We start from the raw sequence: 144179 nt of genomic DNA on the forward strand, positions 1-144179 counted from the left end.
GCCAGTGATACTGCACAAGCGCAGCCTACGCTAGCCGAGACCTAAAAAGGAAGTGAAGCAAGTCTTTGCCTATGACCGATCGTAATCTCTTAACCAATTCTGCAACATTGAGGAATTAAATATACCTTTTCTCATTCTAAAAGAGAGACACAGCCCCCTGTAATGTCACGCCATTGGCGGGGACTGGAAGGAAAACAAAGGTCAACTTAAAGGCCACAGCAAGTCACCAAATGAAACACGGATGAGAAATCACAATTTACATTCCCTCCTGTTAAAATTCCTCAATAAATGGCCGTAGGCTGGCTTTGTAGTATTCACATTGTCATGCAGAATGTATCTTTGCTATTTAAAATTCCCTATAAAACACAGACTGGGTGTACAGTATGTTTTCTATATAGCAAAGAAATCTTAAGTTCTCCAGTTAAGGGTAAATTTGGAACTGAGGGGCTGATCTATATCTTGGCGGATATGGAACTACATCTCAACGAAGATGGAGTTCTCTACCTCCCAAGACTATGGTCCGGCTGCCCGATTTAAATTCGGTTGGGACATAGTTGCATGGTATCACCCCCCAGGAAAATCTCGAAAAATGCTCAATACACCCCTCGCCATGGGAGGAAACTTCAATGGCGAGGAAGGCCTTGTTTTAAAAAAAAAAATCCTGCTTTGCTACTATGCATTGGCAGAAACTGCTGTGACAGCAGTTCCTGTCAATGCTTGAAATGTCCACTGGGCCAGAGAACTTGTCATAATTTGGCAGGCGGCACCTCCATCAGAGCAACATAATAATGTACTCTGTCACCTTGGCAGAGGATAAGCCGTCCCCAAATTATGATAAAGGCCCTTATTTCTAGTACTAGAACCAAAGATAACTTGGGTTATGTTCAGGGAAGTGTCTGCAGGTAAACACCAAAGAGTAACTGTAAGCAATACATTTTTAAACATACACTAATTTGCTTGATCTATTGACATTCAATGGGATTATGTTCATGGTAGCTAACATCCAAAATCAAATCTGAGCTAAGAACCCAATCAAATTGTATGCTTTTATATTTAGAACTTGAAAAACATCCTCATAATGGCGTAGGGGTATGTGCACAGTTACTTTTTAAAGGGTTAAACTTGTACCTTTAAATTCTCCAGGCCATATGTGATCCTAACTGGTAGGTTTACTGAAGTGGTATTTGAAATGTCTCAGTCTGTCCAAATCGCCCGGGGGTTATGTCCCATATGTATCATTTTTGGAAACGCCTTCTAACTACAAGGCATGTTTAGAAATGTTGACAGAGTTTGCCTAGTTGCTTTTTAGAGCTTAGGAAATAACACAAAAAACCTACTGGGAGGATTCTGTAGCAACCCATCTGCCTTTTGAGTTTCCTTAAGGTTATCAATTGGGATATGATTGATTGATGCTTCTGAAGTAACTCAATATTTGATAAGTGGACCACTCATGAGCCTCAACAGTTAAAAATCAAACAGAGACTCGTAACAAAAAAGAGAATAAGTCAGATAAAGAAGAAAAGAAATCCGACGCACCTACCTCCGTAATAAAACCTCAATTTTTAATCCTGAAGACTTATCCCTTTTTAATATAAGCAAACCACTGGTAAGAAAATCCTGAAGAAGGCATTTGCCGAAATGCGTTGATGGTATTCTACAAATCATTACCAGTGATAGCATACATGGCTTTAAATTCTTTATGGTGAATTGTGTAACAACTATACAGATTATTATGAACGCAATGTATTGTTTGAATATTCAATTGTATATGAGCTAGTACAGTTGTACCAAATATGAACATCTATTCCCTTTAGGTCAGTCTTGAATCAATACACAGATGTGGTTTTGACCATTGTATTTAAATTGTTGAAATGGATATTCATTTATGCTTTGAAATTAATTGTGTATAAATAAGAGAGAAAAAAATGTTTTAACACATATATATATTTTTCTACTTACAAAAACAAAAAAAAAGAATAATAAAATCAAAAATATTTTTATAATTTGCGTTCTAAGGTTTTTTATGTTGTTGTGTATCTAGAGTTTCCACGACCTTTACAGTAAATCAACACTGAGCCGGGCCCGGTGCACAAACTTTTCTAATGAGAGGGCTGACAACAGTGCCATCAACTCTATCATTGTCTTAAAAGGTCTGACCACATGTTCTCTGCCACGAAGGCTCTGCGTCGTTCCGAAAGCCCTGCACCACATGCCACTTTTAATCTTAACAGCCTATCAGATGCCTGAGGACGGTTGCCCTCCTACAATCTACTGACCATTTGCCTGGACAAGTACAAGAGGTTAGGTAGGTATTGCATCATCTACAAGGCGTTTCCCTCTGGGATTTCCCTGCTCGCCACCTCAGACTGGAAGATGACTCTGCTATCCTGACACTGGCCGACATGGCCGTTCCACAAACCTAGGGCCACTTCTGCCCAAGGGTTCCATCCGGCAATTGGCTTTGTGTTGGCCCATCCCATCGACCTGCAGCACTTTCAAGCAGCTCTGAAATTGCCCAAGCATTACACCAAAAATAAATTAACATGTCCAGGAGTGCCATGGGTATGTTTTCTAGCTACTCAGAAGGAAAAGGCAGAAAGAAAGAGCTTCTGTGTCATGATAGACTTACTGCTGATCCTGCCTTACTAGCCAGACGCCTGCAGGGCCACACTCCTAATGAGGCAAAGCCAAATTACACTAGAGTTCCGGGTGATACCAGTTTGATAATAATGCATTAGATCTACATTTTCATTTAACCATATGGATTCCAGGAGTTGTGATCCTATTACATTTAAATTGATGCCATTTGGCCAATAGGCTACATGGCAAAGTTTGTCACTGGAGAGCTTAGACTTGACTTTTTTGGGGCCTCTGGTGCCATGGTGTAATTTTGTAAGTTTACACCACAAGTTCCAGATCCGACTGATGTTAGCCAGAAAAAAACGTTATTATAACTTAAAAGTGGGCACATAAAATGTGACTTCTTGGCTGCAAGAAAGAACACGGCAATGAATGATCTATTCCTAGTTTAGATGCTGCAGCGGCAGTAAACAAAGGCCGCCAGTGCTATAACAACGCATCAGCCCTTCTTCCTGGTCGGTGAGAATCGCAGGCCGAGTACGCTTCTGAAGGCCTTAGCCCGCCACTTCATGACCCTCAGGGACCAATTCACACTGGCAGCAACGATGGCGCTTACACCTCAGCAATTTGGAAGCCCACAGTAATTGGCTCAGCGTGCAGGTTTGTAGCGCGTTTTATATTCAGTGCTATTTTTTTTTGTTCCTACCTTGGATAAAAATAACACAGGCCCCAGGCCTGAAAGTTTTGAAAAAATAAACCGAAAGCTAGTGTGTTCTTCGAATGCAGCCTTTCGAGGATTTGTGTCTTAAAGCAGCAGGCCCACCGGAATTCGTAACATGCTTTTAAAATCTAATTGTCAATTTGTAATTTGCTGTATTTGTATCGGTTTTTTAACTCGGTGGTTTTTCGAATAGTATGTGTTACCTTTGCTTTGGTTTTGGATTTTGGAAAGTAAAGAATTTAATTCAATCATATAACATTGTAAGCAATACAAGTGTAGTGGGGTTCCTATATTTATTATTTTATTTTTTTAAATCATCTTCTACAATGTTTTTTTTACAAAACCAACATGGCATTAAGGTATTGTCGGATAACATTTGCGCGTTTATCGTGGCAAATGTGGTGCATGTACCCCAAACGTACACAATTTTGAATCCACCAGATGACCCCAACAATCAAGTGCTTAGGTCTTGGAAGGTTGGTAAGGTAGGTGTCGGTTTTTTATGTGGTATTTGGTAGTTTCTTTTTCCGGTAATTCACTTTTGCTTATGCCATCCTCCCTTGAATCCACTTCTTTTATACATAGAGATGGCATTACATTAGCCACATAATAGATGTTTTTAAACTTGACAAACAACTTTTCATCAGTGTCCTATCTAGTCAGTTAACTGAAGTCCTTCATTTAAAGTACCCTGAAATATCAATGTTTATCGTGAAGCTCAGCGATGTTACAGAAGATAATTTCCTAGATTTATAAACTCCATTTTCAGTGTAAAATTAGATTTGGATTAATTCCAATATATAATTTGGAATTGGACAGAATTAGAAAAGTATTGGCTCAACGTATGTATACAAATTGAAAGAGTATGTGACCAAGATGATTTTTTAAGGAGAACCACTCAAATTGCTTCACTTGGATACCTGCCTGAAGGAACCAAAGCTCAAACGAGAGACAAGTTACATGAATCTGTGAGTTCAGTGACAGCCCTTGATTTTTAGAGAACGTCCTTCGGGCTTTGATTAATGGAAATTCTCTTATTTAGTAGACCATAGTTTAAAAAGTATTTCATGTTGGAATTGAGATGTTGAAAAATCTAATGAGGCCCAGGGAAACCTAGATGAACAATTATCTGCAACCAATTTTCATATATTTGTGTATTATCACATGTATGTCTAAATTAATGTATGCCCTCGATTGGTGCCAACACGCAGAAGAAACGGTGTAATAAAGTAGGGGGGGCTTTAAGAAATGGGGGAAAATCTGGGCGCCTTGGCGGATATATAGATAGTGGTCTTGAGATCCTGACTCATGTTGAGGGTGTTGTCTGACGCCTTTTCTTCAGTGCATTGTATCACTACTGCACAATGGTGTCTGCCTGTCGTGTAACTCTGACTATGTATAATATGTCTGCAATTTTCCTGAGATTTGTTAATAAAAAGAGAGAAAAAAAATTATGTATGCATACACATTTATTTATATGGGGGTGAGTGTCTGTCCACTGATACATATTTATATCTGATATTCAGAGCGAATTGTGTGTGTTTGCTAGATTAAATGAAATAAAAAAGCAGTAGATGTGGAAAGCAAAGTGTTCTGTTTAAAAAAACGTACATTTTTGTATTAACAGTTTTATTGGCATTTCCTTTCTTTTAATGCATTCAACGTTGATCATGATGCTAAGCATATTCACATTAAATGTATCAAGAAACATTGCAGGATATGACACCCAGTGGCTTTCAGCATGACCCCCAATCACCACATGACCCGCAAGAAACCTAGGGGCATATTATCAAGCACTGCGTTAAAATTATCACAGTTTTAGCGGCAGAAAACTGCTGCTAAATCGGCGATAATGGGCTTGACAATATTCCTTAGAGAATTCCAATAGAAGCCCATGTTCCCACCAGAACATGGGCTTCTATGGGAATTCTCAAGGGCATATTATCAAGCTCATTATCACCACTTAAAACTGCTGCTAAAACGGCGATAATTTTAACGCGGTTTCTTGATAATATGCCCCCTAGAAACTCCCCACCCACTCTAGTCATGACAAAACCAGAATCAACACAGGAAATTGATGTTAAAGAAGGATATTCAGGGCCCTCGTTACTTTTCATGCTCATGACTCATGAGTACAATCCCTGCTGTAAATATGGGCCTCCGTAATAATGCACACTTCCATACCATGAATCCATCTTTCCATTAAGGGCCCTACCCAACTTGCCACATCTGGGCGAACGTTTTAACATATGTTGTTGCTTTAAAGTCCTCTGCAATGCCAACCAAGGTTCATTTTGGTGTTAGAGTGATCATTGCAGGATTTAGGGCTGGGCGACCTGTGCCACCGCACTATGCTCCAAGCTTGTGGGGGGCGCCATGTGTCCTCTGACAGATCACGTGGGAAGGACAAAACAGACCGGTCAGGAAAATACAAGAGCAGCCTGTAGAAATCTTTGTGTGCCCAACATTTTTGAGGAGAGATATTACCACATAGTATAAAATGATATACTGATCATTGCAGCTATGTTGGTAGCAAAAGTCATTTCTGTTTGAAAACTAACAACTGCTCCACTGAACGTAACCATCTTGAGCCCCTCCACCCCCCTCCTCAGGAGCGTCCTATATTTCTAGTTGTTAGAGAAAGGGATCCTGGGTGTGTGGAGGCACACATGAGCACACTAGGAGAATGCGAGAGTGTCTGGGGCCACGGGCCCCCTGCCCGAGAGCGCCGCCTTGTGTCTCACCTGTATTCAGGGGCTCAAACCATTGCAAGGGGCCCTCTGTGTGGATGCACTGGGTTCTAAGAGACCAGGGCCTGAAGGGCTTCTTATGACCAGAAGTAAAAGAGGGCATCAGCGCCAAGGCAGTCCGACTAGGTGCAAGCCCAAGAGCAAGTGAGAGGGGGAGGCAAGGATGAAGGCGGATGCTCATCATCATTCTCGTACACTATGAATAGGGCTCCTGGTTTTATGGTATTTATTTTTTGCCATTTCTGTCTGTATTTATCTATATTTATTTTTTGCTAATTTTATCTGTATTTATCCATATTTATTTTAGGTTTTATGGGAAAATTAAACTGAAATTAGTATATTTCCACATTTATTTAACTGATAAATTTGCACTCATGCTTGAATGTCTGCCAGGTTTCATGGCTGTGAACACCTGCAGAAGATATATCGGAGCACTTATATGAAAATATACAAATTCCAGTACCAAACATGGGCATATCTACTTCTGTTAAAGCCTCTTCAATAAAATTCCTTTCATTTTTAACCCCCTTTTCTCTCAATTCACACATCTATTGGCCTGGCAGCCATGGCAGCCAGTAATTAGAATTACTCAAAAAGCAACCCAATTTCTGTTTTTTTCCACATTTGAAAATAAATACAGACAAGAAAATGGATGTTTTCTCTTTGTATTTATCTGTAAAAATCAGTAAAGACGGAAAAACGGGAGCCTTAACTATGAATCGCTGGATCCCACCACGTCACCACTGGTCACCTTCGCAAGTCCCCTTTTCTCTGCATGTCTACGGGCATTACTCCCGGCCTCCACCCAGTGTTCAAGCCTGTTTCCAAGCGGCGATCGCGGGCTGTCTTGAAGATTTCCCGCTCATAATGATGGCTCATTTCGCCAGTATATGTGTGTGAGGTCAGGAGTGCATTTCGTTACAACCCTGCATTTCTTGGGGCTGGGATAGATTTCTAAAAGGGAGACTTCAATAAGTTCCAATTTCGATTTAACCATCAGTGCCTCCTCATAAAATGGGTGAAGATCTGTGCAAGTCCAAAGCATGCATAAAAATCGGCAGGTGCGTTCTGGCATCTGAGAGAGTTGGCTGTAGGTCCTGCATACAGGCTGATTCCGATCCTGGAAAAACGCTGTACAAACCGTGGTATGGAGCGTTTTCTCCATACAACTCGTACTTGTAAGGAGGCCTTACCTAGGAGAACCTAGGAAGTACGATCCGTACAAATAGACGCACTCCATACAAATTGTAAAAAAGACCATACAACTTGTATATACAAGCGATTCCGATTCGGATTGCTCTGTACGCGACGTTCCCATGTATTCCCGCCAGCAGTTTACAACCCGGCAAGTACGATTCGTACAAACGGCATGCGGCACGGCTCTTTTTTTACAAGAGCCAAAAAGTGCGGGAAAAGCCTTGTATGCCCCTAAAACAGTACGAGACAGACCCCCCCATGTACGCGTCGTACACCCCATGAATACAGGGGTACGGTGCGTATGCACAGTGCGTACGGATGACGCGGAAAGTGGGGTACAGTGCGTACATACGCGATGAAGGGGTACTGGTCGTGTACGCACCGTACAAGCACCGTACCCCAAAATCACCTGTGTACGAACCGTACCCCAAAATCGCGTATGTACACACCGTACCCCAAAATCGGCCGTGTACGAACCGTACCCCAAAATCGCGTATGTACGCACCGTACCCCAAAATCGTCCGTGTACGCACCGTACCCCAAAATCACGTATGTACGGTGGGTAAATGCGCAATGTTGGGGTACAGTGCGTACACAGGCGATTTTGGGGTACGGTGTGTACATACGCGATTTTTGGGCTATGGTGCGTACACGGGCGATTTTGGGGTACGGTGCATACATACGCGATTTTGGGGTACGGTGCGTACATACCCGATTTTGGGGTACAGTGTGTACATGGGCGATTTTGGGGTACAGTGCGTACATACGTGATTTTGGGGTACAGTGCATACACGGGCGATTTTGGGGTACGGTGCGTACATATGCGATTTTGGTGTACGCACCATACACATGCCTCTCATGTGGGGGGACCCCTGTACGCCTCATACCTCTATACGACCCATACCCCGGTATGAGTCGTACCCCCAGAACGAGTCATAACAGGGTATGAGGTGTATAGGGGTTCGCTTTGTTGCCCGGTACGAGTCATTCCCCGTATATAGGCCATTTTCCATACAAATCTTATGCTGACAAACTGGTACGAATCGTACTTGACGGGTTGGACAGCCTTTTTACAATTTGTATGGTCTTTTTTACAAGTCCGTGTCGTACAGCTTTTCCCGATCCGATTTGTAAGGATTGGGCCGATCTGTATGTATTTTTCCCGTACGAATCGTACTACACGGTTTGGAAGGGACTTGTACAATTTGTATGGAAAAAAACTACAAATCCTATTTGTATGGAAAAAAAAATCCAGGATCGGAATCAGGCCCAATGGCTCCACGTATGCGGGATGAGGTTGGCTTAATACATTATGCTAGCTTGATCACATTTGAATGGTGCATTACTGGACACCTTCTGAGGGTATTCCAGAGCCTCCTGCTTTTCCTTATTATTGTAAGTATGCCGGGGCATGCCTCCCATTGTCCCTGAGCAGAAGAAGGGACTTTGCTGTGTGCTCTAATAGGGCTTTATAAAACCACGCAATCAGACTGCGCAATTGGCCCACAGTATATAGTGTTTGTAGAACACTGTGTGTATTAGGTTGTACATTGTGCATGCGTCTCAGCAATTGAAGGGCATGTGTAACTCTCCCATTGATAGGAACTGCCCATCCTGTAAGCCATGGATGGCGACTAAGGTTTCAAAGTCTTGGAGTGTTCCTTCCTCATATAGGTCTTTCGCTGTGTGAGTATCAACCTCTTCGCTTTATATGAGCTTGTGGGGCCGGAGTGTGACCCTCCCAGTCGGAAGGCCCTGCAGTGATATATGTTGGATGCAGGTCACAAGTCCTTAAAGTGGGAGGACAGGAATAGACATCTCAGAAAGTGGCATTGCTAGCCATTACTTTACAGGAAGTGACATCACAAGAAGTGATATCAGATCTTAAAACCTCACATATATGTTTTGCAGGTCTATCATGAGTACATTTGAGCGCATTACGGGTATACATGCAAACCCTCCTGATTTAAGCGGAATTTAAGCGGAAGACTCACACTTTTATAAGCTACATGTAAAACAATGTTGTCTTTTGTCAGCGTAAAACTTCCTTTAACCAAGGATTAAACAAACTAACTCCACTGGAGGCCTACTCAACCAGAAATAACATTGCATATGCAGCCCATTTCCATGTAGATTTCATTGCTTAAACTGCCTGTGCTCTCCAGAGGTGAGACTGCTCCCCTATGCAAAGTTTTCTTACTCTGCCTTACTCACCTCTACTATTTTTAGGTGATTGAGGCTAATTTTTCACCAACAGACCATAACCCAAAGCAAGATAGAAAGACTGAAAGAGAAGAAAGGAGAAAGAGAGATACGAAAAGAATGATGAAGGCAGAAAAGTGGATTAAAAAATAACCTGCAACAATAAGCAATTGTAGGGTAGGGAAAGAAAACTTCTATGGCAACCTTGGTATTCAGCAATAGGACCCTAAGAAAACGTCTAAGGCTCTGCATTTATGTTTTTACAAATTAAACATTGCCCCCAAAATGTCACCTCCACATTTAGCAGCAGACATCTCTCATGTTCTTATTTTTGGCAGTACTAGAGCTAAACTACCCTCACATTCACCAGCGCAACCTGACAGCTCACCCTGGAATCAGTACCAGCAGAATGCCCACACCAAGAATGGATCATACATTTCAAAGTAAGAGGTATCAGCTCCACATCCAAATAAGTGTAAGTCGCACAGTCTCCAAGAATGAGAAGAAAATGGTGACAAAGGTAACTCACAAGAAAAAGGCACATGCAATGACAGTCCCAACTAGCTCTTTCAAGAAAATATTGGCCTTCAGAAGGAACTATTACTAGTTTGCATAGAAAACTACCCAAGTGAGGAGATGCAGAAACAGCGAGAGACACCACAAACTGACCAGTAATCAGAATTTACACTAAACTATGCTCTCTAATAAGATCTTTGCATTTCCTAGACATGTTACACTACCAACATGGTGCACCGGAGACGGCCTACTTGACCTACTGGTTTACAGTAACAGTGACCTGAGGGCTCCTCTATTCCCTGTTAACTCATCCTGAAGGAGCTAGCCCTAAGTAAGGACATGTGATCTTAATTTTCATACATAGCATAACACTGAATTACATCAGTCTCCCAGACCTAAGAAAATTATAAAAAGAAAGCTACCCTGTGTTATTGTGTTATAATATTACATAGTTGGATTGGGATTAAAAATCGGCCCGGGTACACAAAAATAAAGTGGCCCGCATTTGTATATAAAAAAGGGGGTGGGGTGGTTTTAAAAAATGCATGGATTAGTTTACACTGGTTAAACACACCTGAAAACAAGTGAGGTCACTTTGGCTCAGGCCTCCTGCCCCCGCTCAAACTGCATATAATAATGGGCCGGCCCAGCGAGAGAAAGGGAGTGACACCTCAGCCTGTTGATAAAAGAGAGGTAATGGACACCCATCTACCTCCAGAAAGGCCACTTAGGCACCCACTGGACCCTTGGCGGCATCGAATAACGAGTAAACCGCCCAAATTAGCCCCCAGGCTGCCAAAAAAAGCTGCCCACAGCTGGACTCTGATACCGGCCCCTTGGGCATCGCCCGAGTGCCCGCGTTACCAATCTGACACTGATATAGTACATTGCTTACTTTGTAACATCACTGCAGTAGGTAGATGTGAGAAGGGCAAAAAACAAAACCACCACACCTTAGCAGGGTAACAACTTGGCAACATTTAAGACAGCCATATCAAGCGCTCTTGAATTTCCAGAGCTACAAAAATGTCAGCTTGTCTTCCTTTCAAGGAAAACAGCTCTTCAGCATTTAATGATTGAAACTGGTAAATAAAGCACATCATTTGAATGTTTGGAATTCATTTTTAGTTGTGGTGTTACAGATTTAGATACTTCTGCACAAAACAGATACATATGAGTCATGGAGGAGCAAGCAGGATTATGCAAGGCAGTTCTTATGTGAAGTGAAAAGTACACAGTGGCATCTGCCTGCCACCCACGCTTAAACCTCGTGTGCTAAGAATTAAAGGCAAAGCATTAACCTTTGATGCAAAACAGGAGAAACAAAGAGATGTCCATCTAATGGCTGAAATGAACAATGTGAAAGCAGAAGACCTGGGATCAATACCGGCTTCTCAGCTTGACCAAATTCTGTGATCCTATGCAAAGCTCTCTCTTGTGTTTGAATAAATAGGCTGTAATGTTGCACCATGTATAATAATAATATAGGAGGCAGGGGAAAGAAACAAATAGGTTCACAACCGTGAAGAGACCTTTGATGAAAGTTTGACTACAAGTTCCACCTGTTTACTTACCCTCATGGAGCTCTAAATAGGACCATACTAAAGAAATGCAAACATAGGGAACAAATGGGTCGGTATGTATGGCATGTATGGGTATGGTGAATGGAAGTTTCACAACTGAATGCACACAAATAGGATACTAACAGGAACCTTCTGAGGTCCTGATGAAAGCCAACTAGCCCAGTGAGGCATTTGTGTGATGGCTGAAACATGTTGACCCAAGGATACAGAGGATACCCAACTCCTTTGTGCATCCCCACCTGTTTTTAACTCCTTCAGGATGCCCTTTGAAAATAAAATTAACCCTCTAGATACCCTAGACTATTTTAAATCTAGGATCCCATCCAACAACCAAAGAGCTTCCTTGGCTACTAAGGTTGAGCCCACCCAGATACACTAGGTATCTGGATGAAGACTCTGCGATGAAGCATGCCACTTGGAATTCCAGTGGGTGAGAGTCTTTTTAACACCATAGGGTGCTCCCCTTGGGCTGGTATGGAGAGATAGACTAAGCACAGTAGGCGTTCCCGTCTGTTGTTTTTGCATGGATAGGTGTTTGGAAGGTGAGGAAACCCTTGTATCACCTCTCACTCCATCCTTCTTTGAATATAGCAATATGAACCTAGGCAACAAATAGGATGCATTTGACACTTGACTTTCATGTGGCTTCTGCCTGCCAGCCACACTCTAACCTACTGCACCAAGAATGAAATACAAAACTTTGAGCTTTGATGTGAAATAGGAGAAATAAAGAGATTTCATTTTAGTGACTAAAGTGCACAAAGTGAATTAAAAAAACAGGTGTGCTGCCCATGACCGATGTATGCCAAGTGGGGTCTTGGTAATGATTAAAGGGCAGTAACCCTGGTGCATTGCTTCATCGAGAAGTGGGCAATCACCATGTGCAATGCTGTGACCTGATGGGGCAGTGTTCCTGTGTTCGCTGTCACAAACCCTGTATGCCTTGAGTGGGACTGGGGTGAAGTGAGAGGGCTGTCGCCCTTGAGCAATGTGAGGCTTTGAAGCACTTGATGGAAAGATCTACATTTTGCCAGCCCTAGTTTTACCTCAAAGCAGAATAGAATAGAGGGTTAATGTGTATTCTGCAAAGCACATCATGTAACATGCAGGTGACAGATTTTATTTTATGTAGATAAGTGGGTTACTGCTTTGAATACAGAGGTTATGCAACTTGCAGTTACACTGTAATTCTTCTAATATAGCACAATGAGTTATGAAGGATGATGTGTGACTTCTGTACCTTCTAACCTTCACTGCTTTATGTAACATATACTGTACATTGATTTACAAACTTACATGATTTACTGTATATGTAATGTGTACATGTGACGTAAAGCGCTCTGCCGCCCAGCATTGGGATGAGTAGTGCTATAAGTGCTAAGAAAGAAAGAAATAGTGCTATTCAAATTATTTCAACACCTCATCAGGGGTAGTAAGTGCTATATAAATGCAATTCATTTTGTATAAATACTGGTAAAGACCAACATATGTGATATGCTTACAGTGCATTCATATCTCGTATACAGGGTCTGAACAAAGTCAAAAGCATGCCTTTCTTAACTATATATGGAGTACTAACAAGGTATGTACCTTTGTTTCCTCTCACTGCATTTGCATCTAGATGTGACGCTCCAGACTGCTCCCAGCCAGGAGTCTCGTACAAAAGGAGACCAGATGACCCCTCAAATACCATTTTTTATGGGCCCAGCTGGAGTCTGAAATAAGAAAGCCTCCATCTTCGCATGCATGTTGTTGTGGTTCGAAAGCAGACAATGTGCAGGCACTGATGAATGTGTCCTGGCGTTTGAAAATTACACCTGGACGAGTACAGCATATTTTTCAGTGGGGCCCAACTTCTTGGCAGGGTGGACAGTGTTCACCATGTGTAAATAGTGGTTGGACGCCATCCACCCGCATGTACCCCGACTTGTGCTCTTGTTGGGTGCATATGGAAGTGAGAAACATGTTTAGTGGATGCAGTGTCTTAGGGTGGCCAATACTGTTCATACCAAAAGTGGGAGGTCTTTATTCGGTTTAGCGCCGATAAATAATTTTTTTTATAGTTCGCCCTTCCAGAGTTGAACTTCGTCAAGCCACATTTACCCCAGTTGATGGCCCTCCAACCAGTAGCCGTTGATTGGAGCCGCACTAAAAAGTAGTAACTTCAGTAGTCAGAGGCTCCTATGCCACCCTTGACAGGTGGCAGTTTCAGTTTGGCTAGGCTCACTCCAAGAGGTAGTCGAGCTTTCTATATAATAGGAGTATATACAATGGAAGGTTCACAAAATGGTATAACATAATCAATTTGGCTACCGCGATCCATCTCTGATCAGCCAAGGGATGTATGACACAACGCTGTTTTTAAAACGAAAACCTTTACAAAGCATAGCGCTTTGGGGTGCTGGATAGTGAATAGTTTAATTTACTATTCCAACTCCAGTCCCCGTGGACACTAGGGAAGGTGTTGGATAGTAAATTAAACTTATTCCCTATCCTAGAGCGCCCCCCAGCGCAATGCGTTGTAATGGTTTGCGTTGTAAAAGGTGCGTGGTAAAGGCACTGCGTGGTAAAAGTTGCGTTGTAAAGGATGTTTCCCCAGCCAAGGGTCGGCTTTCCAGATGGCTGCTTGCGGTTGTTGCACTTGCGCCGAGTGACATGTTTCTGGTACATATTAATCCCTAAGTATGAAAGGTATTTGGCGCCCACTTAAGGGTCCGATATCCCAATGAGATTGCATGCTGTCACAGGTTATGTTGGAAAGAAAGGCATAAGACTTTTCATAGTTAACCTGACGACCTGAGGCACTATATAAGTTCAATAGAGTACTACAAAGGGAGGAGAGATCTTTAGTCACATCCCGACATATAATCCCAACATATATTACAACATGCATATTATTTACCAGTCAATTGGGTACCCCAGGAACTCCCCAGTTCTTGCACTTTCATAACCAGGAGTTCTATTGCTAGGGCAGATAATATTGGGGAGAGTGAGATCCCTGTTGTGTTTCCCTAGATATTTTATAGGGGCTGGAGATTTTACCATCAGCCCTAACTCTGGCTGTCAGTTTGGAGTACAGGAGCTTAAATCACTCAAGTGAAGGGCAAGGAATGCCAAATACTCTCAGCACAATCATTCAATATTATCAGTTAGAGGTCTAAAGTCAGGCAGGCGGAGTTGAGCCATATCACAGGAGCCATATACCATTCAAGGGCACGCATACAGCCAGCACATGCATATCCTATACACACGCTGCACAGTACTGCATTATTCCTGTATTATACCACTCACAGGCACACACATCCAGCACATGTGTACCACGCATGCACAGCACAGTACTATACACAAACACGAAAACTAAAGGTACATTAAGCACACAGCAACAAGACTTTGAATGAGAGAACCTGTAGGCGTCACTCCCGTGACACAGGTAAAAAGAACCTGTTTGCTCCTACTAATCACTACACGGTGTGCTGCCACCATCTTGCTCGATCTGCTTAACCCCCGGTAAAGGGAACAGCTTTTTACTACTCTGAGGGTAGTACTTTGGGCACTACTCCCAGTTCAAAAAGACCACAGTCTGTGAGACGGGTCTATGGTATGGTGCACACTCATGATCTGTGTTTGCCTATGACACCAAAATTCAGCATTACGGACCCAGACATCTTTACGGCTGAGGTACTCTGGGCAGGGGTGCACCTCCATCACCATGTGAGGAACTTTTCCAACCCAACACTACCCAACACTATAGGACGTCCATCCAGAGTGTCGTTAAGCAAGAAACTCTGTGGGTCTACCGTTCCTCCTCTACTCTAAAATTCACGTTTCACTTTAACCAGATTGCTGCATTCTTTGCATATGTGGAGTAGTTAATGTGAAAAAAGTACCCTCAACATTTTTCAGTTTGGCACCCCCTTGATCTTGTAAGTGTCTCCTTTAAAAATACAATTTGTGCCCATCGGTGTCTTAGTATTACCTTGTAGCGTCTATGGACTGAGCCTAGCCCCCACATGTTCCAAGTGGTGAACATGTATTTGTCCCTAGTATTCATGGGAAGGTGTTGTGGGCAAAGGACCCTGGTCATGCAACTGCATTAAGGCTCTCTGTAGTTCAATCCACTCTATCTGTGGTAACCACCACCCGGGGGATAATAAAATGGGCACTCCTATGTAAGAAGATCTCCAGTGTAGCACCCAGTCACCCACTTAACTGCGGTCCAACCAAGACCTGGAAAATAACAAACTGAAACTGTTCACAAACTAAGATGTGGAAAGTGTTAACAGAGAAAGGGTAGTAGCTAGAGTAGTAGCTTGAGGACAGGTGTGATGGCTGGGTCAAACCACTCATCAGATGCCTATCTGGGACCCTTCTGGTCAGCAATCCAATGGATTAGCTGTGAGGGGAACCCTTCTATTCAGAACCGGTATAGGTAACAAACCAGCTAATCACCGCAATGACAACCTGGTGAGCCAATCTAGGCAAATGAACAAAGAACACACAATTAATTATTAAGCAGTGGTTATTATTCAGGTCACACTCATTGCTCTAAGAAGGCGAGTCCCTGTGTCGGTATTACAATCTATCGGACAGTTATGAGAAGGGGTGGGTTGAAAGTTGCTAAAGTAATATAAATCCGAAGGAGTCCCCACAGTTCAAATGAGTCAATCCATAGTGTGTGGCTTAACCGGGGAGGGGGGGGGGGAGCACAGCATTCTTCACTACAGTATGAATCCAGGGCTCACATTGGTCGTTAAAACATCATCTTTGTCTTTGAGAGCAGTCTGGGACTTACCAGGCTCTGTCAAGATTTAATCTCATTTGTCTGGTGAGTTTAGATTGTGCCGAGTGCATAATGCCTGTCGGGGGAAGGTTGTCCATAATTGTGGTGCTGGTTAGGCCTTCGTAACTTGTAGCAAACAATTCAGAGGAATACGCTGCCTATACTGTTGGCAACACCCAATAGGTCAGCACGAGCAGCAAGGCCTCCAGGTGTTAGATGTCCAATGAATGACACAGAGGTCACCGTTATTGTTGAGACAGACAGAAGGAAGATAGGCCCACTCCATTGTAATCCTGAGGTCCCAGGACCGTGGTCGCAGTCTCCCAGGGGTGCTAGTATATTGCTGCTAGTTGACTAGTAGATAACATGCTCTGCAGTCGCAGCTGGTGTCGGGGCAAGGTGGCGGGTGGGGGTGGTGTGGGGGACAAAACAATACAAACAATAAACAAACAATAAACCAAAAAAACATACCTGAATGCCTGTCTCATCGCTGCTCTATTGGCTCCACTGTAGGCACATGTTGCCAGACTGCTCTGCAGCCAATCCAAAGGATGTTCTCTTGCATGAGAGCAGTGTCAGGAATGGCATGAGCTGTCTGGATTTGCGCTCACAGAGAGACTGGGAGCCCATGCCTGCTGTCTCTAACCCAGCAACACAGGTTGGGTTGGAGACAGCTTCAGATTTCATGTCGGTTTGGCTGTCCTGAGACGACTGGCCAAACCCACATGCGCACTGACAACAGTGCACCTCTCATTTCCGCTCATGCCTGTCATCCCCATGCCCTGCCCCCTAGACTTGACGCTATGGAGAAAAATAAAATGATAATAAACATGCTTTATTATTGTTTTATTTTTCAAGTTTTGCAGCTGCTGCTGGTAGGCATGGGGGGGAGGGGGTGCCTGACGCTCCTCCGCCATAGCAGAGGAGCTGCCGCTGATGGTCTGGATCCAGTGTCTGCGGACAGTCCTGTGTCCCCTGCGCAGCGCAGGTCCTGCAATGCAGTTGGGCTATGGGGCTTGTTGCCAGCCAGGGCGACAATGCCAACTCTCTGTGGAGAGGCAGTAGAGAATGGGGCCGCAACCCTTGTCTGTCAGCTCTGGAGTGATATCAGGTGGCACCAGCAGTAGAGTGACCCCAGATTCCACAGCATGCAGGGAGGTTCACAGCAGATCCCCCACGCGGCAGGGTTGGATTGAGATGCAAAATAGGCCCAGGCACCCTAAAACAAAGTTGCCCACCTTTGCGGATTGTGCCTTTTCGCAGAACACTGCTTTAGTATATTAAACATTAGGAAAAAAGGGGTAGGGTTGTCTAAAAGACACATGTTTTTTTAACTTCACTGAGATAAAAAAATGCAAATGCTGCCAGGATTTGTTGTGCACGGATTAGTTCACTCTGATGAACCACACCTGAATATATTGTAAGGCCACTTCTGCTCAGTCCTCTACCCCAGCTCAATCTTCATACATTAATGGGCTGGCCCAGCAAGAGACCGAGGATGACACATCTGCCCCCTTGGTAAAACGGAGGCAATAGAGGCCCATCTGCATCCAGAAAGGTCACTCAGGCCCCCACTGGACCACTGGCAGCATCTGAACAGCACAGACACAGCCCAAATTTGCCTCTATCCTGCTCAGAAAAGCAGCCCATAGCTGCAACACAGCTACCATCCCATCGTCCATTGCCCGCCTTACCAATCCGACCCGGCAGTTCGGCAACCACAGCACTGGATCTCCAGTAGCAGTAGGTAATGAAAAACCCAAAGGACCTCCAGCAGGACGAGAGGCTCTACCTTGAGCTTGCGCATTCAGTGCCCCTGAGGCAGTATAGTCTCTCTCAAGATCAATGGGCCCATGGGATGGGGAGCAAATGCTCAGGATACAGCTCTCCAGGGGCATCCAAACATGAGTCCCTCAGTCTCAGAACACCAGGTTCCGGGCCTCCTTCTCCACCAGGCGCCACTCACAGTTCCAAGTGCGCACCACCAGTACAGGATTTGCCCCGATCAGGCCTACTGGCCACTGCTGAAGTGCCTGCCACCTCCGCCACATTCTTTGGCCATGAGCAGGCCATGTCAGTAGCAGCAAATAGTGACAGGGCAGCTGAGCGCAGCCCCAACAGAGTCCCCAGAGGTCCCTAAAGTATGCAGCCAGATGTTGTGACCCCCGGCATGCTCGCCTGTGGCGGCTGATGTCAGATTCTTCAGGCCTTGACCAGGAGCTCCTGGAGCTTGTGTCCGCGATGATTGGGGCTTTTGATCACCCCCCCCCCCCCAGGGGAAAATAATAACAGCCAGATAACTCTGATGAATAAAGTGCTTGCTGTACAGATCTGTGCTTTGTCCAATCACAGTTTTGACTCATTGTAAGGTAGCACAGAGGGTTAATGTGCTTGCTGCAATGCTCAACGTGTAATATGCAGATCATAGATTTTATATAAATAGCTTGGTGGGTTACTGCTTTTGTCATCGAGATGCTTTTGTTACTTCCAGTTCATCCGTTCCAATCCTTCTAATACAGCATAGTGAGCGATGAGCTGGCATCAAAGAGCTGCAATCAAACTACAAGGAACATGATTAGAGCCTACATTTAGTTTCTTAATTTTTCATAAAGTCTCAGGTTCCTAAAGAGGATTCCTCTGGGTAGTATTACATTTTTATTAGTATATACAAGTCCAACCACTACGTTATTTTTTAAATCCAGAGTTTGTGTTTCTCCAGACCATGTACTCTTAACATATAGTGACTACCAATAAGGCAGGCATTAGACTCCTACTCATTGTAGACCCCATGGTCTTATAAAGCATTTCCTATACTTTGTTTTATACACTTGAATGAGAGACTGTCGCTGTATAATATGTGTATGTGATGTAAAGCGCTCTGACATCCTACATTTGGATGAGTGATTCTATAAGAAATTGAGGTATTAGTTGAGAGGGTGGAAAGCCTCACTCAAGCAAGAAACAAAATCCTTTTCAGGGTGAATCGCAAAAATCACTGAATAAATCAGTTCGTAACCCTCTGGTTGCACAGCAAAAAAGCAGTCAGGCTTAACTTAGAGGCAATTCGTAAAGTATTTATGCAGCACTCAAACAGTAATAAACTGAAAAAACAACACAAGAAAAATACCAATCCAATTTAGAAAAAGAGTGAATTGCAATAAACAAAATTACAGAAATCCAATAAGTAGAAAAAGTGTTATGTATTTTGATATAAAAATAATTCCAAGAAGCACAAAGCGCCAACAGAGGTTATGTGGTCGCACTGGACTGGGTCAAAGTCAAAAGTTGAGACTGGCTGTGATGGAACGCAAGTGTGATACAAGTACACCAGCTTAATCCCGGTGGAAAGTTTACCTTTTACTTAATTCATGTCCATGCGAAGAGCTTCAGTCAGTGCTATACATTTATAGGGGACCCCAGGGAGGTCGTTCCTGGGGCAAACAGCTGGTTGCTGGTTGAGGATTGACCTCAAGTAGATTGTTGTTGGTAAAAAGAGCTGGCCACTGATCAGAACTTCGCATTGGCGGGATACGCAGGGTGGTTGTTCCTGACTTGAAATGCATCATGTGGGTAAAGTCTAGCATCTATAGCTGAGGAGGTCGCATCAATTGCAAATTCTGAGTTTGCCATGGTGAAGTCCGCTTGTGGTCGCAACAAGACCGGGGATGGTTCTTTTCGATGCTAAGAGCCCAGAACCTCTGGATTTACACATGTATTCCAGTTTTTGCAATTTTGAAGTAGGAGGAGTACACATCCAAGGGTCCAAGACGTGGGGAGAGACCTCTTGGTGTCAACACTCATTCCAGGAGAGGCCAGCAACAGAGTCCAAGCTGGTCCAGCTGGTGCGGGTCATCTGAGCAGTTGCCGCCAAGGCCTCTGGGGACTTTTTTGTCCCTGTAGCTCAAAGCATGAGGTCAGCCAACTGACCCTGGCGCCACTTCTATGATCCTGTGTCCAAGGCAAGCATGTCCCGTCGTCCTTCCGGCTTCAGAGAGCAGGGCAGTCCTTTTTCTGAGGCTTCACAGGTACAGGATTAATCTGATGAGAGGTTCTGAGGGCGTCACTCATATACCCAGTACCAGCTCTCCTGTGGTGTGATGTGTTTTCCCTCCAGATGGGGGAGAAAACAGCCGTGGGTAAAAAGAATGGTGTTCCTTTCCTAAGCAGGTTGGCCTCTTTACCCAGGGCTGTTTTCTTCCCCGTCTGGAGGGAACACACATCACACCACAGGAGAGCCATTGGCAGTCACGTGACCCCAGGAGTAGCAGGAAGGTACTTGTGGTAGAGGCAAGAAAATGCTATCTTTCTAAAATAGGCATTTTCAGAATAGCAATTTAAAATCTGACTATATATCTAAAGATACTTTTAAATTACAATTACAATGAGTGGAAGAAGTATTTCTCTATCTGCTCCTAGACTGAAGTTATCACTTATTAGGTGTAATACGTTAACCCCGTGTTAGACTATGGGAGAGATAGCATTGCTGCAATGCAGAATGACTTTGAAAGTTTGAGGTTAAACCTATATACTCGTCTTAGGTTTTTGAATACTATTCACCCTGCCCTATGAGCGTTTGGGGCCTACCATAAAGGTGACTTGTAAGTGTTAAAAAGGAGGGTTTAGGACTGGCAAAATGTGTCCTTTGCCAGATCAAAATGGGAGTTTAAAACTGCATGGCAGGCTGCAGTGGCAGGCCTGAGACACGTTTTACAATGCTACTTTAATGTGTGGCAGCATGAGTGCTGCAACCCACTTGTAACATTTAATTTACAGGCCCTGGGTACATGTGGTACCATTTACTAAGGGTGTTTAGGTAAATAAAGGTGCCAATTGGTTTATATGCTAATGTTATCATGTTTGGAAGGGAGAACACAAGCATTTTACCACTAGTCAGCAGTAAAGTGTGTTAAGACCTAATAGCCAACAAAAAAGAGTTCAGCAAAGGAAAGCAAAAATCAGGGTGACCCTGCAGAAAGGTCAGTGTTCAAGGAGGGCTATGAAAGAACTTAAATGTGAGAGAGATGATGTGGAGAGATAGGCGCATAGTTGTACGGTGGTAGTTGGGGAATCCTTGAAGAAGGAGGTCATTGTGGGTCTGGAGGTGCACCAACAAAGATTGTCATACCGGGGACCATCAATGCTAAATGCCGGCTCTGAGAGTGACCAGCCTCCTAAACAACCTGGAATGCACCCCACCACTTCCAATAAGAATTTCTAGGCAAATATACATCCCCAAAACACAATGGCTTCCCAGTGAAAGCGCAATCAGGATGTATTTCTTTTAAGGATTTTATAGATTTTTGGTATGGACTTTGGGCTGCTTTGGATCACTAATTCATAACATTGAGTGTGCATGATGATTGCAAATATTGTGTCTGAAGAAGATCATTCTCAAGCACCAACTTCGACTCATGGCCAAGCAATGTGTTAAACTGACAGATGAAACACTTGGGGGCTTATTTACAGGCCTCTTGAGGGGCCAGTACGTCACTCCCCCCCCCTAATAAAAGTGACACACCTGAGGTGCAAGGGGATTGTAAATACGCCCTTTGATATTTTGTCAGCACCCAGTCCAGAGCGGTGGGGAAGCTGATATTATGCACAGGGCCGCATTGGCTAACAGGAACCCATAGCTCCAAGAGCATTTGCGATGCAGTGCTGCATGCACTGTGGCTGCAAAACCACCTGATGGCCTTCATAAATATGTAAATAAACATGCCCTCCAGAAAAGATGAGCATATCTCAGAAATCATGCCCAATAAGCTCAAGCATTCTCTGAAGAAAGTCACAAATACGTGTAATTGTAATGCTTTCGGCGCAAAAAAGAATGAACATAGGAACAATTATTTTTCATGTTTTTTTTTAGGGACTATTAGCTCTGGAACGCAAATTCTGGTGCTCAGCATTTATTTACCTGGTTTATTAAATGTGGTCAATTAAGAGCCCTTATTTACATACTACCTTTTAAGCTGCTAATGGAAAATATTTATTAAATGTCAGTAGGAATCAATGAATCATACCCGCAAAATCAATTTCATAATGGAAAACGTGTTATTTAGTGCTGGGATAAAAGGCGGCTCAGTATTCCTGAGGTAATGGATGTGAGGGCAGCTGATTTATTGAATTGGATACTCTGAAATCAAAATGTGCACGGCTTGCATCATTTAGTTTTTGAGCCTGACCTAGGAAGGCCGCCCCTCAGGAGTGCGAGCCACGCCTCCAGAGTCCCATGTAGATTCGGGTGACACCAAGGGCCTCATTTATGAGGCCTTGCATCAGTTTTGCACTTCCGATGCGTCATTTTTTGTGACGCATTGGCAGCGTAAAATATGCCTACTGTTGCACACTATTTACAAAGTGACGCATCTAAGCAGATGTGTCACTTTGTAAACCCCTGCGCTACATTATACCTGCGTCAGGTGTAATGTATGCATGGGGGGGTGGGGGGGGGCGTTCCCCAGCAAAAAGCCTCGTAGAAGTGACATCTATGAGATTGGGGTGGGCGGAGCTTGCCGGCGTCAATGGCGGACGCCTAGGAGTATAGCTCCGCGCCATTACCAATATCAATCCTGAATAATATCCTCTATTGACGGAGTCACCCGGTGCCTGAAGGAGGTTTCGCCCCATGGGACCTTAGTGACAGCCACTGAGGTCCTTCCCGGCGCCCAACGGCAACCAGAGACGAGTTTTTGCTCCGACTCAGCATCACCGGGACCAGGCCGGAATCCCCGCTCTCTCCTCCGGTTGACGTAACTGTGCGTGCGGCCTGCTGAGCAGCGGCGGGCCCGGACTTGCCGGGACACTCACAACGAGGAGGAAGATACAGCCAGGTCCCGATTGCGCTAGTCACAGGGGGTAAGAACAGTCGCTGTGCGGAGCGAGACTGGGCACATATCCTATCGTGGCCCCCACTCATCGAAGGAGACTCGGCGAGGGCCTAATTATTGGTGACTCGCTAGACTGCGATAACACCTCTTGCTTGCCTAACAACTCCCCGGGGCTGCCGCGCTATAAGCTGGACTGGCCACGGTATCGACCCGGCTCACGCTGCCCACGACGGTTACCACGCACCACGACGACGTGGGCTGCTGGAAAAAGCGCGTGGCAATCACTGTGAAGGGAGGACGCTCCCGGGAGGGTACTCTCGGCCCCCAGCCTCCACAACGTCCATGGTAAGCGGGAGCCCAGATACATAGGAGCCGAAGCGGGCACAGACACCCAAGCGGAAGGGGGGCGTGGGCCTGGGACTGAGGAAAGTAGGCACTCCTCGTGATTATCAGAGCTCGCCCCCTTCCCCCTCGCTGCCATCTTGCGAAGAGGCAACGGGCTCCCAGTCCTCACTTCGGCGCGGCTTTCTCTGCGGAGTAACGCAGAGACCTGCTTAGCCCATCAGTTAATGACGGATTCCTGATCGAGCAGTGCTTCCACTCTAAGCTGTGCTACCTAAGAGAGTGCAGTCGCATCAGGCAAAGGGGCTTGGGATCACTTGAACTGGCGAACACGGCGGACGGACCCCTTTGCTTTTGCACCGGACACCGTGATTCTCTCATTGTGCGGTGTGATTGGGAGGAGGAAGGAGACATAACTCGACCACTATCGCACTGAGGCATTTCAATATACCAGCTATCAGGATATAAGGGAACTGCAGAGCGGAGTGCACGCTGGTTCACGGGAGTGGACTGACTCGGAGTGGTTGGCTGGAGTGTCCTCCCTGAATTTGCCTTGGTCCAGGTACAGTGTGGCAGGGGTGGCCTTCTAACTTGAACGACCTGTCTGTTCATCATGGGCAAGAACAACAAGACCCAGACCAAGCTGACGTTTGATCACCGACGGGCGAAGGGCCCGGAAGCTCAGGCGCCTGAAATATCACCACGAGGTAATACTCCTGAGACCTCGCTGTGTGCGGATATCAGAGAAATGCTGGTGTCCATGGAGAAGGGCTTGCAGGACAGCATGGCGTCCATCGGCTCCAAAATTGATGCCCTAACGTACCGTATGGATCATATGTCAGAGCGGGTAGACAAACACGTGGAACGCCTTGACATGTCCGAAAGGCGTATAACCGAAGTTGTGGAAGCCCAGACGGAATGGGACAAAGACCGCAAACAGTTTGGCAGACTACTCCAGGCCATCCAGGATAAGTCGGAGGACTTGGAGGCCTGCTCGAGGCGCTCGAACATTCGCATTACGGGGGCTGCGGAGATGACGCAAACTGGAAAAATGGAACTCTTCGTGGAAAAACTCCTCATTACTCTCTTGGGAGAAGATGTCTTCTCGCCGATGTTTATTGTCCTCGTCCGCGTCCAGGGGCACCCCCAAGACCCATAATAGCAAAACTATTGAACTACAGGGACAGAGATGCGGCGTTGCGAGTGGCTAGAGACAAAGGGAAACTGCAGTTCGAAGGCATGGACATCTCCTTGTACCCTGACTTCACCGCGAAAGTCCAAGAGGAAAGACGGCACTTTGCCCCGTACAAGAAGCAACTTTGTGAACTAGGCCTGGACTACGCGATGATGTACCCGGCGAAGCTGCGGATTAATAGACAGGGGCACTCACATTATTTCACGGACCCCAGAGAACTTCAGAAATCCTTAAAGGAATGATCAAAGGAGCGGAGGAAAAACTCGAGAAGTCAGGATGGGGAACAAGGCGAAGACACCCAACTGGAGGAGCAAGACTAGTAACGCTGTGACGGTGCAGGCCTTCTCTTTGTTAGACTACTGAGACTGACTGTGAGGGAGTACACAAGGTCCCCTTCTGCATCGCACCCTGGAACAGTTAAGCATCGAGTTACGGACCCTAAGGGCGCCTGCATGGGAACTGTGCTGCCATAGCTGGGTGAGACCATTCCATTGTATATGTGTTCCCCAATACACATGTTAACCTGATTTCTGTAGGAGGGCTTGGCTACAGAGTGTACCTTATTGCTGATAATGGGTGAACTTTAATAATACTGGGTGGAATGTAGTGTTGATGAGGAGATGCCCACTGAAGACTCTTGATGGAGAGGTGTTGACTCATGTTAATAGTCCCTAAAAGGGTAATGGTGCAGGGGCGGTTTTGAAATGTAAAATGTTGTGGCATGGTTATTTGCTCTTCCTGGTAACCTCCGCCTTGTGCTTTTGGCTCACATAGTCCCAAAAGGGACAGGTTCGGGGATTGTTAAGGGGAATTGTGGGGGGCAGAAGAGGGGGGAGTGAAAAGGGACTGTCTGGCCCGGTTGGGGGTGGTCGGCTGTGGGTGGGGGGGAGCGTGTTCTGGGGAAGGGTTTGGTTCTGGAAAGGGGGAGTTTAAAGTAACGCCAAGCACTGTGTTGCCCAGTTTCACCTATTGTAGGCTGTCCATGATAGATATGGCTTTACAGAGAATAATCTGCAGGGCCGGTGGAACTCCGTCAGTCGCCTATCAATCTCTCTGCTGGGATGGCTGATACAAGTGAAGTGAATACAATATGTGACTCGGAGTCATTGAATGCGCTGTCGTGGAATGTGAGAGGGCATAACGATTATCGCAAGCTCAGGAAGGTGTTAAATTATCTACACAGGCACCACATTGACCTCGCTCTTATCCAAGAAACCCACCGTCCACTTAAAAGTAAGATGCTATCAGCTAAAGGGTTTGGGAGAAATAGTGTGGCGGCAGGGTTCACTACACACTCCAGAGGGGTGGTCACATGGGTCAATCCTAAATCAAAACTAAAATTAGCACTGCTTGTAGCTGACCCGGAAGGCCGTTATTTAATTGCCAGATGTGTCGGCAAGGGGCACGATCTTATAGTGGTGAACGTTTATGGGCCTAACTATGACAACCCCGAGTTTTACGCTGCTCTGGCAGCGAATTGCAGGTCACATGTTAGCTCTAGAATGCTGTGGGGGGGTGATTTCAATTTTGTGTTCGACCCGGACCTTGATAGGTCGGCGGGACTGGCCCGATGACCAGTGGCCTCGGTATTGCATATGCAGGCGGAATTGGTTAAGTTAGATCTTGTTGACATCTGGAGACATAAGCACCCCACAAAAGGCGGTTACACACATTACTCGGCCTATCATGATGTGCACACAAGAATAGACTACTGGCTAGCATATTCAGGCAATACTCAATAGTATAAAGAGGTGCGCGATACTGCCACGCACCCTCTCGGACCACTCCCCTCTACTCTTGGTACTTGCGGTGCCGGCGAAGAGAATCCCCCCATTCACATGGCGGTTTCCTCCTTATTCCTTATTAGATGATGTGTTCAGGGGAGAATTGGCAGAGGACATAGGCACTTTCTTTGAGACAAATGTGGGGTCTGTTGATAGCTTTCCGACAGTATGGGACACATTTAAGGTATATATCAGGGGTATGACAATGTCCAAACATTCGAGTGTACTTAAAACTATACGACAAAGACTGTAGCAGCTAGAGGCCCAACTGTCGGACATGGAGGGACGTCTATAGAACAACCCTGATGCTGAAAATCAAAATGTTACTCGCTGAATATCATGAGGAGGCGGATAGGGAAGTGCAACATATTGGCAAGTATGCCACGGCGCGTACGTACGGTGAGGGGGAGGGGCCTGGCTCTCTGTTGGCAAGAATGATGCGTAGCGACAGACGACCTCTGGTGATCGACGAACTGATAACACCAGCAGGGGAGGTAATTACTGACGAGGCGGAGATCCTCCAAGAGTTTAAAGAGTATTATGCTGGTCTCTACATGTCCAGATCCTCACAAGTCGAGGAGGAAATAGATGATTACCTTAGCTACATTAAAATGCCCTTCTTGCCCAACTCACAGAGGGAATTTTTGATGATGCCCATACAGGAAGACGAGATGTTAGAGGCTTTGGAGGGGATGCGATCTGGCAGTGCCCCTGGGGCAGACGGGCTGACTTTGGGCTTCTATAAAACATTTAGGGCCCGATGTAGGTAATCTCGGTTTACCTACTCTAAAATACCAAATCATACCGATTCGGTATTTAAGAGTAGGTAAATTGGAAGTAGGCAGATGTAGGTAATTTTTCTTTTTCAATTACCTAATCTGTAAGATTCGGTATTTACCGATTCAGTAAATACCGAATCAGTATTTGCCATTGATTCCTATGGGCCTTAAAGCCCATAGGAATCAATGGCAAATACCGATTCGGCAATTACCGAATCGGTAAATACCGAATCCTGCCAGGGGGAACGGGGTGTCACTTTGACACCCTGTAGCACCCCAATGTCAGGCTTGTGTGCCATGTGGCACACATACATGCCATAAGGGCATGTCTGTGTGTCACATGGCACAGGTGTACATGCACAGATGTGCATGTACACCTGAATTCGTTATTTACCATGCAATAGTATTACATGGTAAATAACAAATTCTTAGGGGCCTGTGGCACTGTTTAAAGCGCCACCTACATCTGCATTTACAGATTCGGTATTTTTACCGAGTCTGTATTTACCAATTCCGTAATTTTACCGATTCGGTAAATACAGATTCGGTAAAAATACAGAATCTGTAAATACATGCCCCCTACATTGGAAAAGGCATTTACCGGTCGGTAACGTCCGAATTCGGCCGTTACCGACCGGTAAATGCCTACCTACATCGGGCCCTTAAAGACAAACTTGTCCCACATCTGATAACTCTTTATGACAACATCTGTGAGGAGGGCAGAATGCCTGCTTCTATGAGGGAGGCACTGCTTGTTACCATCTTAAAACCTGGGAAACCTCCTAATGCATGTAGTTTTTATAGACCACTCTCCCTGATAAATGTGGACGCCAAATTGTTTGCTAAGGTCCTAGCTACGCGCCTGGCACTGCTTGTGCCGGAGCTGGTGGCACCGGAGCAGGCCGGATTAGTCCCCGATAGAAACCTCACGCACAATATTCGTACGGTACTAGGGACCATGCAAAATGTGCGTAAAGAAAATAAAGCGTTAGTCATTTTTCTCGACATGGAGAAGGCCTTCAACTCCGTGGAATGGCCATTCATGCTCAGAGTCCTACGGAAGCTGAGGCTGGGGGAAACCCTTTCTCCAGATGGTGGGGGCATTGTATTACAAACCCACAGTGAGACTAAGGATGGGGGACAAAGTCACAGACGACTTTGAAATAAGTAGGGGAACTAGACAAGGGTGTCCCCTCTCACCCCTCCTATACGCGCTGGTTGCGGAACCTCTGACATGTGCGATCAGGGAATACCATAGTCTGGAGGGTATCAGCTTTCCAACATACAAAATTGGCATCTCTACGTATGCTGACGACACCCTGCTGTATGTTCATGACCCGGAAACAAACCACTCGTCATGACGAAGAGAAGTAGTTCGATTTGGGGTCCTTTCAGGGCTGAAAGTGAATTGGACCAAATCAGTCGCATTCCCATTAACACCTGTAACCCTGCCATTTGGTATGGAATACCCATTGCAGTGGACTACGGACTCGGTCAGGTACTTAGGGATACAACTCCACACGGACCCAGACATACTGGTAAGAGAAAATTATGGGGTCGCATACACAAAACTAGTGGAGGATTTTGACGCATGGTGCAAGCTCCCATTGTCCTTAATGGGCAGGATAGCCATTATGAAGATGGTGGTCTTACCAAGATTCCTGTTTCTGTTTAATAACATCCCGTGGTTCTATCCAAGGCCTTTTTCAAACAGCTGACTCAGGTGCTCATTAAGCTGGCCTGGGGGGTCAAACAACCCAGAGTTCAGTGGAAGGTCTTAATGCTTCCCTATGAGATGGGGGGATTGGGTGCTCCAGACATGGAAAGATACTACAGAGTGGCACAAGCAGCTCATCTGCATACATGGATACATGGAGACCCTGATATCCCCCATGTAATCCTTGAACGATTGTTCACGGACCCCTCCCCCTTACCAGCCACTGTTTATTTTCCGGTTGACCGCAGCATTGGTAAACTGGACTCTATCAAGACTACGAATGACGCTTGGCATGCGTTGTTACAGGCGCAGAACTGTGAACCACTGTATTCCCCACTAATGCATATAGACTAGGCGGTATGGCTGGCACAGCTGAAAGAGAAAGGAGTCACGAGAGCATTGCATGAACTGGGAATCACGAAGATGGAAGACCTATTTATAGATGGGGTGGTTAAATCCTGGGAACAGGTTCTCCCCTTGCAGACAGAGGCTTTGTTTTTATTACGTTTCCAGTTTCACAGGGTTCGAAGTGCGATGCTAGACCTCTTAGGCCCGAACATGGCAAAGCCACCGGATGTCCCGGAGCTTACGTATGTGATTAAAACGGTGCCATCTCGCAAACTAGTCACCAATCTCAATAAACTAGGAGTCAAACATAAACAGTACCTATACTCCAAAGCTAGGACAGAATGGCAGCGTAATCTGCAAATGCAAATAGATGACGAGATGTGGAAATATTGCTGCACTAGCACTAGGAAACTGTCTCTTAACGGAAGGCACAGATTAGTTCATTTCAAATTTCTACAACGGGTTTACTATACACCAAAGAGACTACATAGGTACGGGCTTAGACAATCAGCGGAGTGTGAACGCTGTCATGTGCAAGGTGCAGATTTTATCCATATGGCATGGAACTGTCCTGGCATTAACAAGTTCTGGAAGTAGATTTTTTCGGAATTTAGTCTAATATTAGACATAGAGATGCTGGCCAACCCGGCACTGGCTCTGCTGGGATATTCCAAGCCACTCCCGGTCGCACAGCGACGATTGGCAGATATGGCCTTGCTGATAGCCAGGAGGGTTGTCGCTATTTGTTGGATGAGAGGTCCGTTGCCAACTAAGAAGAGATGGGCTAGTGACATGTTATATTGCTGCACTCAATCGGAAATATACAGTGAATTGCTCCCACCCAAGAGTCGGCCCAAATATTTCTGGGGGCTATATCAGACATATGTACGCTCAGGGGAAGAGGAGGAGACAGAACAGGGTGAGGCAATAGATCCGCTTGAAACTCTTGAGGAGCACGCTGAGCATGATTAGCGGGGGTCCCCGCCGAAGGAAGGGAGTGTACTGAGTACTGTGGAACTAGGAGGGATATAGTGCCAACTTGGGGGGGGAGATAGGGGCCGGGAATACTTAACTTCCTAATGAAATTGATGGGGGAATTGAACGGAGGAGAGTACTGATCAGCTCTGCATACATGACACTGAAGATTAGAGCCCGGATAAGGGGCAAGCTTTTCCCCCAGTAGGTAGGGGGAGGGGTTAATAATAGTCTACTACTAGGTACTCAAGTTGGGAGCGCAACGGCTGGCATGTTGTGGGTGGGGGGGTTGTTGGGGTAGGACTTTAGGATTAGAATCGTATAAGGAAACAACTCTCGGTATACAGCTTACCGGGCCTGGCATGATAATTGTTCACGTTTGGAAGTATGCATTTGTCTAGGGTACTCGCGACACGTATAACACCTTGGAACTGACCGTGAGACCTGAGGATCTGGCTTTACATCAAAACTGAATGCCGCCGGGCCTCCGGGATGCCGGCTGAATGGCTGTGTAAAATGTGCCCGCACTATGCAGATAAACTGTCTAACACTTGCTGCCGGCCCCAGTGTTGTAGGCTACACGCCGTGTAAAATGCTTTGTAAGTGAATGAAGGTTTTTGAAAATAAAAAAAATCAAAATAAAAATCTATAAGATTTCACTGCATCACTTCTAGGACGCAGTTGCGTCAAAATCTTGCTCCTGCCTCACAGCAGGCATAAGACTGACACAGGCCCTTTCACATGGGGCTTGCCCCATGTAAAAGGACACATTGCTGGAGTTGCGTCACTTTTGTGACATACTCCAGCAATGCGTCACTTTTGCGCTTTCAGATACGTCAGAAATACTGACGTATCTTTAACTCCGACATGATGCGTCATACATTAAATATGATGCATCAGGTATGTCGCAAGGAGTGCGCACTGAGAAGTGACGCATCGGTGGTTACACACAGCGATGCGTCATTTCTCATAAATGAGGCCCTAAATCTCCTTCAATATCCAAATCAGAAGCGCGAAATAAGAAGCAGCGATTGAACAATGACATCTCCTAGTGCATCTCTGGGTACCAGCAGGTTCAGACTGGGACAGAAATTAGGCCCGGACACCAAAATAAAAGTGGCCCCTTCAATAAATTAGAAATCTAAAAAAGTGGCTTGTGTTGGCAAATTGTGGCATTTTTAAACTTGTTTTGCAAGGTAAAATAACTGCATGGTTTTGAGCTTGCTGTGGGCAATGTTTGTTTTAACATTGCAAAAATCAACAGTACAATCCGGCCCAGTAAACCCTAACCAGGCCCACAAACAGCAAAGAATATAGCACACAATATAAACTGTTAGACCAGCCCATAAGGCACTGACTGCTTAGTTGCCCTGTAGGCCATCCCGACCCTTGGAACAAGACAAGCAGATGCGCATTGCCAATTGTCCTTTGGAAGGCAGGCTATTCATTTGCCAGTTGCAAGATCTGCCAGGCCTTACCATTTTTGAGTTGTTGATCCCATAGGAAGCGGAGGCCCATGGGAGGTTGCAGAAGGCTATTCCTAGGTATCATATTGTTAACAACTAGATCAGGGAGTTTGGATGGGACAGCAATAAAATACCAGGATCCTGCGATCCTGCCATCAGATGACACTACGTGAAGTCCTTCTGCTATTATGGAGCCTAATGTACCCCATTCTAGGCCTTGGTAGCTACACAGCCTTTTACCTACATTTGTTCTATTTTGCTCTGCATAACAGTTCTAACACTGACCTTTTGCTCAGTTATGTGTTGAATAAATGTCGATCGGTTTCCTTATTTATTATGCAGGAGGATACTTAGAAAAGTCCCTACACATGACTTACATAACAGGATTAACATACTCTGTATAAAAGTAATGATCATCTTTATCCTAGGGCGAAAGAACCACTTTGCATAATTGCAGGTATTGATTTAGGTTCATTTACATAATCGTACTCACGATATAGCGATTGTGTAAGGAACCCAGAGGCTATCTTTATAATATAAAATAACCTTACCAACACTAGATAGGCAAAGGAGAAGCTTCCACACTTACACAAGGCGCTGAGGTCCCTGCATGCTGAAGCTTTAGCACGCAGTGGTCTGACATCTCTTACGGGGTGTCCAACTCGACACCAAGATAGGGTCCTTCCTTCTCTCCCATCAGGTTATGGGATTGGCTCTTTCCTGGGGGATTCTTGTCTTTACACCCACATACATGCTAGGCACACTTAGGTAGGTTTTGTATCATAGGAGTATACTTGATTACCATCATGTATCTATATGCCTGCATATATTCACTGTTTTAGCAGCATGGTAGAATTCTACCTTTCATTTACTCTGTTGGTGCTTGTAATCTTATACATTTGTTTCTGTCTAATGATTGTTGCAGCAAACATGTTTTATACTAGAATGAAGCTGGTTCAATAAATACTTATTGAAAATGTCCCTATTGTTTATTCTGTATATCTCTCTGAGACTAAGTGAGCATGATTGACTAAGCGAAAAGTACTGCACTGTTTCCATGATCCCTGAAGGATCAAGGGCTGTCATGTTAGATAGTTGCCAGAAACTATTTGCTCCTTGGTAAGGTTAGGGGGCTTATGGTGGCACTGTGAGCTAGCCGGTCTTAAGGCTAACATATCATTTGAGGGTGTCTGGAATCAGTCTGGACACCAATCCCAAAGTTCATGTTGTTTAAAATCACAGATCCTATGTATTTTTAGGAACTACACTACATGGCACTGCCAACTTGGTTTGGTTCTTATTTAATGGTTAAATCTGGGTAGTTCAGCCGTGGTTCTCAGACACCCCTAGTCACATTTTAACCAGAGATGTCTGGAGTGGGAAGGAAAAATCTGCTGCAGCTAAGTAGGTATATCCTATGTATTGGCTGTAGATTTCTTTATGCTTGAAGGATTATAGTTCCTCACATTGTGCAAAACCTTTTCTCTTTTTCTTTCTCAGGCTGAGTGGTCGCTCCCCTGTGTCCCCTCGTGACACTCGGTATCGTTGTGCTGCTTTTAGCAAGATTTGTACCTGACTGCATTTACCTGCTGTGTGCCTGCCTGCCGAGCTGCTGTATTAGCTAATTAATTAATTAATCATGCCGCTTTCACCGCACTTGGTAGCGTTGTACCGCTTTTGCCATTGTTTACCGCCTAATTGCATTAGCCTGCTGTGTGCCTGCCTGCCGAGTTGTTCCCTTAACTATTTAAATAATTATAGTGCCGCTTTTCACTATATTTGCGCGCTCTGACTAGCGCGACGCTGTGCTCCCCCCTCCGCCTCCATTTTGTTGTTGTTTGTGATCCCTGGAGCCCGCCCCGCCTCCCAGCTGAGCAGCCCTCCCACAGACCTGATTAGCGCTGCAGAACCCTAGAGCGCCGTGACTCGCTCCTGTCCCTCAGGCTGAGTGGTCGCTCCCCTGTGTCCCCTCGTGACACTCGGTATCGTTGTGCTGCTTTTAGCAAGATTTGTACCTGACTGCATTTACCTGCTGTGTGCCTGCCTGCCGAGCTGCTGTATTAGCTAATTAATTAATTAATCGTGCCGCTTTCACCGCACTTGGTAGCGTTGTACCGCTTTTGCCATTGTTTACCGCCTAATTGCATTAGCCTGCTGTGTGCCTGCCTGCCGAGTTGTTCCCTTAACTATTTAAATAATTATAGTGCCGCTTTTCACTATATTTGCGCGCTCTGACTAGCGCGACGCTGTGCTCCCCCCTCCGCCTCCATTTTGTTGTTGTTTGTGATCCCTGGAGCCCGCCCCGCCTCCCAGCTGAGCAGCCCTCGCCCCTCCCCCTCCACCATCCATATATGACAGCTGTTCCCGCGCGCAGCGATCACGCGCAGCGTCCGCGCCCAACCCGCGCCGAAGGTGCGCCAACGGTAAGCCCGTCTACGCCCGTCCGCGCCTGGACCGCGCCCAGCGCCAGACCCCCTGCCCCTCGCGCCGCCCAGCCCTCCCGCATTACCTACGATGCCACCACCCTCCTAGCCCTCAACCCCGGTCGCGCCCCCAACTGCGTCCAAGCCGCTCCCGGACACACTCATGGACCTTTCTCCTGCCACTCCTGCAAATTCAGCGGCACCGACAACATCTCCGCCACGACTACACCACAGATTCCCGACCCCAACCACCTACAATGCATCCTTCTCAACACCCGTTCGGTCCACAGGCACGCCATTGACCTATGGAATCTACTAGACACCCTCTCTCCAGACGTCGCCTTCCTCACGGAAACATGGATGAATGCTTCCTCCGCTCCAGACATCACCATTGCCATCCCTGAAGACTACAAGAGCACTCGCAAAGACCGCACCGACCACACAGGAGGAGGAATCGCTATCGTCCACAAGAAATCAATCCGCATCTCAACCAGCTCTGACGCCAACCTCGCCAACTCCGAACACCTTCACTTCCAGATCCACACCGACCCCAAAACCACACTCAGAGGCACCCTCCTCTACAGACCACCAGGACCCCGCGCTAAATTCAGTGAAGACATCACGGACTTCATCACCCCACACGCGCTCCCCTCCAAAGACTACATCCTTCTGGGAGACCTCAACTTTCACCTTGAGAAGATCAACGACCGCAACACCGCCACCCTCGTGGACAACCTCGCCAACCTCGGACTTAAACAACTAGTCACCTCCCCCACCCACATCGCAGGTCACACACTCGACCCCATCTTCACTTCCAGCAATCATGTCTCCTTCAGCCACACTACGGATCTCCTATGGACCGACCACAGCTGCGTCCACTTCACCTACAACAAGCCGAAACCCATCAACCACTCCCAACCTACCCTGCAAAGAAACTGGAACAAAATCACCACGGACCAAATCTCCGCTTCGCTCCTTCGAAACTCCCCAGCCCTCTCCTCTAACGCCAACGAAGCCGCCGCCAACCTCACCCTATGGTTATCCAACACCGCCGACACCTTAGCACCACTGAAAAAACGTCAAAGCAAACCTGGCAGCAAGAAGGCCTCATGGTTCAACGATGATCTTAAGAAATCCAAGAAACTCTGCCGCTCCATAGAAAAAGCCTGGAAAAAAGACCCAACCACCAGCACCAAGGACGCCTTCAAAAGCGCCACCCGCACTCACCACCAACTGATCCGTAAAGCCAAGAAAACAGCATTCAAAGATCGACTCGACAACAACGCCCACAACAGCAAGGAACTTTTCAACATCGTCAAGGAATTTTCCAACCCCTCGGCCAACTCCAACGACATCACCCCCTCTCAAACCCTCTGCGACTCCCTAGCCTCTTTTTTCCACAACAAGATTGCAGACATCCACAACAGCTTTGACAACCAACCCGGAAACCAACCCACCCTACCAGCTGCTGACCATCTTCCCCCCGTAAACACCCTTAACGCCTGGAACTCAATCTCCACTGAGGACACCATCCGCCTGATGAATTCCATCCACTTTGGATCCCCCACAGACCCATGCCCTCACCACATCTTCAACAAAGCAGACTCCGTCATAGCACCTCACCTCCGAGACGTCATCAACTGCTCCTTCAACTCCGCTACCTTCCCAGAAGACTGGAAACACGCCGAACTCACCGCCCTTCTGAAAAAACCAACAGCGGACCCCACCGAACTCAAAAACTACCGCCCCATCTCGCTCCTTCCATTCCCGGCAAAAGTCATCGAGAAAGCCGTCAACAACCAACTCGCCGCCTTCCTCGAAGCCAACAAATCCCTCGACCCCTCACAATCTGGCTTCCGAGCAAAACACAGCACCGAGACCGCCCTCATCGCAGCAACAGACGACATTCGAACTCTACTGGACAATGGAGACACAGTCGCCCTCATCCTCCTCGAACTCTCCGCAGCATTCGACACAGTCTGCCACAGCACCCTTCTACAACGCCTCAATAACATCGGAATCCAAGGAAAAGCACTTGAATGGATCACCTCGTTCCTCACCGGAAGAACCCAAAGAGTCCGCCTTCCTCCATTCAAGTCCGAGGCCTCTGAAGTCATCTGCGGCGTACCTCAAGGATCCTCACTCAGTCCCACCCTCTTCAACGTATACATGAGCCCCCTCGCGGCCATCGCACGCCAACACAACCTCAACATCATCTCTTACGCGGATGACACTCAACTGATCCTTTCTCTCACCAAGGACCCCTGCACCGCCAAAACTAACCTACACGAAGGAATGAAAAAAGTCGCCGAATGGATGAAACAAAGCCGTCTGAAACTGAACTCAGACAAAACAGAAGTCCTCATCCTAGGTACATCCCCCTCTGCCTGGGACGACTCCTGGTGGCCGGAAGCCCTCGGAAAAGCACCCATCCCGACAGACCACGCACGGAACCTTGGCGTCATCCTGGATTCTTCACTCTCAATGAACAGACAAGTCAGCGCCGTATCCTCATCCTGCTTCAACGTTCTCCGCATGCTCAGAAAAACATTCCGCTGGATCCCCTCCGAAACAAGGAAAACAGTCACCCACGCTCTGGTCACGAGCCGACTGGACTACGGAAACACCCTCTACGCAGGTACCACCGCTAAACTCCAGAAGAAACTCCAACGAATCCAAAACGCCTCAGCCAGGCTCATATTAGACATCCCACGTAACGAACACATCTCTGGTCACCTTAAAGACCTCCATTGGCTACCCGTCAATAAGAGGATCACTTTCCGACTGCTTACCCACGCACACAAATCACTCTACGACATCGGACCAGATTGCCTCAACTCTCGACTGTCCTTCTACACCCCCTCCCGCCAACTACGTTCTTCCAGCCAAGCCCTCGCCACTGTTCCTCGCATCAACAAGACAACCATGGGAGGCAGATCCTTTTCATACCTGGCTGCTAAAACATGGAACTCACTCCCCGCTTACCTTCGCCTCACCCAGAACCACCTAGCGTTCAGAAAGCAGCTTAAAACGTGGATATTTGACAAATAATCCTCCTCCCCTTCCTAAGCGCCTTGAAACCCTCTGGGTATGTAGTGCGCTATACAAATTATTTGACTTGACTTGACTTGACATAATGTCTAACAATGGGGACGCTGGTACGAGTGGTGCTAGTAAGGAGGAAGCTGAGCAGGAAGGTGCTTTAAACATTTCAGAAAATTGCAGACATGTACTTACTATGAAATTAGTAGATTATAGCCTCCTATCAATAGGTGGGATGGTTACCTTCATGATTGAGGCACACGAGGCAATCAGATATTCTATTCTTGGATCAAATTCCCACCTGCAGATGCGCACACACTTTTGTTTCATACTTACATTCCAGATGAAACTCTTGAAGAATACTCTCTGTACTAGGTCATAGAAGTCCAGTTAACTTACCAAGAACATATTAATTTGTTTAAAGGCACCCTTCCCCATACCACAGGGAATGTGGTATGGGGAATTTGGCCTGCTCAGCAGAGAAGGAGCAACCTGCCCGCTCCGAGCTGCTTACATACCTCATCCAGAGATTGATTCATTGCCAGCAGCAGACCTGTGTACACTTTACAAAGAGATAGTAAAACTGTATAGAAACCGGACACAGTTCGTAATGCGAACCTACAATTCAACCTACATGGGTCACTCAATCTGGTAACCCGCAAAGGACTTTGACAAAAATAAGGCCACAAACGCTGAACCCGATTGTGGGGCAGATGCCCACTAAACTTTCCATTCTGGATAGCACAGAAAATAGCACAGCTTGAAGCCGTATTTCCCCTCACAGGAAAAACAGAGAATACTAAGAATTTGCTTGCCAATGAGGATATCTCCTCCAATAGAGGATTGTACCACTTGGGGTACAGTTTTTTCTGCAGTTTATTCCAGAAAGCATGGTATCCCCTCAATAGCAGTCATACCAAAAGTATTGAAACAAATACAGAATGAGTATCGGGCTGAACTTGCCCTGGACTTGGGGATGAACAATTATGTGAGGTAACATAAAAGGGGAGGTAGCAGCGGTGGCTATACGCCAATGCCTGAGGGAAGTCATTGTTGCACAACAAAAGCGAGAACTTTATCTAAGAAACGTATGCTTCGCTGGGTAGAGATAACTTGGGAGCTAGACCTTCGAAACCACAAGTAACAAGTAATTCCGAAGATGATAACTCAGAGCAAGCACCCTATTCCTCTAAAAATAAATGGGATAACAAACAATTAAAAAGTAATAAGCAGAATGCATCACGGGGAAGGTCTCCTCAATAGGAGCCCTCTGATAGAACATACAACCTTAAAAAAAGTGATAATATTATAAAACCTGACAGGTATCAGGATACTGATACATGTTCCTTTCATTCCTTTCAAGCTTCATCAAAAAACTCGGAGATGGAAGGACAGTCACACAAATCAGAAGATCGAGCAAAGCCAAGAGACACACATTGAACTTCCGACTACATTATCAAAAAAGGAGATACACCCAAAAGTAAACATCAAATTAAAAAGAAGAAGGTGGCTGGTCTTAAAATAAGAAATGCCCAGGTTACTGAGAACTCTACTACTGAACGGGAAATGGGCTCTGACAATGCTAGACAGCAGAGCAGAAGTAACAATAACTCACCGGAACCTGATGGAATTTCTGGTGATTGCAGCGTTGAATGAACATATCACAATGGAAACACTGGATACAAGGGTAAGAGTCCCACATCATTTAGATGAACTAATGCTCCAAATGGAGGAGGACATACCCAGGAAAGTGAAAGGTCTCTTTTGGGAGAACATGACATTTCGTTACGATATCTTTTTGGCTGAAAAAGATTGGCTGCCTGAGTTCGGCATGGAGGGCCCAAAGGGGGGGAGATATAAATTTACCGGCTTTCTCCGACCTCTTTCCAGAGTCAATAAAACATACCTTCTTGCAGGAGTGGGCATTAGTGCTAGCTCCCGCACTTTACTGCAATCATGTAGGCTGGGATACTGAGTCACCTCACCATGAGATCCCATTAACATCGACTCCTGTTCCACAGAGGCAGTACCCAATAAAACATGAAACAAGTCAGGGAGATCTTAGATCAATTTAAATACCAAAGTGTGATTGAGAATTGCAGCTCTTCCATGAATAAGCCTTTGCTTCCTGCAATGAATCCCGACAATTCTTACAGTCTAGTTTTCGACTACATTTATTCGAACACATGCACAAAAACATTTGCAGTACAGAGTACACCTAGTGCCACATTAATGAATAACATTGTGCAGAAGAAATATAAAACTACATTAGATATCTCAAATGGATTCTTCTATCAAAACATAGCCCCTGGAAGCAGACATTTGACAGCATTCTCGGCACTAAGTTCTCACAGCCAATTCTGCCGACTGCCCCAAGGGTATACGAATAGCCCTGGGTTACTTCAAAATTTTGATGAGGAGGCATTGTCCTATATAGATGATATTTATCTGACAGACGATGAGTGATTGGATCACTTGCACAGGGTGAATAGCATAATTTTGAGGTTCACCACTATGGCCTACATATTTTACTTTAAAAGATCACAAATTGCAGATTTCACTGTCCTATTTTGGGGATATGAGTTATCAAGTGCAGGAAAAAGCATGGTATCTACTTTTGTGTGAAAAATGTGCGCTGCTCCAACCTCCAAAAAATCTGGAAGGTTTACAATCCAATTTAGGATTCCTAAATTTTTACTGAACATACATTTTGGATTATGCAGAAAAAGTAAAACCTTTCTCCGACCTAATCAGACCTGATTTTTAGTTCAACCTTGGACACAAAAACACACAGAAATTCTCTTTTCCGTGCAAGCTGACACCATGGCTTCCAAACTCTTACACACACGTGTAAACACCACTAATTTGATGATCGGTGTAGTTGCGGGTCAATCAGGGTATACTTACCTCACCTCCAATGAAGGCAAAACGGTACCCATAGCATACAAATCACGGGACGTATGCGGGATGGCAAGTTCCATCCTAGCAAAACATAGACGCAGTCTCTAGGAGATTGAATGGCACAGCTGGCAGAGCCAAGTGCCCTGATAATGGCCCTAGAAAATTAGAATCTGGAATTCTCCACACTCCTTGTGTGCGATTTCTTTACTGTGCCCTGTCATACAATGAATATCTTCACTATTGGGGACAGATTGAGTTTAGAGATTTTAAACATTGCACAATAAAGCACAAGTTGCTGTGGGAACAGGTGGCAGAGCTGAAAAAATGCTTGCCACAGGCTCATGTAATTCACACATTTTGTCATCAGCATGTTGGTGTGCATGTTGAAGGGAATTTACTTGCTGTTGACCCAACCCTTTGACTGGGAGTTTTTATATTGAAAATAAATTGTTAGGTTTTAGTTATTTGATTCTTCGTATTGTTTCCCCCAGGTTCCCCTCCCCCATCTCCGTCCTGAGGAAGACCCGTAGCTGAGGTATTTGAAGCCCCCTCCACAGCGCCAGGGTCGAAACGTCGACGATTCCCCTCCATCACTTGATGCCGGCACCCCTCCCCTTCCCCATCCCGCTTTTTTTGGAAAGACTATATCCAAATCGTGTGATTGATATACGTGGGGCTGGCATAATACTAAAGGAACAGAACCTTAGTCTCTTGTTTTAAAATCATTTGATTATCCCCCTTTTTATTCTATTTCCTCTTTACTTTCACTTGAGCACAAAACTTTTGCACTATCTACTGCACATGGCAGAATTCCCCAAGCTCTTTTGGGTTTTTGTAAATATGTATATATGATTGTCAAATAAATTGCAAATTTATATTGCTATACGCAAACTCAGTGTCTTATAATCTGTTTTGGGTATCTAGGATATATACTGCAAACGCATTTGGCTTGTTGTTTTGTCTTCTTCTGTTTTTAGGATTAAGTCCTACAAAGAGTAAAAATGAATAATTCATGTACAGGAGTTTGATAAATTGTGTCTAGGACCACTTTGTTTTGTACTATACGATACCCAGGTCCTTTGACTTTGTCTGGGTCATACCCCATTTTTCTTAATGGCACTTGATTGAAAGGCAGGGGCGTAGCTTTAGGGCTGTTGTTTGGATTGTCATACCACCCAAATACATGCATTGTTGGCTCCGTAGTTGGGTGGGCTATCTTGGTGTTGGTTTTAAATTCTGTCCACATTTTACAGAAAATCAAACACCCAAAGGAAAATAGAGCGAATGCTCAGTGGTGCTAGAACAATTTTCAGCATGGATGTGCTGGCATCAACATTACATCACTGATATCATAGGGATTGTGAAAAATCAAAGAACCACACAAAGAAAAGTGCAGCAAATGAGCCATGCCGATTCGGTGGGGCACTTTAAAGCACACTCTCACAAATATATTGCTGAAGAATGATGTGGTGGTGCACTGTGATTTACTGACAGCGCATTTTCCATTGATAAGGCAACAACATTCGCCCCGACATGCAGTTTTACTGATAAAACTATATAGCACACATATGGTAATGCGTGGAAATTAGCTTTCAGCAAATATTGGTCATATGCTCAATGCAGATCGCCATCAAATACAACTCAGTGTATGATATGTGTGAGTTCATCCTTGATTGCGAGTCTCCCTTTTACCCCAGTGATATAAGTGCATATAATGGCATTTTTAATTCTTCTCTCTGCCATGGGCAGCTAATTCTGGAATTATTTTAAAGGATAATTCATTATTTGTTCTTAGTCACATACTACAGGGCGTACCCGTCTCCAATCAGACCATGAATCATTGAGCATGTGTTTTCCTTTTCACTTGCAGTGCTGTCATCACTATTGAGCGCTGCTAAAAAATAAATATACAGTAGTCAGTTTTTTAACATTGCGATCAGTTATACTGAAATATGATTTATCCTGCACGTTACGCACTTGGTATTAATGTGGAGGTTGGAGCTTTACTTATCTTTCCCCATATGTATGTTTGCTATATAGGTGTTCTTAGACATAGGGATCCCCAAAGCCCTGACCAGTTTCTTTGGCACAAGCGAGGGCAGAAACATGTTGGCCCAAATAGGATGAACCGGTCATTTTGAAGTCATCTACTAATAAAGGAATTCCCTTGGGTTTACCTTGAGGTATTTTTTTTTGTTTTTTTTGTTAGTCCTCATAAACCGTATTGGGCATTCTTGAAAGGATTCCTCCGCTCTTCTCATCTGGCTTACTCGTTCCGGACCATGTGTTAGGCCAGTAATGATAATGAGATGAGGTTCCATCAAGTCAGAACTGTTTCCTTAGTCCACTCCTGTTCACCATAGCTCCCAAGTCATATGTTACTTAGGATAAAAAACAGAACCAACAGTACCCAGGTAAAATCACGGGACCACTTTACTTATTGCGCCAGGCCGCAAGGGCCAACCATATCTTATCCCGGCTTGTAGTGTCACATGCAATGTCTGATTCACTAGTGAATATTATGTGTGACAGGTACTCTGCAAAGGTCAGGGGGTTTGGAGATTTCCATGCTCTGCAAATCTCTCTTCTAGCTAAAATGACCACATAAAAAATACATTTGAATGCTAGATCTTTCAAGCAGTAGTCTGTGGTCAGGCCAAAAAAGATTGTCCTGGGGTTAATCTCCACCTGTTGTTGAAGAATGTCTTCAACAAACCTTTTTACCTCAAGCCAATAGCTGATAATCTTTGGACAGTCTACAAACATGTGGAAATCATCGGCCGCCAAGTGCTTGCATCTAGGGCAATGATATACTGACCCTAACGCCTTGGCTAGTTTCCCTGGGGTCCAATAAACCTTGTGGACCGTATAGAGATGATTTCTCTTGAGGGCAGCTGGTTTTACTACTGTCTGCAGCAGAGTGAAAGAGTCTCTCCAGAAGTCGTCTAGGTTATGGGTATCAGGGCCAAGGCTATTTCCCCAAAGACGCTGCATTTCAGATGCCACCAGACTTTCATCTTCCACCAGGGCCCAATACCAGAAAGAAATTTCTCGCTTCCAGCCTCCCTTTCTAGAAACCAAGTTAAACCTGGCACTCGGATCTTCATGTTCCCAGGACTGGGTTGCCCACCACCCAGACAGTTGATAATATTTAAATCTGGTGAGCGTGCCACCTGTAATGTTGGAAAGAGATTCCCAGCTCATCCCCTGTGAATCCTTCTGGAGATTACCTCAAAGCCGAATGCCTGCTGTTTTGAGAGGCTGAGAGAGATGATCCCTAAGACAAGCAGGAGAGCCTGGAGAGTCCTGGATAGGAGCATGGGATGTATAATACGTTTTTTTTAGACTCTTCTTGACATAAATCCATTTTTTTAGTGCAGCCCCCAGGACCTTCAGCCTGACCTTCTTGTAAAACTTAGGGTCCCCGAATATAAAAAGAAAGAACTCCTGTCCTTGAGGGATATCATAGAGTAGGGCCTGAAACAGTAAGCCCAAAGAGGGCGGGACATGTTTATTGGCCAATATTCTGAAGTTCTTAAAATGGAACTCGTGGCAAGAATTAAGTAAATCAGGTAGGGCTAGACCCCCCTTTGTAAGTTCCTCCTGAGCTTTTTCCAGGCAATTCTGGGGGATTTGGTGTTCCAGATAAAGGAGCCAATTTTCCCCTGCAATTTTGAGATAACCGCAGCACATAAAGATAATGGAATGCAGTTAAATAAAAAAGTTAACTTGGGCAAAATAATCATTTTTATTAGACTTCATCTACCGAATATATTCAGCTGGAGACTTGACCACCGCAGAAGGAGACTGCAAACCTCTTTGGAAACCTTGCTCCAATTGATCTTAGGGATATCCTCAATTTTCTGAGCTAATTGGATGCCCAGATACCTCATACGAGATTTGGCCCCTTGTGTCCCATTAGCCTGATTCCACTCCATGATCTCGGTCTTATCCCTATTTATTCTGTACCCCGAGATTTCCCCGAATACCTCGGCCTGCTCTACCAGTCTAGGTATAGACACTGCTGGATTGGTTGTAAACATAAGCAGGTCGTCTGCGTAAAGGGAAAATTTTAGGACCAGATCCGAGATTTTAAAAGGTATAATTAACGGGTCAGTCCTAAGCCAACAAACAAAAGGTTCCATAAATAAATAAAACAGAAGGGGTGATAGAGGGCACCCCTGCCTGGTGCCTCAAGAGATATTAACCTAGTCTGAAGGAGCACCATTCACCAGAATTTTAGCTCGAGGGGCAGAATAAAGAGATCTAACGCTGGAAATAAAATTGCTAGGGAATCCAAAACCATTTAACGTTTCCCAAAGATATAACCAGCTCAACAGATCAAAAGCCTTGGCGGCATCGATGGCAACCAAAGTTAGCGGGAGTTGTTTATCTCCTGCCACGTCGATGGCAACAATGGCCTGAAAAGTGAGTTCGTTCAGCTGTCTTCCGGGAATGAAGCTCCTTTGGTCTTGATGTATTACAGTTTTTATAGTTTTAGCGGTCCTAGCTGCCAATACCCCAGCAAAGATTTTATAGTCTATATTTAAAAGAGAAATGGGTCTGTAAGACTCCGTTTTTAGTGGATCTTTATTGGCTTTGAGTATGAGGGTGACAGTTGCCTCTGACCAAGAACTTGGTATGGGCTCCCCCAGCATATATATTTTATTGAAAAGATTTTTTAGGACAGGCACAATTATATCAGTTAGAGCAAGGTATACCTCTGTGGGGAGGCCATCAGGAACGAGAGCCTTACCTCGGGCCATTTTCTTAAGCTGAGCTTCTACCTCGCCCTCTTTGATACTAGACTGTAAAAAGGCTTGATCTACTTGGGACAACTGAGGAAAATCAGCCTGGTTTAGCCAATCCTTTACTCCCTTGATACTAATATTTAGGTCTTCCTTATATAGGTCCTGCATAAATAGTCTAGCTTCCTCCCGGATCTCATCATCATCATGTAAGATGTTTCCTATGCTTTTTTGAGATAGACTATTTATATGATTCCTTGCTCTATCCGCCCTAGCCTTCCAAGCTAGGAGGGACCCACATCTTTCCCCATAAGCAAAGTTTTGGAGTTTACTGATGTCCCACCTGTCCTTTAAAATCTTGTCCAAATTTGCCTGGAATTCTGCCCGGAGGCCCTCAAGCTCAGTCTGTAGACCTAGGACTTGGTTCTGAGCATTAGCTGAGGCCCACTGCAGCTCCTGTTCTTTGCTTTTAATCTTACGAAGCCAATCCTCTTCCACCTTGCTCTTGGATTTATTTTGTCTGATCATTAGCGAGGTAAAGACGCCTCTTAAAAAAGCCTTGAAGGCCTCCCATGCTAGTACCATCTTACCAGGGTGGTAAGAGGAAGCATATGATAAAGCATTCCACAAGATGTAGGTGAGGCTTCCTCATCCAGTATAACAGATGCACTTTTCCCTATTCTGAGTCAATCAATCTCCCAAGTGCTCTAGTGCTCTCTGGGGGCAGACCCTAATCACCTTCACTTTATGTGTGGTTATCTATTATGGAGAATAAGTGATAGTTGAACCTCTCTGTGATGCCTCAAAGAAAGGAATGTAAACAACAATATACATGCTAGAATATGCAGCAATTTGGCAGAAGACAAGGCCTTACATTTGACCTCTGTCTTTTAGCACACAGCAAAAGGGACATGATTAAAATAATGTAAAGGTATTTTAATTGTTCATTCACCTTCTGAACTCCAGCATGTTTTTTTTTGGGAGGGGGTGCAGCACCACTTGCACCTCTACTTCCAGTGCCACTGTGAATGCAAGTTGTTAAGGTGCATTATATGACAATCTTGCTGGCGTATAGGGGGAGTGAAAAGAGAGGCTGTACGATGTTGTTGTTTTTTTTACAACACACAACAAAATGCAAATATATGTAAATGACCTGACTGTATCTATTCAGAAGTTGGGGAGTCAAAATAGCACATTGTTTTTGTCATTCTGAAGTGTGCTGGAAATAGATTTTAATAGGATCCAAACAAATCAAGACACTTTAGTTGGTGATGTGCAAATGACAAATAGTCACAGAAGCCTGATTTCCACATTTCATCATTTGTGTGCTATATTCTTATATCAATAAAAAAACATACTGCATGTCTGTGCAAATGTAGTGGACATTTCAATGGTAAACGCGTTGTATGTATATGACAATGCACCATCACATGTTGCTTTACTCACATTCAAAAATTGCCTCACCTCATGTCTAGCAAAGGTAGGTGGGTCACGAAAGTTTGTTCTAAAAATTGGTCCGTGGTTTTAAAGAACACCTATCTAGCCAGTGGCAATCACTAGGGGTTGCATTCCAACCCATCTTTTTGCCCACAGTGCCACTCTAGAGTGAGACCCACCTAATGCAGGTCAATACTAACCCTGCCCCTCATGTGAACAGTCCATAGGAAACTTGGTCACCCCCACCCCTACGCCCTGTGGCTCACTGCTTTCCATTTGGGAAATTTGGGATTCAAGTCCCCCGAAATCTCACTGACCTGACGAAAAACAAATGTTATTGCCTCTATGTTTACATTACAATAATGGCAGCTTTGGTGGTCACATAACTATCACATTGTGCACAACCAGGTATGTCAGATTCTGATATTTGAGAGAGAGAAGCCATTAAGGTAAATATTTGATAAACACGTTAGGAGAGCACAATGCTTAAACGGCAAAAAAGGAAAAAAGAATACGTGTTGGTGTACCCCGAATTGTAGCACCCTCTTCCCCCAATGACATCCCTACTAACTGCACTACAGTTAGCAAGTGACTGAACACTCCAACCTCAGACTTTGGGGTCAAGCAGTGTACTTTCAAGCTAATTTTCCAGTATTTTGACTTTCACTTGCCAAAAGTCCTGCTTTGAAAGTGTGCTAATGAGCTTTTATGGCATGGTAAGCAAGTCTGTTCCTTGCTGGGAGCCTTACAGGCTTGAATACTGTAGGGTAACTTTGAGAGATTTGTAGCAAAATGCTGCATGTGTTAGCACAAAAATATAAAAAGCTCCTAGACAGGCAGTTTAGTGTTTGAAATTTTACATGAGCTGCCATTTGACATAATATCAAGCAACATTTCTGTATTTCATACTTTTTAACTGAAGTAAACCACCACAGCAGCAAAGGGCAAATTAATACATGTACATATCAATGTAAATAGCACATCAAAATCAGTTAGTCTGTTTATGAATATTCGTAGGCTACATGCCCAAGAACTGAGGCCCAGTGAGGTAAAAAGGGTGTGTCCAGGATCACACAATGTGGAAAAAAGCAATACTTTCAATACAATAAATCAATTGGGAGACCGATTGGGCGAGGAGGCGGTGTTAGTGTATTTGACCCAAGCGTGAATATTTTTATTTTATATTCTTTTTCTTTTTGTTGGTCCTGCAACTGTTTTGCAGTACATCTGTTCTTGGTCTGGGGAGCGCTTTGTATATTATAATAATACAAACATAACGTGTGTGCCAGCAAGTGCATCTATTGTTATGTGTGTTTGTGAGTGCCTGGAGATGCACTGTGCTTCACTGTTTAGGGCAGACTGTATATGTGCTTTTAAAATGTGTGTACATGTTCGTCTGCAAATATCGTCCGAATGTGCTTTATGTGTGCGTGTGCCGAGCAAGTTGCTTGGTATATCCTGCCTCTGTTAGACTCCATCCCTTTGTTTTATCCAAGCACTTCTTATTAAACTTTATGGGGCAGATTTGCAAGCCCCTTGAGCCTCTTTTATGCCGCCGTTGCGTCACTTTTGTGACTCAGCGCAAAGCCAGTGCCATGCTGCGGGGTATTTACAACGTGATGCATCTGGGAGATGCGTCACGTTGTAAAGTCCTGCGCCACATGTAGGCGTTACGGCGCGGGGGGGGGGGAGCGTTCCGGCGCAGGAACGCCTCCTAAAAGTAGTTGAGTGACATCTGCAAGATTTCACTCAGTCACTTTTAAGGCTATGCTGTGTCAAAACCCTGCGCCTGCTTGAAGCAGGTGTAAGGATTCACGCAGCATGTTAGGGATAGGACACCCCCGAGCCTTGCTGGAGCTGCGTCACCCTTGCGACGCAACTCCTGCAATGCGCCCCCTTTACCGACGGGGATGCGACATGCATGTGCCCATCTGTGCACCACGGTGCGCCGCATTGTAAATGCGGCGCATCAGTGGTGGCGCACAGATGGGCAGATGCATCGCAACTCTTCTGGCGCATCCCTGCTGATTAGAAGAGAGGCGCCAGAAGTAGTAAATCTGCCCCAATGTGTGTAAATCTGGGTGTGCATTATGCTTTTGTGCATCTTAAAGTGATTTGTGTGTTATGTGGGTATACTGGCCAGTAGGGCGGTGTGAACACGTGGTCAGGGTTTGCAGGCCAGAGTAGGGCGTAGTGTGGGTACCGCCAGAATTAAAGCAATTCCTGGCAAATCACTGCAGCAAGCTCAGCAGTGCAATCACTCTTACTGACTTAAACAATAAACCAGCTCATGCACGCACGGACAGGTTTTTTATGTATGCATGAGAAAAAAACTGGTCCTGACTGTTGGACTTCATGGCACACAAAAACACCGATAGCAGAACGTGGATGTGCACACAGAGGCTAGCAAATGTTTCATAGAAAAATGTCTTCATGGAATGCCATTACCGAGAAACCATTTCACCTGAACTGCTTAATGGAAAGTTGCAAGATGAAGGGTACTTAGCTTTAACAGAATCCAATTCTTAGAATGTGTTTTTTTCTTCAAAATTGCCTTTTACATGTTTATTTTTCAAGGGGTAAATGCAATGGTTGCCGTTCTTACTTTCAGAAACATTTTTGTTGGAGAAATGTATTTCAGTGCTTTACTTCAAGGGACATTATGTCGGATTTATATATTTTATATTATCAAACATTTACTTCAGATGCTTTTCACTGACCCCTAACCATCTCTTAATACCATCCCCGCTTCACTCACAATCTCTAATCACCATCCATTCCTGCCTTCTACAAACCTTCACTATGCCTAAACTACACTTACTCCTGACCTCTGAACACCCATCCTTGAACATGAAAAGCCCTTTCTACACGTAAGCACCACCCATTCCTGAACCCTAAAAAATCTTTTCCTCGCCCGAAATCCACCAGTCCCTAAGCCTTTAAATCCCTTCTCTGTCCCTAAACTCCACCTATCAGATCCCAAAACACCTCTCACCTCCCCTAAACTCCCCCTACATCTAATCTCCACCCACTAGACCCTTAAATCCCTTTCTACATCTAAACTTCACCCATACCTGAACACTTTGGGGCAGATTTACAAGCCCCTTGCGACACTTTTACGCCGCTGTTGCGTCACTTTTGTGACACAGCGGCGACGTAAATAATGCAACAAGTTGCGACTTATTTACAACGTGATGCATCTAGGCAGATGCGTCACGTTGTAAAGCCCTGCACCACATGAAACCTGCATCAGGTTTTATGTGGGCGTTCTGTCGCAGGGTGGGCGTTCCCTCGCAGGATAGCCCCGTAAAACTGACGCAGTGAAATCTACACGATTTCACTGAGTCGGTTTTACGACGCTGCTGCGTCAAATCCTTACGCCTGCTTGAAGCAGGCGTAAGGAGTGACGTACCACGTTAAGTATGGGTGGCCCCCGTGCATTGCAGGAGTTGCGTTGCGCTTGCGACATGACTCCAGCAATGCGCAGCCCATACGCCACAAGATGCGTCACGCATCTTCCCTTCCTTGCACCATGGTGCGCCGCATTGTAAATGCGGCGCATCTGTGGTGGCGAAAGGAGGGGATTGCATGACGCATCTGTTCTGGCGCATCCCTGCTGATTTGCAGAGATGCGCCAGAACATGTAAATATGCCCCTTAAACTCTACAACAACCTAACTTCAACCCATTCTTGATTGCTCAAATTCTTGTTCCCAAAAACCTCGCCCATCCCTGACCCCTAAAACACATCACCACCCTTAAACTCCACCCATTAATTAACATGAAAAACCCATCACCACTCCTAAACTATACCTATCACTCAACCTTAAAAAACCAACATAAGTCATAAACCAGAAACGTCTTTTAGGACAAAGATGGAATCACGCTGTGCCTTCACAGCGCAGGCAACCATCAATCAAGCAATCAATCAAAGCATGTATATAGCGCACTACTCACCCGGAGGGTCTCAAGGCGCTAGGGGAGGGGGGGGGGGGTCCGCTACTGCTCGAACAGCCAGGTCTGCTTCCTGAAGGCGAGATGGTCCTGGGTCAGGCGGAGGTGGGTCGGGAGGGAGTTCCAGGTCTTTAGAACAAATGAGTCTTTAGCATGCAATCTGTTAGACTTGCCATCTTTGGGGTAGGTCCCCCTAACTTATTGCCTCTGCCTCCTGTATTTTTGATGCAGTGCTGGATTTCGTTTTTCCTGGCTTAGATGCTTTGGGCACTTTGCTGCTGCTGATCAGTGCTTCCTGTGTAAATTGTTATTACAATTGGTTCTCCCTGATTGGCATATTTGATTTACTGGTAAATCCCTAGTAAATTTTGCCAGGGCCGTTAAATCAAATGCTACTAGAGGGCCTGCAGCACTGATTGTGTCACCCACATGCGTTGCCCTGAAAAGGTATCTCAGAACTGCCACTGCTGTGTCTGTGCTCAGTTTGTTAACTGCCATGTCGACTTGGCAAGTGCACCCACTTGCCAGGCCCTAACCTTCCCTTTTTCTTGCATATAAGGCACCCCTATGGTAGGCCCAAAGTACCCCCTAGGCAGGGTGCAATGTATGTGAAAGGTAAGACATGTACTGGTGTGTGTGACATGTCAGGATAGTGAAACACTGCCAATTTAGTTTTTCACTATTGAAATGCTATCTCCCCCATAGGATAGAATGGCAAATACTTTGTAACATCTTACAAGAATAACTTCCCATTGAGACAAGATAGATGAATACAGTTTAGGCTCTCTGAACTCAGAATTTATTAACACATCATTTAGTAAAAATTGTTTTTAAATGGTGTGTTTGAAAATGTCACTTTTAGAAAGTAACAAATATCTGGAGCGTAGTCACACTCTAGTTTCATATTGCACTGCTCTATTCTCAATTTAGACAAGATACTTGAAGTCCAATATTCATCCGAGTACTCCTTTTTAATTTCAAAAGTTTTGTTGATCCATTACAAACTAAGGCTGGAGAGTTCTGAACTTCAAATGCCAGAGACATGCCCATCCAGGCCTTCATCAATAGCACAACAAAATTTCCATAATGTCCTGGGTGATCATGATGTCATAAACCCAATGCATTTCGGGCCGAGGGACCTTCTTCCGGGGTAGCTGTAACATAAGGACACCCAGGAGCGATGTGGGGAATCAGATGTATCAAAAACAATCCTACAACAACCACAATGCACTAACCCAACTGGCTCCAAAACAAACGTGCTCACTGTGAAAATACAACTGTGTACTCTGAGTGATTTAAAAAAATACCAAGGAAACTAAACAAACCCATCAGGTTCCAAATTACACCTCTGGTGCATCCTTAAATTCCCTCCTAGAAATGAATAAAACAAATACTTAAAGAAAAGGAATCAGTGCCTCGATGATTGAATATCAAAACTCTTTCAAATAAACTCACACGATCCCCATTGTGCAACCTCTCATCACGGTGAACCGCTGCTCTCAACTAGCGTTCTTCCGTGTGTGAAACTAATGAGGTTCTGTGCCACTAAAACACCCTCCTTTTTATCCTGAGACAGCCCCATCAGGTGCAGCCCATTACAAATCTTAACAATTAAACAAAAGAGATGCCTTTAAAAAAAACAGTTCCAGCATGCAACCGATCCCACCCAGTACTCGTAATTGACAAACTTTACCAACACATACAATGTGAACAAAACGGTTCAAAACAACAATAAAAAACAATTAGGAAAACAGTGAAGAAACCCTTATTCAAAATTGAAAAATCTTCACATTTTAACAATTCCCTATGCACCACCATTTGTCCATTAACTGATGTTCAAACATGTAAAACAGTTTGTCTCAAACAAAATGAGCTGAGCCCCCATGTCCCCAGGGTGCCTCTGTCAGAGTGATATTATGCTGCTTATTCAATGGAATGTCTGGGTGCAAACCAGCGGTGGGACAACCTTAAAAAAATTAAGCAAGAAAAGTTGTGGGGGGCACTCTGAGTTTTAAATCAACTGTACTTTTAGAAAGTAGGCATTTTCTAGTTTAACTATTCTGTGTGCCTCTGCTTGTTTGTGTATTGACTTTCTGGTTTTGGAGTGACAGCGGCTGGGGATGTGCATTCACTGTAGTCAGCCACTGGGATGGAGGGGCTTGTTGAGGTGTCCCTGGCCCTTCGTGGGTGACTCAGAGCTGAGCTGAATAGAACCTTGGCTGAAGTTAGAGTAGTGGGAGGAGATTTCCTTGCACCTGAATTGGGCCTGTCTCCCTTGCACAATGCTGTCTTCACCCTCAGTGGTCATACTGCACCAGAGAGCACAGAACTGGTTTGGACTAGGCTCAGAGAACCTTGCACACAGGGAACAAAGACATTTTCTGGTATAAGTATTAGACCTAAAACCCCAGAACTTTAGATTACTTCTGGACTCAAGAGTATTGTTTGCCAAGGAGAAAAACTGAAGAGCTGTAAGGAGGAGTACTGCTCCTTTCCTGTGTTCTGTGATGGGTTGGCCTGCAGTCACTGTTTCTGCTGAGGAAAGGACAAAGACTGGAACTTTGCTGTGAACCTGCTTGAAGAAGATCTCCAATGGCCTGTGTGTGCTGGGCTCCTTTTCTGAAGTCTCAGGGACACAAAGACTTCAGCCCCAGCTCTTGAACCCTCTTGCTGAGAGTTCTGACCTGCCTGAAGGTGCCATTTTCCAGCTTTTGTTCTGTGGAGGTTGTTCCTGCTGTTAGGAGCTGGAAGAAACCTGAGAAGAAGCAAGAAAACCTGTCTCCGATGCCGTCAGTGATGCTGCGATCTGCACCGAGGCACAAGGCACCGCTCGTGAAGTGAACGGCGCTGTGCCCAGCCTGCACCGCAGCTCCGATGCCCTTCTACACCCACCGACACCTGTAGTTATCGGCCGTGCCTGACGCAAGCGCTCGCTCTGACTCCATCATCGCCATCACCTGTATCGTGTTATCGCAGCTCCGATAACCGCCTCCATGACTCCACAAACTCGCTGACTTTGCATCATCACCAGAACTGACACCTCACCACCGACGCAACCGTCTTCCCTGACCTGGACTCGACACGTCACCTCCTAATGAACACGACACCTCGCCTCCTCCATGGCAGCCAGGGAGCTGGCCTTGACCTTGGCACCAACTCCTCACCTCCACGATGCTGTGCATCATCATAGACTTTGTTTTCAAGGTACTGTTTGTTTGGAGGTCCTTGTGACTCTGTGCCCAATGCCACATCCTTGCAGTCGGCGCCGTACTTTGGATTTATTGCTGTCACGATGTCGCAATAGACCCAGGTAGAGCTATTTGTTTTCTACATGCTTTAGTTTTGCAATAACTGTTATAAAGTCATATCTTATTACCTGTATGTTGGATTTTTGTCATTTTGGTCTTGTTGGGTTTAGATAAAAATACTTTATTTTTCCTAAACTGGTGTGGTGTCCTTTTGTGGTGTTATTACTGTATTACTGTGTGTTTTAAGTACAAATACTTTACACCTTGCCTTTGGCATAAGTCTCTCTGCTTGTGCCCAGCTACCCAGGGGGTGAGCAGGGGTTATCTAAAGTCTGAATCCCCCTTAGCCTTACTTGAAGCAAGGATCTCTATTTGGACAAAGATACCTACCTCTGCCAACTGGAGACCCTCATTACTAACACAATTGTTCTGCACGCAAGTCGTTACAACAACTTGCTTTAGGGTGGCTCAAGGGTAGGGTCGTGTTGCAATTAAAGTCCAACACCTTCGCTACTGTTGCGCAGACTGGAGTTGGAATAGTAAATTAAACTATTCCAATATACAGCGCCACCCTAAGGCAAGTCATTAAAATAACTTGAAAGCAGAACAAATGCGTGCTAAAGACACATTCGTTCAAATGACAGAGTTCCTAAGGCATCTGTATAATATGCATGCGGAATTCTGTCATGCATTCATCGTAAACTCTGTCGACTGATGAAGCCTAAAAACACACCACACCCCTGCACTCTACCCATCCCTGAACTAAAAAAAACCTCTTGCCACCACTAAAGTCCACTCATTCATGAACGCTAAAAATCTCTTGCCACCCCTAAACTCCACCCATTCCGGAACCCCTAAACCCCTCGTTCTATGCCTAAACTCCAGCCAGCACTAACCTCTTAAAACCCTTATCACCCCTAAACATCATCCATCCCTAAGCCCAAAAATCCCTCACTACCATGAAACTGTATCCATTGAGTTTTCCATAAAATTATCTTTCCTATGGTTTGGTTTCCTCCAGTGTGGTTCTCTGGAGCAGTGTGCTAATATTTTAGCCTGGAATAGAGTCACATAGCTGTGGATTACACCAATAAAAAAACAAGGACAACAAAGAAGTGAATGATTCTTCTCACCAAAAGGATGGTAAAGAAGCAGTGCTCCAGGGGACGGGGAAAACTCATGAACAGGAAAGTAAGTCATTGCATAACAATCAAGAAAATGAGAGTGATAAGAAAGCCAGACACTCGCTCTAAGCCCTCTTTACGTTTTTGATATGGTCCACTTGAGATTTTGCGACAACAGCTAAAAGCTGTTTCTAGGTGGGATCTAAAATTGTCCTTCATTCTGAAAGCCCACCCACAAGGTCTGGTCGCTGTCTTCTGTGGCACACCAGGAAAGACTGGCTAAATTTTACAAAGTAAATTTTAAGTTAAGTCCCACTTGCGTGTAGTGAAGAAAGATACAGCCTGATTCATCATTGTTAAATCCGGTCGCAAAGGGCCAGATTCTGAGAATCTGGCCCTTTGCGAGCGGTATTTTTGCATTTGGGATTCATCATCCCAAATGCAAAAATCGCTATTTAAGAATTCGCATATTTGCGAGGAATAGCATTTAAGGAATCTCTATTAGAGATTCCTTAAATGCTATTCTTGAAACATTTTTAAATTGCGAATTTGCAAAAATTTCCCGCTATTTACCGCGAGGTTAAACCTCGTGGTAAATAGCGGAAACTTAGAAAAATGCATTTAAATGCATTTTTCTAAGTTTCATGTTACACACACACATGTCCTTGTGACATGTGTGTGCGCAACACCAATGTAGCATACATTTCAGGGGTGCTACAGGGTGTCCTTTGGACACCCCTGCACCCTTGAAATCGCAATTTCAATATGCGAATCGCTAATTGCGATTCGCACATTGAAATGTCTTCCCATTCATTCCTATGGGCCTTTGGGCCCATAGGAATGAATGGGGAGATATTCCTTAATTGCGATTAGCAATTTGCTAATCGCAATTAAGGAATAATTAGAAATCGCAATTTATTTAGCGATTTCTTGGTGAATAGCATTTTGCTATTCCTTAATAGCGATTCCTTAATAATCGCTATTAAGGAATAGCAAATACTCACCTTGATGAATCAGGCAGTTGATGCATTGCCAAGCTCGCAAGTCTTACAATGGATGGAGATAAGATTTCAACTGGATGGCATGACAATCTTTATGCAACTAATTGGACTTGAAGCACCCTCATGACAAACGTTTAGTTTATAAAATGTTTACCTTGAAGACAGAGTGGCCGGAAGAGAAACCTTTTGCAGTTCTACAAGACCATAGGAACTGCACTGCAATCAATCTGTTGTAATACTTTAATAGGATACAGTCTCAGCAAGGTGCGCCACCAACAACCAGCCCAGGTCACTTCCAGCATCTCTCTAACCATCCCTTCAGTACTCATGTCACCAAAGTTCTTCAGTGATACCTTCAGATTCAATGTGACCTCCCAGGCCCACAACTGAATAACTGGACAAGCAGACATATCCCCCCTCTATACAATGACAGATAATACAGGAGAAATTAAGATTGTATAAAAAAAGAAAAATTCCTTAATTGTGGAAAGAGAATAAGGAAAGATAAAATGCACGAATGCAAATGACCTTGGAATAGACATCCGGTGGGTAATAATTAAGAAAGATTCACATATAGTGTCATGGGGAAAGGTAATCCATCCATCATGAAAGTTCCTTCTATTATCTCAAGCTCAGTCTTGAGCACACATCATTGGATGAAGGAGCTTCATAAATGAAGAACGAGCATTGTGTCCATGAAAAGAACAAGGGCTAGATGGTGTTTCCAAAGTGACGTCCTTTGAACTAGATGGTGTTTCTGAAGAGGTATTCTTCATATCATACATGCCATGTGCATCCTCCAAACAGCACGAAAGTCTGGACATACGGCATATTTTCCCCTGTATCTAGTTTCACCACATTCCATTTTAACTACAATGAAAAATGGACAAACAAATTTGGATTCTACTTTCCTCACCATACCTCGTCGTTATACGTGAACTAAATCACCTACTCTGGGGATATGGCTTTTAGTAGTTCATCCAGTGCTTAATTTGTGTGAGTTTTTGCCAGTGTTTGGCACCAATACTTATTTATGACAGTGCAGCACATGGTGGTGCTAGCAGTCTATTTTTAAAAGAGCACAGGAGCAGATTGTTTAACAATCCGATATACAATTAAAAAATATTTATAATACGAACGTGCCCCGGCCAATCCTATACCTTTATATCATCTGGTATAGTCACACTTATCATATTGTTAATACTGTTATTTAGCAGCTTAGTCAGGGCATGTAGGTGGTACAAGCTGCAGTGGTCTCCTCATGAATATCTTGGACTCGGGCATTTATCTTTTTACAAATTAAGCACTAAGGTTACCACCATTTTTGACTATTAGATACTGGTGTAATGACTCTATGATGCACTGAGCCCTGCTGAGCAGGCCTCAGTGCATGTGCTCTGACTCTTAAAAGTGCATACCCTATTGGCATAGGTTAACTGACGTATAAGTCCCTTGCATATTGTAACAGTGATACCCAGGGCCTGTAAGGTAAAGCGTCCTGCATGGACTGCAGCACTTATTGTGCCACCACGAGAGTGACAAAGTAGAGCCTGTTGGTAAATCAGTTTACAACTTCTACCTTGACTTTGCCACGTAAAGTAATGGCAAAGCTCAAACCTTCCTTTTTCAATATATACAAATCAGCCCTAAGGCAGGCCTATCGAGCCCTCAGGCTACATGCTGAATATTAAAAAGTAAGACATGTGATTTTACATCTACTGACAGTACAAAACACCAAACTGTTGTGTTTACCTTAGAAAGGTTAGTTGCCTCAATGGTGAGTACAGGGTTGCAGGCTGACAACTCAGCAGTGCTAACTTCTGAGTGGAATTACTGAATATTATACTTCAAGGTATGAAAATAATTTTTTATTAAACATGCTTGATGCTCAAATCATATTTAATGTTACCTGTGCCCAAATGGCAACTTTAGAAAGTTGTCACTTTGTTGCCAAAGCTTTGCAGTGACTGTGTATGGTTGCTGGTCATGAGATCCCTTCTACCCTCCTAGGGAGAGGGTGAACAACTCTCAAGATAGAACACAAAGTGCCTGCCATTGGAAGAGGTGTGACCTCTCTCTGGCAGGAAGGCCACACAGGATGTGAGCCTAAACGTTGAACTTCAAAGGGAAGTCACATTTGAATGGCAAATGGTGATCACAAAGAGGAGGAGCTGCTCTTTTGTTTGCAGTCCCCTCAGGTAGGTATGCGTTGTTGCCAAACTGTTTTTTCACGGGAGTGAGGCCCCAAATAGCCACATCTCTGGGATGGGATAAGGAGCTCCACACACCAAGAGAATGGTAGCCTGAATAGTGTACCCTCTAAAAGTTAAATGCCACACTTCGCAGGAAGTTGTCATTAGGTGGGAGAGACCTGGTAGCCCAATTGCCTAGTAAGCCCTCATCCCTCTGGACTTGTAATGGGCATAAAAGTGTCACCCATGGTACAGACCGCAGACCACATCGGCACTGAAGAGTGGATTGAAGAAGGACTGCCCTGCTGTTCCCTGGACACCAAAGAGAGGGCCACCCTTCATTTCTCGTTTACTTTCAACTTTTCTTTATGTTGCCTTTCTACCTCCTGTCCTTACTTTCATTTCACTTTTCCTTTCAACTTTTTTCATGCTACCTCCTCTCCTTACTTTCTCCCTTTTTTTCTTTCTCTCCTTCCTACTTTCCAGTCTCTAACTACCAACATATTTTCTTTTACAAACAATTTCCTTACAATGCCCCTTGTTTGCTGTCCTCTCTGTTTTTCTTTCACTCTCCTTTACTGAACTTGTTTCAGATAGTAGACCTTGACCAACACCTCTTATGCCTGCCCTTAGGGCATTTTTATAACTTGTGTCTGCATCCCTACAGAGGCCACTGTAAAATCAACTTTTAGTCATTGCCCCTCCCTTAAGCTGGTAAAGTGGGGGTTCATGATGCTACTGAAGTTACTCCAAAAGTCAGTTGGCTGACTTCCTGTTACAGCTACAGGGCAAAAAAAGATGAGGAATCCTTTCTTGGTGAGTTGGGAGCCAAGAACGCTTGACTGCCACTGAACCCCAAAGTGCAGACCTGGAGACCCGGTCTAGACCCTCAACATTTTCACCCGAGTCTACTCAATCCTGGTGCATTTTGGTTGCCAAGCAAGACAACCATCACCAGTTAGTGGGAACTGCTGGTTTTACTGTAATCAGAGATAAGTAGGCCACTGACCACTGGATTTTGGCTGGCCTTTAACTAGACTTCAAGGGACATCGACCCCTGTGGCCAAAGTTGCCTATTGTGTTTGTGGATCAGGGAGTAGCCCCAGAAAGACCCCCGCCACAAAAACAGCATCTTCATCATCCTGTTTCCCTTGTATCAGGACCACTCAATTGATATCTATGGTAGTTCTCCCATAAAACCTGTAACTGTACTGGTTTCTGCTTTGACTGCAAGATAACTGTTCAACAAAGTCATGCTGGCCTCTGTAACTATCTCCCTGCCAGAGTTAATCAACCAAAGCAGGCTGGAATATAAGTTTACAACTTTATAAAAGTTTCCCAAAGTTTGCAAAATTGACCATGATCGTGGTTCATTAAAAGGATTATTACACTGAAGGAAAATGTAGTGATTTATTGTGCTTTTAATATTTATATCTTCTGAACTTTCCTGTGGATTCTTGTAATCAAGGTGTTTATTAGAAGATAAAAAACAACCAATTTTTTAAAAATCGGTGTCGGATTTTTATTGAGCCCAGTTTTTTCTTATTCAACTGCTTTTGTACTCTTTTATGCTTACACTTGTTAATTTGGTAAATCCTGACTGCTCAGAGCCACAGCTATCCAGGTCTGAGCTCAGATTTTTCAAATGAATCTGACAGGACCCAATATAGGTAGAAGGTTTATTGCACAGTGAGTTCTCACCACCACACCATATAATAAACCACTTTCCTCACACCCACAAACCAATAACTTTCAGAAACAGCAAGCTTGGATAACTTTGCATGGTTGCTGTTCGCACATATTCAATTACACCTTTCATTATCCACACACAACTTTGATTTAGCACTTTTCAACCAAGCTGGGGTGAGTTTTCGGGTTACCCCTTAAACATGTGAATGGGCCAACGTATTTTTCTGTATTAGGAGTGGTACTGTGAGCCCACCAAGGTTTTATCAGCACATCTTTCAAGGGAATTTTCAATTCCACCACTCTGGACATACAACCTCACCACTCTGTTCATGGGCTGAGCCAAACTATTGGCATTCGGATCATAAAGTGCTTATGTATGATAGAAAGGCTTCTGAGTAACTCTTGCATTTCAAATGCACCTCATTATCAGTGATAAAGAATTTGGGGTCTTGTTCACTGGCAAATTAATCTTTTTAAAAATGTTGTCCAGGTGTTGACAGAATTCACCCATTTTGTGGAAACATTTGGAAGTGGTCTACCTATAACAAAATGATTCTTTCTGTTGCAAGTAGTAGCTCAAAAGGTCCCATAAATTTAAGGACTGACTTAATCCAGGTGACTCTGGAATTTCCACAGGCAACAGAGATGTTGTTTGTTTAACTCAGTTTTAACATTTCCAGCGTATTAAACACAATCCCTTGTAACCGCCTCTTTCTATATGTTCAACGCGGGCTGCCAATACCTTTCTCTTACAATGCCATGATTTAGGGGCATATGTAGGTAATTCACATTTTGCGATTCTCAAATAGCGATTTTTAAGGAATCACTATTTGAGAATTGCAAAATGGAATGTAGGTAAAAATTCGCAATTTCTTTGCGAATCTCAAAAATTCCTTAATTGCGATTAGCAAATTGTGAATCGCAATTAAGGAATGAGTGTCCCATTCATTCTGAATGGGAATACATTCTCAAATTGCGATTTTCTATGGGAAAATCGCAATTTGAGAATCGCAATTCCAAGGGTGCCAGAGTGTCCAAAGGACACCTGTTGCACCCCTGGAATGTGCCTGTAGGGCATGTCTGTGCGCCACATGGCACTTTGAATTAAAAAAAAAATCATTTTGAAAGGAAATCGCAAAATACCATCTACTTGGAGTAGGTGGTACTTTGCGATTCCTTGAGCCGAAATCGCTATTTTAAAGGCACCCCTACATAGCATTTAAGGAATCGCAAAATTGCGATTTCTTAAATGCTTGAGCAAAATTATTTTGCTATGTGGCACCTACATACCAAATCACCGTTTGCGATTTGCAAACGCCTACCTACATATGCCTCTAGGTTCTTATCTAGCTGCCCTTCATGAGGCAGGATAATAATTTTCCCACAAACACTGAACAGAGGTAAACATCTCTGTCCCCACATAAGCTCATCACCGCAGAAACTCAACTCATTCCTGACGTTCCAAAATTACCTGCTCCTGTATGATAATTTTCAATAGGTAAGCCAACCGTTTAGATCAAATTTCTTGACTTAAATTCATAGTAATATTTCACCTGCTTCCACTCTTCTCTCTCCAAAGCTTTCTCTCTCATCCAGGATATGGGTTTGGTTTCACCAATCCACGCTATCTCCTCCATTCGTAACCAGAGACGACAGCCAGCTGCCTTGTTTCTTAAACCTGGTTGGAATTCAACAAGCAAACTACATTTCTCTACTTCTTTTTAGCTCCTCCTGATTCTGGGTCATGCACCCTTCAAGCCCTTTACAGGTAAAAAGCTGTCACAAATGCAATGGCTCACTTGCATCATTAAAGAAATGCCCCAGAAAAAATACTTACAATGGCGAATACCTCATGCACCAGTAAAGCACCTCCTTTTCAATTACTGAGTACTTTACTTCAGTGTCTTTGAGTGCTTCAGAAACAAAAGCCCAGAATAAGGAGGGAGTTACCTCTTTTACCGGAAAAGGAATGGGTTTTAATATCAAGAAACAACAGATTTTCCTTTTCCGCAATTTGGATAAGTCGCTGTAGAGCTGTGAAAGATGGTTTGAATAGTGATTCAGAAATGCATTATTTTTTATAATATCATGTCAAAAGTTAGTTCACTTACATCTTTCTATTCTTCCCATACTGTGATATTGTTAGGGGAGATGATGTTAGGCAGGGAACTACATGGACGTGTGATAAAACGACCCTATATGCTAGCTGTAGACATATAGGGGAGAAAATGTTAGGTTGCGAACTACGAAGACGCATGATAAAGTGACCTTATACGCTAGCCGTAGACAAGACCATAATAGAGAACAAACACGAATGCAGACATACTATGAAAATTCACATTTGTTTGTAAGTTAATAGTTAGGAAGCACATAGACTACTATGAGATACATAATGTGAGGTCTGAAGGTTTGAGGATTACTGGATTTATTATTGCTCCGTTTGGATGTGAAATAATTATGTAGCTCGAATATTTGAGATATTCCATATTCATCACTGTATCGTGTTGGCTGCACTAAAGCATACTTTACATTGCTGGTGGAAATATATGGGGCTAGCGTTGATCGATGATTAATATTTTGACCGCTTGCAATAGAATAGTTATGGTCATCGTATAAGAGTACTGGATTTTCACAATTGTGCTCGCTGATAATGTACGATTTTGTGCCTCTGTATGTTCGAGAGTAAATGAGGTGTGGTTAACATTTCACTGTAGGACTCCGAAAGGGTTCGTTCAGTGCAAATTGTTTTGGCCGACCAGAGAGAGAACTCAGGACTCGCATTGCGGGGCACAGCTTGCTAGTATCATTTGAAGAATGATTGGTTGAACATATGGGAGACATTACGCAACCATTACTAGGGAGTATCTAAGGAGCGGATACATTTTCATGATTTCCGGTTAAACAAGACGATCATACTGTTGTGATTAGGCAGGGCGTGTATTTAAAGTGGTTTGAAACCCCATGATTGGTTCATAATACGAGGTTGACGGAGTTCTATCTTCTGGAGATTTCAGATAACCAGACATACTTTAAAGATTTCCGGTGTTTTCATGCCGTACCAACTAGACTTGGTTTATAGAAGGACCGGATATACTTCAGCGTTTCCAGTTAATAGGAATTGCGGACTGAGCAGGGAACACGTGCTAAACGAGGGGGGCATATTTGGCACGAAATTTTCTACATTTTGATTGGATAATGGTGAATTGAAATAGAGGCATGAATGAATAGGGATTTGCCGACTGTTTATCAAGCGGGTCACCGAAGGAGGAAGATGCGGTAGAAGTGGACAATTTCTGACGGAAGTAGGCGAAGGCAGAACCGAACTTTCGTAGTAGACATATAGGCATAGAATTGAGGGTATATGGATATTTTAAGGGGACAAATAATTTAAAATGTCTCCGGTTTTGTTCCCTTGTTTTTTCTTAAGGAATATTGGATTCAGGAATATTACACAGAGGGAATTCTGGGTATTTCACCCTGTAAAGGAGTGGCAAGCTGACCAAGTTGGCAGCTCTGACAAGATTATAGAGGTAGGAATTGGGAACTCCAATGGTTGGAAAACAGACTTAGCGAATAGAATTAAGAACTATAAGGTGATTGTGATCAGTATGTTTTCTCTTATACGTAACCAATAGTCAGTAAGGACTTCGAAGTCTCTTTCTTTTTAATAACAAATGTCAGTGCTTATTGGAGCCCTTAGAATTTACAATGGAATAGCAAAGTTATTAATGGTTCTGTTACATAGGATGTTGGGATAATAAGGTCCTACCCTTTTCTCATCCTACTTCATATTATATACATTTCCCTTCTTGTTCTAGATTTAATTGCTCATACAGTGATTACTAGCACAAATTTGGAGACTCTTCAACCGCATCGATGAAATTCTCTTGATTTGATAAATTTGCTTAACTAGGTAAGCGAGCATTAGTAATTTTACTACTTGCAGGGTAAGGGTGATAGCGATGAGTCAATTAGCCCATGTACTGAATGGATTATTTCCTTTCCAACTTAGATTTACCTCAAACGAGACGATACAAGTTAAGAGGCAGAATTATAAAGACTGGCTGAACCAAGAAGACAAAATAGCATTGATTTTTTATAAAGGTGAGGATATGCTGGGGATTCCAGTCAACCTAAGGTGATTTCTAGGGGGGACATGAAAATCAGTGGTTTTAATATGATTTTTGATAAATACCATGAAAATAATGGTTAGAACTCTAAATAGTCCCACTCATGATGAGATGTTTTGTTTTAGGTTCTCAATATGATGATACTGGTTGTTAAAATGTTATATAGGCAGGAATTGCTTTAGATTGTTATATAGGCAGTGTAAGACTTGTTACTGTTAAATGTGTTTTTTATTAACAAATGGTTAGTTACTATCCTTTTTCTCTTTACTTTCTATAGCCCTGATGATGTCCCATGGGGGACGAAACGCGTAGGCTGTATTTGATCATCATTTGTACTGTGGCTGTATTTGATCATCATTTGAACTGTATGGATAGTTATTGAAACATCGTTGAAGAAATTACTTGAAGTGTGAAAATAAAAAAAAGAAAGAAGAAGCAAGCCTGCAGTGAAGAGTTTTTGTTGTCGGACTGATGTTGTCTACATGAGACTATTTAATTATTATATTGATGAAATAAATACTCCTTGGGTTTTGTATATAATTCTTATTGTTAGTGGCTTTCGCGGTGGGCCATTCCAAGTTGAGTATCTGAACAATTGTTATTTGATAGTGTAAGGTATTTTGATTTCTCACAGTGTATAAAGTAGGTGACTCTCATTGCTTAGTGTTCTCATATTCTACTGGCAGTCGACAGTAGATAGTTATAGTTAGGACCAAGTTACTCTTTCCTGTACCTTTGGCGTAGGTTGCTGAATTTTCACGAAGGTTTCCAAAAATAATTGTGTTGGTGGGTCTTATTGTGCATGGAAATGTTCGGGTGATCCGTCAAGCTGAGCCGAGAAAAACAGGGGTTAAAAAAGTGTGTTTCCCATGTTAATTCGTATAGGGATTTTAGATACGACTATAACCCAACAGTTGAATGGAATAACACCAAGTTTTGCAGAAAGCTAGATCTTGGTCTAGAGAATTACCTTTTTTGTGATTTAGTGTAAATCTGTTCAGTAGTTTTAGAGTTATTAGAAAAACCAAATGTATATATCTAGGGATGCAACCCCTCCTCAAATCCACTGGATCTTGTGCAGAGATCTGATTGGGTGCCAACACTGAAAAACTACAGGCCCACGTCTCTCCGCCACTTCACAGCCAAAGTCTCTGAAAAATTCGTCAACACACAACTCAAAGGGAACACCATTCTCAACTCTTCCCAATCTGGATTCCGTAGCAACCACCGCACAGAGGCCGCCCTCCTCGCCGCCACTGACGACACCCACAGGATACTCGACCAGGGACACACCGCGGCCCTAATCCTGCTAGACCTCTCTGCAGCCTTTAACTATGTCTCCCACTGCACTCTTGCAACCAGACTCCACAACGCCGGCATACAGGGACTCGTCCTCGACTGGATCCGGTCTTCCCATACCAGCAGAACCCAACGGATCAGACTCCCACCCTTTTTCTCCAAGCCCACAGAGATCAGCTGCGGGGTACCCCAGGGATCCTCGCTCTGCCCCACGCTCTTCAACATCTCCATAGCCCCCCTAGCCACCATCGTCAGACAGCATGGGCTCAGCATAGCATCCTATGCAGACGACATCCAGCTCATCCTCTCCCTCATGAAGAATACTGAAGATACCAAACTCAGCTTCCAAGAAAGTATGAAGGACGTTGCTGCCTGGATAAGTGACAGCTGCCTAAAACTGAACTCAGAGAAGACTGAGATTTTCGTCCTTGGACCCTCCTCCTCCGCCTGGGAACATCTCATGGAGGCCCTCCACCCTCGGAAACCCACCCACCCTGGCGAACCACCCCCGAAACCTCTGCATCATTCTAGACTACTCCCTCACCATTACTCACCATGTCAACACCATTGCCTTCCCCTGTTTCAACTCCCTCCGCATCTTCTGCAAGTCCTTCAAGTAGATCCCACCCAAAGCCAGAAAGACGGTCACCCATGCCCTCATCACCAGCAGACTGGACAAACGGGAACACCCTCTACACAGGTTCCTTTCTGTGAATCATGCTTATTTCACAGAAATTGAACCTCTACGAGAAGCACTTAGAAATATAAACACAGCAGGTGCCACAGTTAAAACTCTACATCTGTAAAGCACAAATGATCCTTCACTTCTTGGACTTGGCAACGGCAAAGCAAGAGTGGTTCCTCTTATATTGCACTTTGAAAAACAATCTGAAATCTTTCATAGAGGTGATTAAAAATATGTTGAGAAAAAAAGGTTACAGGTACATTGTAGGTAGGCACACATTTCACTCATACTAAACCAGTGAAATTTAGCAGTTGCAATTAGCTGAGCTAACTATAACTTACACTCTCGCAATGTACTGCTTATGACCTCACATATTACATCACTCATGACATGGTCAGTGACATCTCTGATGACATCACTGATGACCTCTCTGATTACATCACAGATGACAACACTGATGACATAATCCACAGAAGCACTCAAACCCCTATACAACCACTCCACCAATTCACACACCCACTTAACCACTCACAAACCCATTCACACACCCATACAAGTACACACACAACCACTCACTCCTCCATACAGCTACTCATTCTGATACAGCCATTTACACAGCCCCACACTCACCGTTACATCTACTCACAACCACTTATTCACCCATACAGATACTCACACACTCACTCACCCATACAGCCTCTCGACACAGCCACTCACTCACCCAAACAAGCACTCACACACTCACACAACCACTTGCATACCCATTCACACATTCATATAAGCACTCACACATCCGCTCACTCACCCGTACATCCATTCATGCAGGGACTTACTCTGCCATACAGCCACTCATACACCAACTCATTTAACCAAACACCCACTCAAACAGCCAGTCACTCATCCATACAGTCACTTACCCAGTCTGCCACTCACTCATGCAGCCATGCAGACACCTACTCACTCAACCATACAGTCACTTATATACCCACTCACCCACACATACAGCCACTCACACAGCCACTGACTCACCAATAAAGCCACTGACATGCTCACCCACTCAGCAATATAGTCACTCACATAGTCACGCACTCACCCACACAGCTACTCACACATCTACTTATACACCCATACAGCCTCTCACACACCCACTTACACATTCATACAGGCACTCAGACACCTACTCACAAACGGATACACAGTCACACAGCCACTCACAAAATGTATGTTAGAAATAGTATCACTCATTAAAAGTACAGAAAGCATACAGTTCTAACATTTGTAGTACCTTGTTATATATGTTTAACACATGCATTTTTAGAAAACAATCCCACTCACTGGATGATGTTACCAGTGATGTCATGAGTGATGCCACTGACCATGTCATGAGTGATGCAATGTGTGAGGTCATAAGCAGTGCACTATGGGGGGCGTAAATTATTATATAAATATTACCTACTGGTGATAGTCAGTAAGTAGTTAGAGTTAGAGTCAATTTTTCCCATAGATGAACCATTTTTTGTTTTGCTAATACCTTTGGGACCGTTTCACTACTCTTGACCACTTTTTCGAAACTGGTATGCTAGTTAGTTCAGCTGCTGTCAAGAAAGTTTTGATATGATTCGTCAAGCAGGGGCCAAGAAAAAGGGGTGGGTCCCAAAGTGGGAAACATCCATTACAACACAGGCATTACATGATAATGCCTTTACAATGCAGCTTTCACAATGCAAGTGCCTTTACATCACATGCCATTACAACGCATTCCATTACAACGCATTTCATTACAACGCATGCCATTACAATGCGGTTTTGGGGTAGTTGGGAATAGTAATTTTTACCCCTATGCTATCCAACACTTTCCCTACTGTTGCACTCACTGGAGTGGGAATAGTAATGTTTACCCTTACTCTATCCAACACTTTCCCTACTGTTGCACTCACTGGTGGGAGAATGGTAATGTTTACCCCTACGCTATCCAACAGTTTCCCTTCTGTTGTACTCACTGGTGTGGGAATAGTAATTTTTAACCCTACGCTATCCAAAAATTACCCTACTGTTACACTAAAAGTATTATGCGTTGTAATGGTATGCGTTGTAATGGAATGTGTTGTAATGGTAGTTTTTAAAAAATGCGTTGTAATTGTATGCATTGTAAAATCATGCAATGTAAAGGTAGTTGCGTTGTAAAAACTGCAATGTAAAAGCATGCGTTGTAATTGTTTGCGTTGTAACGTCATATATTCTCCCAAAATGCTTTCTCCCTATGCAATATCTATAAGGATTTTGCATTTTTTAAAGAGAACTACAGCCGAACCCCTGGACGGATTTACACCAAATTTGGCAAAAAGTGAGATCTTGGTTCAGAAAAAGTGCTTTTTGTAATTCGGTGCAAGTCTTTTCAGTAGGTTTAGAGTTATTAGAGAAAAAAGAAATGTGGATCCTTCGTAGAAACACTCACGGGGATCCCCAAATTCAAAAGGAAGGGGCAGGTTGGCTGGCTGCAACTTGAAAAGATAGTTAGTGTCGCCATTTTGAATCTTGGCTGGGCAAATAAAAACACATATAAGGGTTCAGGATAGAGGTAGGACATCAGGAGGGGTCTCTGAGGAATTCCTCATGGACAACAAATTGGTTAAAAAAAATTGGTGAATTTGTGGATCCACTGCGGCACTTAGTGGGAGCTCCAATGTAAATCTACGATAGATTCTTTGATCCGGAATTCAATGACAAAAAATGTCACCCACTCACACACCAAACCTCGGCCATGCATGTCCTACCTCCACTGGGCAAGGCCGAAGGCTGTGCGCAGCAGTGGTTGTAATAACTTATGGTAATTATAAATTACTTTATGTTAAAAAAACAGAAATTCACTGAAAAAAACAAAGGCTACAGGGTTGTTAAAGTTAAGTTTACGTTTTACCCATACAAAACTATACAAAATCAGCAGTTTTAGTTATACTTATAGTTATACTTATCTGAAGGATCTATAACTTGTTCCATTTTCTGACTCTAGTCTATGATTTATAGTATCTTATTCTTCACATAAGTATAACTGTAAATATTACCTACTGGCAGTCTCCAGAAGGTAGTTATAGTTTGGACCTAGTTTAATTACGAAGAGCATTGTTTGTTTTGCTAATAACTTTGGCGCTGTTTAGCAAGTCTTCATGAACTTTCCAAAGCTAGTTTTTCAATCACTTCTGCTGCTGTTCAGAAAGTTTTGGGGTGATCCGTCAAGTGGAGGCAGATAAAAAAAGTGGGACCTAAAACGTGTTTGCCCATGCAATTTACCTTTGGGATTTTAGACATGACTACAGCCAGAACCACTGAATGGAATTACATCAAATTTGTCAGAAAGCTAGATCTTGGTTTTGAAAGAGTGTTTTTTGTGTTTAATGTAAATGTGTGCAGTAGTTTCTGAGCAAGTACTGCTGAAACACTTTGCATATCTAGAGACGCAGAGGCTTCACGGATCCTGACAGATCTGAAACTGATTGGCTGACATCCCCTCACCTGGAAGGGATAGCAGCCATCCTAGTCCTAAAAAGAAAAGAAAAAAATGGAGGATGGGTGGAAATACCCTGCACAACCCCCACCCCTAATGCCAAAAACCTTTAAAAGAAAATATGCCTCAAATTTGCGGAAAATCTGCAGCAAAATCTTTTTTTTAAACGAAGGCAGTCTACCCCTCTCCTTCCTCTGGGGCCAGGACCTATGTGTTGTTTTCAGCCCCAGGGACCCCATCCCCCAGAGCCTGCTGCATGTTCTAAGGGGAGGGGGTCATGTCCTAAGCTAACTATAACCCAAACCCTTGCCATACACTACTAATTTCCTTACATATTACATCTTCTATCACATCATTGATAATATCACTGCAACATTTGCAGTGAAAATATTGATGAGAAAAATGTTCACGGAGAGGGCCGGTGTTAAAGCTATCTTAGGGCACAAGATATATACTTGAGATAACTTTAACTATAGCTGATGAATTTCTGTGGTTTTTATGGTTCAAAACGTGATAATGTCACTGAACATTTCACCTAACTAAAACAGTATTTTGTTTTTTTAAGTGAATATGTACATATATGAGTTATTTGTATATATATATAAATGCATCAGGCCGAGGACAGTACAAGGGGATTGGAAGCTGTATGCTGTGGAATAAAAGGTTGTACCTAACTGTTGTTGGAGTGCTGTGTCAGTCCAGGGGAAACTTTGAAAGAGTATTAAGCGGCAGTCCCAAGACAAATGAGACAACGCACCACAGCAAGAGTAGCGGACTTGCAGGAGTGAAGCAATCACGTTCTGAAAGGCACAGCAGGCCATAATTGTCGGCATGCAGCGTCTCATCCCGGAGCCTAATGGAGGGCCAATTTTTGTGTCCTGAATTGCATACTAGAAGTCAAAGCCACTGGAGGGTAATTAAATTAAAGGCCAAAAAACTACAGATCCCAGCGTGCACTGTAAAAGGAGGGATCCATCAGGATGGCACAGCGGAAGCCAAGAAGTCTTAAATCACGCAGGGGATGGTGGTTTGGCAATCAAAGGACTGCGAATACGGACCTCTGAAAAGAAGCTAAATGCTTCGAAATGCGTCAGGCCGAGGACAGTACAAGGGGATTGGATGCTGTATGCTGTAGAAAAAAACGTTGTACCTACCGGTTGTTGGAGTGCGGTCTCGGTCCCGGGAAAGCTTTGAAAGAATATATATAAATATACATATGTGTACGTGTGTATGTGTGCAGGTATATATATATATATTCAATGAAAAAAAACATAGGTTTCACACCAGTTATAGTTAGCTGAACATTTTACTCATACAAAACCATTGAAATTCCCACGTTATAGTTAGTTGGACTCACTATAACTCGCGCGCCCGCAATCCACTGCTGATGATGTCACATATTACATCATTCATGACATGGTCAGTGACATCACTGATGACATCACTGATGACATCTCAAATGACATCACTGAGGACATTATCCATGTGACAATCAAATTCACCTCATCACACACTAGTATAATCTTTCATCACTCACTGTAAAATAGAAAGTGCCATATTTGAAACCATTGACACACCAATAGAATGTTCAGCTAACTATAAGTGGTGTGAAACCTATGTTTTTTTAGTGAATTTCAAAGGTTTTTTAAATGCTAATTCCTAACTATAACAAGTGTTAAACCTATGGTTTTTTCAGTGAATTTCAAAGGTTTTTTAAATGCTAATTCCTAACTATAACGAGTTTGAAACCTACGTTTTTTTAATTGAATTATTTTTATAGCTATTAATTTTTATAATTTTTATAAATTTTTTCTCATTATTCCAATATTCTATATTTTTATAATATTAATTTTTTTATGTTTTTTCCTTTATATATTTTTTTATATTGAAACTCCGGTGCGCTCAGAGTGTGCGCACCCATACACGCACCCGCACGCGTAGCGTGAGCGCAATTCCCACGAGCGGAAAAAAATATATTTATGTATTTAAAGTAAATAATAATGCAAGACATTCAGTGGCATACTCATAAAAGTAGTATTTTTGATTTTTAAGAACCGTATTTTAACTTTAAACGCGTTTCCGAAAATCGCGCAAAACGTCATTCATACACGCCGCGTAAGCGCCCCTATATGCGCCTCCGTAAGCGCCTTCGTACGTGCCGCGTAAGCCCTCCTGTGCGCCCCGGAGCACGCTGCGTAAGCGTGCGTCAAGCCATGTGACCTTATAATAACACTTTTGATTGGTTCATAACAGTTTTTTCACAACTATAGAAAGTCCCCACCCATTTCCCTAACTACCTCTTTGCAATTGCTGAGAGAACACCTCTTGCCTGTTTCTCAAACTACTACCACTCATTTTTCAAGGATGTCTGCTTCCCAGGACCCCTCCACAGATTCTGATGTGGAATTCCTGCCTGAGGAGCCACCCCCAAAAAAAATTAAAGAGCATTTTAATTGGAAGTTTTTTACTTTCCCAGAGGGGGAAAAGAAATGTAATGCTGCAAAAGTAACGTGCCGGATATGTGACACAACTCTGTCACATGGGGATCCCACCCGAAAATACAGCTTTGGGAATTCCACCTTGATCCGGCATGTGGAGAGGAGGCATCCTAACAACTTTGCCAGGGAGAGCACCAGGGACCTGGCACGCAATCCCCCTTGAGATGGCGCCACCACCTCCACTGGAGCATCTACAACATCTGAGTGAGGAACAACAACTTTAATCCCCAACAACCAGTGTTTGCAGATTTGAAAATCCACTGCAAACAGTCTGATCAACTGCTCTGCTACGGGGAGCAGAGCATTGAACTAATTGTCTGTAAGAAAGAGGACCACCACTGCTCTTCCCAGCCCTAAATTTTCACCTTTTATTTGCTCCTGTTGAGCAGTTTTGGATTCCCTGGTTTTGTTTTTCTCCTGAAAAAAATCCCAAAGAAATATAAAATCGTTCTTAAAAAGTAGAAAAAAAATGTAAAAACAAAAAAAGAAGACAAAAAAAGTTCTTTTCAGAACTACCTCCAATTCTCCAAAAAGAGCTATCTTCCTTATATATTGTGTCATTCTTTTTTTCAAAGAATGTGTACTGAATAAATGAATGAATAAAATGACTGAATGAAGGGGAGAAAGTGACTGAGGGAGCAAGTGACAGAAGGGGAGTGAGGGAAGGTGAGTTGTGAACGGAAGTGAGTTGAAGTGGAGTGAACGAAGGAGAGCGACAGGGAGCGAGGGAAAGGAATGAGTAAAGGTGAAAAAAAGGGATTGATATTGAGGGAAGGAGAGTGAGGGAGAATAAAGTAATGGGAGTGAGAGTAAGGCAAGGGGAGTGAGGGAGAAGGAAGGGGAAGTGAGTGAGGGTGAGTTGATGACAGTGAGGGATGGAAGATGAATGAGGGTGAGTGAAGGGAAGTGAGAGAGTGAGGGGACAGAGGGAGTGAGGGTAAGACAGAGGGAGTGAGGGAAGAGGAGTGAGGAAGTGAGAGGACAGAGGGAGTGAGAGAGGAGTGAGTGAAGTGGAGTAAGGTGAGTGAGGGAAGGGGAATTACTGAGGGAGCGAAGGAAGGAAAGAAGGGGAAGGGGAGTGAAGCAGAGGGACTGGGAAAAGGTGAGTGGGGGAGGAGAGTGAGGGGAAGGGGAGTTAAGGATGGGGAATGAGGTTAAGTGAGGGAAGTGGAGTAAGGGAACGGGGGTGAGGGAGGGTGAGAGAAGGGCAGTGAGGTTGAGGAAAGAGGGGTGATAGAGGGTGGATAAAGGCGAGTGAGCGTAAGACAAGGGGAGTGAGGGAGTGAGGAGATAGAGGGAGTGAAGGAAGGAGTAAGAGAATGGGACTGAGTGAGGGAGAAAAGAAAGGTAAGTGAAGGAGTGTTGGTGAGTTAAAGGGAGTGAGCGTGAGGGAAGGGGGAGTGTCAAAGGGATTGGCTGGGGGAGTGAGGGTAAAAGAGAGAGAGTGAGGGAAGGGGAGTGAGGATGTGAGAGGACAGAGGGAGTGACAGAAGGAGTGAGTATGTTTTTTTATAGCTATTCATTTTTATAATTTTTTCTAATTATTCCAATATTCTATATTTTTGTAATATTAATTTTTGAATGTTTTTTCCTGTATATTTTTGTTTATATTTAAACTCCGGTGTGCTCAGGGTGCACGCACCCGTACGCGCACCCGTACACGCGCCCTGAGCGTACTCCGCGAAATTTATATTAAAAAAAATAGCGTTTTTGCCCTTCTGGGTCCTTCTAGGCGCCCTGAGAAAACCTAGGAAGTTAGGGGGTCTCTACCCTGCCCCCTTTTAACGTTTTCCCCTTTTGTTTTTCACCTCTTGTGTCTCGGTTCTACTGAGACACAAGATGGCGGACTCTCCAGACCGTTTGGAATGTTCACAGACACCTGAGAGCCAATCAGCTTTCCACTTGCGCACTTCCGTTGCGCGCCGGGTGCGCTTACCGGTAAGCGTACCCAAAGGGCTCGAAGCGCGCATATAGATATATAAAAAAAATGTAAGCTAATTTTCATAAAAACCACTGGAGCGATTTTCACCGAATATGGAAAAGGCCCTACTGCGTACCAGTCCCTACCATTTTGCCAAGTTTGGTGTAATTCCGTTCAGCGGTTCGGGCTGTAGCCGTGTCTAATCGTCCTATTAAATTTACATGGGGAAAACACATTTTGGGACCCCCTTTTTTCTCAGCCCCCCCTTCACGAATCCCCCTGACACTTTCAGGAAAGGAGCGGAGAGTAACGGGCCATCTTCTTTGAAAAATTCACAAAGATTCATCAACCGGCGCCAAAGTTATTCCCAATAGAATGTTGTGGATTTCCTATGGAAACCAGGTCCTAACTATAACTACCTACTGGCGACCGCCAGTAGGTAATATATATATACAAATACGATGGATACAGAATAGCGAAGAATAAAAAGGTGGCGAATGCATGTAATACAAATAAAGCGTCAAATGTAAAGCAAGTAACCTCGCAGTCAGACCTAAGCTCAGGTGGTGGTAGCGAATCGGAAACAGAAATGCGAAGTTTAGAATCTGCCAATAACGCAAAGAGACCACTGCCGGAGAGGAGCTCGTTTTTTTATCCGAACAACAGAGACAAACGCTACGCCCAAGACCGGCAAGAGTAAACGAAGAACAACCATCAACTTCAGGCAGAGGCAGAAAGCAAGTAAACAGCGGGCAAAATTACTCTACCAGGAAAAAGGCAAGAAATTACTGGCAGAAAAAGTGAGCATCACGGATACAACGGGCAAAAACGTTATTAATTGCTCAAAAAATAAACCTATACTTAAAGAGGAAAATATTTTGAGCCTGGGGTTGTCCTACTCGCCGGGAATAGACTTTGATTACGCATCAACACAATTGGATGTTTACAAAGCTGTGAGAAAACGTAAGTTGAAAAAAGTTTCATACCCTCAACCTAAGGCAGAAAGCAAGCAACAGTTCGACACCAGAAGTGCTACCAAGCTATCCTAATTTTGACACAAACAGATGAACATCTAATGACAGAAATTGAAAGCCTTTGGAATGATACTGAACAGATGCATACACAAGGCAGAATAGAGATGACCAATAGTGATGGTGTTATACTAGGAACAAAACTAGGGAAACAAACACTGCAGCAAACACCGTTCAAACAACCCTCTATTTTCAATCCCATCATGCCTGCGACTCCATTGATGTATTCCATGAGACTGTAATAGCCAAACTGAAGAAATTAAATGAGCAGTTGGGGTGTCAAAAAGCAAATACAATAACCAACAACGTCAATATCACAATCTAGTAACGAAATTAAAAAATGACAAGAACTTGGTTATCAGGAACAGTGACAAAGGGGGCAATGTGGTCATCTGGCCTCAAGACCAGTATCTAAAAGAAGCATTTAGCCAACGTAATGATGAGGACTGCTACACAAGAAATACAAAGGCCAATCTGAAGATTGTATACACAACATACCAAAATAAGTTGTCATCATGGCGGACCAAAGGGCTTATTACGGTGGAAGAGTATAAATACTTTAAAAAAGGCAATCCAGTGACACCTACATTATATTTCATCCCGAAGGTTCACATAAAACGTCTGATAATATCAGGGAGGAACAGTCTTCTGGAATGTACGTCGGTTTATGTAGATTTCTTTTTTCAGGAATTCGTAAAGAAACTACCTTTGTACATACGTGATACAGCAGACTTTTTGAAGCAAATTTACGAGATTGAATGGCGGGATGATTATCTATTGATGACACTAGACGTTACGTCTTTATATACCAGTATACAACATGAAGATGGCATCAAGGCCAAAAAAAAATTCTAATCATGTGGACCGTCTGATCACAGTGCAATGATAATTGAAATGCTTGACCTTTGTCTTAAGAACAACAATTTCATGTTCAATAATGTACTATTCTAGCAAACGAGAGGAGTTGCCAGTTTTTCTCCCAGTTACGCCTGTTTACATATGGGCTGCTGGGAGGAACTGGTCCTCATGGATGCTCACAGTCACTATATGACAAATCATGTGACGAAGTGGCTACGCTTTATTGATAATTTATTTGTTGTCTGGCGAGGTACAAAATCAGAGGCTGCAGCATTTGTAGAAGCGCTTAACATCAATCGGCTTACCCTCCATTTTCCAGCAACAATAAGTGCCAAATCTGTAAACTTTCCAGACACAGAGATTTATATCCAAAATGGTAAACTAGAAAGTAAATTATATCGCAAGGCCACATCTGGAAATACAACACTACATGCGACCAGCGCTCCCCCAAGACACTTAATAGAAAGCATACCCTATGGGGAAATGCTGCGGTTGCGCCGCATATGTAGTAATGAAATAGATCTTAGAACAGCCCAAATTGACAGTTCCAGAACATTCCTTGAAACAGGCTACAGTCAACTCACCATATCCAAGGCCATAGCTAAATCTATGATCTCTACCAGGGACTCTTTGCTCAAACTATCAGGACCAGACCCTGACATAGACAAGGCTCAAGATTCTAATACCAGCTTTAGAATGATAACTAGATACAGTAAACAGCACAATCAGGTATACAAAACTTTACAACAAAGTTGGCCGTTACAATACTGTAATAGGACCCCTGTTGCCACAGAGGGTTTCAGTTACATATAGCAAATCACCATCCATGAGGGACATATTGGTTAATACCAGTCCAGAGGTGCTAGAGAAGACTACTTGGCTTCAAACCAACAAGGGATTTTACAAATGTCGCACATGTAAGGCATGTGCACAAGGGATAAATAAAAGTACATATGTAACCCCTTTTAGCAGTAACGCCTACGCAATACAGAAACTCTTGACATGCAAGACAGAATATGCTGTCTATGTATTGGAATGCCCATGTGGACTTCAATACATAGGCAGCACCAAATTGCAAGTGTATAAACACATTCTACAGCCCCTAAGAGCCATCAGCAACCAGGATAATACTTATCCTGTTGCTCGCCACTTTAGAGAATCACACAATTCAAACAACATTGGGCTCAAATATTTTGTTATTGACGGTGTATTTTTCAAAAGAGGGAGGAAGAGGGAAAAAGAAACCAGGCTCACCCTCCTCAAGTTAACAGTAAACATAAAACGCTTGGAACCAAGGATTAAGGAGCCCAGCTTATCAGTCAATCGTATTCACAACACTCATTGGAGTTGGAATCGCTATGATTTATAGAAGAAAGAAAAGGATTTTTCTTTCTTGTGTCCCCTCACTCACCAGGGTTTCCCCACATTGACACGCTTCTTCATTGGGGCCATCCCAGCCCTCTACGGACTGGGGTGAGCTGCGACTTGCGAACTACGTAGGAGCACTTTAAGTGATGGACTATGTGTAGTGCAAAGTGTGTTGTGAAGTGGAGTGGTAATATTTAAGTGGGTTAAAACTACCTACCTAGTGAGCTACAAATGATTTATTCTTGCTCCTGGGGGGTACATTTAAAATAATCTTTGTTTTATAAATATCCCACTTGAGCACGTTTAGGAGTGGCAAACAAAGGGCTGGTCCCTGCGTAGTCCTGAAGAAGAGCTTGGGGAAGCTCAAAACATGTTGGCAGAAACTGCTAGGCGCACCAAACTCATTGTCAGTAGGATCCCTAGCACCCCTTTTTTAATGTACTCCCCAGGAGCAAGAATAAATCATTTGTAGCTCACTAGGTAGGTAGTATTAACCCACTTAAATAATACCACTCTTCTTCACAACACACTTTGCACCACACATAGTCCATGTTTTTTAAGTTAACTGTTATTGACAATGTCCCACCGAGTAGGCGAGGTGGAAATAGGGAGTTGAAGTTGCGAAGGCTCAAAACAAGATATATATTGCAGTTAGACTCCAAAACACCAGGAGGTCGTAATGTAACTGAAGATTTGCATACATGCTTAGGCTAACTTATCTATTTGTGCAAAAGTCGTTTTTATTGTGCTATGTTACTGTATATATTTCAACTGGGTAAATGAGGGTAAGGTATTAAGTCTCAAAGAAAATGGCAATACTGAAAAAGCCACAGGGTCAGCAATAGTGGCCTCAGTAGCAAACAATACTATTTAAGACAGCTAAATATGAAATTTACAATTAGGTCTGAGAAACAATTTTATTGACATTTATTATTGTTTACATGCATATTTAATGATTCTATTTATATATCTATTTATTTGTCTACAACTTATTTATACATCAATAGGATTTTAAGACCATGTACATATCTTACAGCACAGTATTCTATTTTATACAGTGTATTAGTATGTTACGGTTTTATATATTTATTTATGGATTTTTATCAAGTTTCCTAAATGAATTTAACCCTTTAACTGTATCTATTTAACTTGTTTTTATATGGCTTGTTTGCACATTGTATAGAGTCTAGAAATATATTGAAAAACATTGATTACTATGCAAGTTGCTCCACTATAATGGATTATCCTTAAACTATTCACCTAGTGAGTAAGTATGCTGTATGATACTCAAATACAATAATTGTGAGAGTGGAGGGACAGCCAAACTAAGTAAGAATTTCTAAAGCAGCATCTACTCGAAGAGTGTTCCCAATACCTATAAATAAGGACTCTATCGAAATTTTAAAATCACTACACTATCAATTTTATATTTATATAATCACACTTGCACCTATATAATGTTTGAACATTCATGTATCAACGTACACATAGGAATTATCTACAGTATCAATCAGCCTGAATAGCAGTATAAAGAGGAGTAGGCTGGAGTCTGATAGTAATACAAATGGTAATTTTAATTGAGCACATGGAGTATTTTACTAGGATGTATCAATTGCTCACAATATATAATTATCAGCAAAATTAAGAAACAGTATTTTATACTATCTGCACCCAAACGAATGAATGAGGTAAAGAAAATATTTTTACTATGTCTATCATTTTGCACGTTCACTGAATGTCATTACGTATGCACTTGTCACTTTAAATTTTGGAAGTTTCATTCTACATCTGTCATGTGATCAAGGTTCGTCAAGGGCCGAAACGTTATGGCGGCACAAGCAATAAAATAACAAAAGACTGGAATCTGGGTCCGGGTCCGTGTTTGCAGTGCAAGCATATCCACGCAGAGTTTAGGATATATACATATATATATATACATATATATATATATATGCAACAAATCCTCGAACCTCCACCCCGGCGGCTTGGCGAAAGAAGAAGCAGAACCCCACGTTTCAGGCAAGATGTAAACTTTATTGGAACCTTTCAATGACGCGTTTCGAGTACGATGTACTCTTGTTCACACACCGATAGAATAGTCAGCCTGTTTTTTATATGCTTTTCCCTGACCCTTCCCAAGGGCCACACCTCCAGTTGTACATCACAAGACCAGATACATAAACATGGAAAAGGGTGCAATTGACATGGATTTTGAAAACAGACGACTTTTCTTGGTGCAATTATCAAAAATGCAAATTACATCCAAAAATCTGTACAATATAAATACCAATTTGAATTTGTTCATTTGAATTGTATTGCGTCCATTAACTCTAAAAATGAATGTTAAAACATTTTTAAAATTATCATTTCATACCCTGAGGCATTGCACACATTTTAAATCATGGCTCTGACACATATCGTGACTGCTTGAATGCAGATTACCCAAATGCCGGGTTATTGAAGTGACTATTGCCTGGTTCTTGCTGCTTGAATGCAGTTATCACAAAAGATGTTAAATGCCCAGTACAAGTTAGTGTCAACCGATCGCCAGATTGATATATAACGATATAGCCTTGATTTCCCCTAGTCATATAATGTAAATGTACTACTAGCAATTCACATTGTGATACCCACGAGCTAAAATCTAAAATATTTATTAAAATTCAAAATTGATGAATTTACATATTTCATAAATACCAAGACTTTTGTGCTTCTATATACAAAAAAAAAATATATATATATACTAGCAGCCCGTCCCGACCTTGTCCCGGAGCAACAGGCTTCCCCGACCCCCGCCCGCCCCGAGATTGTCCAGCAGCCCGGGCCCCGCCCATCCCCCACCTGCAGTGACCCCGCCTGCCCCAACCCCTGCCTGCCCCGACCCCCGCCTTCCCCGACATGGGTCCCCTTACCTCAGCCGCCGCTCCTCCCACCTGCCCGCTGCTCGCACCGCCGATGGCCTGTCCGCTGCTCCTCACGTCACCGCTCCTCCCCCGCGCCATGTCCGCCGCTCCTCGTCGCGCTCCTGGACGCCGCTCCTCTTCCCACGCTCCTGACGTGAGCACGCACGTCGCGGCCGGCGCTACTTCGGAGGGACTACTTTTTTTTTTACAGCAAATTTTTTAAATAACGTTTTTAAAAAAAATGTATATAGCCTATAACCATCTACACACCCTGACGATTCCAACGGTGTATCGGGTGTGTGGATTGGCGCTGTGGTTCCCGAGTTTACCCGCCTCAAAGGCTGAAAGTTCTTCCTTTATTATAGTAGTATATAAATATATATATTTATATATATATATATATATATCATATATATACTATATATATATATATATATATATATATATATATATATATATATATATATATATATATATATATATATATATATATATATATATATATATATATATATATATATATATATATATATATATATATCACAATCCACCTCCAGTGAAAACTGAAAGAAGGAGCCACAAGCGAGGACTGAAAGGAGAGGTTCTTTATTTGCTTGCAGGTGAGGCGTTATGCATTTCGGCGTGAGCCTTCCTCAGACGCCCCTGCTGTACTGAAAGTTCAATCGCCCAGCAGTTAAAGTCTCTGCAGCTCTCCCTAATTAGTAGGAGCACGCCCCCCCAACCATGTGATCGTTGGTTGTAGTATAGAATAGCAGATACTACAACTCCCAGGATTCTTCATACCTGGGCTGTAAATGCATGCGGAAACCAAAGTGGGAATCTTGTGTTTGCAGGCGTCTGCAGCCCTTGGCGAGCTTCGTTCAGTTTTTAAAAGCATAGGAACCCCTCGAGTCCCCGCTGTACCGCTTCAACCTGCAGGGTTACAGGTCCGCCAGGTCGTGGGTCGGTAACAAGGCACCAAACTCCATCCGTGAAATCACAGACTGCCATTTGTGCAACGTCCCGTGCTTTCCTGCTTGCTGTAGGTGGACTGCCAAATGTCAATAACTTGACTCGAAAAACTGCTTGCGCAGGCTCCTGGATTAGGCAGTCAACTTTCCGAAACGGGAGCTCCTTGACGTGTCTCTGGACGACACGAACAACATTACAATCCACCTCCAGTGAAAACTGAAAGAAGGAGCCACAAGCGAGGACTGAAAGGAGAGGTTCTTTATTTGCTTGCAGGTGAGGCGTTATGCATTTCGGCGTGAGCCTTCCTCAGATGCCCCTGCTGTATTGAAAGTTCAATCGCCCAGCAGTTAAAGTCTCTGCAGCTCTCCCTAATTAGTAGGAGCACGCCCCCCCCCCAACCATGTGATCGTTGGTTGTAGTATAGAATAGCAGATACTACAACTCCCAGGATTCTTCATACCTGGGCTGAAAATACGTGGGGAAACCAAAGTGGAAATCTTGTGTTTGCAGGCGTCTGCAGCGCTTGGCGAGCTTCGTTCAGTTTTTAAAAGCATAGGAACCCCTCGAGTCCCCGCTGTACCGCTTCAACCTGCAGGGTTACAGGTCCGCCAGGTCGTGGGTCGGTAACAAGGCACCAAACTCCATCTGTGAAATCACAGACTGCCATTTGCGCAACGTCCCGTGCTTTCCTGCTTGCTGTAGATGGACTGCCAAATCTCAATAACTTGACTCGAAAAACTGCTTGCGCAGGCTCCAGAATTAGGCAGTCAACTTTCCGAAACAGGAGCTCCTTGACGTGTCTCTGGACGACACGAACAACATCACAATCCACCTCCAGTGAAAACTGAAAGAAGGAGCCACAAGCGAGGACTGAAAGGAGAGGTTCTTTATTTGCTTGCAGGTGAGGCGTTATGCATTTCGGCGTGAGCCTTCCTCAGACGCCCCTGCTGTACTGAAAGTTCAATCGCCCAGCAGTTAAAGTCTCTGCAGCTCTCCCTAATTAGTAGGAGCACGCCCCCCCCCCCAACCATGTGATCGTTGGTTGTAGTATAGAATAGCAGATACTACAACTCCCAGGATTCTTCATACCTGGGCTGAAAATACGTGGGGAAACCAAAGTGGGAATCTTGTGTTTGCAGGCGTCTGCAGCGCTTGGCGAGCTTCGTTCAGTTTTTAAAAGCATAGGAACCCCTCGAGTCCCCGCTCTACCGCTTCAACCTGCAGGGTTACAGGTCCGCCAGGTCGTGGGTCGGTAACAAGGCACCAAACTCCATCCGTGAAATCACAGACTGCCATTTGCGCAACATCCCGTTCTTTCCTGCTTGCTGTAGGTGGACTGCCAAATGTCAATAACTTGACTCGAAAAACTGCTTGCGCAGGCTCCAGGATTAGGCAGTCAACTTTCCGAAACGGGAGCTCCTTGACGTGTCTCTGGACGACACGAACAACATCACAATCCACCTCCAGTGAAAACTGAAAGAAGGAGCCACAAGCGAGGACTGAAAGGAGAGGTTCTTTATTTGCTTGCAGGTGAGGCGTTATGCATTTCGGCGTGAGCCATCCTCAGACGCCCCTGCTGTACTGAAAGTTCAATCGCCCAGCAGTTAAAGTCTCTGCAGCTCTCCCTAATTAGCAGGAGCACGCCCCCCCAACCATGTGATCGTTGGTTGTAGTATAGAATAGCAGATACTACAACTCCCAGGATTCTTCATACCTGGGCTGAAAATACAAGGGAAACCAAAGTGGGAATCTTGTGTTTGCAGGCGTCTGCAGCGCTTGGCGAGCTTCGTTCAGTTTTTAAAAGCATAGGAACCCCTCGAGTCCCCGCTGTACCGCTTCAACCTGCAGGGTTACAGGTCCGCCAGGTCGTGGGTCGGTAACAAGGCACCAAACTCCATCCGTGAAATCACAGACTGCCATTTGCGCAACGTCCCGTGCTTTCCTGCTTGCTGTAGGTGGACTTCCAAATGTCAATAACTTGACTCGAAAAACTGCTTGCGCAGGCTCTAGGATTAGGCAGTCAACTTTCCGAAACGGGAGCTCCTTGACGTGTCTCTGGACGACATGAACAACATCACAATCCACCTCCAGTGAAAACTGAAAGAAGGAGCCACAAGCGAGGACTGAAAGGAGAGGTTCTTTATTTGCTTGCAGGTGAGGAGTTATGCATTTCGGCGTGAGCCTTCCTCAGACGCCCCTGCTGTACTGAAAGTTCAATCGCCCAGCAGTTAAAGTCTCTGCAGCTCTCCCTAATTAGTAGGAGCACACCCCCCCCAACCATGTGATCGTTGGTTGTAGTATAGAATAGCAGATACTACAACTCCCAGGATTCTTCATACCTGGGCTGAAAATACGTCCGGAAACCAAAGTGGGAATCTTGTGTTTGCAGGCGTCTGCAGCGCTTGGCGAGCTTCGTTCAGTTTTTAAAAGCATAGGAACCCCTCGAGTCCCCGCTGTACCGCTTCAACCTGCAGGGTTACAGGTCCCCCAAGTCTTGGGTCGGTAACAAGGCACCAAACTCCATCCGTGAAATCACAGACTGCCATTTGCGCAACGTCCCGTGCTTTCCTGCTTGCTGTAGGTGGACTGCCAAATGTCAATAACTTGACTCGAAAAACTGCTTGCGCAGGCTCCTGGATTAGGCAGTCAACTTTCCGAAACGGGAGTTCCTTGACGTGTCTCTGGACGACACAAACAACATCACAATCCACCTCCAGTGAAAACTGAAAGAAGGAGCCACAAGCGAGGACTGAAAGGAGAGGTTCTTTATTTGCTTGCAGGTGAGGCGTTATGCATTTCGGCGTGAGCCTTCCTCAGACGCCCCTGCTGTACTGAAAGTTCAATCGCCCAGCAGTTAAAGTCTCTGCAGCTCTCCCTAATTAGTAGGAGCACGCCTCCCCCAACCATGTGATCGTTGGTTGTAGTATAGAATAGCAGATACTACAACTCCCAGGATTCTTCATACCTGGGCTGAAAATACGTGGGGAAACCAAAGTGGGAATCTTGTGTTTGCAGGCGTCTGCAGCGCTTGGCGAGCTTCGTTCAGTTTTTAAAAGCATAGGAACCCCTCGAGTCCCCGCTGTACCGCTTCAACCTGCAGGGTTACAGGTCCGCCAAGTCTTGGGTCGGTAACAAGGCACCAAACTCCATCCGTGAAATCACAGACTGCCATTTGCGCAACGTCCCGTGCTTTCCTGCTTGCTGTAGGTGGACTGCCAAATGTCAATAACTTGACTCCAAAAACTGCTTGCGCAGGCTCCTGGATTAGGCAGTCAACTTTCCGAAACGGGAGCTCCTTGACGTGTCTCTGGACGACACGAACAACATCACAATCCACCTCCAGTGAAAACTGAAAGAAGGAGCCACAAGCGAGGACTGAAAGGAGAAGTTCTTTATTTGCTTGCAGGTGAGGCGTTATGCATTTCGGCGTGAGCCTTCCTCAGACGCCCCTGCTGTACTGAAAGTTCAATCGCCCAGCAGTTAAAGTCTCTGCAGCTCTCCCTAATTAGTAGGAGCACGCCCCCCCAACCATGTGATCGTTTGTTGTAGTATAGAATAGCAGATACTACAACTCCCAGGATTCTTCATACCTGGGCTGAAAATACGTGGGGAAACCAAAGTAGGAATCTTGTGTTTGCAGGCGTCTGCAGTGCTTGGCGAGCTTCATTCAGTTTTTAAAAGCATAGGAACCCCTCGAGTCCCCGCTGTACCGCTTCAACCTGCAGGGTTACAGGTCCGCCAGGTCGTGGGTCGGTAACAAGGCACCAAACTCCATCCGTGAAATCACAGACTGCCATTTGCGCAACATCCCGTTCTTTCCTGCTTGCTGTAGGTGGACTGCCAAATGTCAATAACTTGACTCGAAAAACCGCTTGCGCAGGCTCCAGGATTAGGCAGTCAACTTTCCGAAACGGGAGCTCCTTGACGTGTCTCTGGACGACACGAACAACATCACAATCCACCTCCAGTGAAAACTGAAAGAAGGAGCCACAAGCGAGGACTGAAAGGAGAGGTTCTTTATTTGCTTGCAGGTGAGGCGTCATGCATTTCGGCGTGAGCCATCCTCAGACGCCCCTGCTGTACTGAAAGTTCAATCGCCCAGCAGTTAAAGTCTCTGCATCTCTCCCTAATTAGCAGGAGCACGCCCCCCCAACCATGTGATCGTTGGTTGTAGTATAGAATAGAAGATACTACAACTCCCAGGATTCTTCATACCTGGGCTGAAAATACAAGGGAAACCAAAGTGGGAATCTTGTGTTTGCAGGCGTCTGCAGCGTTTGGCGAGCTTCGTTCAGTTTTTAAAAGCATAGGAACCCCTCGAGTCCCCGCTGTACCGCTTCAACCTGCAGGGTTACAGGTCCGCCAGGTCGTGGGTCGGTAACAAGGCACCAAACTCCATCCGTGAAATCACAGACTGCCATTTGCGCAACGTCCCGTGCTTTCCTGCTTGCTGTAGGTGGACTTCCAAATGTCAATAACTTGACTCGAAAAACTGCTTGCGCAGGCTCCAGGATTAGGCAGTCAACTTTCCGAAACGGGAGCTCCTTGACGTGTCTCTGGACGACACGAACAACATCACAATCCACCTCCAGTGAAAACTGAAAGAAGGAGCCACAAGCGAGGACTGAAAGGAGAGGTTCTTTATTTGCTTGCAGGTGAGGCGTTATGCATTTCGGCGTGAGCCTTCCTCAGACGCCCCTGCTGTACTGAAAGTTCAATCGCCCAGCAGTTAAAGTCTCTGCAGCTCTCCCTAATTAGTAGGAGCACGCCCCCCCCAACCATGTGATCGTTGGTTGTAGTATAGAATAGCAGATACTACAACTCCCAGGATTCTTCATACCTGGGCTGAAAATACGTCCGGAAACCAAAGTGGGAATCTTGTGTTTACAGGCGTCTGCAGCGCTTGGCGAGCTTCGTTCAGTTTTTAAAAGCATAGGAACCCCTCGAGTCCCCGCTGTACCGCTTCAACCTGCAGGGTTACAGGTCCGCCAAGTCTTGGGTCGGTAACAAGGCACCAAACTCCATCCGTGAAATCACAGACTGCCATTTGCGCAACGTCCCGTGCTTTCCTGCTTGCTGTAGGTGGACTGCCAAATGTCAATAACTTGACTCCAAAAACTGCTTGCGCAGGCTCCTGGATTAGGCAGTCAACTTTCCGAAACGGGAGCTCCTTGACGTGTCTCTGGACGACACGAACAACATCACAATCCACCTCCAGTGAAAACTGAAAGAAGGAGCCACAAGCGAGGACTGAAAGGAGAAGTTCTTTATTTGCTTGCAGGTGAGGCGTTATGCATTTCGGCGTGAGCCTTCCTCAGACGCCCCTGCTGTACTGAAAGTTCAATCGCCCAGCAGTTAAAGTCTCTGCAGCTCTCCCTAATTAGTAGGAGCACGCCCCCCCAACCATGTGATCGTTTGTTGTAGTATAGAATAGCAGATACTACAACTCCCAGGATTCTTCATACCTGGGCTAAAAATACGTGGGGAAACCAAAGTAGGAATCTTGTGTTTGCAGGCGTCTGCAGTGCTTGGCGAGCTTCATTCAGTTTTTAAAAGCATAGGAACCCCTCGAGTCCCCGCTGTACCGCTTCAACCTGCAGGGTTACAGGTCCGCCAGGTCGTGGGTCGGTAACAAGGCACCAAACTCCATCCGTGAAATCACAGACTGCCATTTGCGCAACATCCCGTTCTTTCCTGCTTGCTGTAGGTGGACTGCCAAATGTCAATAACTTGACTCGAAAAACCGCTTGCGCAGGCTCCAGGATTAGGCAGTCAACTTTCCGAAACGGGAGCTCCTTGACGTGTCTCTGGACGACACGAACAACATCACAATCCACCTCCAGTGAAAACTGAAAGAAGGAGCCACAAGCGAGGACTGAAAGGAGAGGTTCTTTATTTGCTTGCAGGTGAGGCGTCATGCATTTCGGCGTGAGCCATCCTCAGACGCCCCTGCTGTACTGAAAGTTCAATCGCCCAGCAGTTAAAGTCTCTGCAGCTCTCCCTAATTAGCAGGAGCACGCCCCCCCAACCATGTGATCGTTGGTTGTAGTATAGAATAGCAGATACTACAACTCCCAGGATTCTTCATACCTGGGCTGAAAATACAAGGGAAACCAAAGTGGGAATCTTGTGTTTGCAGGCGTCTGCAGCGTTTGGCGAGCTTCGTTCAGTTTTTAAAAGCATAGGAACCCCTCGAGTCCCCGCTGTACCGCTTCAACCTGCAGGGTTACAGGTCCGCCAGGTCGTGGGTCGGTAACAAGGCACCAAACTCCATCCGTGAAATCACAGACTGCCATTTGCGCAACGTCCCGTGCTTTCCTGCTTGCTGTAGGTGGACTTCCAAATGTCAATAACTTGACTCGAAAAACTGCTTGCGCAGGCTCCAGGATTAGGCAGTCAACTTTCCGAAACGGGAGCTCCTTGACGTGTCTCTGGACGACACGAACAACATCACAATCCACCTCCAGTGAAAACTAAAAGAAGGAGCCACAAGCGAGGACTGAAAGGAGAGGTTCTTTATTTGCTTGCAGGTGAGGCGTTATGCATTTCGGCGTGAGCCTTCCTCAGACGCCCCTGCTGTACTGAAAGTTCAATCGCCCAGCAGTTAAAGTCTCTGCAGCTCTCCCTAATTAGTAGGAGCACGCCCCCCCCAACCATGTGATCGTTGGTTGTAGTATAGAATAGCAGATACTACAACTCCCAGGATTCTTCATACCTGGGCTGAAAATACGTCCGGAAACCAAAGTGGGAATCTTGTGTTTACAGGCGTCTGCAGCGCTTGGCGAGCTTCGTTCAGTTTTTAAAAGCATAGGAACCCCTCGAGTCCCCGCTGTACCGCTTCAACCTGCAGGGTTACAGGTCCGCCAAGTCTTGGGTCGGTAACAAGGCACCAAACTCCATCCGTGAAATCACAGACTGCCATTTGCGCACCGTCCCATGCTTTCCTGCTTGCTGTAGGTGGACTGCCAAATGTCAATAACTTGACTCGAAAAACTGCTTGCGCAGGCTCCTGGATTAGGCAGTCAACTTTCCGAAACGGGAGCTCCTTGACGTGTCTCTGGACGACACAAACAACATCACAATCCACCTCCAGTGAAAACTGAAAGAAGGAGCCACAAGCGAGGACTGAAAGGAGAGGTTCTTTATTTGCTTGCAGGTGAGGCGTTATGCATTTCGGCGTTAGCCTTCCTCAGACGCCCCTGCTGTACTGAAAGTTCAATCGCCCAGCAGTTAAAGTCTCTGCAGCTCTCCCTAATTAGTAGGAGCACGCCTCCCCCAACCATGTGATCGTTGGTTGTAGTATAGAATAGCAGATACTACAACTCCCAGGATTCTTCATATCTGGGCTGAAAATACGTGGGGAAACCAAAGTGGGAATCTTGTGTTTGCAGGCGTCTGCAGCGCTTGGCGAGCTTCGTTCAGTTTTTAAAAGCATAGGAACCCCTCGAGTCCCCGCTGTACCGCTTCAACCTGCAGGGTTACAGGTCCGCCAAGTCTTGGGTCGGTAACAAGGCACCAAACTCCATCGGTGAAATCACAGACTGCCATTTGCGCAACGTCCCGTGCTTTCCTGCTTGCTGTAGGTGGACTGCCAAATGTCAATAACTTGACTCCAAAAACTGCTTGCGCAGGCTCCTGGATTAGGCAGTCAATTTTCCGAAACGGGAGCTCCTTGACGTGTCTCTGGACGACACGAACAACATCACAATCCACCTCCAGTGAAAACTGAAAGAAGGAGCCACAAGCGAGGACTGAAAGGAGAAGTTCTTTATTTGCTTGCAGGTGAGGCCTTATGCATTTCGGCGTGAGCCTTCCTCAGACGCCCCTGCTGTACTGAAAGTTCAATCGCCCAGCAGTTAAAGTCTCTGCAGCTCTCCCTAATTAGTAGGAGCACGCCCCCCCAACCATGTGATCGTTTGTTGTAGTATAGAATAGCAGATACTACAACTCCCAGGATTCTTCATACCTGGGCTGAAAATACGTGGGGAAACCAAAGTAGGAATCTTGTGTTTGCAGGCGTCTGCAGCGCTTGGCGAGCTTCATTCAGTTTTTAAAAGCATAGGAACCCCTCGAGTCCCCGCTGTACCGCTTCAACCTGCAGGGTTACAGGTCCGCCAGGTCGTGGGTCGGTAACAAGGCACCAAACTCCATCCCTGAAATCACAGACTGCCATTTGCGCAACATCCCGTTCTTTCCTGCTTGCTGTAGGTGGACTGCCAAATGTCAATAACTTGACTCGAAAAACTGCTTGCACAGGCTCCAGGGTTAGGCAGTCAACTTTCCGAAACGGGAGCTCCTTGACGTGTCTATGGACGACACGAACAACATCACAATCCACCTCCAGTGAAAATTGAAAGAAGGAGCCACAAGCGAGGACTGAAAGGAGAGGTTCTTTATTTGCTTGCAGGTGAGGCGTTATGCATTTCGGTGTAAGCCTTCCTCAGACGCCCCTGCTGTACTGAAAGTTCAATCGCCCAGCAGTTAAAGTCTCTGCAGCTCTCCCTAATTAGTAGGAGCACGCCCCCCCAACCATGTGATCGTTGGTTGTAGTATAGAATAGCAGATACTACAACTCCCAGGATTCTTCATACCTGGGATGAAAATACGTGGGGAAACCAAAGTGGGAATCTTGTGTTTGCAGGCGTCTGCAGCGCTTGGCGAGCTTCGTTCAGTTTTTACAGCATAGGAACCCCTCGAGTCCCCGCTGTACCGCTTCAACCTGCAGGGTTACAGGTCCGCCAGGTCGTGGGTCGGTAACAAGGCACCAAACTCCATCCGTGAAATCACAGACTGCCATTTGCGCAACGTCCCGTGCTTTCCTGCTTGCTGTAGGTGGACTTCCAAATGTCAATAACTTGACTCGAGAAACTGCTTGCGCAGGCTCCAGGATTAGGCAGTCAACTTTCCGAAACGGGAGCTCCTTGACGTGTCTCTGGACGACACGAACAACATCACAATCCACCTCCAGTGAAAACTGAAAGAAGGAGCCACAAGCGAGGACTGAAAGGAGAGTTTCTTTATTTGCTTGCAGGTGAGGCGTTATGCATTTCGGCGTGAGCCTTCCTCAGACGCCCCTGCTGTACTGAAAGTTCAATCGCCCAGCAGTTAAAGTCTCTGCAGCTCTCCCTAATTAGTAGGAGCACGCCCCCCCCAACCATGTGATCGTTGGTTGTAGTATAGAATAGCAGATACTACAACTCCCAGGATTCTTCATACCTGGGCTGAAAATACGTGGGGAAACCAAAGTGGGAATCTTGTGTTTGCAGGCGTCTGCAGCGCTTGGCGAGCTTCGTTCAGTTTTTAAAAGCATAGGAACCCCTCGAGTCTCCGCTGTACCGCTTCAACCTGCAGGGTTACAGGTCCCCCAAGTCTTGGGTCGGTAACAAGGCACCAAACTCCATCCGTGAAATCACAGACTGCCATTTGCGCAACGTCCCGTTCTTTCCTGCTTGCTGTAGGTGGACTGCCAAATGTCAATAACTTGACTCGAAAAACTGCTTGCGCAGGCTCCTGGATTAGGCAGTCAACTTTCCGAAACGGGAGCTCCTTGACGTGTCTCTGGACGACACGAACAACATCACAATCCACCTCCAGTGAAAACTGAAAGAAGGAGCCACAAGCGAGGACTGAAAGGAGAGGTTCTTTATTTGCTTGCAGGTGAGGCGTTATGCATTTCGGCGTGAGCCTTCCTCAGACGCCCCTGCTGTACTGAAAGTTCAATCGCCCAGCAGTTAAAGTCTCTGCAGCTCTCCCTAATTAGTAGGAGCACGCCCCCCCAACCATGTGATCGTTGGTTGTAGTATAGAATAGCAGATTCTACAACTCCCAGGATTCTTCATACCTGGGCTGAAAATACGTGGGGAAACCAAAGTAGGAATCTTGTGTTTGCAGGCGTCTGCAGCGCTTGGCGAGCTTCGTTCAGTTTTTAAAAGCATAGGAACCCCTCGAGTCCCCGCTGTACCGCTTCAACCTGCAGGGTTACAGGTCCGCCAGGTCGTGGGTCGGTAACAAGGCACCAAACTCCATCCGTGAAATCACAGACTGCCATTTGCGCAACGTCCCGTGCTTTCCTGCTTGCTGTAGGTGGACTGCCAAATGTCAATAACTTGACTCGAAAAACTGCTTGCACAGGCTCCAGGATTAGGCAGTCAACTTTCCGAAACGGGAGCTCCTTGACGTGTCTCTGGACGACACGAACAACATCACAATCCACCTCCAGTGAAAACTGAAAGAAGGAGCCACAAGCGAGGACTGAAAGGAGAGGTTCTTTATTTGCTTGCAGGTGAGGCGTTATGCATTTCGGCGTGAGCCTTCCTCAGACGCCCCTGCTGTACTGAAAGTTTAATCGCCCAGCAGTTAAAGTCTCTGCAGCTCTCCCTAATTAGTAGGAGCACGCCCCCCCCCAACCATGTGATCGTTGGTTGTAGTATAGAATAGCAGATACTACAACTCCCAGGATTCTCCCAAAACCCAAACCCAACCCTGAAACCCAAACCCAACCCTGAAACCTAAAAATACCCCTGTACCGCAAAACCCAAACCCAGCCCTGAAACCTAAAAATACCCCTGTACCCCAAAACCCAACCCCAACCCTGAAACCTAAAAATACCCCTGTACCCCAAAACCCAAACCCAGCCCTGAAACCTAAAAAAACCCTGTACCCCAAAACCCAAACCCAGACCTGAAACCTAAAAATACCCCTGTACCCCAAAACCCAAACCCAACCCTGAAACCTAAAAATACCCCTGTACCCCAAAACCCAAACCCAGCCCTGAACCCTAAAAATACCCCTGTACCCCAAAACCCAAACCCAGCCCTGAAACCTAAAAATACCCCTGTACCCCAAAACCCAAACCCAACCCTGAAACTTAAAAGTACCCCTGTACCCCAAAACCCAAATCCAGCCCTGAACCCTAAAAATACCCCTGTACCCCAAAACCCAAACCCAGCCCTGAAACCTAAAAATACCCCTGTACCCCAAAACCCAAACCCAACCCTGAAACCTAAAAATACCCCTGTACCCCAAAACCTAAACCCAGCCCTGAAACCTAAAAAAACCCTGTACCCCAAAACCCAAACTATATATATAAATAACTTTTATTAATTTATTTTTAATATTTTTGAAATTAAAAAAAAAGGTTAAATAAAATGATATACTTACCTATACTTACTTTGCAAAGGCATGCGTTGTAATAGCATCTGCTATGTAATATCATGCATTTTAAAGGCATGCGTTGTAAAGGATCCTGCATTGTAATGGTGTGCGTTGTAACGGTGTGCGTTGTAATAGTTGCGTTGTAACGGCTGTTTCCCCCGAAACGCGTCATGCCGAGAGTGAATAAAGAAGGGATAATAAACATACCCTAAATACTCTATGCTGCTTGGTGGTCCGTGATTCTGTGGTGCCGCATTGGAGAGACAGAAGTAGTTTGGAGATATATATATATATATATATATATATATATATATATATATATATATATATATATATATATATATATATATCCCGCAAAAAAAGAAGAGCCAGCACAGGTAGGTAATATTGTATCATTTAATGGCGGCTTCAGCGTAGTTGGTGGGAACCTTACATCCTTTATTTGAAGCTGACGTGTTTTGGGTTTCTCTTCATCATAGGAATTTTGAAAGTAAGGCGTGGTGACTTACAAATCCTTCTGGTATCAGTAGTCAAGCAATAGTATTCCTCAAGTGAGTCGTCATGGGTTACTGCCAGTAAAACAAACGTAAAATCGACAGTGGGTTGATGCCAGGTCCTGCTCCTACTTAGCTGCTGTCTTGGTCCAACCATTACCAGACTACTGTCTCCAATGGTGAAAGCTAGATGGCGTCACCTCAGGTCCACAAACACACAGGGGGCTCTCCCACGGCTGGGCCAGACGTACAAATCCATCAAACAGAGTTGCCCCCAAAAAAGAAGGGCCCGCACAGATAGGTAATATTGTATCATTTAACGGCGGCTTCAGCATAGTTGAAGGGAACCTTACATCCTTTATTTGAAGCAGAAGTGTTTCGGGTTTCTCTCCCTTCATCATAGACATTTTGGAAGTAACACAAGATGTCAAACCAGGATTTAAGTTGTATATACTTAAACTTAGAGGGGCATAAGAGGAGACTGGGATATAGAGAATATTTTCCAATCAGTCCAGCCAATTAATAAAGAAATCTCCATTTGGTACAAGAAGCTCCTGGATGCTGAAGATTTAGAAATCCCACCACAATCATCGGTCTGGAACGAATCCCCCTTTGAATCTACCATAGGCGATCTTTTAGAACCATCTCTAAAACTACTCTATAAATTCATTAAACCAGCTAGCTTAAAGAAAAAAACACTTCTTTGTAACCAACCGCCTTTATTGTACGCCTGTTACCAATTACCCAAAAAGTCGCTGGGACCTGGGTGCTAAGTAATACATATATAAGGGTCCCAGAGAGACAGCGTATCATAAAAGTACGTAATTAATTAATCAAAACATTTCTGAATACAGAATTCATCAAGTTTAATAAAGCCAACACTGTCATTAAATCACAATGTGCTATTCAATCAAATCAAATTTTCGACATAAAAATTAGAGCCCCAAGCACAGAAAGGGGAGGTAGTGTAGGGTGTGAAATGAAAAGAGGTAAAGTGATTCAAAAGAGAGAACTAAGTTTCATTTTCAATACAAAACATTCATTATTAATTAAGAAAAGGCTATAACTTATTCAAGCCAATGTTGCAATTGAAATGGTACACAAATCATTATACGGTCACAATCTACTGACATCAAGCAGGAGGATTTACCATTACATTCTTTCAAAAGAGCTAAAAACATCCGAGACATAGTGGTCCATTCTTTCCTAGATACGCCTGAACAACCCACCATTACTTCACTATGGAATCTTCCTCCGATTATTGGGCATTATAAGTGTGGAGCATGTATTGCTTGTGCCACCACACTACAAACCAAAAAGTTTGTATACCAAAACCGAACCTTTTTTCTAAAATCCTATACTAATTGCAATACGGCCAACGTTATATATATCATTCAGTGCCCTTGTGATAAAATATATGTTGGTCAGACTCAACAGAAGGTCAAACAAATGATCTTACAGCATGGTAGTAGGATACGGTGTGCTGTACCAGGAGCCCCCCTAGTAGAGCATTGTCAAAGAATGGGACACACTGCACAGGATTTGACATGGTTAGTCATAGAGAAGATCACCTTGGGTAGAACGGGTGGTAATCTGGCGACAGTGCTCAATACCCGGGAATTGAAATGGATGCCCACATTTAACTCAATTACAAACGGTCTCAATGAAACGGACAGTAGCTACGCCCAGATGGCAGCATTGGGACAGTAATCATAGTGTATATTGAAAATGTACATGTGTAACAGTTCTTACAAAAAACTTTTACTTGATTCCGTTTTTGTGTTTGTTCAAAAGTGAAATAATTGATAACGTCTACACCCTCATACTTGAGAGGTGAACGATTTTGAATTGGTTATAGTATTGAACAATTTAGAATGTACCCTCTACTATGTGAGACTGTATCCCACCACAATTCCTTACATATTAATTGAACTGTTCCGTGATTTGTCTTAACAAAAATTCTGGAAGTGTAAAAGTGAGTAACGTTTACACCCTCGTGTGTGAGAGGTGCACGTTTTACATATTGGTCACATTAATTTAATAAATTTTTAATTTCTGATTTGTAACAAAGATTATGCAATTCCAAACACCCGTCCTGCTCTCCCACAGTTCGAGTAGTATCTCTTCACTTTTTAGTCACCCAAGTGACCACGCCACTAAGCTTTCAACTGAAACACGGAAGTGCACTCGCTACGCATATACGAAGAAGCGAGCACTTTTGTAATGAGAAACGGCGGCTGCGGCTACGCGTTTCAGTAAGTACTATACCACGGCAGATTTTTGCTGTTTTCTATGACTCCTGAGCTCGATATGAAATTACTAATATCTGTTCAATTAACTTAAATCTTTCAGAGATTTTGAGAACGGTGACAAGCTTTTATTGCCAAGGGCTACTATTTTTGGACTATTGAAATCCACGGCGACCGCCTGATTAATGTGAGTTTTTAATCAGGGATCATAATGTCACATACGTTTAGACCTCAAAGAGTTATTAGGCTGTAACCTCATTCCTCTTTGTCCTTTAGTGGCAGTCTAGGAGAAGAAATCCCGTTCCACCCCAGCAGTCCTTCTACTTGGATGGACTGACTCCAGCCCAAAAGTGAAAGATACATGTAAGTGAGACCCCTTTGGAATACAGTCCATCCTGGTTGAATTGCTTTGGAGTTTGACACCTGTAATTTACTGATTTAAGTCCATTCTTGCTCCTCTTTAGTCGGCTCAGTTCTTAAGCCCACTAACACCCGACCACACGGAAGGTGGTCCTTCAGATTCCTGACACTCGGAGCCGGCTGGCCTGAATAACCATGGTAAATCTTCCTTCTCTCTTTATTATATAGCTAAATTTTAAATTCACTTCTTGTTCGGAATTTACTTAGTCCTCTTTATCTTTTAGAATTGCCTTGCCCCACTACAACACTTCCTGTCCTGATGAAGACCCCGTTTAAGGGCTCAAGTAAACCTCCCATGTAGGGGTAAAAACGTCGACGGCTCTACCTGTCTCGTTATCCGGCACTATCCATGCCTAAAATATTTATGACCGTAGAATGATTTGTGTACCATTTCAATTGCAACATTCGCTTGAATAAGTTATAGCCTTTTCTTAATTAATAATGAATGTTTTGTATTGAAAATGAAACTTAGTTCTCTCTTTTGAATCACTTTACCTCTTTTCATTTCACACCCTACACCTCCTCCCCTTTATTGTACGCCTGCCAGAATTGCTAAGTTCGCCCCACTTCTTACGCCAAAATGCCCTACATGCATGGCACTCAATTCCAACGATATCCACATTTTTTATGAGTGTCCTGATGTAGGTATGTTCTGGAAGGGGGTGGGAGATGCTATGTGTAAAAAATTTTAAGTAAATATTGAGGTCAATACATCATTAGTGTTCTTCGAAAACAATGGCCTATCCACTTTAGACCTACCACAGACACATAGAGGGTTGTTGCTATGTTTGGTCCTGCTTGCCCGTAGAGAAATATGTAAAAAATGGAAAGATTCCCACCCCCCAAAACAGAAGAATGGTTAAAATCCTCACTTGCCATGACCCATGGCTCGAGCTTGAAGGGACTAGAGATAGACCCAATACATCTGGCAGTCCGTTATGATCTGGGGCCAAGAATTGAGACTATTATAACATCTGTGGCACTAACTCTATTGTCCTATGATTACACCAAGCCTCCATAGAAAGAGGCTGGTCGGGTCGAACTAAGCAAGTGCAGGAAGCCTAAGAGCGCCCAGTTAGAAAACGATGGCTTTTTAAGATCTGCAGTAGCTTATTGATGAGATGAGGACAAAAAAAAGGAAGTAAGGCAAGACGTCTTGCGTGCAAAGTTAGAATCCTTATACCTGCCCCAGTGGGCAAGGCGACTTACAAAGTCTTTTAGACCAGTGTTAAGTGCAGCTTCATAAAGCTGGACTAGCTTCAGAGCCAAAGAACCACCAAAGTGTTATAGTATTCCCCAGTAGTCTTCCAAATAGCCAACCCGGAGATCAACTCCTTGAAATCTCGGGCCATTTTCCCACATTCCAGTGGTGTCAATCTAGGGTGGGGGGTGGCATTCAGAAAATACCAGATCTCAGCCTGTGGGTCCTCTGGTTGAGGAAGGTAAAGGGACTTATATAAGGACACAAAGGCTTTGTGAATGTACCCTTGGGACCAGAACATGAGGTAATCCGGCTGGCAAAGGGAGCGAACTGGAAGTTGGGAAGACTCTTTTATAATCAACCAGGCTATTAGGCGGCCTGATGTATCACTCTCCGAATATGTTCAGGCTACATAAGCTGAGTAGTAGAGGCAGTGGAGTAGTTTCAGCAGCTACAGCTGGGACATGTTATGTTGAATGTGTGTGGTCTTCAACAACTTTTCCTTCAGTTTCTATATAGGCCTGTTTCAAACTATCCAGCTCACGGGCTAGGGCCCTTCGCTCCCTAAAGTTAGAGTGGATACATGATCCTCAGGTGACCACCTTGAAGGCCTCCCACTTCACGGCCAAGGAGGAGGCTGACCCCTCTTAGTGCCTGAAGCAAGTAGAAATCTGGGTAGCTAGTGTGTCCCTGAAGACGGGGTTTTCCTAGTAAGAGGGCTGTAGCCTCCAATTGGGAGCACAGCAGGGGGTCTCACCAAAAGAAACATCAAGACAATTTTATCTAACTCAAGTTCTCTAAGATCCAAATATCTTCACATACAATATAATGTCAAAACATTAAACAATTTGTAATAATGTACTGTCATCAACAGACCATATACCACATAACACGCATCGCACAATAATATTTTCATTACAGAAAGTTTATTGATAAATCAAGTGAATTAGCAAGCAGACTGGCATAAGGTATGTTTCCGAAGAAAAGCCCACAGAGCTCTTGTTAGACCTGGCACCATTGGCATGGGTCTCCTCTCCATTGTTTTCCTTTGCCTCCTGTGTTTTTGCTGTTTGTTGGACTCCGTTGTGCTGGTCTTGAAGCTTTGGGCACTTTGCCACTGCTGTCCAGTGCCAACGTGCAAGTGCTCCCTTTGTAAATTGTTGTTATGAATTGGTGTTTCCATAATTGGCTGATTTGATTAACTAGTCAGTCATGAGTACTGTGCACTGTGCATGCCCATGGCCTGTAAATCAAATGCTACTAGTAAGCTGCAGCACTGATTGTGCCACCCACATAAGCAGCCTGTAAATGTAACTCTGGCCTGCCATTGAAGAGCCTGTGTGAAGTCTGATACTGTTTCAGAGGTGTTGTCCCATATTCAGCTTTTTGATACCGAACGTGTGTGAACTACTGTACGTGACTTCTGATCTTGTACTTCCTAACATAAAACTTAGTGGGGTATTTGATAGATCTCGCCCGTTACCAACAATGGCCTTAATCCCAGGCCTTTCCTTTGGGCAGGATATAGTATCAGACATACTGGCAGGACCTTCTCTATTGGGAGATACAGCAGTAACAGAGGTACTGGCACAGTGGGAAGGATAGGATACCCTTCTAGAATTGAAAAAGACACAGGTGAAGACCATCTTACACGGAGCAATACTTACTGAATACCTAAGGGTAAATGCTGCCCCCGGGGCCTTTTGGTTGCCAACGAATCTTTGATTTTCTTGGAAGATGAAGCTTTCAGACGCGACTGGGCCCTGGTGGCCTGGAAATGCACTCGCGACTGGCTAGTTTTAATCATAAGGACGGCAAAACGACTGGTGGATGCCCTCTTGATTCAAATTCAATCCACTGAATCAGGGTTGAGGGCTGAGATAGTGATGACAACCTTTGATCACAAGCTGGACCAGGTTAATTCAGAACTAAATGAATATAGAGACTACCTAATGAACTCGAAAATATCTAAACTAACAAAAGACCTTAAGAAACTTTCTAGGGAAAAGGTCTACCCATACACATTAGATGCATATGCCCAACAAAAAATACAGGAGAACATCAAGGGAACTCAACAGGGCAAACTCAGACCCTATACTACTAGCAGCTCAAGCGAGGGGAGTGATAATGAATACCCACAAAGGAGGAGAGGGAGGGGACGGGGCTACTGGCAGGGGCCTAGACCACCGATGTTTCACCAACCCTTCCCACAATATCAGAACCAAGGGTATAATTGGCCATCCATGGGGTATCCCCCACAACCAACCTTCCACAATCCTGTCTTTGAGGACCCCAGATTCCAGGGCCCTAGTTTCCAACCTGCACAGTTTCAAAACTTTCAGGGGCCTTTTTTAGGGAGGGACCGAGGCAAGGGGAAGGGCAAACAGAAAGGACAACAGGTCACCTGGAACAACCAGGACCAGGAGATTACGCAACGTGTAACCAGGAGCATGGCCACAAACAACATCCCCGGTACCAGCAGCAACCATCTTTAGTGGTTAATTTATCATCAATCACACTTTCCCCGGTCCAGGAACAACTATTGAATAAGGGACGTGGTTTTGTTCCTACGAATCATCTGAACCCCTTCCAGCTACGCCAAGATCTTGCAGTATTTTTCCGCAATTAGCGGTTAAAAGTTTTCTTTGAAGATCATGAGTTTGTGGATCCCCCCTGGGGAGATACCCCTTCCGTCCTAAGTCCACATTTACCCCTCAACTTTCGTTACTCTCTCCTGAAGTGGCTACCTTTGAGCAGGCGGTGATTAAGGACTTGGAGATACTGAGTGTATCTCAGTCCGGCAGTTCTTTCTCTAACATCTCTAACCTGGAGAAACAGGCTCTGAAGGAATTAATGGAATGCACAGAAATTATTCTGAAGCCAGCAGACAAAGGTGGAGCTACAGTGGTGCTGGATAGGACCACCTATAATGACGAATACACCCGCCTTTTGGCAGATGAGAGAAATTATTCGAGACTGGCAGGGGATCCGACGGAAGACATCACTAGGGAGATTGTGACAGTGGTGGAAGAAGCTAGATCCAATGATTGGATCTCGGAGCACGGGGCGGATTTCCTGATTAATAAACAACCGAAAACCCCTCAGTTTTACATTCTCCTGAAGATTCACAAACCAGTGAGACCCCCTCCCGGGAGACCTATTGTCTCCGGAATGGGGTCTCTACTGGAACCCCTGTCGCAATTCTGTGACTTCTTCTTGAAACCCCTGGTTCAAAAGCTTCCAGCTTACCAAAGAGATACTTTGGATATCCTCAACCATCTCAATGACCTATCATTTTACCCGGAGATGGAATACCTTATAGGCCTCGACATCAAGGCCTTTTATATAAACATTCCTCAGAGGGAAACTCTCCTGGTCTTAGAGGACATCCTCTTCCAGGAGGTTTGGCAATACCAGACACCCAGGGCATTCATTTTACATCTCACTGAAATAGCTCTTACAAGAAACTTCTTTGAGCATTCCGGCACCATGTACCTCCAAACACACGGCACCTCCATGGGCAGTGTTTTCGCGCCAAGTCTGGCGGGCCTCTATGTGGGGGCCTTTGAACGTACATACATCTACGATAACACATGCCCATGGAGGACACACCTGAAGCTGTGGCGTCGTTACTTCGACGACGTCCTAATTGTTTGGAGAGGGGACAAACCATCAGTGGATGCTTTCCTGGAGTGGCTAAATACCATCAATCCTTTACCGCACTTCACTTCTACAGTTACCAAGACCAGTCTCCCATTCCTGGACTTGGTCATTGAACCTAGGGATGGTGTAATCCACACAAAGGTACATCACAAGTCAACGGATAAGAATGCGTTGTTAGCTTTTAATAGCTTTCACTCTCGATCACTGTGGGAAAATGTATCCGTAGGACAATTTTTTCGTTTACGTAGAAATTGTTCTGAACGTAATGATTACAGCATAGAAGCTACGCTTCTAACACAGAAACATACGGAAAGGGGGTAATTAAAAGGGCTAAGAAAAGGGCATCCAATGTGGATCGAGAGTCTCTGCTTACTAAAACTGCAAGAACAGGAGTCAAGAAACCGTTTTTTGCATCCACCTTCAGTACCTCCTCCCAACAGATTAGGCGCACAGTATTGAAGAATTGGAAGATTCTCAATTCAGGACATCTCATGATGGAAAAACCTTTATTTTCCTTCAGGCGAAGTCAGAATCTTAATTGTCTTCTGATCCACACGAAACCCAGGGCATCATACATGGTGGGTAGAAGAGCCACTACAACAGGGCTCCCCCCGGTTGTGGGCCATTTCAAATGCGGACCATGTTGTGTATGTCACCTCACAGCTAACACCAAATGTATTGACAGTGGCCTACCTACACCATGGGAACAAAGGGGACCCACGAATTGTAATTCACAGGGAGTCATTTATTTAATTACCTGCCCCTGTTCCAAACAATACGTGGGAATGACTAACAGGAAGGTGAGCACCCGCATCACTGAACACCGCAGTACGATTAGATGTGGCAGATCTAATACACAGTTAACAACACATTACAGTGATGCGGGACATACACAAGATGACTTGAGGTGGACAGTTATTGAGAAACCTCATTTGCAGACTTCAGACACAAATAGAGCACTATTTTTGCGTGAACAAAAATGGGTGTTTCGCCTTAAGAGCCATTTACATGGACTTAACAACGATATACCCTGATACTCCCTGAGCAGATGAGCTGTATTTTGAGAGAACAAACTTGGTTTCTATTCAGTTGTCAGAATTTGAAGGGACTAAGGGCCCGATGTAGGTAGGGCTTTACCGATCGGTATTGGCCGAAAATACCGATTTTTGGCCCTTACCGATCGGTAAACAGCCATCGAGATGTAGGGAACCAAAAACAGAACGAATCGGATAGAAAACCGATTCGGAATGAGTACCGAATGGGAAAGAATCCGATACGTACATACCGAAAATCGGATATGTAACGAATCGGAAAAACACCGAATCGGTTACAAAGACCGAATCGGTCCTTGTACCGATTCGTTAGTGACACCGAATCGGAAAATCACAGAATCGGACCTTGTACCGATTCGTTAGTGACACCGAATCGGAAAATCACCGAATCGGTCCTTGTACCGATTCGTTAGTGACACCGAATCGGAAAATCACCGATTCGGTCCAAGAACCGAATCGTAAGTGACACCGATTCGGAAAATCACCGATTCGGTCCATGTACCGAATCGGAAAAAATACCGATTCGGACATGATCCGAATCGGAAAACATGCCGATTCGTATGAATCTCCGATCGGGAAATTCCCCGATTCCGACAGTTGGGGAGATGTAGGGAGGCACAGAAACACCGAAATCGGCTCAAAATCGGTAGAATTCACTCGGTATTTACCATGGATTGCAATCAGGTGGTAACCAACTCCAACCCATATAAACAGTCCCAAAATGCATTGCAACTTGCAGGATGGCAGCTTTCTATGTCATTGCGAGGCGGCTACGGCTACAGCAGGAAGGACAGAGGGAATGGCTAAGAAATGAACAGGTCTACAGACAGAGGATAACCCTGTTCATGCTCACTGAGGCTGAGATCCTACAGAGATACAGGCTGGACTCTGACACCATACTTGAGCTCATCAGGGACCTTAAGCCATACTTGGACCACCACACCCCAAGGGCACACGCCATCCCTGCGCACGTCCAGGTGCTATGCAGCCTACACCTGGTAGCGTCTGGCAGCTATCAAAGTGGAGTAGCAGCAGCAGGAGGGGTGAGCCAGAGCAGCCTGTCAAGGTTCTTCCACATATTCGTTGACGCCATGATAGACAGGATGGACCAATACATCTCATTCCCTGCAACCCACGCAGAACTGCTACAAACCAAAGCGGACTTCTACCAGATGGCACACTTTCCCCAAATCATCGGTTGCATAGATGGCACGCATATTCCGATTTGCCCACCAGCGGACACCGAATACATATACGGCAATCGGAAATCTACACACACCATCAACGTGCAGGTGATCTGCAATGCCAAGTGCACCATCACAGACCTGGTAGCAAAATTTCCAGGAAGTACCCATGACTCCTATATATTCCAACAGAGCGGCATATATGCACGGCTGATGGCTGGCGATTTTGGAGAAGGATACCTCCTAGGTGAGCCACATCATCAGACCCCCATAACACATAGTAGGTAGGTGTAATACATGTATGCATGTGTCTAATGTGACCCCTTTCTCTTCCAGGCGACAGTGCATATGCCCTCCGCTCATTCATACTCACCCCCTACCTCAACCCCTCCACACCCAGCCAAAGGAGGTATAACCGGGCCCACATACGCACCAGGAATGTTGTTGAACGGACCTTTGGCATCTGGAAAAGTAGATTCAGATGCCTGCACAAGAGTGGAGGTGCAAGGCAGTATACCCCCATCACCTGCTGCAAGATCATAGCTGTATGTGCAATGTTACACAACCTTGCGGTCAAGAAGGGCACTGAGGTGGAGTTGTCTGACTACGAGGACTATGACGACGACGAAGCTGTGCCACTGACACAGCCAGCTGGGGTGTGTACGCCATGTGATGGCAGATACAGACGTGAGGAGATCACTGAGAACTATTTCTGACTGAGTACAGATGCAAAGACAGCTAAATGTTGCTTGGAAAATAAAATTTTTAATAGTGATGCACCACAGTTACAGCACTGAAGTGCATCAAAAAATGGAGTCTGTAAAAACAAATAAAGTCCAGGGTACTGGTTTGCTCATCCCCCCTTGTCAGGCTATTTTTTGGCCCGCTTGGCAGACCCACTGGGGTGTCCCTCGGCCCCCTCCGAATGGCCAGCAGCATCAGCGGATCGCCTGGTGCTCCTCCGCGGTTCAGATGCAGCGCTGGCCGGGCTGCTGCGGCTGCTGCTGTCTCCAGCATCACCCAGGTCCAGGGCAGGATTGGAGGCGGCGTTTGATATTAACATGGCCTCCATGGCCGTGGTGATCCTGGCCATCCCCCTGGTGAGCTCAGCCGTGTGCTGACTGAGCACGGATTCCTGATTTGAGCTTCGATGGCACAGCTGTGCGGTCGCCGCTGCAAGGCGGGCCATGGCCCGGTTGAGCACCTGGGCATCCCTCCTGCGCGCAACCTCATGCTCCTCCTGCCTGGCCGATGAGTGGGTGATGGCAGTGGTCAGCCTGCCCAACCCTGCTGCCACCTCCTTGTTGCTGTCCACAACAGCCTGGAAACCCTTCACCAACTCCCCCATCTGCATGTTGTGCTGCAGGAGCTGGCGTTGGCAGGCCATGGTGGATCTGGCCTGTTGGCGCTGGATTTTGACCATTTGGCCCTCCAGGCCCAGGAACACACTGCCCTCCCGTGCTGGTGCAGCAGTGGTGGTGGTGGTGGCACGGCGTTGGGCACTGCTGCTTCCGGCCTGCTGACTGGGCTGGGGTGCCACTGGTGGGGGTGTGGTGCTGGCAGGTCCCTGAGCCCCTGCTCCCAGGACTGGTTGGACAGGTGGCAAGGCCACGATTGTGGCAGGAGATGGTGTAGGCGGTATGATCTGCCTTGTAGGGGAGTTTTCGGGTGAAAATTGCAAGGGGGGTGTGCTGGACAGTACTGGGGAGTGCACTGGTTGGAAATCAATCACCAGGACTCCCTCCATTCCAAGCCCTGGGGTGTCTCCTTCCTCATCCTCATCCTCCTCCTCCTGGCCAGCCTGGCTGTTGCTTGGCCCTGCGACTGCAGTGTTTGAAGTTGATGCTCCCTCTGCTGTCACAGTGGTGCCGCCTGATGGTGCCCCTAGGTACAAAGAAGCATTTGTAAACTGAGTGCCGATGTATTACAGTCAGTACAATTATGGCATTCCACATGTCCTTGCATCTCCTTACACCGTGTCACACTGTTTCCTGTCTTGTGATTCTGCACTGACATATTTGGCTAACTTCTGCTGACTACATGTACCATGATGCTTGTCTCTTGTATGTTGGTGACAGTACAGTGCTGGTGTTTGCCTATGCATTGTGTCTACTGGGGAGGTGTCTGGTAGGGTGTGTCATGATGCGCATGCTTCTTACCTGTAGCTGTGGCTCTCGCAGTGCTGTCCAGGGTCCCGATTCCTACAATGCTCTCCCTCTCGATGGTGCTGGAGACAATTTCCTCCAGCTCGGTGAGGGGTGGCGCCGGGTTCTTGCCTCCTCCGGTGTGTCCAGCCTGCCTTTGAAGGTCAGCCAGCTTCCTCTTGGTGAGGCTGCGGAGGTCGTAAAACCTTTTCTTCAGTTCCTCAATGGACCTGGGGGTGACACCAGCAGCATTGACCTTCTGGGCGATGTCGGCCCACAATCTCCTCTTGGTGCTGTCTGGCACGTTGAGGGACAGCTTGCCAAAGAGCTGGCGGTGCACCCTCACCACCTCCTCAACCAGCACCTGAGGTTCGGTGGTGGTGAACTTGGGCTTCCTCTTTTGGGAGGACTTCTGGCTTCCTGCCTGATCTGCCATTTTCTCCTGCTCAGTTTGCAACCTCCTTCTCCAACTGCTGCTAACTGTGTGTGTTGGGCTCAGGCAGGCTTTCCAGAAACTTCTAGAAACTTCTTAATTGGCTGCACCTGCCAGGGTTGCCACTCCCTGTTTGGGTGGGGGAGGGGGAGCCACCTCATTGGCTGAATCGCCTATTGCCGAATCGGCTTTTACCGATTCGGTAATATCCGAATCGGTAATATCCGATTCGGTAAAATCCGATTCGGTAAAAGCCGAATCGGTTCATGCAATGCATTCCTATGGGCTTTTTCGCCATGGGTCTATGATTGCCGATTCGGTTTTTACCGAATCGGCTTTTACCGAATCGGTATTCGCCGAATCGGAAATATCCGATTCGGTGGTAGCCGATTCGGTGTTTTCCGATTCGTTGTTGGCCGATTCGGTAATTTCCGATTCGGACCGAGCTGAATCGGAACGTACCGAATCTCATTACCGATGCCGACCGAATCGGTATTCAATCGGTATTTTTTTCCTACATCTCGTTTTCCGATTTCAGAATACCGATTCGGCCCGCCTCGGTATTTTGAAATCGGAAAATCGCGTTTACCTACATCGGGCCCTAAGCCTCTTAGGCTTTAATAACATGACAAAAACTGAACTGCATGACATTCCCTAAATGGTGGATAACACATATAGATACGCTTAAATCTCTATATTCATACCCCTTGTGTAGTATGAGGGTAACTACACAAGTGGGTATTTTCTTATTTTCTTTCGCAGTGGGGGGAGAAGCGCCTTAGGATTCTCTGATACTACTAGCATTTGGAGTTTGTCTTCCTGTTGCTTGTTTGACCATTGGGGAAGGTGGCCCCGACCTGTGGACACACATAGATGCATAAAGTCGTACAGAATGAGCAAACAAATGTAGGAATAGCTGATCTTTAACATCATATTGATCATTGAGACGGCCGTGAGGAGTTCAACTACAATTCCCAGACTGTTGGCGGAAGATGTTGTCATTGTGCCTGCGACGCCTGAGACACCGGAGAGAGCCTACACGCGTTTATATTTGCGTGTGTACTATCCCGCCGGCATCTTCGCGGCATCGTTGTGAGGGGCACAAGTGGTGTCGGATCTTTCCGCCGGAGCAGTAAGATGCATGGCTTTGGGTGCTGAATGCGGGCCTATGGGGAAAGTGTGTGTGAGGATATTCCCCTCTGTTTTAATATACCACAGGGGTATGGATGATCTTTAATGCAAGTAAATATGATTCTGTGTGATATACCGGTACTGCTGGAGGAACGACAGGGGCAGTCCCGGTTTTCCATTCATAAGCCACAAACTATGAACTTTATGGGGCGCTGGCTCATGCCCTAAATGGGGGGTGAAATATTATTGAGTACTAGAAGAGACTGGATAATACGGGTATCTTGAGGAGTTGCGAGGGACAACACTCAGATGTCTTAATGCCGGTCAGGTTTATCTTCTCGGACTCTACACAGAGAGTAAACCTGTTTATACCTGTCCAGAGAGGCGCATAACTATATAGACAAGGATACATGTTGTGATTCAGGCAGTTCTGTATTTGTGAATCTCTGTTTGTTTTTATGACATAGGTTGTGTTCCCTGGAACTCCACCCCCCAGACGTCAGGTTGAGTTTAATCTCCTAATAAACTCGGTGAGTTGGTACTGCTTGTAATGAATGAGGAGGACACATATTAAGGGGTACATACCATGGATTACGAAAAGATCATGAAGTTACCTAGTGGAGATTAATATCTTTCTGTGAAAGCCATTTACAATGTGTTTGGTGTTTTAAGTGTATAGTGGGACACACTTTTTTATCATTTTTTGTAACGATTGGTTCAAGGTAGGGTCAACTGACTGGCTAGCGTTGCCTGTGGGTTGAAATAAATATATTTAAGGTGGAGGGGCATTACGCAAGACGAGGGAGTACGTTGTTTTGAAACACTTCAATATAGGCAATATTTGGCCTTGTTGACAGTTGTGAATGCCATTTATTTCCTTGCAGTACATGTCATCCGTGTTGGCGGAATTCCCTCCACATGGACCTGACTGATTGAGAAATCTACTAGTACCTCTGTAGCAACAGACTAAGGTAAAGGGGGTTCTATATGAGACTGGGACAGCCAGATGTATTGAAGAAGATCTATGTGACCGACCATTTGAGGGCACGCTTAGGTCGAAACATGTTGACTTTAGCAGTAATTCAATTCAAAAAAGCTTTTATTCGATTTGTACATACAAATCATACAAGCAGAAATACATAATTGAAATATTAAAAAGGACGCCATATAGTCATTCCTAAAAAGAAGAAAAAGAGGCTAAAGTGCATCAAGTAGAAAGTGATCATACCTCTATAGGTCATCATGTTATTACAAAATACGAACATTCTTACAATGACTAGCTGGGGATCAGTAGGAGTTGCTCACTAGGCTTTTCATGGGAACTGTACATTAAAATTATTAAGTAAGCATTCAATACAGTGGACCGCTTTATGTTTTATAATACCTTAATTACAGGAATTGATATGGATCATAAAAGTGAGAGCATATATATACAGACAGGAGTGTTTAACAGTAATATCATCATTAACAAATCCTGGCAGCTGTATAGCATAAGTACAGACAGGTAAGTAAACAACATTATAATACAATACTTTTCCTGGCAGCTGTACATTTTAAAATATAAGTAGCCAAAAAGAAACAAGTCTCCTCGTTCTCTAGTGAAGATAAAAATATCAATGCTGTTTGTGTGGTACAAATGTTATATTTGATAAAAATGGGTTTAAGGTATTTTAACCTAAAAAACTGATAAAATTTACAAAAAAGCAGGAAATGGCAACTACTTTGCCTGGAGGTGCTATCGCATGGACAGGGTATATTTGAACTAGTTTTCGTGTTTGGAAAGGCAACCAAGTGGTACACAGTGCCCAATCTAACCCGTGTTAGGACATACTGGTGAGAAGGGCGAGTCACAAATACAAGATAGGGTTGTAATCCGGGTGCTAGATTTAGGTCTTTATAAAATTTCATAGTAACAAGATTGCTAACGGCTTTGTCTCGTTTGGCCTTTCGAAAATTAAGGAACATAATCTTAATTTCTTTTTTTGAAATGGAGACAACCTTTTCAGGCTCACGGAACACATCAATGTTAAAAAGAAGTAGATACCAACGATGTATGTATCTTAACCACAGTACATGTGAGGAGTGATCCAGACCTATACAATCAAGGATAATGTCCTTGGTGAATCGAGTCTCTGGCTTAGCCCAAATAGAACGCCACAATAAGAGTGGCCGAACTGCTGCTAAGTCAGAAATATACTCGATCCCAACTTCTTCATGGATCAACTGGGTGGAGGCAGAAGGGGGAACACATAACAGCCTCCTTAAGAACTTGTTTTCCTCCCTCTGCAGGGAAATACCCTCACAGTGACCCCATACCCCTGCCCCATACAGAGCAGAGGAAACACAACATACATTGTATATGTTCACCATATCAGAGATACTTCGTGAGCCGAGTTTGGAGGCAAAACGAAATATGCTACTAGTGGACCGTAGCATTTTTATCTTTACGGCATCAAATTCCGCGTTCCAAGACCCACTATTATTATATGTTATTCCCAGATAACAAAAGGATTTAACAGAAGTTAGCTTTTCCTTGTCAAGGAAGAAGGTATGCTTAACCTGCTTGGCTGCCTGACCACATGACATTACGTATGTCTTAGTTTTATTCACACGAAGCCGCCTAGCTTGAATGAATAGCATAAAATTATCAATTAGGCGCTGAAGGCCCAACTGTGTTCGAGATAAAAGAACAGCGTCATCCGCATAAAGTAACAGCGGAACAGGTTTACCATCAATCAAAGGGGCATCTGCTGGGATGTCAGACAGGGATCGATCAACACCATTAATGAAAAGGGAAAATAAAAGCGGGGCTAAAACACAACCCTGACGTATGCCCCGAGACACTCTAAAAAACGGGGTACATTCACCAAGGGTGCCATAGCGGACTTTACATGAGAGTTTTTCATACAATCTAGCTAAAAAATTTACTATTTCCCTTGGTGCCCCTGCATCAAGCAGAACCTCCCAGAGAATATTATGGTTAACTAAATCAAATGCGCTGCTCAGATCAGCAAAACATAAAAAGAGGTTACCATTTTTAGCCACAGTATATTTACTGATTAAAAGGTCCAGATTTACGCATTGGTCCAGTGTACCCAGGCCTTTGCGAAAGCCATATTGGACTCTAGTTAAAATGTTAAAATCAGTTGCCCAGTCTTCCAGCCTCTTCAGCAAAATCCTACTCATCACCTTTACAGAGGCGTCCAATAATGAAATTGGACGATAATTAGAGGCCTCTGACTTGTCACCTTTCTTATGCAGAGGAATGATAATCGATTGACCCCAAGTAGAAGGAAATTCACTTTCGGCTGCACAATTAAAAACCCGCGTCAAAATGGGAGCCCATAACGCTATTTCGTCTTTGTATAAATCCAGCGGAACCCCATCAGGGCCAGGGGCCTTGCTTCCTTTACTTAAAGAGATAGCTTCCTGGCATTCATCTAGTGTTATGTCCATCAAAAGGGGCAACCATGGGCTTAGATCTGGTGGAGATAACTCAGAGGTTGACCTTTCTGGATTAAATATTTCAGAAAAATGGGTAACCCAGTCGCTACATGCCACGTGAGAGGTCAATTCTGGAACATTTTCTTTATTGAGAAACGGGCTATTAATTGTTTCCCAATAAAGTTTACTGTTTTTGGTCTCAGCAGCCTCCCTCAGCTTGTCCCATGCCTCAGACTGTAATACCTTCTTCCTATTACCAATGGCTGTTTTATAACAAGCCCTGAGGTATTGTATCTCCGTCTTATCACGTGGTCTAGTGCCTAACGCATTCTTTAGGTCGCGGAGGGTGACTATACATGTTTTATCAAACCACCCCTGCTTTGGACCGCCCTTAGCTGACGGGATCTTAGTAAAAATACCATCAATAATGCTATTCATGGATACAAAATAATCTATTAAGCAGCCAGAGTCACTGTCATCATCCAAACAATAACTGATTTGGTTCTTACAAAGAGTAACAACCTCCTTCTGTTTGACTTTGGAGTTTAGACCAGTCCATTTGACCCTTAAGCCCTTAGGTCTAGTAGGTACTATATCATTTGTACATTTACCACCCGGAACTAATGAAGTACCATGCCCCAAGAGGGTAACCCGTAAGCTATTGTGGTCACTGAGACTTTCTTCATTCACATACAAATCCGTGTAGTCTCCACTGCTAGACAGCAAAATATGATCTATGAATGAACCTGCACCTCTGCCTGTAAATGTAGGGCATGTAATTGCCCGATTATTGACATTGCAGTTTAACAGGGTCATGTCTAGCGTGACTAGCATATTATTTATAGTGGAACCATAACTGCAGTGTTGGAAGTGTTTGAAGTGGGGAGAGTCCTCCCTCCCCCCCTGGTCTCCCCAATGGCTTTTTAATGCTGTATCGAAGCCACAAATGTTCCCATTGGACAGATGGCAGGGCTGCAAGTTAAAATCACCAGCCCAAACCACCTCAGCCTTTCTTTTTACTTTAGCAGTAAAGGAGGGGTGTTAGGGGTTCCTAATTTCCTACTTTAACACCACCATCCGTAATTTAGTTTTAATCCTGAGCTTGGAACCTACCAATAAAAGTTACATTAGGTATCCAGGAGCCAGTTTTAACCTCACTATTTCTGACTGCAATTTTTTGTTCTGTCACTGTACCCAGTCCTGGATTGTCATTTCCTGTTGTAAACATTGTTGTCACTTTCAGTTTTGTGTTGTACTTTGTCCTTGTATTTTTCGTTTCCCCTCCCTATGCTCCGCCCTGAGCGTGGCTACGCCTGGGCGTCGCAGCAGACCTGATGATGAAGCATGTCACACACATTGTGTGTGAGTGAGGGCAGTTTTTCATAATACACAATTGTGTCACTGCTTGTACACTTTGTTATATGTATTTCTTTCCTCTCCACCCCTCTTCGTGTATATTATATTTACTTTAGGGGGTTCGGTGGAAGAGTTGGGTGTAGACCATCTCCCCTCTCATGTGTGAGAAAATGAAGTCTGGTACTGCCATGTTGACCTGGCAAGTGCACCCACTTACCAGACCCTACTCATTCCTTTTCTTACATGTTAGTCACCCCTAAGGTAGGCCCAAGGTTCCCCTGTGGGCAGGGTGCAGTGTATGTGAAAAGTAGGACATGCCCTGATGTGTGTGGTATGTCCTGAGAGTGAATGTCTGTCAATTTCGTTTTTCACTATTGCAAGGCTACCTGTTCCCATAGGATAGAATGGGGAGTTTGTTTATAACATCTTATAAACATAACTACCCCTGGGAACCAGGTAGGAAAATACCACTTTTAGAAAGTGGGTATTTTCTTGCTTAGCCATTCAGGGTGCCCCTGCTGGGTTTGTGTATTGCATGTCTGGATTTTGGATGACAGGAGCTGGGGAGTAGCAGTGGCTCCAGAGAGCCTGATGAGTCAGGGCTTGGCTGAATAGACCTGGCCTGGGGGGAGGAAATTTACTTTCACCTGAATGGGCCTGGTCTGCCTTCCACAATGCTGGCTTCACCTCCTGTCAGGAGGCTGCACCAGAGAGGACAAAACTGGTTTTGACTAAGCACAGGGCTTCTCTGCCAGCAAACAACAATGTATTTTGTAGTATAAACATTGGGGCCCAGACTCCAGAACTTTAGATCATTTCTGGGAATCAAGAGGAACCTTTGCCAAGGGGAAGAGCCAGAGAAGCTGAGAAGGAATACTGCCCCTGTGCTGTTAGCTGTCTGGGGTTGGCCTTCAGTGGCTACTTGCTGCCAAGGAAAGGAGAAAGGACTTTGCTGTTGGCTGTGTTCCCTGCTTGAAGAAGATCTCCAAGGGCTTGAATTGAGCTTGCCTCCGATTCTGAAGTCTCAGGGACACAAAGACTTCACCACCAGGTACCCTGAACTTCATTCCTGGGAGTTCTGACCTGCAAAGAGGTGCCTGCTGTTGTTTTGGACCTCTAGAGACTATTTTACGCTGGAAGCTGGAAAAGTAAAGCAACTTTGAGAAGCGAGGCGTATCCGCACCTGTTTCCGACGCAACGCCGAAGAAACCGTTGCAGCGCCTGCAGCAGTTCGAGAAATTGCCACAAGCCGCATCGAGTGCAACGATCTTTGAAGTCCAAGATCCCAGCACCGATTTGGATGCAAGCCCTGCTGTGCGGCTGCAAGAATCCATGTATCGTCCCGGATTGTCGCAGTGCATCGAGGTGCCAAGTCTGTTGCATCGTTAGGGGATGCAATAAGAAACCGCAACATCATCTCCCCACACAGTAAGAAACCGACGCATCACCTCCTCTTCGGTAGGGAACCAACGCATATCCTCTGCTGTGCAGCAGTAAGGAATCAACGCATCACCTTCCCTGAGTGTAAGGAACCGATGCATCACGTTCCCTGTGGCCAATTTTGTTTGTTTGCGTGACGCATCCAAGGTACTTGTGAAAAGTGTTGCACCTGCAATTTGCTTTGAACTGAACTATTTCTACCATCTGGAAGTCATATTTTTATTACTGTATTGTAGATTTTTGTCGTTTGGTCTTGTTTTGTTTTAGCTAAAGATTACTTATTTTTCTAAACTTGTGTAGTGTTCTTTTGTAGTGTTTTTCACTGTATTAATGTATTTGTTCACAAATGCTTTACACGCTGCCTTTGAGATAAGCCTGTCTGCTCATGACAAGCTACCAAGGAGGTGAGCAGGGGTTATTTTAGAAGTGTATCCTCTTACTCTTGAGTAGAAGCAAGGGTCCCTATTTTGACAAAGGTACCTACCGATGCCAACTAGAGACCCCCATTTCTAACAACTCTCAATGCAAACATTTGGCAGAGCAATAAATCTCAAACCAAATGTCTGAGACAGAGCAAAATTCTCTAAGCAATGGCCTTCTGGCCCATCTCCAAATAGCATGTTCTTTATAGCCGTTAAGAACATAAGGCACACAAATTCATAGCATGACATTACGTAGAAGAGCTAGATAAGAAATGTTCCCTTTATGATAACCAATCCGGCTCTTAGTTTGCAAGGCGCCCTCAGAAACTCCTGCTTCGGACTATATCTTATTGGTTATTGCTGAACATAATTAATTAAAAAGATGAAATACAGGACTATAATAGCTTGTTCTACTATAGCGGAGCAGAGCTGAGCAACCTTGAAAATTGTGACAGATACACATGCTTCCCTCTGGAGAGCAGACTAATTATTATACATTTACTTAACACAGAGATAATGACTGGTGGTGTCTTTTTGTAGAGTGTCAGAAATAGAGGCTGCCACATGCATGTTGAAAGCACATACGTAAAAAATAAAAAGGCACTTTCCTACAACATTTAATGAATGATTGTCATTATGCAGGCCTAGGTATGCTTATTGAAGCATGCCTAAATTAATCATTATTTTCTAGCACATCAAAACTCTGGCAATTTTGAGGTGGAAATTATTGGTGCTGTTAAGGTTGCTCCTTTTGGTGCCCTGTTCTGAAGGTACCTCCCCCACCTCATAATGTAAATATCTTCTTTAGGTAGTGAGTTGTGCAGAGGTTCATAGCTTTAAAAATGATACAAACAGACATGAGTGTAGAGATTGAATTGGGAGCTATTTTAGCTTGATTAGTACACGTATAATATGGTCACACTTTACAGTGCCTGTGGTGAATTTTGGAGGCACTTTGAGGATTTGTTTCGCAGGGCTGTTCAAGCAGCTCTTGGGCCTGTCATTGTGGATATGGCACATCCCCACACTTGTGAGGAATAAGACTTAGGACCTGACTTACAATTTGGTGAAAAGCCTGTACTACGCCAGGGCAATGGAAAGTGCCGCCTGCTAAATAATGAAATGTCTGCTGTGCCAGCAGACATTTCAAGCATTGAGAGGAAACACCATCACAGCAGTTCCTGCCAATGTATTGTAACCTTGCCGGATGGCTCCATCAAACATGATGGAGCCGTATGGCAAAGAAAATTTTTTGGGGGCGTGGCTTGACCGCCGGCCAAGATGGCGGCGTAACATCGGAGCTCCGGACCGAACCTCCTCTCAATGCCATAATTTAGCAGCAGTGCGGAGGTTTTCTTTCACCAGACAGATTAATTCGTGGACCGGAACATGAGGTGAGCTGTGTGCCCTCTTGTTTCCCGGTCCCGAGCTGTTTCTTCGGTGTTGTTTGGCGCTTCTAGCTATTGCGCAACCATCCGCCATTTTACCCCCAGGAAGCGTTCTCCTCACGGCTGCCGGCTGAAGAACCTTCAAGATGTTTATACAGAGTCTGCTATTCTAAATATGGACATTTCCGGAGGGTGAGCCTTCTCAAAGTTTTATGATGTGAATTTGGTCGTTTCTCTCCCCTCTTGACTTTGCGACCTGATAATAGCGGCTGTGTCCGCCATTTTGTGGAGTTTCTTTCTCTCACCGCCCCATCGCTCGTCCTGCCTGTCAGCTAAGCCTACACTTCCAGTGCACTACGGAGCTTCTACTCCTCTGGGCTTTTCCTCATGCACTCAGCTTGACCAACGCTTGTAGTCATGTTCCCCACGCCTGTGGTTGCTTCCCCTATGCCTGCTGCGAGTTCCTGAAGGCGGCCCGCTCGTGGGACCCACGGGGTGTCTACAGCAAGTGTGGTTGCTACAACTTTCAAGGAGGACAACTGTTTTGCTTGCCATAGCTGTGCGCTTTTCACACCATGTGTCCTTTTCCACAGAAGGCTGTTTTCCTACACTTTTAGTCACAGTCGTGCACTGACTATGCTCCCTATTGTACAGCTCCTCCTGTAATCTGCTTTACATCTCAACATTCTCCTCTTTGGATCATTTGCGGTCTATTATCCATTCATCTGTGCCCTCTCTCCTCCTTGCGGGCCTTGCTTTTTGGACTACCACCGACAGTCTTGCTATCTATGAAAATGTCTTTCATGGCCGCCACTGTGTTTCCTAACGCACTTCCGTTATTCTGCTCTACTTCTGCATGACCGTGCTTGTTCTTGCATCACGTTTCCATTATTTGGCCTTGAGGTGATTCCAGCTTGTATCTCGCACTTCTTTCCTCCTCAGCATTAGGTTTCCTGTTCCTTCGTCGTTGGCTTCTCGCTTTCTCTCACTTGACTCTTTGACCCTTTCATGGAGGAGCCCTGTGGTTTACAACTGGCCGCTACTGCTAAGTTGCCTGTTGGCTCAGACTCAGACTCTCCTCTTCAGGACTTGGAGGAAAACATGGTTTCAAAATCAGATCTCCCACGTGGAGCCATACCGAAAGCGCGTAACAGGGACAAGTTGTCGTCTACCATGGCTTCCTCTAAGCGCCTGAAGAAGGATCCACCATCACCAGAGAGCAACTCCTCATCCTCTTCCATGGATCTCATCTTGGAGGAACTTCGTGCATTCAAACCCTTTATGGAGGCCACCACTAAGAACATGCAGGCTATGCAGGAAAAATGGTCATCTCTGGAATCACGTGACAAGACGTTGGAACTTTCCACAGACTCCTTGCAATCCTCTTTTTCCCATATCCCGTCGATGGAGGCGGAGATACTTCTACTGAAACGCCAGACGGAGGATTTGGAAAATAGGAATTGTAGGAACAATCTACGCCTATATGGTCTTCCAGAACTTACAAAGGGGTCAAACCCTACTGTCTTCTTCCAATCCTTTCTTGCCAAGATCTTAGATGCTCTGGCCTTAACGTTTATTAACATCCAAAGGGCTCATCGCCTTGGACCGAAGGTCGCTAGTAAGCCAAGAGGTGTCATTATGTTATTCCTGCAATACACTGACCTCCTGCAGGTCCTCTCATCTGCCAAGCTCAAGAAGCAAAGCATGTGGGAAGGTCATCGCCTCTATCTTTGACAAGATGTCTCCAAGGCTACTGCAGATCGAAGGAAGAAGTTTTTGGACATGACACCTCAACTCAGGGCCCTGAATGCTAGATACGGACTTCTACATCCTTGTCTCTTCAAGGTCACATATAAAGACAAAACAACCACATATGAGGATCCTGCAGCCCTGCAAGCGTTTCTCCGATGGCAGGGCCCAGATGGTATGGATGTATCCAAGCCTGGTTGATAGGACCTGCTACTTCTTTTTGGAACTCGTTGTGCTATGATTCTGTTGTCTTTCCATTATCGCTGATGTTGTGCATTCCCTAATGTCTCTTCTTACGATGGTCGTTTCTTTCTCATGTGTTCCTTATGTAGTTCAATTGTAGTTTTGTTTTTCATGTTCCTCTATGTCACGTCTAGCCATTCAATTGTATATCTCTCTTGTTTTTACAGAGGTCTCCTCCCTCCCTCCTACCCTGATGTGCCTTTCTGTTCTTTATTTGCTGCGTTTTGGATCCATCGTAGTTGAGGTTTGGTGCCGGCTCTGGTTGTTGTCGTCGTTGTCTCCCAGCACCACCACCCCATCTTCGTTCTTGAGTTTTTTCGTTCCGTAAGTATGTTTCGCAGTCGTTCGTTTCGAACGTGTACTGTCTTCTTGTTTGTTTTTGTTTCTGTCCTTTTTCCTACACTTGATCTTTTCCCATTTGATCTTTCCTCTCTCTTTTCACTCTCTTTCCTTTCTCTTCTACCCTTCTTTCTCTTTACTTTCCTTGGATTCAGTATCATATTCATAGTGGTTTCTTCCTTCTTTTCCTTTCCTTCCCTTCTTCTATGCTTTTTCTCCTTCTTCTCTCTCTTCCTCATCAACCTGTTTACAATTCTCTCAGTTCTCTCAAGTTATTTTTATGTAGTAATGAGCATGTTGCTCTTAGCTGTTTTTCTTTGCTGTTCCATTCTGTGTTACATCATGGAACGTTAAGGGATTAAACAATCCCATTAAAAGGCAAAGGGTTCTATCACATTTAGCGAGACTTCAGTCTGATGTTGCCCTCCTTCAGGAGACTCATCTCTCTGAGTCAGACGCTCTAAAACTCAAGCGTTGTTGGGTGGGTCATGTTTTTTGCTCCCCCACAGTTTCCAAGAAAAATGGTGTCGTGATTTTATTACAAAACAAGTTAAATGTTTCCTCAATTTCTCATGAATGTGATGTTGATGGTCGCTGGGTTATTGTTACATTGCTTATAGATAATATTCCTATCACTTTTTTTTTATGTGTATGCCCCAACTGGGACTGACAGATTATTTTGGCCCTCTATTTCAACTAAGCTCTCTTCCCTCCCTGGAGATTACATTCTTCTCGGGGGAGATTGTAACCAAGTTGTTGACCCTTTCCTCGATCGTCATTCCAATGTTAAATTTGTCCCCTCTAGGATGCACTCACAATTTGTTAACACTTTTCAAAATAATGCCTTGGTTTGGTAGATATCTGGAGATTGTGTAATCCTGACCTTAGAGAATACAGTTTTTACTCCCCTCCACATCAATCACAGTCCCGCATTGACCATATCTTCCTTAGTAAATCCCTTTCCCAGCACGCTATTCGCTCTGACATTGGTTCCATCCTACTCTCAGACCATGCTCCGGTTCATGTGGACCTTGACCTCCTTCCTTTTTCCCCTCACTCGGGCAGATGGCGTTTCAACAATGCTCTACTTATGGAACCTGCTTTTTGTTCTGAATTTACTGCCTTTGCCAATGAATTTTTCCTTCTCAACCATACCCCTGATTCCTCTTTTGTTACAGTTTGGGATTCTTTTAAAGCAGCCTCTAGGGGTTTTATTATTAATTTTGTAGCCCAACGAAAGAAACTTCGAGAAGCTAAATCCAAGCGCATTTTAGCTAATATTAAATCTTCAGAGCTTGACCATCACGCTTCTAAATCTGAGACTTCTCTTAAAAAGCTTATTGATGCGAAAATCTCCTTCAATAAGTTCAGAACTGATGCCGCCTGTAACCTTTTGCTAAAATGTAATTCCAGGTATTATGGGGGTAAGAACAAAATGGGGAAACTTCTAGTCAATTACTTAAAGATAAGAAGGGAGCGTACAAAGATTGAGTCCATTAAGACTTTTACTGGGGACTCTTGCTTCAAAGATAAATACATTCTTTCTGAGTTTGTTAAATTCTATGACAGTCTTTATACCCCCGAACATATACCGGAGACTGCGGATCTTCTCTCATATTTTCATTCACTTCCCTCGCACCCGGCTTCTCATGTTGATTTTAATGTTCTAGATTGGGACATTTCGCTTTCTGAAATCTCCCATGCTGTTTCTAAACTACGGCATGGTAAGTCTCCAGGCCCTGACGGTTTCACTATCGAATTCTATAGCCACTTTACTTCTCCCTAAACTTTTACTATTATTCCAATCCTTCCTTGTAGAGGGTTCTTCCAGCGGTTCCTTCCAACAAGCTTTAATCTGTTTAATCCCCAAAGAGGATAAGGACCACTCGTTATGCAAAAATTACAGACCAATATCCCTGGTCAATACGGATTATAAAATTCTGGCTAAAATTTTGGCTTTGCGCATGGATCCCCTCTTACCCGATCTCATTGGTCCTGAACAATCAGGTTTTGTCAAGGGCCATCCCTCATCCGACAATTCCCGTGTTTTTCTTAATATACTTAGCAAGGCTTCTTCTCTGCCTCTCCCCTTCGCAGCTATTTCTTTAGATGCGGAGAAAGACTTTGACAGGATTGGATGGGATTTTATGTTTCAGGCCTTGCGTTGGACCGGCTTTCCTTCCAAATTCATCTCTACTATCTCCCTACTCTATTCTGATCCTCAGGCTTCCATTTTCGTCAACGGGATGACCTCAGATTATTTCTCTTTACATAGGGGAGTGCGACACGGTTGTCCTCTGTCCCCCCTACTTTTTGTTTTAGCCTTGGAGCCTTTCCTTAACAAAATTCGTCTGGATAACAGTATTTCCGGTTTCAAATATGGCTCACATCAGGTTAAACTCTCGGTCTATGCTGACGATATTCTTTTTTACTGCTCTGATCCTGTGTCCTCTATTCCCTCTTTTATTCAGCAAGTACTAGATGCCACCGAACTTACATCCACCTTCCAAACTCTAAATCAGCTACAAATTCCACTAGAGACAATCAGGACCACTCTTTAATTTCAGGCTAGTGCTAGGCCAATTTAAAAAAAAACATTTCAAGGCTCCTGCAAGCGTTGGGACCTAGTATCCTATTTGGCCACTGCTGTCACTCAGCCCCTCACCCAGAAGGACAGAGCCTTTTCCATCTATAATAAATATCCCCTCCTGCTCGCTGGAGTGCACTTCTTCTCTTCTAGAATGGGCTGGACGGTGCAAGTGGACCCTTTCGAAGCTCTAATGTAAACCTACATTATGAACTGAAATGTTTTAAGCAAATTAAAAATACATTCTAATTGCTTCTTAACCCTAATTAAACTCTGCAGAAATAACTGAAACCACTTTCTGCACACTGAGAAGCTGGAGTGAAAGCAAGAGTAGGGAAGAAAGCAAATGATGACAGCAGTCTAGCCCACAATGCAGTAATCCTGCACTTATTAACAGGGCAGAAAGTAAAACCAAACTAATGGATTGTAAGTGCAATGATTGTTAAGAGAAATATTTTTGGACCCTGCGCTAATCTTTCCACTGCATCCTTCAGTCACAGGCCCCCCTGTCAATAGTTCCCTTTGTTACTGCATCGTTCCATTATTGTAGCACCTCATGGCACTCGTTTTTAGACAGCGCATGACTTGTCTGTTGCAAACCTAGTTTGAGGCAAGACCCTGCGGTGCAGGTATCCCCGAGACCATCAGGGGCCCCAATTTAAAATTAAGGCAATGAATACCTGTGACATACATGACATTAAGGGGCCCTCATCGTATTTTGCAGGAAGTCCCCATCATGGTATGCCATGCAGCTGCTTGTCAGGTTACAGAGGCCTAGGGCCCGCCCATTGTTTACCACTGATTGGCTTCATTGTCACTCTCATTTGCTTGCTTCTTATTTGTTAGCTGGTGTGGGCTTCATGTGTTTGTCCCTCCCCCAGAGCATAAACGCATTAACTTTTCTGGTGCTACGTTTATCTTTCTGTTTAAACACTCCATGAGAGTATCTTTGCTTTCCAGCTGTCTCCCTCATTTACTTCACCGCCTCCGCTGCACTAATGTTGCTTTATATCTGTCCTAGTGCTTTTCTTCTGCCGGCCCTATTTGATGTGCTTACCTTCGGGTACTCATCACCTGGTTTGCTTCCTTACTTGAGTGATTCTCCTCCAGCTCTACGTTGCACTCGTTTTTGCCCGCATTGGTTACCAACTCCCACATGCACAACATTTTTTCTCTTTGTTTACCAATCTAACTTGGGTTGGTAAGCAAAAAGAAAAAAAATGATCACGTCATTTTGTAGTCATGTGCATGCTTGATGCGCGTGCCTACAATAATACTTCTTTTTTATTAATTCTGTACATCATCGGGGATGCTGTGCAGCATGGACAAAATATTGACAAAGCCAATAGGTCCCAAAGAGGAAAACTACTGGCTTTGCCAATGCATGTTCAAGGCTGTCTATTTGCAAAAAGTGGTCATAAAATGTGCATAGATTTTTTATGAATTAGATTGCGATTTTGCTAAATGACTTAGGGCCATATGTATCATGCAAATTCGCAATCGCAAAGGCCGAAATTCGCAGAATTTTTGCCTTTGCGAATGCGAATTTGCTAAATGGAATGTATGAAGCAAAACTGGTGCAAAATAAGGAATCGCAAAATTTGCGGTTCCTTATTTTGCAATTGCATTTAAGGAATCTCAAATTTTGCGATTCCTTAAATGCAATGTATGCAGCAAAAAAAATTAGCAAAATGCCCCTAAGGAATCGCAAATTACCACCAACTTTTAGATGGTGGTAAGTTGCGAATTCCTTGAAAATGCCATGTGACGCACATACATGCCCTTAGGGCATGTATGTGCGCCACATGTGCACCCATGCATATTTCAGGAGTGCAACAGGTTGTCCTTTGGACACCCCTGCACCCTTGAAATTATTCTCAATTTGCGATTAGCAAATTGCGAATCGCAAATTGAGAATAACTTCTCATTCATTCCTAAGGGCCTCCTGGCCCATAGAAATTAATGGGAAAGTATTCCTACTAATCGCTATTAAGGAATTCTAAGGAATCACAAAAAAATGCTGTTTTGTACATACATACCCATTTGCGATTCTCAAATAGCGATTTCTTAAAAATCGCTATTTGAGAATCGCAAATGGGTATCTTGATACATATGGCCCTTTGGGCCATATGTATGAAAGTACCGATTTGCGAATCTCAATTAGCGATTTTTACCGAATCGCAAATTCAGAATCGCAAATCGGTATGTATGAAAGAAATCGCAAATAAATAATGATTCCTTAGAAATCTCTACTTATTTGCGATTCACCCATATGCGATTCCTTAAAATGAAAAAATCGCTAAAATTGCGATATCGCAAAGCAAAATCGCAAATATGCGATTACGTGCTGGAAAAAATCGCAAATATGCGATTACGTGCCGGAAAAAATAGCATTTTTGCGAATTTTACAAATAAGCCAATCAGGAACTCTGGTGCAGCATGATGACATCACAACCAGGAAGTGACTGACTACCCATGCTGCACCTGAGTTCCAGAGTCACAGGCAGAGTGAAGGTGTGTTTGTTAGAGTGAAGTTTACAGCAGGAGCAACATGGCAGAAAGTGGAGCCACGCCCAGGCAGAAATCCCAGCAGCAGGAGAGTGACAGCTCCAGGAAAAGGAAGCAGAAGTTCTCTGAGGCTGAACTGGAGACTTTGATAGAGCAAATGGTGTCAAACCATGAATTGTTATTTGGGAAAAAAATCCCTGAAGGTGCCTGAGAGTCGCAAACGGAGAATCTGGGAGGACATCCAGCATAAGGTTAATGCTGTAGGTGTGACACCCCGGAGTGTGGAAGACCTTAGGAAGCGCTGGTATGACCTGCGCTTGCGCTCAAAAGAGATGCTAGCTGCCAGGCTGGAGCAGTCCAGGCAAACCGGTGGTGGGACATCTTCTGTTTCGGACTCCACACCCCTTGAGGAACTAGTGGAGGGGACCCTGCAACCAGAGAGCGTGGGAGGAGTGGCTGAACTTGACAGCTCTGACCTACCAGCATCACAGAAAGGTAAGAAGCATGCCCTCACATCCCTTACACCCCCAACACCCCCCAGCAGTGAACAAGTGTCAGGAAAAAAGATAGGTAGTCCAGAACATGCACACAGGCAGAAATAGCAATGCATCATGGGAGATGTAGTCACATGAAATTCAAAGTTCAAAATTTGCTGTAAAAAAAATCAAACCTATATTCAGCAGGTCATGAAAGGGAAATAATACAACAATGTAAACAGAATAGGTGTGAAAAATGTATTATCAAAGTGCAAGTAAGTAGGGTAAATTAATGTGTGCTGTTCTCTCCACAGCACCATCTACATCACAGCCTACAGGCAGTGGAACAGTCATTGGAGGTGTGGACTCAGGAGATGGCAGCCATGATGGCAACACTGATGTGGAGGACAGCCTCGTGACCACTCACATCCAAAAGAGGAGACGCATTGTAAGACCACTTGCACCATTAGAAGAGGATGCAGATGGTAGTGCTGACAATGCAACAAATGACGAACCACAGACAGGGCAAGAGGGCCTTGCACCACACCAACATGTCCCACGAAGTGCAGCCAGGCGCAGACGGCGCACAACTCACAATGTTGAAGCCCGTGCAGAGGATTCTGTGTTTGCTGGCCTCGAACTCAGCATGTTGCAGGTGCAGCGCCACATGAAACTATTACAGAGAGAGGTGAGGGCAGGCTTCCGTGGATTGAGGGCAGAACTGAGGGATGGCCTACAGGCGGTGTGTGAGCAATTGCGCATAGAGGGTGCTGCTAGCCGCATAGCTTTGCAGGGCCAAGACCAATACACCCGGGCCATCAACCGCCTTGCCGCCACAACAAGCATCCAGGCCAGGCCCAACATTGAGATGCAGCGTCAATTCACACACGCTGCACAGGACATAGCAAATGCTCTTTTGCGAGTAACCCCTGCCGTGGATGAGCTGCGGGCATTACGCACAACAGGGCCAGGAGTACTAACTCCAAGTGAAGATGACGTGCAGTCAGGTCGTAGCAGCACCACCCCACCACCCACCTCAGAGAGGCGCCGTAGTGACCGAACCAATAGGCCTACCCCTTCTAATTAGCCTCACGCCGTGAAACACCTCACTTTGAAGTCACTATTTTTTTCATCATAGCACTGTGACTGTAACATGTGCCAAACATATGTAGTGTGACTACCGTGCCTTAACGTTTTGTATTATTATTTCTTTCCTGCTAGTAAGGATTAAAGTACAAACTTCACACTTAAAAACATTGGCATTGTGTCATTTTTCCTTACCTAAAAATAGGTGCGCGCTATCTCATCACGCCTCTGGCGCCCAGCTGCTGCGACAGCTCTACCAGCTACCATACGTCCTGGGTCAGGCCCCTCCACATCAGAGGATCCTGAGTCACTCAGCTCCACTGGTGTTCCTTTTCTTGTGGCAATATTATGCAGCATGGCACAAGCTACCACTATTTTGCTACACGTATTGGGGCTGTATTGGAGTGCACCTCCACTTTTATGTAGACACCTAAATCTTCTTTTCAGGATCCCAAAAGTCTGTTCGATGGTGCCTCTGTTTGCGATGTGTGCCCTGTTGTATCTGCGTTCACTGGCATTGTTGGGATTGAGGTAGGGAGTCAATATGAAATCGCGTACTGCATATGCACTGTCACCTGTGGGTTTAAAATGAAATGGTTAGTCAGTGAAATGCACATGGTACTTAGTACTAATGAGCCCTATGTCTGAAGGTATTTACCAAGTAGGTATCCCTCGCCAAAATCCCCTCTTGAGAGTCTACGGTATATCCCACAGTGACAGAATATGAATGCGTCATGTGTGCTGCCAGGATACTTTGATACAATGTCAGTTATGATGTGTTTGGCATCACACACCACCTGAATGTTCAGTGAGTGGTAGCATTTCCTGTTCCTGAAGATGTATTCATTGTTTAAGGGGGGGGGGGGGGGGATATAGCAACATGTGTGCCATCTATGCATCCTATCACGTGTGGAAAATGCGAGATTTGATAAAAGTCCTGCTTTGTCTGGGCTAGTGCCTGTGGGGTGCTGGGGAAGTATATGTGATGTTGCATCCTCTGAACCATGGCATCTAGAAAGGCAAGGAAGAATCGCGAAAGGGCACTTTGTGACACCCCTCCTGCTGAGGCAATCACCCCCTGAAAACTTCCAGAGGCCAACAGGTGTAATGAACACAGGACCTGTATTTCAATGGAGATGGCATTTGTCCTGCTTGTGGGGTGTTAAAGGTAGGGTCTGAGTTCTGCAATTAAATCATTAATGCTGTCTTCCTCCAGCCTGTAATGGGTGTAGAGCTCCTTCCCGAGGCGCTGGGAGATGCTGACGCGCAAACGGAATATCCTCTCCTGGCGTATCCTCCTCTGTGCAGCAGCTCTCAGATGCATCCTCCTGGCTATCAGGTACAGCCCCGCCATTTTGAAAAACAGTTTGTGGTATTCTGTTGCTGCTTAAATAGTTTGCACCTGGTTACCACCTGCTCCTACTTGGTGGTACTTGCGATTCTGTAAGGTGCGAATTTGAGAAATTCGCTAATTGCAATTTTTTCATACATACCATTGTGATTCCTTATTTGGTGATTATGGCCATTTTACGATATTTCTGCGATTTCCTACATTTGCGATTTTCAGTTTGCGATTTTCGCAAACAGAACTCGCACATTTAGGGAATTGCAGGAAAATCGCAGATTGGCCATTTTCGCAAGATAGGGATTCGCATTTTTAGCGATTCCTTCACTCCTGATCGTTTTGTATTCATACATACCATTTAGCTAATTTGCATTCGCAAAGGCCAAAATTCTGCGAATTTCGGCCTTTGCGAATGCAAATTTGCTTCATACATATGGCCCTTGGATACTATTAGGTCATTCATAAAATCATCATCTGAAGTAGGTTACAATTCGCCCTACCTCATCAATGTTCATAAGGTAGGCCACAAACTGCGCAATTCTCCGATTGGATGCCACCAAGGTGTGGTGGCCTGCTTGGCTTAACATACAACCATGTCTGGATCACATTTTAATAACGTATATATTTTTCTAAATTCAGCCTGTTTTTCCTTAGAGAAAACTGGTCTGCATTTAAAAAAATACATATTTTCTTAAAGGTTTGTTTAAGAGTTGCCCACTGCTATCTCCGAAACAAGCTTTTGTTTTCATCCACATAGGGGAAGGGTTCCCACTTGGGCCCTTTCCCTTTTGCAAATGGGTTACCACATCCTTTGAGAAGTTGTTAACCTATAAATGGATTGGAAGTGAAATTGCAGTTGCTAACCATTAATGAGAAGGATTCAGAATTGTAATTTGGCGAGAACTCCCTAAACATGCCCCTTCCAAATTGCAATTAAGAAAGATTTTTTAAACCCAGTTTGTGATTTAGTAACCTGTTGCAAAATAATAAAATGCAATGAATACATTTAAAAAAAAGGCATTTAGCAGTTTCATACCCTATTATTTACTGAATCGCAGGCTTTCCTATCGCTCCATGACTTTGTACTATGTTTCTCATGTACTATTCAGCACTTGTCCTTGTCTATAATTCTCCTTAACTTTGCTCCCTTTCAAAGTCACACTGCTATTGTGCTTGCCCTTGGTCACCTCATTCTGCCTACAGTTCTTTTGCAGTCATGTGACTGGCAGTTCTTTGCCCCATTCAGCAACGACCTCCCTTTGGAGTGGATAGCTGTTTTTGAGGACAATAGCTTTCTGACTTGTGACTATTCTTCCAATTCTAAAGTGCTGATTTACAAAGGTAAACTTACAATTTGTGTAAGCTTACTCCTCCTTCTTTTACATTCAGAAACAATGAGTTAATAGTAAGAATACGACTGCAGAGACTCTGCAGTCAGGGTGTAGAACTCGGCACATACAAGGATGGGACAGGCCTATCTTTTTAGTTCTCTGCCCTGAAAGCAGAGTCTTCACAGTCGTAATCTTACTATTAGCTTGTTGCTTGTTGTGAGAAATAGGGTTGTTGGTTTAAGAGAGCGTGAGCCCTTCACAAGCAACTGCCACAATCCGTCAGGGTTTACCCAGGGCCAGACTGGCCGTAGCGGGCACCGGGCATTTCCCCAGTAGGCCCCCAGGGTGGGGGGCAGTTTTTGGGCCCCTGGGGGGCTGTTTTTGTTACAGGGCCATTTTTGCAGCATAGCTGCAATTTTGGCCCCTGTAACAAAATCGGCCGATTCTGGCCCTGGTAAACAGCTTGGCCGCACCACCAACCCACCGGGGGCTGGCCGAGCACTTTGCCAGGGCAGGTTTTGGTTGCCAAGCCGGCCCAGGGTTTACCGTACAAGTCACAAAATTAACCTGTGCTTAACCCCCTGGTAGCTTGGCACAGAAGTAGTCAGGCTTAATTTAAAGGCAATGTGTAAGGTATTTAAGTAGCACACAAACAGAAATAAAGTAAAAACACAACACAAGTAAAATCCCACACCAATTTAGAAAAATAAAGTAAATTCTAATAAATTATTTGACACCAAAAGTACAAAATTCCAATTAGTAGAACTTGAAGAAGTCAAGTGTTAGAAAACAAAAATCGTCAACCGCAGTTATCTGGCCGCAGTAGACCAGGGCCAAGTCAAAAGTTCAGGCCAACCACAATGGAGCATGGATCAGATACAGGACTGAGTTCAGTCTGCTGACGAAGTACCTTGTAGCCTGGGTGTTGACATGCAAAGTCCTTGTGTCGAGCTGTACGGGCCAGTGCCAAAGAGTCTTTAATGATGAATTGTAATGCAAATTCCAACATCGAGATGTGCCACGCTGTGGTGGAGTCGATAAAGCTGTCAACGGGAGCTGGCAATTCAAGGTCCTCTGTTGTTGTTTAGGAAGACACTGGGGCTGCAAAGACTTGTGCTACAAATCATCAGCCAGAGCATGGGATACATCACGCTGAGCCTGTGTAGTGTCAAGCTGTATCAGCGTCGAAGGAACTGCAGGGGTTTGCGAGGGCTTGTCCTGCGATGCATCGCGCAGAGGATGAGATGTGTCCAGCTGGGCTGGTGTCGGTGCCGAGCTGCATTGTACTGCATTGGAATGCATGGAGTTGCATCGAAATTGAAGAAGACTAATATGACCCTGTGGTTTCAACAGGGTGTCAGCAGACTGACCCCTGGAGGAAGGGTTTTAAGTGGGATGAAAAAACGGGGTGGTCTCTTTAAGGGGCATGGCAACGTAATTAAGGACGTGGCTTAGAAACACCTAAGCTGAAAATGTGCCCTTTGACTGGTACTTTGCTGCTTCTGTGATCGTATCCAGCGATATAATGAATGTAACAAGCCAGGACTATTGGCTTTGTTAATAGTTGTACTTGCATAAGATAAATAAGCAACAACTATGGCTTTGTTGGAGAGCATATTGAAAATGTGTCAGTTCTGTAATGATGAAACTGTGAAAGAAATATAATGAGTCTCTTTGATGTTAGATCAGAGACAGTGAAGGGTGGTACTGCTACAGAGTTAAGATTTATTTTTTTCGTCCTGATGGTGAGGGCAGAAATGGAGAGCCTGACAGGGACCCATCACAGCACCTGTTTTTTAGAAGTGCTAATGCTGAGCACCAGCAGGACCCGGCCCTCTAAGAGCCCTGCTTGGAGGTTTCCTTGAGTCCTGGGTCCACACAGGCAGTCTCGATTCAGCAGGGCAGCTCACAGTTGCAAAAGAGTCCTGGTGTGACAACAGCAGTCCTCAGCACAGCAGAGCTTTGGCAGCAGGGCCGACTTCACAGCTGGAACTGCTCTTCTTCCTGTTAGAGTTCTGAGATCCAGGAGAAATCTAAAGAGTTGGGTCTGAGGGTCCACTATTTATACCTGGTGCCAGCTTCGAAGTGGGAGATGCTTCTAGAGTCTTCCCCTCCCAGAAGTGTCTGGAATTACCTTTCTTCAATCCCTGGCCACAGCTTGTCTGGGGGCACAAATAACTAATGTGAGAGCAGTGGAGTCTTTGTAGTGAAAGTGCGTTATGTGACAGCTCCTCCCCCTCATCTTGACAGAGATGACCAATCCTGAGAACACCTATTCCCCCTTTTTCTCACTATCTGGGAGGAATACACAAAGATCAACAGCTAGCTACACCAAGTCATGTGATCAAGGATACAGGCTACAGGCACCAAATTGTTGGGACAAGAAAATGCCTCCTTTCTAAAAGAGGCATTTCCAGAATTCAAACACCAAACTCAGCCTTCCAACCTGTCCCAACGGAAAGTTATCATCTATTAAATGTAACATCCAAAGATATCCTATGGGAGTGGTAGGCATTGCAGCAGTGAAAAACTAATTTAAGAGTTGTTCACAACCAGGACATGTAAAACTTAAAAAGAACATATCCAACTTTTCAACTACACTGCACCCTGCCCTCTGGTGTGTGTAGGGCCTACCATAGGGGTGACTTACCTGTATTAAAAAGGGAGGTTTAGTCCTGGCAAACAGTCTATTTTGCCAGGCCGAAATGATAGCTTAAAACTGCACACACAAGATGCAATAGCAGGTGTGAGATATGTTAAAGGGCTACTTAAGTGGTTGGCACAAGGAGGGACACAGGCCCAATAGTAGCATCTAATGTACACACACTGGTACATGTGGTACCACTTTACAAGGGATTTACAAGAAAATCAAGAAAATTAAATGTGCAAATCGGGTTTAAGTCAGTTTTACCATGGTTAAAGGAGAGAGAACACTGCACTTTAGCATTGGTCAGCAGGGGTAAAGTGCACTGAGTCCTATGGTCAACAAAAGCAAGATCAGCAAAAATGGGAATATGAAGGTAAAAGGTTTGGGGAAAGATTACCCAAATACTGCGAGATCTAAAATGCGTCTCCCCCAGCAGAAAGTGGGGTGAACTGCCCAGCTTACTTGGAGTTCTCATCACTAAGGTTGAAGAACCTGGACAGACCTTCAGCATTGGAGTTGTTTGATCTAAGACAGTATTGCACCATAAAGTCTATTCCCTGTAGGGTGATGGACTACCTGAACAGTTTTGGTTTCTCACTTCTCATTTTCATGAGGTACCTGAGGGACTTGTGGTCTATCGGAACATGGAAGAGAGTTACAAACAGGTATGGTCCCAGCTTGTTTAGTGCCCAGACCACACCAAAGGCCTCCCACTCAATAGCACTTCACATCTGTTCCAGGGGAAGTTATTCCTACTAATGAGTTGGTCTAGGCCCTCCTCATTCAAATGTGACAGCCCTGTCTGTTAGAAATGGGGGTCTCTAGTTGGCAGAGGACCTTTGTCCAAATAGGGACCATAGCTTCTAGTCAGGGAAAGGGGAATACACTCTTAAAATAACCCCTGCTCCCCCCTTTGTAGTTTGGCACAAGCAGACAGGCTTATCTCAGAGGCAGTGTCCAAAGCATTTGTGAACACTTACAGTAATACAGAGAAAACACTACAAATGAACACCACACCAGTTTAGAAAAATAAAAAATTCTTATTTATTCTTAAACAAGACACCTACAACAAAAATCCACAATACAGTCCTCAAACTATTCGTAAAAATAGATTATTCACTTAAATCAGGCTTCTAGCAACAAATAACTCTACTTGGAGTTATAACAACGTCTTGGCCAGTGGAGGTGCGCGGCATTGGGCCCGGAGTCAAGCAGACCCACAAAGAACAGTACCTTGGAATTGATGAAAATGCCCACCGAAACCAGAAAGACGGTCACAGAGGCCCTCGTCACCAGCCGAATGGACTACGGAAACGCCCTCTACGCTGGAACCACAGTCAAACTACAGAAAAGACTCCAACGCATACAGAACGCTTCTGCACGACTCATCCTGGACAACCCCCGTCACAGCCACATCTCTGCCCACCTGAGAGACCTGCGCTGGCCCCCCGTCAGCAAGAGGATCACGTTCAGGCTCCTCACCCACGCACACAAGGCTCTCCACGACATGGACCCCAAATATCTCAAAAACCGCCTCACGTTCTACACACCCACCCGCCAGCTCCGATCCGCCAGCCTACCATGGAACTCCCTCCCCACCCACCTACGGCTGACCCAGGACCATCTCTCCTTCAGGAAGCAACTCAAAACCTGGCTCTTCGAGCAGTAGCAAACCCCCCCCCCAACGCCTTGAGGCCTTAGCGGGTAAGTAGCGCGCTCTATAAATGTGTTTGATTGATTGATTGATGAAAACAAAGATAGTTCATGGCATCGGGGAGGTGCGGCTTCATAGGCACTGCGCGGCGTTGGTTCCCTACGACCCCAGGGTGTTCCTTACTGCAGTGCTGGGGAGGCGGGACGACAATTCCTTACTGCGTCGGGGAGGTGACGTCACAATGGCACCTTAACCACTGTTTTTTATGATGGCGCGATGTCAATGGATTCGCGGACACCCACGTCGAGGATCGGCTCCGCGATGATGAGGTCGGCTTCAGAGTCGATGTGGCTCAGTCAGTAGCAGATGTCTGGCCCACGTTGAAAGTTGGAGCAGCGCTCATGGCTTCGGACAGGTTACAGCGTCACTCGCTGGCATCAATGTGGCACGGCAGCTGGCGTTGAGCCTATGTCGCATGTCGGAGCAGCGCTCACGGCTTCGATGCAGGTTACGGCGTCGTTGGCCAGCATCATTGTTGCAATTTCCTTCTGTAGCATCTACAACAGCAGTTCTAGATGCAGGCAGACAGAAGGGGTGAAGTCATTGTGTTCCTAAAACTTCAGAACAGGAGGCAAGCTCAGTTTTAAGCCCTTGGAGATCTTATCTTCAAGCAGATGACAAAGCAAAACAGCAAAGTCCTGTTTCCTCTTTCCTTGGCAGCAAGCAGCCACTGCAGGCCAGCCCCAGACAACAAACAGCACAGGGGGCAGTATTCCTCCTCAGCTTATCCAGCCTTTTGCCTTGGCAAAGGTTTCCTATTTATTTCCTAGAAGTGATCTTTGAAGTCGTTTCTATCCCTGAGACTTCCAACAGGAGGCAAGCTCTACTTCAAGCCCTTGGAGAAAACTCTGAAAGCAGGATGATGAAAGCACAGTCCAGTCATTTCCCTACCAAGACAGAAATAACCACTGCAGGCCAACCCCCACAGCACAGGGGCTGTACTCCTCCTCCAGCTTTCCCGGTCCTTCTTCCTTGCAGGTTCCTTAGTTCAGCAGTGATCTAAAGTTCTGGGGTCTGGGCCCCGATATTTATACTACTAAATCCTTTGTTCAGACAGTGTCTGTACCTAGTCAAAAACAGTTATGTCCTCCCTGGTGCAGCTTCTTGGCAGGAGATGGAGACAGCATTGTTGAAAGAAGACCTGGCCCAGGTAGTTGAAAGGAAATCTCCTCCCCTTCCTCTCTATTCCTTGTAGGCTCAGGCAAGTGAAAGGAAATCTCCTCCCCCTACTCTCTATTCAATGCAGGTCCTATGCAGCCCAGGCCTGACTCATAAGACTGCTGGAGCCGCAGCCCTCTCCCAGCTCCTGTCACTCACAAGCCAGACATGCAATACACACCTAGCAGAGGCACACTGGATAGTTAGGCAAGAAAATACCTACTTTCTAAAAGTGGTATTTTTAAACCCCATGTTAAAATCACCCACACTAAAAGATGCACTTTAATGATCTGAGTTCAGGCATACTGAACTTTATTTTCCTATCTTGCTACCTGGGAGCGGTATATTTATAAGATGTTATAAACTAACTGGCCATTCTGGCCTATGGGCCTTGCAATAGGGAAAAACAAAATTGGCTGCAATTCACTATCAAGACATGCCACACACAGCAGGGCATGTCCTTCCTTTCACATACAATGCACCCTGCCCATAGGTGTGCCTTGGGCCTACCTTAGGGGTGACTAACATGTAGAAAAGGGAAGGTTTAGGGACTGGCAAGTGTGTGCACTTGCCAAGTCGACATGGCTCTGCAATGGCAGGCCTGAGCCACATTTTACAAGCTGCTACCGTGGTTGGCACAATCAGTGCTGCAAGCCCACCAGCTACATTTCATTTACAGGCCCTGGGCACAAATGGTGCACGGTATTGGGGTCTGACAAGTAAATCAAATAACCAATCATGGATTCACTAATCCATACAATAATTTACAAAAGAGAGCATATGCACTTTAGCACTTATCAGCAGTGAAAAAGTGCCCAGAGTCATAAGACTACCAACAACAGGTCAGAAAAAATATAGGAGGAAGGCAAAAGGTTCAGGGATGACTCTGCAAAAAGGGCCAATTCCAACACTGTCCATACGCCATGCCCTGAGGGATCACTTTGTTGAATGAATTCCAGGAACAAATCAGGGAAGTTGAGTACAGGGGCTGTACATGATCTGTTTGAGGGTGTCAAAGGCTTTCTTCAGGCCTCCGCCCAGATTGTCTTATTTGGCTGCTTTTTTTGAAGGCTGCTTAGTTAAGGGAGCAACACTTAAGTAAGTAAGCGCTTTTAGAGCGCACAAATGCAGAGGCGTCTTGGCACTATAGCAGGAAACAAGTTAGAGAAGGATGCATGCCTTATTTCTGCAGGGAGAATAGCCAGCTCTTCAGCTTTTTATGAAGAGAGGTCTGGAAGGTTGTAGTCTGATGTCATCTGATAATTCATTCCAAAGCTTAGATGCTCGATATGTCAGACTTCTACCTCCCCATCTAGCCTTTTATATTCTAGGTATCTGGAGGACTAGACCTTTGTTAGCAAATCTGAGATTACGCTGTGGAATGTACTCACTTAATAATTTCTGTAGATCCGCTGTTCCGCCACCAAACAGTGCTTTATGTACCAGGCACAGTGCTTTAACTTCAATTTACTGTTGCATTGGGAGCCAATGAAGTGTTCTAATGCTGCTTGAAATGTGGTGATACTTTGGAATGTTACGCAGCATTCTAGCTACAGCGTTTTGCAGAGATTGTAGTTTAGACAATTGGTGCTTGTTTATGCTCAGGAAAAGGGCATCCACTTGTGGTTCCAGAGCAGTGACGCAGTCCCAAACTTCATAACCTCAGTTTTACCTATGTTTAATTTAAGGTAGTTTCTGGTGCACCCATTCCAGAATATGTTTCAGACAGCCATGAAATCTCCCTGCCCTGGTTTTGGCACTTGAAGAGATGGAGATGACGAGTTGAGTGTCATTGGCGTATGATACAAATGAGAAACCATGCCCCTTAGTCAGCTCAGCCAAGGAAGTAACATAAATGTTGAATAACGTTGGGGACAGTGCTGACCCCTGGGGGCCTCCAAAGGGGAGGCAAAATCTCTCTGATTTATAATTGGCACAGTACACCCTCTGCTTCCTTGCCAAGAGGAACCAGGAGAGAAGGCTTAAAGCCTCCTGCTTAATGCCTTTTGCCTTCAGCCTTTGAAATAATACCTGATAGTTCACGGTATTGAATGTGGCTGATAAGTCAAGTAGGATTAGCATGGCTATTCCTCCGCCATCAAGTTGTCTATGTATTTCCTCAGTGGCCATGATTAGGGCTGATTCGTTGGAGTGCTGTTGTCTAAGGCCATGTTGAGAATGGTCTAGGATGTTGTTAAGCTCAAGATATCCCTATAGGTCTTGAGTCATACATTTTTCTAAGATTTTAGCTGCTAACGGCAGGCTAGATATAGGCCCATAATTTTTGACCACTTAGGGGTCCAGGGATAGTTTCTTTAAAATCGGCTTTCTTTCTTCCGGGAGGTGGGGAAGATTCCTGCTCTGAATATGTTATTCGAAAGTGCAGCAAGTTGCTTACTGATCTTATCTGAAACCAAATGTATTATAACCAGAGGGCAAGGGTCTGTTAGAGACCCGAATTTTGCTGCTAGTAGCAGATCATTTACTTTGTCCACTGATAGATGAGTGAAGCTATTCAATTACCCTACTGTGGTCGGCATGTTTCGGTCAGCTGGCCCAGGTGACCTCGTATTAATGGCGTTAGGGGGATTCCCTGAAAGTTCATCATAAATCAATTGTACTTTAGTCTAGAAGAAGCTTGCCATTGTATCACAAAGAATTTGGTCCAGTACAAATTGATTTAGTTTGGGTAGAGCCATGACAGTCTTGAAAAGCTCTCTTGAGGAATTTTTAGCCCCCTCAATTTTGCCAGTAAACTACTTCCTATTTGAGTTTTTTTATAGCTTCCTTGTACTCCGATAGGTTGTGTTTGTAAGGAAGTTTGCTCTGTTCACTATATGCTACCCTCCAGACCCTCTCTAATTGTCTGCACCTAACTTTTATGGCTTTACGGTCTGTATTATACAAGGGGGCAGAAGCATTCTTTCTTTGTTGTTTATTTAGTCTTTCAGGGGACAACGGATACATAGCTGATCTTATCCAGCCATCCATGTTATCAGCTGCTTTATTATGATCTGGCACTAGCAGGGGTAGTTTTTTATCCAGCAACTCTGCTAGATCCTCTCTCCTTATTTTATGCCATGTCCTTGATTTAGCAGGTTGCAGGTTCTTCGGTTGGAACCTGTCACTCTCCAGGTGAGACAGTTTGAAAAAAATGGCATTGTGATCCAACCTCGTTAAGGGTAGTATTTTCTCAACTGTAATTTTAGGTTTGTTGGTAAAGATACCATCAAGAGTATGGCGAGCCTTGTGTGTAGATTCCAAAACTAGTTGTGTAAGACCAAACCCTTCTAAACTATCAACTAATATGGATGTGTCTGCGTTCTTGTCCGCATCTAAAAGAAAGTTAAAATCCCCCAATATCGTGAATGTTAGGGAGTCCAAGCATGATTCCATGAATGTCTGTAAACCTTGGATGAACAACGTTTTTGGCCCAGGCGGCCGGTATAGGAGTAGACCAGGGAAGGATGAGGTTTTAGAAAATGTAATATTAAAGGCCTTAGCTTCAGCTCCTGGCAACTGGCTTGTCTTGAATGTGACCTTAAAGATGCATCGATAGATGATTGCTATACCACCCCCCTTTTGCCCTGACCTCCCTACACTGGCCAGTGAGTATCCAGTTGGTATCGCTATAGCTCAGTCAGGCTCAGAAGTCATACACTTGACAAACCTCCTGTAATATCCAGTGAGGCCCAGAAAGGCCATCACTTCTGTTTGGGTTTTGGGGGTTTACAGGCCATGATGGCCTCTATTTTGGCCTGAAGGGGCTAAACCTGGCCCCACCCAAAAGGTATCCCAAGTACACCACAGACTCTGATCTTACTGGCACTTGGTCTCCTTGATAGTCAGGCATGCCAGTTGCAGAGTCTGAAGCAGTTCCTGTAGTGAAACAGGGAGTCCTTCCAGCTGCTACTGAAGACAGCTATGCCATCCAGGTAAGCAGCACTGAAGGACTCTGTGCCTGCTAGGACCTGATTCTCCAACCAATGGAAGGTAGCAGGAACATTTGTTATCCAAAGAGAAGTACCTTCAATTGGAAGTGGCCCAGTGGGGTAGAGGATGCTGAGCTTTCTTGGCTGCTTCAGTTAGGACTATCTGCTAGTACCCTGCAGTGAGGTTAAAACTGGACTCAGGAACTTGGCAGCCCGTAACTGGTCCATGAGCTCATCAGGTCAGGAGATAGGGTGTGCATCAATCTTCCTGATCGAGTTGAGTCCCCTGTATTCAACAGAGAACCAGAATTTTAGGGTGGCATCTTCTGGGGGAGACCTTGGGAACAAGCAGCACTGAGCTGGACCAGTGACAATTGGAGTGCTCAATCACTCCCATTTCCAGCATCTTGCTTGGAGACATCTTCCTTAATGCTGGTCCTCACCTTGCCTGACAGTCTGTACAAATTATTTTGACAGGGGTGACTGTCAGCAGTGCCTATGTCATGGGTACCCAGGTGTGTAAGCACACAGGTTAAATTAGAAAATGGAGGCAAACTGTCCCAACGACTGACAACAGTCCCTCTGTTGTTCTATGGTCAGGGTAGGAGAAATCTTGACACCTTCCACTAACCCAGTCTTTTTAATTGGATGACAGAAGATTAAGGAGAGGTTCACTATCCTTGTCCACTCCATCCTCCATTACCAGCAGAATGGTGACCTCAGACCTCACATAGTGTGGCTTGAGGGGATTGATATGGATTACCCCTAAGGGATTTCCACAAGGTAGGTGGACTCCCTTTCCTCTCTTAGATGGCCTTGGTCTCCACTGGCTCCATTACTCACACTTTCTGGCCAGGCTGAAACCCTACCAGAATGTTTTTCTGATCTTAACAGTTTCAAGTGCTCATTCTAGGCTCTCAGAAGCCCTCTTCCAGAATTTTTGCATCTGTTTGTGTAAGGTTAGAATGTAGCTAACCATGTCCTTGGAAGGGGTTCTTGAAGGCTTCTTGAAAACCCTCCTTAACCAGACTGAGAGGTTCCATAACGAGTTCAAAAGAGCTGTACCCAACTCCCTTCTTTGGTACCTCCATGAGACAAAGAGCAGGCTTGGTAAGAGGAGTCACACGTCTGCCTCATGAGCTCAGGCAGGCACATAATCTTGCTCCCCAGGGCCTTGCTAAATCTTTCAAAAAGCCCATTGGTTTGGGGATGATAGGGTGTGGAGAACTTGTAGGTTACCCTGCACTCTTCACACGTGGACTGCATGTAGGCTGACATGAAGTTGGTGCCCCTGTCAGATACCTCTTTCTTGGTGAAACCCACTTGAGTGAAAATCCTCATCAGGGCCCTAGTCACTGCAGGGGCAGTCACAGTCTTCAGAGGTATTGCCTCTGGGTACTTAGTGGCATGGTCCACCAAAACCAGGATAATCCTGTTGCACAGGGCAGTTATGGGGTCCAAGGGTCCAATCACCCTTTCAAAGGGGGTGCCAATGACATGTAAGGAGTTCATGGGAGCCTTATGCTTTTTCCCTGTCTTCCTACTAGCCTAGGTAATTGGACATATCTGTGAAACTCTTTATCTGGGGCCAATAAAAGTGGGCGACACACCTGGCAAAGGTCTTATCCTGCGTCAGATGTCCTGCCAGGGGTATCTTGTGTGCCAGATCCAGTGGGAAGGCCCTGTAACACTTGGGGACCACCAACACACATGTTGTGCCAAGCATATGTATCTTAGACTCGTCCCTGAGGACCCACACTCAACTCAGTGGCGTCACTAGGGGGGTGCGGGGGGTGCGGGGGTGCGGACCACACCGGGTGACACCCTCACATGGGGGTGACACCATCTGGTTACGCTGTGCATGTAACACAGTGACAGCTCTGCAGCTTTGCCTCTGCCCTGCTTGTATAAAGTATTCCTGGGCGGCGTGGGCGCGGCCTAATTTTCTGACAGTGATCTGTGTCAGTAGAGGCCGTGCCCAATTGCTGTTTTCGCTTTGCAGGACGTTACGTAATGTTACGCTGCCGCTTCCTGCGGTGGCGGGAGTGAGGCTTAGTACTGCACCAGACTCGAGTCTCTCATGGCCGCCCACCGTGCAAGAGAGCATGATCGATTGCGGCGGCAAGCAGGAAATTCTGATTTTAAAAGTAAGTGTGCCATCGATGCAGTGCACTCTGCCTCCAGTCTTCACCCCAGGCTGTTGGCAGTCGAGTCGACTCGTCCCGCCGCAGGAAATTCTGATTTTAAAAGTAATTGTGCCATCGATGTGCACAGTGCACTCTGCCTTCAGTCTTCACCCCAGGCTGCTGGCACTCGAGTTGACTCGTCCCGGCCATCGACTCGAGTGCCTGCAGCCTGGGGTGAAGACTCGAGGCAGAGTGCACATCGATGGCACACTTGCTTTTAAAATCAGAATTTCCCGCTCGCCCGGCCTGCCTCTAAGAGTTCATTGCCACCCCTGTGCCAAATTAGATAACAGGAGGAGTTCGGTGGTCGTCCCGTCACCTCCTGACCTCAACACTTCCTGCCTTTTTAGTCCCTGTTGTAGGCGGGGGGGGCGGGGGGTGGGGTGTCTCTGAAGGTTGTGTCCCACACAGCGTGAGTCTGAGAGCAGGTGCTGTGTGTCTTTAAAAGGCACAACAACAGCACGGCTCTCTAGACAACAGTGCCATTTAGCAGATTATATAACGGTCATCACTACCTGAAATGTGTCCAGATTGCCAGCAGCTGCCTGTGTCCAAGGAGTGTGACAGACAGTCTGCATCCCCAGCAGTCTTTAGATTTTCAGCTGCAGCACTGTGACTCGTGAAACTTGGTAAGAGTAAAAAATGAAAGCTGCTGCCATTTTAAATGTTCATGCTAAGGTCAGATTTTAAGTTTTATTAGATAGCTGCCAAGGTTTCAGATTGCTATGTGTGTCATTTTCATAATTTTTGTATAATTTGTTATATTTATATGTTTCCCTCATTTTCATTGCTTGATTTTTGCTCGCAAAAAGTGTCACTCATATTTGTTGAAATGTCACTCATAATTGCACTACAATTATGAAAATGTCACACATAGCAATCTGAAACCTTGGCAGCTATGAGGCTACAGGTTTGGAACTGGAAGCCTGGCTGGGCAATTGCGACTGTGAAGGCCGCGGTCATAGAATCAACGCGACCGCGGCTGGAGCTTAGGCACACGCTACAGTACTGCAGCTGAGCCTTGAATGCAGCGGGCTGAGGGAGTCCAGTAGATAGTTGAGGCCTGAAGGACTCACTATGTAAGCTTGGGGCGGCCCGGCCTTAAACCGCATTTCCCGTCTGCCGTTCACCCCCTGTAATGTAAGTAAATTTATTTTCAACAGACTACTGCAGGTAAAATGTGCGTTATGTAGCGCGGCTCGCTGTAACGCACTTTATTTAAATCATGCGACGTTAGCAATGGCTCTTGTGCATGCGTGCCTGCGCGCCTCGCACCCTTGTCCCCGGAATAAATAAGCGGACGGGGCTCTCTGACGCGACGCCTGTAAGTCCACTCAAGTTTTTTGGCTCATTAAGGCAACTCACCTAAGCCGCTGGCTACATCGATGCCCCGCCGGCTACACTGGTGCTTGGAACGTAGCAGCGCGCTGACTGGGCCGTGGACCTCTTCTGCTTTGGGTAAGAGTTTGTTGGAGCCTCGCACATGATTGTTAGGGCGGCCTAGTCGTGAAGGGCACTACGTTATTGCCCTTCCATTTGTGGTGCTTTGCAGCAAACTTACGAGTTTTTCATTGCTCATATAGGTGTTATTTATATTTGTGTTTCCCTCGTCTTCATTGATTTTGCTTGTGAAAGGTGTCACTCCTATTTGTGGTAATGTCACTCATAAGTACACTAAAAATATGAAAATGTCACACGTAGCAAACTAAAACCTTGGCAGCTATGCTTTGCTTTATCATCAGGAGGAACCCTGGGTGGAGAAGGCGACGAGGAAAGGGTTAAAAGACCAGCAGGCGGGGGAGGGATGGTGCAGGCGGAGGGGGAGGGATGGTGCAGGCAGAGAGGGAGATGGTGCAGGCAGAGGGTGAGATGTTGCAGGCGGAGGGGAGATGGTGCAGGAAGAGGGTCAGATGGTGCAGGCAGAGGGAGAGATGATGCAGGCAGGGGGTGAGATGGTGCAGGCGCAGGGGAGATGGTGCCGACAGAGGAAGAGATGGTGCCGACAGAGGAAGAGATGGTGCCGACAGAGGAAGAGATGGTGCAGGCGGAGGGGAGATGGTGCAGGCAGAGGGAGAGATGGTGCAGGCAGTGGGGAGATGGTGCAGGCAGTGGGGAGATGGTGCAGGCAGTGGGGAGATGGTGCAGGCAGAGGGGGAGATGGTTCAGGCAGAGGGGAGATGGTGCAGGCAGAGGAGAGATGGTGCAGACAGAGGGATGAGATGGTGCAGGCAGAGGGGAGAGATGGTGCGGACAGAGGGAGAGATGGTGCAGGCAGAGGGGAGATTGTGCAGGAAGAGGGTGAGATGGAGCAGGCAGCAGGCAGGGGGTGATTTGGTGCAGGCGGAGGGGAGATGGTGCAGGCAGAGGGGAGAGATGGTGCAGGCAGAGATGGTGCAGACAGAGGTAGAGATGGTGCAGGCAGGGGGTGAGATGGTGCAGGCAGAGGGGAGATGGTGCAGGCGGAGTGGAGATGGTGCTGGCAGAGGGGAGATAGTGCAGGCAGAGGGGAGATGGTGCAGGCAGAGTGGGAGATGGTGCAGGCAGAGTGGGAGAAGGTGCAGGCAGAGTGGGAGAAGGTGCAGGCAGAGTGGGAGAAGGTGCAGGCAGAGTGGGAGAAGGTGCAGGCAGAGGGGAGATGGTGCAGGCAGAGGGGAGATGGTGCAGGCAGTGGGGAGATGGTGCAGGCAGAGGGGAGATGGTGCAGGCAGAGGGGAGAGATGGTGCAGGCAGAGGGGAGAGATGGTGCGGACAGAGGGAGAGATGGTGCAGGCAGGGGTGAAATGGTGCAGGCAGAGGGGAGATGGTCGATCCGGTAAGTTGTGAGGGGGTGACACCACGAGTTACCCGCACCGGGTGACACCAACCCTAGTGACGCCACTGACTCAACTTTCCATTCAGCCAGCTCAAGCAGGTCTCTTAGGGAGGCTAAATCCTCCCTGGTAAGTTCCGGGGTGGCTTCCTCTAGCACCCCATCCATCTGTAGAATGGGAGCTTCAGGGGCTGGTTTACTACAACCGCCTGTGCTTCCTGTTCTTGGCGGGTGCCTGAACCATTCCTCTAGGATTCCTTGACTCCTCTCCTGGGCAGCCAAGAACTTTGTGGTCATACAGACCAGCTCAGATAACCCTAACATTTTCAGAAGTGACCTGAGCTCCACTTCCTTCCGGGAAGTATGCTCTAAGTCATTTCCTAACAAACAATCTTTGCTTAAGCTACCTTAAGAGAACCTGAGAGCCCCCTCCCACTCAAAGGGAATCAAAGCCACTAGGAAGTGGCTCTCATAGTTGTGTACTACTACTACCTGGTGGAATGTTTTGGGTATAACCTGCTCTCAAGTCACCAGAAGATACCTTAGTTTAGTCATTCAGGCTCCTGTGCCCATTGATGGCGAGCCTCTGCCTATATTTTGAAGTTGTGGAAGGCATGTGAGCTTTGGGCACCATCTCCTTTTCACCAAGGGACGCTTAGATAACCTCTGCTGCCCCCTACTAATTAGGGCCATCTTCTTCCCAAGCGCTGCACTGGCCATCCCTTGGGTATGCCCACCAGTGAGAGGATGCATCCTTTTGTGGCACTTGTAGTCTCCCTCGGTTGGCATGTACTGGTAGCTCTCATATAATTTACGTACAAACTTTCCAGTGTTCTTGTCAACAAATCTATTCTTCTTGTGGCCAGGTTGAAGACTGGGACCCCTGATTCTCGAGGTTCACTGAGAGCCGCTCTGGAGACCTTGAGCAAATTCCTTTTTGTTTTTATCTCCCCCTTGTTTTATTTGGTGCGGACCTGACCACCCTTTTAGGAATGTCTCCAGATACCTTCCTGTAGACCCGGTGCTGCTCGAGTAGTCCACGTACGTAGCAAGCCCTCTGGGGTCAGAGAGCTTACTATCCACTAGGTGTTGGCACAGCTCTGTAGATCAACGACTGAACATGTGCTCCCTTGCAATCAAAATTGACAGCCTCTTGTAATCACTCACATCACCACCTTTTACCCAACCATCCAGTGCAGTGCAAAAGTGGTCCACACAATCTACCCAGGACTATTGGGGTTTAACTTAGACTGTCCTTAAACCTTTGCTTATGAGTTTCTGTGTTGAGCCAATATTTCTTGGGTAGATTGCGGTCCATGAGAGGTTACTTCATCGTGTTTCAGTTCCATAGGGCTAACAAGGCATCCCTCCCGTAAATGGGAATGGGCCTCCAGAGGTTGGCCCCCAATTCTTCCCAGAGACACTGCAGTTTCAGAGCAACCTCATAGGTCTCAAATAATGTATGTTTGTCAACCCCCACAACAAAGTTAGGAACCAGATCCTTGGGGAAGTTAACCCTTCTTTCTCCAGTGGACACTGAGTTATTGCTGCCACCATTGTTGCTGGACTCTGAGGTTTGCCTTGCTTTTAGCTCCAGCTCCGTCAGACTCATCTCATACTTCAGCATTTCTTTCCTCTCAGCCAAGGCCCTATCATCTCGAGCCATTTTTCTTTGACAAGGCTCTCTCAGCCTTGTCCCTTGCCAAGATTCTCTCAGCTTCAGCCTATCTCTCCTCTGCTTCCAGGTTCATCTTCACCAGCTGCAGTTAGAGCTCCCTCTCTGCCTTTCTGTCCTCAGCTCCTCTGGGGACAGCCTGCAGGAATACGCACTGCTCTCTAAGACAAAAGGGAGGTTTTGGGGTGAGAGTGGGGTAGGGGATATTTTTGCCAACTTGCTGAACTGCCTCCACTCACCCATGCTTTCAGTGCACCTTCATCTTAACTGAGGATACATCGAGTTAACACTTTGCACACTTTCACGCTGTTATTCTCCTTACTTTTTAAAAGTGCTGCATTGATTTTAGTTGTTTTAAATCTCACTCACCTCCTGCAGCTACCACACGGGCACTAGGCTGTGCTTCCCCGGTCCACCACGGAGTGTTCCGGTTGAGTGGAGGGAAGGCTATGCAGACCGGAATTGCTCGTGTGCAGCAAGGTTAGCGCTCTAGTCTCTAGCGCTACTGCTTAAAACTCCATGGCCACAGCGACGCGCAGCGGACGTGCTAAGGGACAGTGACCTGGGAAATAGTGTGAGGTAGGAGCACCGGGCATAGGGCTCCTGAGCTGTATTGCCTATTTTTGCCAACTTGCTGAACTGCCTCCACTCACCCATGCTTTCAGTGGACCTTCATCTTAACTGAGGACACATCGAGTTAACACTTTGCACACTTTCACGCTGTGATTCTTCTTACTTTTTAAAAGTGCTGCATTGATTTTAGTTGTTTTAAAACTTACTCACCTCCTGCTGCTACCACACGGGCACTAGGCTGTGCTTCCCCGGTCCACCACGGAGTGTTCCGGTTGAGTGGAGAGAAGGCTACGCAGACCTGAAGTGCTCGTGTGCAATGAGGTTAGCGGTCTAGTCTCTACTGCTACTGCTTAAATCTCCATGGCCACGGGACGCGCAGCAGACGCACGCAGCGGGCGCTGGCAAGCCCGTCTAAGCCTATCCATGCCAGACCGGGCCCAGGGCCAGGAACCTCTGCCCCTCTTCCCTCAATCCCCATAGCCTACACACGGAATGTATTACTACAATCGAGGCAAGCTACAAATCCATCTTGCCTCCACTCACTTTCCCCAGAGGAACCACAAAGCTACTGCACTCACTGCCGGTATACTCTATTTTCAAAGATAACCCCACCCCATACCGAAACCTCAGTCAGCATGGCCCTGTTGAACTGCAGATCCCTGCCCAAACACTCCCTGGAAATCTCCATACTTCTTCAGGACACAAAATTAGATATGCTGTTCTTAACAGAAACCTGGTTGTCCCCTAGCTCCAACCCCAACATTGTCCAGGCCCTCCCCCCCGGATACCAAATTCAGCGCCTCGATTGAGCAAGCGACAAGGGTGGGGGTATTGCGATTATCTATCAAAAACAACCTCTCATGCCGCATTTTGGACAGCCCCATCCTAGAATGTGAGAATGCCCACTTTATTATTCAACTCTCCCCCATAAAATCACTTTCGGTTATTCTCTTGTACCGACCCCCGGGAGCACTGGGACAATTCTGTAGTTCACTGTCGGAAACCATCATTTCTCGAGCCAGCACTTCCCCTAACTTCACTCTGCTGGGTGATTTAAACCTCCACTTTGACGATCCTTCAGACAAAGTTGCAAGTGAACTAGCACTCGACCTGGCCACCTACCATCTCCACCTTAAGAGCCCTCAAGCCACCCTCGTAAAAGGGAATTTACTAGATCCGATCTTTTCAAACATCAATGAATTAAAAATCAGTGAGCCCCTACCTATCCCGTGGTCAGACCACTTTCTAGTACCATTCACATGGCAAACCACTACTGAGATCCCCCAGGCACCGGTCCCATGCATTCCAGAACGACCTTGGTCCAAACTCCCCCTTGATACCTGGAAAAGTGAACTAGAACTCACCGTCCCTACATACGATTCAGACCCTTTGGTAGCAGACAAGAAATTCTCAACCTGGATAGAAAACTCATTGGACCTAGTATTGCAGAGAAAAATCTTATTAAAAAAAAAGTGGACCCTTCAAAACCCCTTGGTTCACCCCAGAACTTCGTGGTTTGAAAAAACAATGCAAAAAGTTAGAGCGTTCATGGAGGAAAGACTGGGCCACTAATAAAAAACAGAATACGGAGCAGCCATCAGGTCCTATAAAGCCTCCCTCAAAACAACCCAGGCAGCCTTCTTCGAAGGGAAAATTCAAGCCTCCGCCAACTCATCTAGGGAAACATTCCGCATTGTTAAAGAACTTTTGAAAATCCCAGACCCACCCCCTGCCCCTGACCTCTCAGGTCGTAGATTTTTTTTTTTTTTGTGAAAACCTTTATTGAAGCAGTTGTTGAGTACACAGCTGTAAACGCCTACATCCTGCGGGTGCAGGCCGGCAGCAATCCCAGAGTCAAACATGCAGTGTGAATGAAGAGGGTAACATCTGACACAGCAAGCTGCCTACAACCCCACAGGGCCGGCCGCGTTTAGAACTATAAGGAGCTGTGTGTGGCAG

This window comes from Lissotriton vulgaris, chromosome 1_1 (genome assembly GCF_964263255.1).
Source record: "Lissotriton vulgaris chromosome 1_1, aLisVul1.2, whole genome shotgun sequence".
NCBI classification, from domain to species: domain Eukaryota; kingdom Metazoa; phylum Chordata; class Amphibia; order Caudata; family Salamandridae; genus Lissotriton; species Lissotriton vulgaris.